This window comes from Rhea pennata, chromosome 3, assembly GCF_028389875.1.
Source record: "Rhea pennata isolate bPtePen1 chromosome 3, bPtePen1.pri, whole genome shotgun sequence".
Taxonomy (NCBI): Eukaryota; Metazoa; Chordata; class Aves; order Rheiformes; family Rheidae; genus Rhea; species Rhea pennata.
The window spans coordinates 101,941,203-102,063,098 of NC_084665.1; the positions used below are offsets into that span (position 1 = coordinate 101,941,203).

The 121,896-nt window shown below is 36.2% G+C and overlaps 1 protein-coding gene across 2 annotated transcripts; it reads right to left on the bottom strand.

The window, feature by feature from the left end:
- Positions 1–9,320: 9,320 nt before the first annotated feature.
- On the bottom strand, positions 9,321–121,174 carry PRIM2 (DNA primase subunit 2). 2 transcript variants are annotated; one of them, XM_062571096.1, is made up of 13 exons: positions 121,018–121,174; positions 120,128–120,231; positions 119,736–119,815; positions 114,602–114,722; positions 98,034–98,129; positions 97,026–97,163; positions 59,872–59,939; positions 51,045–51,117; positions 49,820–50,005; positions 28,458–28,584; positions 26,760–26,842; positions 14,526–14,594; positions 9,321–9,845 (listed from the first exon to the last, which is right to left on the bottom strand). In XM_062571096.1, exons 1-13 carry the CDS (start codon positions 121,172–121,174, stop codon positions 9,618–9,620), a joined length of 1,530 nt encoding a protein of 509 aa, XP_062427080.1. In that variant the 3' UTR covers positions 9,321–9,617. The 2 variants fall into 2 exon arrangements, with proteins under 2 accessions (XP_062427080.1, XP_062427081.1); XM_062571097.1 differs by lacking the exons at positions 97,026–97,163; positions 98,034–98,129.
- Positions 121,175–121,896: the final 722 nt, after the last annotated feature.

The following is a 121,896-nucleotide window of genomic DNA, read 5'->3' on the forward strand; positions in this document are numbered from 1 at the left end:
ATTAGGAACTGACACCTGAGAGCTAACGTGCTTGAAATGACAAATTAGAAATGTCATCTCTCCATGTGCATTAGCCCAATGTCACTCAAAGCCAATGTATTTTTCCTCATATCAAATTAGAAGTGCCAGCTACTGTCGATTTTGAGCCGAGCAAAGCACAGCCGAAAGCTCTGCAAGGAGAACCCTGACACTAAAGCATTTATTACAGAGCAACCCAGAGACCATTTGCATGTGTGATTAATGCTGTACACACAAGCAGGGCTGCTGCATGTCAAAAACTCACATGACAGAAGCGCGTCCTTAGAAAACAAAATATAAAGGCTAATGCAAATGTCTTTTATAAGCTCACAAAAAGTTAGAAAACCTAAATCAAGAAGAGAAGGCTTAGAGAATAATAAAACAAACCTTCTCCGTAAGGTCCCTGCAAGTGGCCAGGAAGGGTTTTTCTAGTCTGAGCAGAGCGAAACTGCAAAGGGACGTCTTGTCAGACACCAAAGCACTCTTTCCACGTAAGTGCTTACGATACAGAAGGGCAGTACTCCACTCAGCATGTCTGCAAATAACGCCTGGAAAAAAAAAATTCCTCACCTCCTTCTACCTTTTGCTCCATCAACAACCAGCCTGTTCTGCTGGCTGAGCCTTCTTCTCAGTTAACCATCTTAAATTCCTTTCTCCGGACGGGCGTCACTGAATTTTATATTCTCAGTTGCCAAAATTTTCAGAGAGCCTCATACAGCAGTGACTTCTGAATTGCTGTCACTTGTAGGTTTCCGCACTCAACATCACGTATGACTGGATCAGCAACAGAGACGACAGTTATTCTCCTCCAGTCTTTGCTTGTTAGTTGAAATTGAGTCTATGAAACAACACTGTGCTTGACAGAGTGGAGCTGTTGGGTTTCTTTTTATTTACATGCATTAGTGAGACTTTCAAATTAATGTTCTTAAAGTTATCTGCAGCTAGAAAGGTACACACAGTCTGCAATACAGCCTGTATATCTGCCGAAGATTCGGAAATGTCCAACTGGTTTCAAGGAAGAACTAAGCTCCTGTGCCTTTGCTTCTTTGGCTATCAACACCATTTCATACCAGTAATGCAAAATAAAGAGCCAGAAAGCAAGTGCTTCCGCATTGACAAAGATCCTGAAACGTTTGTGAAGAGCAGCAGAACTCAGACTGCAAGAAAGGCACAGAGTTCAGTTCAGGGTTATTTAGCAGTTGATTTGATTTCCTATGTTTTCCTGCTTTGTATGCATTGATTTCAAATCCCTCCTCGATACCCATTTCTGCCACAACAGCTACGGTAAATTGCCAGCTCATACTAGATAGGCAAGTGGCCAGATGAAACTATGGATATAATTAACATGTCTATTTTATATGTCCACTCCAAATCTTCGATTTATACAACACCACATCTGTGCAGAATCACAGAATCATAGAATCAGCAAGGTTGGAAGAGACCTCTGGAGATCATCTAGTCCAACCTCCCTGCTCAGCAGGGTCACCTATGGCATGTTAGACAGGGTCACATCCAGGTGGGCCTTGAATATCTCCAGAGAAGGAGACTCCACAACCTCTCTGGGCAACCTGTGCCAGTGCTCTGTCACTCATCTTCCAGCCACAGTCCTTTTTGTTTTTCCTCTTCTGCTCCTATTTGTTATATTCGCTCATCCTTGCATCTCGAATTGTAAGCATTTGAGGTCAGAAATTCTGCCTGACTGTATTCCTGTGCAATAAGACCTTGTCACAATAGCTCCTCCAGAAATTAGTATACATAATATTACTACATCCTTCCAACAATTTCCTTATCATTTCCAAGTACATTTTTTCCTTAAATTTGTTTTAAGCAGAGGAAGGGAAGCTGTTGTCTGATTTGCATTCAAACATGAATAAGACGCCAATGCTCAGCCTCTGAAATGATCGCTTCATGCTACTTCGCTTATAGATAGAGGTGGGAGGGTAATTTTTTTAAGCTAAACAATCAGACTTGATGCCACAGTTCTGTGGGTCTACAGAAATTATAATCTGTTTTGGAAAAATTCTGGAGATACCTGTCTAATCCTGCTACAAACGAAGTCCTTAAGAAGTTAGTCACAAAGATTCCTGGGGTTTTTAGGATTTTGATGGTTCTCTGTGTTGTGTGTGGGTGACATTCAATGGATCTCTTGACTTACTACTTCTCAACCAGTTCATCCACAGAGAAAATTAATACAGTTACGCATTTACCCCTCCCTTCTCTGTTCCAAAGCCATCCTGTTACTCCAAAGACCAGCCAGGACTCCTCTCAGTGCTAACAACTCTGTATCCTAAGCAACAGCAAGAACGGCTACCAAACACAGGCCACCAATTCCCTTCTTCACCCCTAGGAAGTTAGGATTTTGCCAGGTAACTTTCAAGTGACCCACAGTGACTAAGTCGAAAGTACACATTTATTAGACTTCAGTCTTCCACCTGGCAGAACAGACAGAAGCAAAGTAACCCATGGCTGAAATGATTTTTCCTCCACAGGGCACAATTCTGCCATAAAGCTAATTCTGGCTGTAATTCTGCTCAGTGAAGCACTACAAATTATACACACGCGAGCACAGAGCCATTTCTAGAGAGCAGATTCAGGTTAAGTATCATTCAAGTATTTGCATGCAAGACTGCCACCACAGCGAACCATGAAGACATTAACACTATGATACATTGAAAAGATGCACTGAATGCATTTATTTATTTCCAGCATAAAGAGCCAACTTTTCATTCCCCAAACAACCATTCACTGACAGCTGAAAATTTAAACTACAGATTTTAGGCTCTTCAAAAGTACCTCAGAATAGCATGTGGTGGTAATGTTTGTTTTTAACTAAAATATTTAGACATTTGGAATTGAAAGGAACGCCAACAGCCTCTAACTTCCTAGTAGAGAGAGGAAACAGGATACCACTAGTATATTTATAACACTTAATAGGTCACACAAATAAAAATATAATTCAATCACAATCAACTGGATCACAATTATGGCCTTTGCAGCTATCCGTTGAGCATCCAACAGGATATAAGATCTGAATTTTCTAAACATTGGTCAAGGTAAACTGCACAGTCTACCGGCTTGACAGACCTCAAATTCATAGTACTGAATTGAAGGGGGTGAGGGAAGGGAAATCAAGAACACACTTTAATTTACTACTGAGAAGCACAGCTTCTTAGAAGATACCACGGACACCAACTGCAATATAAATCTTGCTCAATAAAGTAGAAAGTCTACTTATTTCTTTATAATGTCAGTTTAACAATGTTTGTTAAAATAAAACTGGTCTTTACTAAAACTTTAAATATACTCATTTAGACATTTCTTCCAGGTTAATGGACTGCATCAAGACTTAGTAATTTAATATTCTCTACAGTTTTGGTCATTAAGAAGGTAACAACCAAACAGCTAACACTGTGCAGGAGGGGTTCTTTCATGTTATTGATCTTGCAGGCTATACAAACACCCTCCAGGTAATTTTTATTATAGCAAGTGCTTCTTGGATCCATTACGAGTAAGGAAGAATAGTGTCTCTGACAGGTTTAGGTCTACTAATATAAGGGAAAAAAAGTGACTTCCTGGGAACAAACTTCATTACAGGCAATTAGCTCAAACTGACTTTAAGAAACTGTCATTAAGTAATACAGCATTGATCCAAACAGGCCTTAAATACGATTTAAAGCTTTTTATTTTAATTTTTAGCATTACCTAGAAATATTGGATCATTACAGCTGAAGAGTGGAAGTAAAATTTCTGAAGCAGCACTAAAACACAGCAAGGATGGAAGAAAAGTATTTCTGGAGTTTGATACCTGTTAAAGGGTAAGATCAACCACTAGCCTTTTGAAGAACAGGATTTGAACGGAGAGTTTTGGCTGGTGGGTTTGCTGCAGAGACTGTAGCAGAATTCCTTGAGAAATGGATTTAGCACATTTCAAATTCTGTGTAAAAGACAACATAATAAACACTGAACAGAGCTTGCAAAGAAGCAAATTGTATGGCAAGAACACTGCTTGCAACAATATCACAGATCTGTTATCACTACAGTTACTATTTTTCAGTCCTGAAGACCATTTATCTTAATGATTTTAACAGAACTAATTACAGCTGGTAAATCATTTGGTTTACAGAGATGTGATTTTTCTCCTCCCAGATCTCTGTTTAATCCCCCTAAGTTAGTATTGGAGGGGGGAAAGGCTTTAAAATAGTTTTCAGCAATCTGCAAGAGATGCATACCTCTTGTCTCCTTAATAGTCTAACTTGAAATGTGCTATGAGCCTAAGAAGGACTCTCCCGCCCTGTGATAAAGAAACAAGAGTCAATATCCCATCAAATCTGCTCAATAGTCATATTGGACATGCTAACCAGATGGACGTTTCATATTAGATCTGGCTTTCAGTTTGGAAGAAATCAGGTAGGCTGAATATTCTAATCAATCGATATTTCTGATAAGGGTAGCAAGGTTGGTTTCTTTTCTCCCCAGAAGTGAAGTTCCAATTACACGTGCTCTAAAACAATTTGGAGATCAAAAGAAACACTTTGCATCTAGAATCGATCCAAGTATATTGTCACAAGGCCTTTGGCTCCAGTGGAAGAACTTCTATTGAAAGTTAGTCAACCACATTTAGAAGAAAGTTTACTTAAATCTTTTATTGATATGAATCAACCATATTATTTTGGGAGAATTTTAGAAAGGTAGCAAGAACACTTAACTTCATATGCCCTAAAAACAATCTTGGAGGTCGTTCTGAATTTTTATTGTGCAAGGATTTCTTTCTAACTGGTGCTTGAAAGGAAAGTTGAATTAAATTGCATTCTTTACCCCAAGCTCACAAACTCCTATAAATTCAAGGTCTAGGGCCTAAAATATCTCACAAGATCAGTTTAAGCCAAAATATGGATGTAATAAATAGAAGAAAGTCCATAAAAATCAGTGATTTGTTTAATTTAAACACATTTTTCACTGCATAAGATGTTTGAAATGTTTACATTAAAAAAGTTATAATTGCTTTTAAAATAGTGCTAAAAAGGTGAGGAATTTTTTAAAGGATCATTTCTCAGCATACTGAGTTGAAATAGGCAGGAAGTGGAGTACTGCAATCCTATTTCATAGATGCTTAAGCTTATTAAATTACAGTATTTGCATTAACAAGATATTTAGCTACTATTACACATCCTCCAACTAATAAAATCTGAAATATATATATATATATATAAAATATGTTGATTCATATTTGTACTTTTCATTTGTCATATGCTATCATAGCGAGGAAGTTCTGAGAAGAAAGGATTATAGGTGAATATTCAAACACAGATGAGAAGTTCCCTGAACTGTTAAAACTATTTCATTAAAAATAGATCCTGAAAAGTGAATTTTTTCAGTCACTATTGAAAATGAGTAAAATGAGTCCCAATGTGCATTTCCATTACACTACGGCTAACACTCAAGGAAATGTCCCTGTTGGGCGACTGAGCCTCACTGCCTACTTGAAACACACAGAAGACTTAGCACTGCCACAGCTTGTCTAATGGAGGTGTATCCTGAGAAAGTATACGAGAAACACAAAGTGCGACTACACGCCTGTTAATGGCATGCTGTTCAGAAAAGCTGAAATAAGCTGGTATCAAAAGAATTGTAATGCTTATAAGAAAATGTTTTGATAAATAAAGTGTAGTAAATTTTCTTTTCATCACACAATCCAGTTGAAGTCACTGAAATGAAACCAACTGGCCTTTAAGAAAGAGATAAAAAGCTTTGGAGGAACTCTCAAGTGACACCTTCCGTCACCACATAAGGACAGGACCCTATAACCCCCTAAGTAATAAAGTCTATCCTCACCTAAGGATACATCTGAGGAATAAAGTGCATCATCTTGTTTAAATGAAAGTGTTCAATAACTGGGATGAGATTTCAGGATGACTATTTTTGAAAAATGCTTTGGGTAGCTCTGCCATCAGTGTTTGTATTTTCTAAGTTCTCCAGTCTTGCTTCACTGCTACCATAAATGCTATTTTTTAAGCACTAAGGATGCTCTGGTTACTCAAAAATTCAAATGGATGACCTCTAAAACCCTGAGGAAATGACAAAGCTGCAGCAACAATTGCAACAATTTGCCTGTGCTTAATATACATAACAAATATTCTTGACTGGCCTACATGCCTAAGTAGAAATGTAAGTGTGAGGTTTTGTTAAGAGGATAAAAATTTCCTGAGAACTAACCCTGGCTCTGGAACCCTTTTCCTGTATTTCGCACAATATCAAAGTTGTCAAAGTCTTTAAAATAGTAAAATCTACAGCATTTAAAACTTCTGTAAACCTTTCTAATAGTAGAAACTGCTCACAAACCACGTGGGTATAATGGCACCACAGAGGAAGCCTCTGTATCATATCTTAGCCTCTAACCATATTCCTGCTAGAACTCTAGAATACGAATAATTCTTCAGTGTCTGTCTGCTCAAAAGGAAGATTCTGATTCTGTCTTTTTACACACTATCAAATATAAAATATTCTGCTTTCAATGCAAAAATTTAATAGTCAAAATAATGGTTGAAATAAGAAAATATATCACCATCTATTGTATTCAAATAGCAACAAGAGCATTAATTTTAATCCTTTGCTAGTCACTTGTAACTCTGTGCACTAACCTGTATGTTTTTCTACTATGCATTTTATTATTGTCCATCTGACAGGTAATAAAAGGGAACAAAGTATAGTTCAAAGCAATTTGTAATACCATTAATCAGTAGAGGAAAACTCACAAAAACGATCTAAACCACTGAAGGAGAAAGATACAGGTTTTGTTAAATACTGTTATGTTTGTTACATTTAACGTTTTTCATTCAACAGAAAGATTTGATACTCCTTCCTGAAATACAGTAGAGCTAGCTCTGTTTTTAAATTCTATGCTTGACTTCCTAAAAATAATTTTATTCTGCTAATGTAACAATCCAACATAGCATAGGTGAACAAGCCAATTGTTCCTAACATAAAGATTTCAAAGCCCAGCAATGAAGTGCTAATAATTTTATTCATGCAGAAGCTGACAAAGTCTGCATTAGTAGAATTATGGCATAACAGAAATGTTTCTACTTCATCATAAATTACAACTTGTGGATCTTGGCTGGGAAACACAGCACTTGGATTCAGTGCCCCAACCGATTCATTCTTCCCTCTGCTATTCTAGTTAGGAACATAAACCTCACTGCAGGTCTGAAAGCGTTAAGACTTTTACAAAAAAGATACGTGGTGATGACACTCAGGCACCTCCAATTTAGGTATTCAGCAACTCAAAATTAGATAGCTACCACTTGCAAAAACACTTTGAAACTCTAAAGTCAAGTTCCTTAAGCATTTAATACAAACAGCGGAGCCAAACGCATTCACAGAATCATCCTTGGACACCACACAAAAGAGGCCTGGCCAAGAGATCAACCAGCAGGAGAAACCCAGCGCAGAGGCATTGGTAACTCCTGGCTTCGTGAATCTGAAACAACTACTCTTCAAGATCCGGAGTGAAAAACACTTTTTTTTTTTTCCAGGTTTGATTTCTATAATTCCTTTCAGTATATGAAAGGAAACAAGTTTTTCCATACTTTACACAAATCAGTCACTAAATAAATTAAGGAATGATTCAAGGAACAAACAAGGAACAGTGAATTCCAGCAGATGCTCTTTTAACAACAAAAGCATGTTTTGTCTTCATACCCTGGTGTTGCACTGAGCCCTGCACAAGCTATGTGCACTTAGAGAAACACAATTTAGATGAGAACTCAAGGATTTATTGTTAATCTGAAATCTTAACAGTAATTAAATAGTTATTAGTCCAGTCACAATGACATTAAAAGTCTAAAGCTTTCAATTACTATAGAGAAAATATGATGCCTAAAACAATGCAGCTAGCAAATGTTACATACTCAAGCACTTTCCTGTATCAACCCATTTCTCTAGTGTTATTCTCACTGATCCCTGGAGTCCCACAGTCACAGCATCCTCTTCCCTGGTTGCAGCAAATTATCAAGAGCCCTCAGTTCTTCATCAGGAAGACGAGGATGCTTGTGGTTGGGTTGTTTCTTCCCATCTCCAGTGTCCACTTGGGCCAAGTTTATAGTTTCCCTAAAATGCTCTACACACTGTTCTTTCTTCATTGGTTTGGCAATTCAACATTACACCTAAATATCTAAAGCTCACAGCTCTTTAGGCTCTGTTTCTTTAAGGATCAGTTCTTGGCCACTGGTGATTTGTTTATATCCTGGGGCCTCTGGTATCATCCCAAGACTGCACTCCTCCACAATCTTTTTTTAATCTAAGGTCATAGATTAATTTATTCTATGCAGAATATCTACTTATTACTATCCATTAGCTACAGAAGTATGTATAAATTATTATAAGTGTTATCTAAATTGTTGTAAAATGTTACACCATATAATTATACAATGCTAAGCTAAAAACAAATTAGGTAATAGTTACCTATCATCTGACATTTGCTGTTACAGCTTAAAGGCTAAAACAAAGCTCCAGGTAGGCAAGAGAAATCTAGACAAAGCAAGCCAAATAAATCTTAGTACTGAGGCCTTGCAGAGTTAATACCAAGCCTGCAGGCTTGTACTAGCAATGCCAATATCGTATTTATTTGTTTAAAGGGCTATACTGGTAGCTAGGTCATTCTCCAGCAAAGGTGAAGCATTGACTTGCAACTCCTTCAACTTTAGACAAAGTAAAACTCCAGTCCTGCAAATTCCTGGGACAGAACTCCACCAGTGCAAAACAAAATATTAGCTTCACTTAAAACTTCCACCTGACCCACAGTGGCAGCTACTACATTTAATGCTATTTGTGTGTCAGGTGACCTCAGCTTTTGAGCAATGGATGAAATTTAAGCGACTAAAACTTTGTTCAGGCTGCTGTGTAGCTTAGCAGCATACAAGAAGGCTCCAGCAATGCACAGACATTGAGGAAACTTTAAAATTGAAAGGGAATATTCCCTAGTGAATTTTTAGCTCCTACAAGATTAGTGAATTGGAGGGAGTGTCAACCTTTTGGATTACTTTCTTCATTCTACTTATGCACTGTTTAAGATACTAAAACAGTCTCCAAAAACCTAATGTCAAAGCGCCTAAATTATGAAGCTGATATTTCTAAGCTCCCCACATAACACACAGAGAGAAACAGGCTCCACCAGAAGGTAATTTTGATCACATAATAAGAACTCCTACCTAATGATCAGAATTACCAAATACAGCTAAAAAGAAAATGCTACAAGCTTTCATTTTGCATTTTATTTATTAAGAATCAGATAAAAGTGACCATAAAATAGGAAAAAGAAATTAAACACTTTGAACACCATCCAGAAAACAAACTAGACCAAAAATACCTGATATTTAGGAAGTAATTTTAATTCTTTTCCTTCAACATGCTCTATATAACAGTAATCTAAAGCAGCAAAAGTACTGGATGCAATTACAACTTCAGTATCTTTCTTCATTTTCATCAGCCTATTCAAAGCACTGAACGCTTCTGTCTTCTAGGTATACAAGTGCATATTCCTTATTATAAGGAAGAATTTGGCTAGAGAAGGGAAAGAATAAGAAAAAAATCTGCAAAGCTGCTTAATCTTCAGCGAAGTATGCCTCCAGTTCCTCCAGTTCTGCATCAGCTGTTGTATTTGAAGAACTGTGAGCAGAATTTGAATTCATGCTTTCCTGGCCACTGCTTTTTTGTTGAGAGTTTCCCAAATGATTTGGCTCTTTCTTCAGTTCTCTACCACCGCTTAATAACTTTTGACTCTCTGCAAAATACTGATTCGGATGATTCAAAGAAAACCCAATGTCATCAATCTGCACATAAAATGAAAAGAAACATTATTTTATCTCAAAAACTCATTTTTATCATTCAGTAATAAATTTAATTAGTGATTTAGTAAGCACAGAAGTTTAAAGAAAAGCACCGGTTTGTCAATACTAGTAGCCTGAAAATATTACTACAGATTTATTTTTATCATAAAATTTCTTTGTTCATATTAGGAACAAAACTACTGCTTTAGCACAAAAACATTATTTTACACTGTTTATTGAAGTTAAAAAAACAGAACATATTAAACAATATAGGTAAAATAGCAGCCCTTTACAAATTCAGGGCAACTACACCTTAAAGCAGCATTTGCCTACCAAAGAGAAAGACTGCAACAAAGTCTAGACAGCAAACAGTAGTAGAGACTATATTTTTTTTGTGCAGAAAGCTCTGCACAATATAAACCTAGATGCTAAATATAAATACAATGCTGTGAATGGAAAACTTCACATCTTTTCCTAATGCTCCCCAAAAGCCTCAAATGCAATAAATATTTACAAGGCAGCAAGCTCTAACAAAAGCCCAACAGATCAAGCTAATCTCTGCTTCATCACCACAAAGATCACCATCCACAGGATGCACAATCAACACCAAAGAATATTCAGGCTTCCCTCCCCCCCCAGTGGAGAAGAATACCAAAAGCTAGTATAATGTGCACGTGTTTACTGCTCCTTTCTACTGAGCAGGCACATTCTTTCAGCCCCACAGCTATTCAGCAATTGAAAATTCAATTAATGCTTACCAAATATATCAAATCAACAAAGCTTTCAGTTTTAAGAATGAGCTGTTCTAACATATTCACCATGATCTCAGTTACAACCTTTGCATCTCTTTTCAGAAGCTCAGAAGTGTGAATAGCTTTATATAAAAAGGGCTTCCCATTTCATTCAGGCTACCTACACTTGATACCTGCCCACCAGTCTCTGTGAACACCATACAAATTTTGAGAATCACATTGCTTTTATACAACACCAGAAAAATCCCCAAACCTGGGAGGCAAAAAACCAAGGACGACTAGGAGCCATATACTGGCAATTTTCTGCTCTAGTATTTTCCCGTTTTCCTGGAAGGGTGGGGCTGATTCAAGCACAATAAATGACTGTGCATACACACAAAACATCACCTGAGGACATATACCACATCTGATGTAACATGCCAAAAAACACTATCTTAAATTTCAGGCATTTTTGAATATCATGAAGCAGAGTCAATGTGCTTTCTAAATGGAATCCTCATTAAATGCATAAACATAGTATATCTTAGTCTATCAAAACCATGGCTCTGTGTGTATGTGTGTGCATGTGTGTATACATATATATAGTCAGAATAAATACATGTCAGAATTTAATTCAATAAAAATATTAATAATTGTAAGAAGTGACCTTCACTGAATAAAATCTTAAAAACGAGCGGCAGGCCTAGCACACTAATTTGGGATGCTCCCCCCCCCCCAAAAAAAAGACACAAACAAGCAAGCAAGCAAAGAAAAAAAGAAAAACTAAATCTACCACTGAATTTCATTTCAGTCTTATCTGGATGAGTTCCATCCAGATAGCTTTCATTCATGCTCTAATTTCCATTGCATGTGAACTAAATTACTTCTTTCCACCAAAAAAGGTTTAAAAATAAGCAGTACAGTGAAAAGCTAGCTTTCTTAGAAGAAACTTTTAATTAGCTCTATTTTTTTTATCCTTAAAAAAAAATCTGTTTTCTTCAGACCAATTTAGGATTCATTTTGTAAGTCTTATAAATTTACCCTAAAACTTCTCCCTCCCCAACAAACCAGAACAAGCTGCAGAAGCTGCTCATGGCATAAATGGAGCCTACAGCAGTGTTTCCTGAGATGACTGAAGGTACTTGGCTGAAAGCTACCCACAGATTCTTAGCTAAAAGTGTAATATGATTCTATATACCACTTCCCCTTTTCAAATTTGAACGTCACTAAAAACTTTGCTGCATGAAGTTTGGACAGTGCTGTTTTAAGAGAATTCTGCACATTCATCCTACCATCTTTTTTGAGAGTCAAGTTTTGTTCATTTGTGACATTGTGATGCATCAGTAATTCCAGTTCTGCATGATTTTGAAGAAAGTTCAGTGAATATTTCTCCAAACAGAAAGAATCTGCTCTGGCTATAACAAGGCAAACAAGTTTGACCACAAAAAAAATGGAGGTAGAGCATATACAAATTTCCTTGCTTTTTTAGTTAGACTGCTCATGTTACTTTAAAATCATTTTACAATGCTGTATAAGTAACATAGATTAAAGTAAACCTATTTTAAAAGCTTCTTCATTAATTCCGGTGTAAGCATCTAAAAATTAGACTACCAGAAACAGAGAGGCTAGATTAAGTTTTATCAATTCACACTTGTAAATCCATCTGGATTCCACCACGTCCAAAGAAAAATGCATTTTCTTGCATTCAGAACGCAATCAGAAATTTAAGCTTATAACATTTATTGATCCAAACAGAACAGCCTGACACTTCAGACAGAACCACCTTTTCCATCTAATAAATGATACTATTGCAAGACTTTTCTTGGATTCAACACATTTTGCACATATTGACCTTCACATACACTCTAGTTTTATATTTCTGTCATATCAAATATTGTTTCAAAAAAAGTTGAAGCAATTACTTTGCAGCTATAGTATCTTTGGGTTTTAACCAAGAACTTTCCAAATGACAGCTGGTAATGGTACAGCTGATAGTACAGAAAAACCATGTAGCACAATTACACTGCTACAGTAAATAGTATGTGTTAGCTACATCTAACTGGTGAGCAAGGGATCGCTGTCATCACCTCCTGCGTACGCTCCCCCAACTGGAAGAGGTTCTAAGAATACAACCACTATCCTCTTTTAAATAAAATGAAGACTAGAATAAACAGCTCAGAAATAACTATTTGAAGGTAGATGAGGTTGATTTTGTCTATATCAGCTCATATTCCTGTTTGATCTATATTTCAGGAAGGATCAAGTGTTCTGCCTCTAGCAGGGTTGAAGTCATTGTACTGCTTTCTGTTGAACAAGCTTCAGTAAAATAAGCAGACTTCAGTAAGATTACTTAAGACTGTAGAAAAAAGTAATAAACAGAAGAAAAAAAATCAAAGCACTATTGTCTCAAGCCATTCAAGCCACCTTAAAAAGTAAACAATAGGAGGGGACAACCCTGAACATACTGTATTTCTCCAGGGAAGGTCAGATTTACTGTATGGACAATGCTCCCAATCCTCCATTTGTAACCCTCTTCATGTCAGACTGTCTTCACAAAAGTATTTAGAAAACAGTAAGTTATCCCAAGTGTACAAAACATACTTTTTTAGAAATGAAAAAGCACCCAGTTTGACATAATTTTTACTACCTGGAGTTTTGTCACCGGAGGTGAAACTGAAGACATGTCTTTGAGACAACAGTACTTTTAGAAAGCTCTTCATCTAGAGATGGGTGTGTTTCTTCTTCCAAAAAAATCATGGTTCTTATTAAGGAATGCCTGCTACTAAAAGGAATTGTGCTTGTGGCTTGGAAAGATGACTATAAAATAAATATCCTCACACCCTAGACACATAAATTTACATCTAATTTATGCAGAATATTTCATAATTGTTGAAAGTTATAGTGTCCATGAAAATGGACACAATCATAATGCTTCGTTTTGCCTTTCGAATATTTTGGTGACCTTCTTCAGGATGGAGGTCTTGTGCGATGAGTTTCATTTCTGAATGAGATGAATAAAATCAGAACAGGAATAGGACAAATAAATCAAATTCTTGTCTCTGGGTAACAGCTTCATCAGCTGCAACGCAGACAGATGATTTTATTTGTGCAAGTAGCACAAACAACAACATTCTTCTGGAATTTTCCATAAAACAGAAACAGTTTTCTTAAAATGCAATAGACCTTTAGGTGCTGATTTATTTTTTGGTTAGTGTTGACCTTGAGCTCCACAATCATCCTGGGAAAGTATTATTTCTACTGACTTAGCCTTACATAGGACATATATTACCTGTATTTCAAATTATATGTGATTTTTTTTCTTTCAATCAAGAAATCATGTAAGAGACTACAGCAGTCCATCTCCATCTTTCCATTTTGTGGAGGATCTTAATTAAATATTTTATGGAAGGCTGCACTTGTTAAGCAAATGAGGAAGCTCTGAGAAGGTTTATCTTGAATTAAAAACTAATCACATATAATCAAATTTTAAAAATATCATGCAAAAGTTAACAATGCCAACTCTATAAGGCCTGGAAGATTAGAGTTTGGGCTGTATTAATTAGATACATTCAGCTTACTTTGTTTAAAGTACATTTCCAAAAACATACTTGTATTACGAATTAAAAAATGCAATTTGTTTAAAAAGCAGGATATTGAAAACTTAAACGCTTGAAATAGACAAAATTTAACTGCATTGACGCTTTCAGGAAGCAAGCGTAACCTTTTATATATTGTAACATACAGGATAGTAATACATGATATACAAACTTATAGGCCATTATAAAAATATTTGAAATATATTCGAAATCACTGAAGTGAAAACGAACAGGACAGACAGCTAATAATGGATATTAAAACTGCAAAGAGTCTCTGCCTTCCATTCACGGTTTCCAAGGCTTTCCTAAAGACAAAGACACTGACTATAGTTCAACAAAAATTAGTAGATACTTACATCGTGTGTCAACTCAAAGTACTTCTGACAGGCCAGCTGGTAATGCATGCCCTTCACTAATTCCAGGATCTATACAAAGGGGGAAAAATGTAAAGGATTCAGAAGCAGCATACGCTTACAGCCACAGAATTCTAAATCTTCCTGATATTTTACAGTTTACTGTGACAAGGTATTTCACAAGAGAGAAACATGCGTATAATACTGCAGAGAAATTCATGATGCATGAAATTTTTGACATTTGTGCATCCTACTAACAACTGACAACATTTAGAGGTACTATAGTTCTTTAAATATATCTTGTCTCCATTAAAAACATGAAAAAAACAGGAAGATACGCCTGCTCCTTAACCTGTAATTTCACTACTCTTAACTTCAAAAATAAGTTGAATATATATTTTGATAATATAATTCTGACAGTTATTGTCAAACTATCATATTGCAACATCTCTTCCATAATTGCAGATATAAACCTAGTAATTCAAGTGGCTGAAGCATGGAGCAATCAAGTGCACTATTCATATTTTTATTTTATCTACATTACCAGTTCATATAGATGCAAAATAAATACTACTGCACTCCCATCAAGAAAATTTAATGCAGACCCTTTAGACAAGTATCTGTAGGAGGGGAATGCTTTTACTTTCAATCAGACTTGTACTTTATGAAATGAAGTTATTTCTAGTCAAGCTCAGCAGAATATTTGAGTGAATAGCCTGTTTTGAACACCTATTAGGAAAATCACACCATGTTTTGTAAATACAATTTGCTTCCCAATTCTACTTCATGTAATCTCTTCTGTGCTGCATAAAATCCCATTCTTATCAGTAGAACGCAATGCCAGTTGAAATTTTTGAAGTTTCATTGCCTCCTCCCTCCTTTTATATAATCAAAATGTATATTCTCTGCTTATCAAAAGGAGAAAATTGCTGGAATTAAAAGATAACTTCAATGGAGAGAAAAATAATTTTCAAGAAATGTTAATTTCGAGCACCTTTCCCAAGGCTGACCTCTGTGTCAAACATAGCAATACACTCCAGCTTAAATTCCTGCTGTCCTCATTACTGGATGTCACCTTGTATTTATTGACAGATGTACAAATAAACTGCATTTGCTGAATGGATAAAACACCACCACACTGCCAAAAAAAGTACTTAACTGCATTGTTTCTCTGTTATAGCCCAACTGATTAAATTTCTACACGTCCTGCCACTTCCTGTTAAATCCTCTGTAAAATATCAAGATGAAGGCCAGCTAGGCAATAATGTCTACGATCTAGCATTATAAAAAAACATATTTTTAAATCTCCCTCCCTTGGGAAGTGACTTAAATTAGTGTCACATTAAGGAATCAAGGAGTGAAGAAAACTCCTGTGTTCTAGAACTTCTATTACATCTATCTAGAACATCCATTACATTTCACCTTAAATTTTCCTGTTTTCCCTTACAGTAAAATTTAAATGCTATGCAAAAGAGCAATGTTTAGCTCAATGCTAACCAAACTGTATGTTTGTATGTACTTTCAAAAAAAACAAAACAAAAAACCTAGCATCACAAGTTTACTCTTATAAGTATCTAAACGGAAAAATTAAAATTTCAGATTGTTGCAACCAATTTTCACTGTATCAAAAAGCCATGATGTCCAAATATATTTTTCATACTTTTTAGAATAACAGTCAAAAAAACTATGTCTCAGTTAGCTGAAAGAAACATTTGCAGGATGAAGAGGGGAAAAGACAAAAACTGATCAAAGCTAGTTCTGATTTACTAGCTCACAATGATTCACAGGATTTCAGATAAAACTATTGCTGTCTCTTCTTCCAGTTCAGGGGGGAAATGTAAACTTCAAGTGACAGATTTCCAAAAAAGCACCACTGACACAGCATGTGATCACAGAATAAAGGGGCACTTATAAACTCTGGTTTTGTAAGAGCAATTATTCAGGATAAACTATTCTGAAACTATGCCCATTTAAGCCTTTATCCATCCTTACATTAATCTTGACCCATCTTTAGGTAAATCTTGATCCATCTTTAAGGTGGAGAAGAGGGTTTCATTGAATTGATACTGCTGACACATACAAAAGCTAGAATGACCATATCAAAGTTTGCCTTGAGGAACTTCAAAATAATTTTCACATTTGTTCTTTAAGAACCTACAGTGCCTCAGCCTTTATTGGCCAGCTACACTGCAGTTTCACCAAAGAACTATCATCTCACTCTATCAAAGACTCCTTTTTGGACCTCTGAGACTGGTGTTATGTTGCCACACCAATTTTTCAGCTGTACCACTAATGAAAACATCAGTCTTGGAGGATAATAACGTGAGAGAGAAACTCTACCAGCATTCTCCAGTGTGTCTGTTCTTCAAAGTGTTTTTTTCCTCAACATTGATAGGGTGCTCCATCCAGCATTCAGGCCGGAACAGACCAGAAGCCAGTTCTGGCTGGTTGGCCAATTTCAATCAAATTTAACTGACAGGTAGAGGCCAAAAAGTTATAGTCTTCCTACATATTCATCAAGAGTTCTGGATAAATAAAAAAGACAACAAACATTTGTGACTCTTGCAGGGGAAAGCAGTTAGAGTGCATTTCCTCTCCAGTCTAACGGGCAGCAGAAACACCATCCATCAGTAAGCACAACTGTAAGCATGCTTATAGTTGTTTTCTGCTAGTGTTATCCAGAAACAGACTTCCACTCAAACTATCTTAAGTCATAGCAGCAGTTTCCTCTACATATATTCAGACATTTGCACTAAATTGCTTTATTCTGCAAGTAACATTAGATACTTGAGGACTAATCTGCTTCTGAGAGATGTTCTTTTCGTTAATTCTTATGTGTTTTTTCTTTTGCTGCCATCTGCAACTTGTTTTTCCGATTTTGCTTTACTGACTACTAATAAGGTTAAGACGGTGCACAGCAGCTGTGCACAGCCACCTGCTTCCTAGATCTTCAGCTTATGTTAACCACAACGTTGCATAGCTGGATAGTTTGGGCTCTGTAATTACCTACTGTTACTTTCACTTATTCAAGGTTAGTTTGTTTTATTGAAAATTTTTGGATTACTTTCTATTTTTAAAAACAGTCTTTCTACTATAGTTTAAGTTAATTGTGATTTTAACCTTCATTTTATTTCAAAGGTCACTGAAGATATGATTGAGGTGCAACTGCTGGAACATATCTGAACACATTCTTGAGGTTTTGGGGGATTGTTTTCTCTCTCAGTTTCAGGTCAGTTTATACCTCAGCATAACTTCTCCCAAAAGTTCCACAATGCCCTTCACTTTCTTAGAATGGTAAGGTTGGAAGGGACCTCTGGAGGTCATCTAGTCCAACCCTCAGCATAGCCCATATGGGGACTGAACCCACGACCTTGGCATTAGCAGCACCATGCTCTAACCAACTGAGCTAAACTCCTGGATAACGAGGCATATGTCCTTCTTGCTGCTTTTAGATATTTCATTTATATTTTAAGCTGACCACTACAAATTTTAGGTTTCTTTCTATACAATATATACATGCATAGTGCCGTTTTGTCAGATTTCATTCCATCTTCCCTCAAACTCACTTGTAGTCTAGAGACTCAAGTGTTAGAGCTTTGCCAAAGCTCCTGCTCCTTTCACACTCTTCCACTCTTTTCATTTCAAGAGTATTTGAACTCAACTTTGCACATGATAATATTAGGTCATTGTAATAGACACTGTGATTTGCATCACAACAGCAGTGAAAAGCTCTGTCCAGCAACAACGCCTGATTGTACTCAGGTCAACTTTATAAAGGTAAAAATAAGAAGTACTCAACATCCCTGGATGAAATGTTATTACTGTCTCTTAAAATATCCATACTTATTTTTCACTCAATGTGTAGGCTCTCTAGGCTTAAGTCCCTCTTTTCAATACATCAGTAAGGAACTCACTAAAAACCTAACAAAAGAAATTAGTGAATGTTTGAATAAAAAGAACATGTCTGTTTGTGACTAAATTTGCTAAAGTAAATCTGGGCAACCTTATTATATGAAGACACACATGTTAATCTGAACACCATTAATCATTTTAAAAGTAAACAGGTCTAACACTAGTCAGTTTTGGTTGCTTGGTAGGAGATGCTTTGGGGGGAGTCAGAGGGTGGGATTTATTTGTTTTGGTTCTTTTCTTTTTAAATTTTATACACTCCACTGCTTAAAGCCAGTGGTGTGAACATCATGTGCATTAACTCCGGCTGCAGCAGATTTTTCCTTTTCAGATTTCATGTACTCTTAAAAGTACTAAAAATGTTCATTTTATGATTAAGAAAGTTGCATCTATTTTTCAGTGACATTTTCATTTAACTGAGTAATCTTGAATGAGTTTACAGCTACTTATTTTAAAAGACACATGATAGATTCTTACACAAGAGAGAGAAACACATATTCCTGTTCTGTAAGGAAATGCTGAGGCAAAGCCTGAACTCTTATCAGGGATGCAAGCAAACATCTGAAAAACTATGTCACAAAATAAAACTGAAGTCTTTCTTTCATTTACATTCTAAATTTACAGCATAACTGTTTTAAGAACAATGAAAGGAGACATTCATATGTTCTATCTTTTCTTTTCCCTATTTTCTTATCCTGAATTGTGTATATCCTTGTGACTTTTCCTGTATGTGCTTTTTCCCCCTCCTTTCCCTTCTAAATATAAATTTCATAAGCAGTTTAATCCACCATAAATTGATGCTACTGAAATAAAGACCCTTACTTGCCTTCCCCTTAATTCTGGCCTCACATTCCTGCCATCTCTGCCGTAATGACATGACAAAAATGAATCTTTTTCCTCCTCACCCTTCCCCAGGTTGGGATCCTACACTTGGATCAGCTTTTTCATCCATTTTATCATATAGCCGTGGGGCCAGCAGCAGGAAAGGAATGAAAACTCAATAGCAGTGACGAATAGAGGGTGCGAATTCCTTCCAGAGCACCAGCATCCAGTTGCACTGATTAACTGCTCATGGAAAGACCCTAAATTGGACACATTGAAACTAATACAATTCATCTCTTAACAAGAGAAAAAAACATACATTTTTACTCACCTTTTCATATTATCTTATTCTAAAAGGCATATTACCGAATAATAAACAACAGCACTCAACTTTATGGTGGTTCAAATACTAAATCCAAACTTTTAAGTTATTTTCCAGTTCAATCTTTAATAATTTCCAATTTAATGTCTACTTAATGTATTTTCAACTGTTCTATATATTATAAAATCCATGTGCATATTCTAAAAGGTCTGTGTTTTCTTACAGACTTTTTTTTTCATCAAACATATTAGCTATGCTTTTCAGTGTTTCTGCATACCTGCATTCTAAAGGCTTCTTTTTCAAGTTATTAATTTGTTTCACTGACACAAGCCAGTTCACCAGTCTGGAAGTTCAACAGTTAGATTTTTTTTTTTCTTACCATCGTGCTTAAATCAGATTTTTGAACAGTCTACTCTTATTAAATCACAAACAGCCTTCTTATCCTTACAATCTCATTTGACAATAGCCCAAAATACCTTCACATCTCTAATCTATTTGTTTCAGCTTTTAAGCAATAAATTGAAGACTGGGAAAGTACTCCAAAATACTATCACTCAAAATTTTCAAATAATTAATCTTAACCCATTTCATGTTAATGGCTACTTTACAGTATTCTACCCATTGATGGTGTCCAGTAATACTAACACCACAGCACCAGTAAAAACACATTAGAAAGGTCACAAGTTTGACCAAAATCTGTGTTTGACCACATTATATCAAACAGTAGCCAGAATATGCAGTGGTTTTAATAAGAGAAAGGAAGGCTTAGTATTGACCAGTAAAATTCACAATTATCTGCTTAGCTTGTAAGCAAAAGTAGTCCTAGTGAAATCAATAAGCATGGTCATGTTTGAAAAATAAACCAAATAGATAACACTTAAACAATGCACACATTTTAGCTGAAAAAATCATAAGTGAAGTATAGTGTCAAAATATAGGGTCTATACAATAAATCCGACAAGGTGTAATTTCAGATAAAAAAAGGAAAAAAATTCCTAAAACACAAATATAGTTCTCAAAAAAAAGAGACAAGACTGAATGGTGTCTTTATCAATAAATATTTCCTACCTACGAAAAAAGCTTGGCAGTTTTTAGCGTTCATATTTAGACAAACCTGCACCAGAGTGTAATGGAGACTATTTTTTTTCTAAAATGTTTCCTTGAAATAATGTTACTTTTAAACTTCTACACCACACACCTTGAAAGATTCAATCATTTTAAAGCATTTACAAATTTCAACACAGTACAGACAATAAGTGCCTGAAAGATTTTGGACAGTGAGCAAAGATTTTTAAGCTACGACTTGAAAACATTCAAAAGATTTACAATTTCTAGATTAAAGGTTTAACACCTTAAAAATTTCTTAGTATAATGTGTAATGATACTCCATTTTAGGATTTGAGTTTTAGGTCACGATTTATTTACTATGGAATTGATTTACCGGGGTATGAATCCATCCACAAAAGCTCAAATTAACTGTATTCTAAGCATCTTAAAAATGCAAATCTTTGGAAAAGAGTTAAATTGCTAAATATGCAGTCCCACAGGATTAATTTTTTTATTATTTATTTTAGCCACAAGTAAAGGAAGATAACATTTAAAATTGGAATAGCTAAAAGAAATTTTAAGGAACTTCAATGCATCAGATTTCATATGATAATAAAATGGTATCAGATGAAGTTTGCCTCAATCAAAAAATATCAATAACAGTTAATTAATAAAATATCACTTATTAATTTAAATGGTACCATCAAAGCTTACAAAAGCACTACCACGAAGTTACTTGAGATCAGGGCAAAATTCTCCAGGGGCAAGGGAAAATATTTCTAGAGCAATAATACAAAAGTAGGCTGTCAGAGGATATTTTTGTCAGTGGGTGGTTTTTTGGTTACTTTCGAGCTTTAGGTTTTGACACAGAACATGTTAAAAACCTGCATCCTAGACCTCAAGTTACATGCAGCATACTGTTTCCTGATATTAAGATATCTTTTAAGTAACTCAAACAGGGTTGAGATATAGACAGCACACTTGACCATAACTTAGAACAAGAAGGTCTCAGCATAGTGACAGATTCTTAGGATTCCACAGTAAAAACACCTGGCACCAAAACTGCCTTGGATTTTTTGTGCCAGCAGAATCATTCTTGTTGAAGAGAAGCATCAAGAGGAAAACCACAGAACAACTTCCCCAGTCAGAGAATCCAACAGCAGTCCCACAATCTGTCCATCACAGGAAGAGAAATACTGGCACTTCTTGTTAAATTCTGGAATGAATAGTTCAATTTTGGGTGTCCCATTCATGGGAGATGACTTCTAAGATACAATACCACACTGCTTGTGTTCCATCAAATACGTAAGTCTACATACTCACACATGGGGACAACAAGCAGCTAATATGTATGTGGTTTCATACTCATTGCATTGGTTTCACAGATCTTTTATTTATTTGTTGATACAAAACATGATAGTGGTATTATATCTGCTGTAAACAAGCTGAAGGGATAAACCGATCTGGGAATGAAAGGTTGAGTGCATTTCCTGTCAATATGACTTCCAGAATGCTGTAATTTGCACTCAGCAGGTAACTGTAAGTCTTGAGCTTCCAAGTCCTTGAAGCAAGCTCCTTAGCTGCTGAGAGAGACACGCATCACTACTAACCTGGAAAGTACAAGAGTAATAATCACATGGTCTGACACTTGTCACAACTGCAGGGAGTCTCGCAGCTCCCTCAGTATCACCATCAAGGAGAATTAAGCTGGGAAACAGTTGGGTAAATAAACAGCTTGAGTTGCTTTGGCTCAGACTTCATCCAGGGGCTTGCCTGGATGTCATATGAGAGAATAACCCCTGATGCCTAAGCATGATGAGCCAAACTGATGCAAACAGTTGGACATGCACTGAATTGTCTTAAGTTCTACCAAGACACTGCCACTCCCTGTAGAAGGTAAACTGACAGGAGCACCCAAGTCAGGGCCAGAAAGAACTCCTCTGTCTTTATTCATATCCAGTTGTCCAGAATGGTTGAGAAAAGTCTATGGATGCACAAAAAATATTCCTGTCAAGATGTAAACGTTCACCTTTGTATGCACCCTTAAATTTAGGTGTGATGAATCCCATTCCAACAGCCACTTCCAGAAAGTCAGAAACAACATCTCAATGCATCTAGAACAGATTCATTTTGCAAATCATTTTCGACCATTTTCTCACCTGGAGAAAATATTCTCTATATTTGTGATAAGTTACCCAAAACCGCAAATAGGTTCCAATATAGTTAGAAGTCACACCTGGACAATACAGAAATTAGAGTCCATACACCCAAGATGCTATTTAAGCAGGATTAAGTTTGGTATATTCCATTTCTTTGGTTGTCTTTTGATGTGGTTCTCCTTTGGTGACATTTCTTAATAGATACTCATAGACTAAAAAAAACTGCAGAAGACAGACTTATCTAGTTCTTCTCAATGACAAGATCCAAGTCCAGGGAACAGAAAGCAATACAGGAGAGAGGAGTCTGGAAATAGTATGTCATCTCTTCTGCACAGGGTAACAAGCTGATAGACCATATTACCACTTGTGATAATCTGATTAAATTCTTTCCACACACACAAAACACACACACAGGCTCTGGTGGAGAATAATTACTTCCACAGAGATCTGATGAGCTGTTGCTATCCACTTTTAAAATTGTAGAAAAGTTACTTATTAATAATTAAACCTACAAAACTCTAAGTATAAAAAGAAGGAACTTTTCAGATTGAATATATGAACTTTAGGTATGCATTTGGGGAAAAGAAAGTGAGAAAATCCTAAAACTCGAATTGCTTAGCCATGTGAGGAAAATTAGGAACAGCTGAACTTTGAAAATAGAGGCTATAGATACAATCCTCACATTACCTACTTCAGCCAAGCTATGAGGAATTGGGTCCAATGAGCTACTTTCTCATTGATATGCTGATGTGCTCTCAAGCAAATCTGTCAACACCTCGTATTGATCTGGGTGAAAAAAAAAAGGTCTGTCAGGGGATGATCTCACTCTCAAAAACATTCTGGATTGGATCTCCCATTTAGGGCTGAGATAGGCAATTTATTCAAGTTGTCTGCTAAATAACTGGAGAACCCTAATAATGAATTGTTGATGGGTAAGTCCTACACTCCAACACCAAAAGAACAGTATCTTTGTCTGAAAGACCAATCATTTCCTAAGAGAAAAACAGGAATCATGCACCCTCCCCCACCCACCCACTTGTGGTAGGCAAAAATAGTTTAAAATGTGAATGCTGTCAAGCAGCAGATAATGTTGGGTATGTGCTTGGGGGGGTTGAATGTCCACAACTGAACTTCTGAACTCTAAAGCACAAGCCTGCTACTTGCTAGCTGCAGCCAGTATGGGTTAGTTTCAAATGCTGATAACATTTGGACGAGAAGAGACATATCATGACTTCCAATTAATAAAGGAACAATAGACAGAACCATCAATTTGGAAGCTGATCACATGTTGTGCTTCTGCAGATAAGACTGTGGAAGGGATACAAGGAAGCTTGGAGGCCCCAAAAGAAAGCAGTGAAAGAAAAATTCAGGAAGTGGGAGAAGATCCTGGAAATCAGAAAGACTGCGATGAACACTGGGGGATGCCCAGGGACTGTGGCCAGCAACACTTGAGACTGGTAACTGCGAGCAGCTGCACAGCTTTCTACATAACCTTCTCAGACCAGCAGCGATCTTCCTACAGGGAAATGAAGTAGAGATCTGAGTGAATCTATTACTGCAGGCACAGCAAGTTAGTGTGCAAGATAGTCAAGTACGGTGATTGTTCTAATCTTACAGATTCTTAAATAAATCCCAGTATCTAGATCCACCAGAGGCTGTCATTTACTCAGTCTCCCCTGTGACACCATCACACATACACTTGTTGATAATTCAGCTACTTTGTATGCTGCCTTCCATTAACTGGATGTGAGGCTTTCACAAGTTCCAGACAGCTCAGAGTTCTGAAAAACTGATGTGAAATCCCTGCCTCTCTGGAGTCTGCCATCCTGTGCACATGGCTGCTCAAGTGCCCCTACAGGCCAGGACAATGCACTTACAGCTACCATAAACCAGGCAGAGGGAACTAAAAAAGCATTTCAGTGCATACGTTGATCCGGTTTTGACGATACAGAAGGAATTTTTTCACTGTGACAACTTGCTTGCCCAGAGCGTATAGAGCAAAACAGTGCACAAAATGAAGTCACATTTAAAGACAGTAGAAGAATTTTAGAACAAAACAAGAAACAAGTTTTAAAGGCATGAGTCCCAAGAGAGATGTACATTTATTATTATAAATAGCTGAAAAGTCAAGCTCTGATTCATTCATTAAAGATAGGAATCTCTTTCAAGTGCTAAGGAAGCTCTCCTTGATCTGGAGTTAACAGAAGTTTCAACAGATTCAAGAGATATGGTCTGAGCAAATGTCAACCTTGAGGACATGCTGGAAAAGTATATCAGAGCTTTTCCAGCTATAAGCTGGAAAAATATATCAGAGACATTGAAAGATCTAGTCTCCCACAGACCTCCCCCAAAACAAAAACAGAACTCCACCAGAAGGCCAGCAACTATCACCAGCATCTAAGACTCTAATAAGCCACTGTCTGAACCGAAGGATTCTGAACTGTTATTGGTCATACATGGCAATGTATACGTGGCAAACAAGTAAATGTAGCAATGATGAGTGTTGACCACAAGATCTGAATGAGATCTTGGAAACGTATGTGAAGCAGCCTGTCTCCTACTCCTGACCATCTGGAAGACTGTCAGCTACAGCTAGCCCTTCACTATTACTTCTGCTGTAAAAGATCAGTTTCTGCAATTCTGCAAAATTATTTCACTTTTATACTAGGACTGGGCACTGTGAAGCCCTCTACCTCCAATCTGCATACACACAAAAACCCCAAAATATAACATTAAGCAAGCTAAGAAACCATACTAAATACAAAGACACTGCTCCCTGGGGCAAATGCACTGAAGAAAACATCAGCTGAACCCTACCTGCACAGAGCAACGAAGCTGTCAGTTAACCCTCACTGATCTTTCCAAAAATTAGCAAGATAAAAAACTCAGAGCAGCATCAATTTTTGGTACTTAAAAAAAAGGAAAAAATCCAAAGGCAAGCATCTTCAGTAACTCCAGATATCTGAGAGAGTTAACTGCTTATTTATGTAGTCCAGGAAAAAGAAAACAACAACAAATCATTTATAGGAAAAAAATCATAGGAACTTCTAAAATTTGCAAAGAATGACCAAGTGACCAATAAAAAATTCAAAATGACTGTCTCTTAATATGTATCTTAATTATTCCTTTCAATGAGTTTAATTAAAGTGGAACCTTCACATTCTTTTCTATCCAGTTCAACAGCCTGTTGATGCCTGACTGGCAACAGTGATATTCTCCATGAAAAAAAGCAGAAAAGTTTTCCTATAGAATTAAAATATGTCCCAGGCAGTTAATATAGTTGGTAATTTTTTGCTGAACTGTCTCAAGTTGAGTTCTAACCAATGAAGATGCCTTTTCATATCCTTATCCTCTTGCTAGAGCAATTAACAGTAGTGACTGTCCTTCAGCATACATGTCAAAATGTTTTGACTTCTGCATTGTCCTTGCTATAAGATAGGTTTTCAATTTTATGTTACCTTTTAAAAAGCTGTTGAAATCTCTAAAGTTAAACTATGTTAGCTTCATGTCCTTTTACTGTTTATGGGAAGTTAGCACAAACGGTAATTATTATTATTATTATTATTATTATTTTTAAGAACTTTATTACAGAAAACAATGGCTGATGAGTACTGTTGACATAGCAGTGCCTTCCAGAATTCTGTACAAATTAAGAAAAATAAACTCTACAAAATACTGCCATATTCAATTAAACTTTATTATAACAGTGCAGTAAAATGAAGCAAAACTAAATCCTGTATGGTATACACCATAGTAATAAACCAACTCATAATATTAAACAATAAACCTGATGACAAGCATCAACATGCACACGGGAGGACTACAGGAAGAAAGCCATGATTCTGGTTTAAACCTTTTATAAGAAGAGATATTTCACATACACACTGACAAATTGCATATAGCATTCCTATACAAATATAAAGTAAAAGTGAAAAGCAGTGCCTCATTAAAGAAAGCTCCAGATAAAATATACCTTACCTGAGCTATTCCATTTGGAGGGACCTTGTACGACTGCAGCTTCTGCTTCAGTAGCTCAGGATCACTGTGGCGGAATGGGCAACCTGACAGCAAAAAACAAACAAGCTCATGAACGAGGCTATTTGCCCAGGAGTTAGCACAGAAATGCATTCAGAAGACCAATTAAGCTGTTCCTAATTGTCTAACAGCTTATTAATAAAAAGTTAATTGCTCATGTGTACAAAAGGTTTTTTTTTTTTAATTGTTACTCCACTGTGCAGTTATGAGTGCATAACAGGCTCAAGTGTTACATAAAACATCCCAACATAAATCGGCCACAATTCTCATTCACTGACTAGGAAAGTATTTTAGTCAGTTCTTTACTAACAGCTATAGTACTGGTACCTTTAATAGCTATGACATATTAAGCTACACTTTAACATCAGAACACATAACAGCCAGGGAAAACGAACTAACAAGAGCCAACTAGTCATTAAAGCATAGTCCTTTGTAAACTATTACTTTAAAAAGTCCTACTGCCTGAAACAATTTTTTTTGGTCTCAGAAGAAGCAGCTCAACAAAGGTAGTGCTAGATGATAACTCTATTAACTCATTAAATAATGGTAACTCAGCATAGGTTTTCCACATTTTGTTACACAGAAGGAGATTTTAAATTGCCCTAACAGACTTTGGAGTATCAGTTCCACCATTTTTTAAAGCATCTAAACATAGACTGTGACAGAACATATATTAAGTCAAAAGGTATCAAATGCTATCTAAAAGAACAGTGCAAGACCAGTGTAACCATGAAATTCAGTGTTTAATTTAAGAGGCTACAGAAGTAATAACTTGACAGAGTTCACACCCAAAAACCCTTCACAGAATTTCTGGATGGAGCATCATATATTTATGGAAAACATGAGCTTGCTGTGAAGTGAAAATTTCAGAATTAAACATCAAATATAACTTCAGTTTAAATACAGACAGAAGTTTTAAAAAACTAATTTTTAAAATGATTTCAGTAGAAAAGATAAAGTTCAAATATTATGTATGTTACATAGCCATGATTATGACCACTGCTTTGTAAAGGGATCAGCAAAAAGCTTTCATCATTACACCTTTCACAGCAAAACAAGTTGCTTAAGTTTTCTTCTTAAGAATGACGGAAAGGCATGGGAAATTTAGTCCACATTAAGTTTCCCTTCACAGTAACTGAGTTGTCTCAGGCATGTGTACAGAAGTCATGATTTTCGAACAGGTAACTTCAGTGCTGACAGACTTGAAAAGTTTGACTCTAAGAGTCAATGCTACATGATTTATAAGTTTGCAAAGCCAAAATGTTATTCTACAATCCGAAACTAAGAATCTAAAAGAGTACCCCATGATTTAACCTTCTGAATGCAAAAGGATTAATACTAATAGAATAAATTTGCCTGGTTGAAAATGAAGTTTAAAAAGAATACAACTTTCTAATGTCTGACACACAAAGTGGGAATAAGGGTAGGGAAGAAAAAAAAAGAGTTTCAGCATAAAACTGAATTTCTCTTGCCTCGTATTATTCAGCAAATAAAACCAAAGACAAGAAAAATAGAGTACAGCGGTGATTACTCTCATCCTTCAACTAACTACCACTGGAAAAATGGCAGTTTACTTGGTTCTCTTCTCTAGCCCAGTAGCAGGTCCCACTCTTTTTCAAGCTTCTTGTTTTAGGAACTTACCATGATAATCTCCTTGACTTGGCGGATTGGACATGATAATCTTCATGCAGCTGTATGGGGTATAATCAGTTCTCTTTCCTTCTTTCCCATAGTTGTGACGGATGCTGTAAGCATATCCTTTGTCAAACTTAAAAAAAGCAAAAGAATATCTTCTTACATGCTTTGCCACTGTTTCTATCTGCTCTGTAAACAGACTACTGGGTAATGAAAATAAATCTTCCAAACTCATTAAAATAGAATGAAGTGAAAATCAAGTTGCTTGGTGTTAGCATTAACTTTCGTATTACATGGACTTGCACATTCCCATTTTACAGACATCAGAAAAGGTGCAACTAAATTAAGATCTAAAATCTTTTAAACTGATGCAGTAATCGCTCTAAATATAATATGTCAAAATTCTGAACCACAAGATGCAGTAAATGTATAGGACAGAATCAATTTAAAATCTTTTATTCACACATTTACAGTATTAGTCCATGATAATATTCTGGAAAATGCACATATATTTCTATGTGCATCTCATACACTGTAACATAAGAGCATATAGGCAGTGAGTACTATAGTTCAAAAGATGTTGCAATACTGAAAACTTGCTGTTGATATTTACATATGTACACATACACATAGATATATATACACATGCCAATGCATATGTAGTACGGCTGCATGTAAAACAACTGGGAGCTAAAAAAATGATATATTTGCTCTTAAAAATACTTAGAAATTAAGCATGAAAGTAATACTAAAAGAAAGTTTAGGTTTTTATATAAAAAAGATCTGAAAAAAAAGAGAACACCAAATACCAAGACACAAATATTTTAATTTCCAATCTTTGAGTGAATCTGTTAAGATAAAGACAAAGCTTGTGATGATCTAGCCACCTATTCTTCTCCCCAACAACCTTGGAACCTTTCCCCCTTCTGTGCAAAAGATGGATGAATGTGTATTTCATTTGCTTAACAAAAGATATTTGAGTAAACAGTAAAAATTAAACAGGTTTCGTACAGGAAAAGCAAATTTTGAATGCTTCAGGATGTACTGCTTAGTTTGCCAGAAAATTAACATCCCTCTCAACAGTTCTGTACACTGAAATCTTGAGCCATACTTTTCACATCACTTGCCTTAATACATATAGAAATTACTTTTACAACCTAACTCATTATTTTATATTGAGAAGCAGCTCTTGCAGTAAGCAGAAACTAGCTATATAACAACATACGTAATAACAACATGGCCTGAAGACAGGTTGGATATTTTCTCATTGGTTTCTTTTAATCCTGCCTGGATCTTTTGAGGCCATTTCCTATCTGTTTTATTTCATCTGTATGTTTTTGGGGTAAGACAGAGATTATTTCCTTATTATGAGTAGGACAGTATTCTTAAAAACTAAAATTTATAGAAATACCAATAGCTAAGGCATGTGAACCTAAAATTCTAAGATATCAGAAGACTGTGTCATTTACATACTCAAATAATAATGCTCTCATGAAATGCTTTGAAAAAAATAACAATTTTATAAATCTCAGCTTTAACTTTTACCAACACAATTGTATCAGTAATCACTTTTTTTTTTTTAATGGGAACTATAGACCTAAGAAGGAACAGTAAAATAAATAGGGCAGAGGCTTTTTTTTGTTTTTTAAAGTGCAGTTCTTCTGAAATTAATACTTAATGGTAAAGGATGTGCTGAAGCCACTACAACCTGATTAAAATAAATATTGTTTCAAAATTCATTTTGAATTTTCAGAAAATGTGTACAATCTATTTTTGTGTCTATTAGGTAGTTGTCTAATGCAAACACCAATATAGTACTTCCTAACCTACATTTACTACATTATACTTCTTGGAATTAACCGTAAATATTTTAGTGTTCCTTAACAGTCTCTTTCAAAATCCATATTCCAAATTATAGAGCATTCACAAGCAAACTGTTGGTTTCTTTGAAGGGAAAGAAACTAGTTTGAAATGTGTAGTTAGCAAAATTACTTTTCATCTGCAAAAGGAGATGATTCATAATGACAAATACTTGTTCACTCTATGCTTGCTTATACAACTGTATGTTATAACCACCAGCTACTTCTCAACAACTTTTTGCAGTGACAGATATCATAAAAACAGAACACAACTATGTGGTACATATTTGCACACTCCAAGTGACATACTTTCCTCAGAGATCCTTAGTCCTCATGATGCAGTGTTTCTTACCATTGATCAACATAACCACTTTTTAGCAGTGCCAATACCCAGACTGTTCACTACTCAGTGGGAAGAAACCAAAGATACATGAATTGTGGCATTTCATTTCAGAAAATGCATTCCAAGGAATAACCTATGTACATTGGGGGATGAACTCAATGACCAGATTGTTTTTTTCCTAATCGTATTACTGTAGCATATGTGTATAATCGAGAGAGAGAAAACTCCCCCTCTGGAGCAATCCCTTTTGCCAATGAAAGCATCAAGGTAGAACTAGTCATGTTTGCAGTTCACAGAAATGAGAAAGAAAAGGTCGGGGAACTGCTGCTTCCAACTTATTTTACTTCCCCAAATTGATATAGTGGGCTTCTTACAGGTTCTTTGAATAAAGTAAAACAAGCTATGTACAGAACAATTTGTTTTTAGTGTTAACTAAAGTTAATTATACCAGCTTAATGTCCTACCTTAAGCTTTTACAGCTTGCTCAAGAAATCTATTTTCATTGCATTACTGTTTCTTACAGTTAAAATGTTTTTCCCCAATGTCTGAACAATTATTTCAACCTGTCTTCAAAATTCATAAAACTATTTAATTTCTATGGATCCTTTTATGTGCAACAGCTGATTGTGGCCTTTGAATTAAATAAGCAATCCAAAAATCCCATCAATCCAAAGACTTTTTCGTAAGATTTGTGCAACGTGTTGAATTCAGAGAATCGTGGAATTAGGCCCTCCCCAAACTTCACTTTCTGACAACTTAGCTAGGTTATCAATTACGATATTCAGTTTGTGTACTAGGACAGAAAATAATTTGCTGACAAAGTCTTCCAGGCACTGCAAGCTCAGCTGAACACTTCCACAAAACTTTCACGTTTCAGTTTAACTTCTATGTGTTCATGCAAATTTTTATCCATCTATTCCTTACATTACTGGGAGATTTAGGTTTAACAACTATGCAAAATGGCTGTAGCAATTTTGTCTAGCTTCTTGGCTAACCACCAGATTAGCTCCAACTCTGCAAAATTCAAAAATAAAGTTATTCAACATCTTTTTTAGAACAGTCATCAGGCAATTTCTTGTCTAAGATTGTATGAACGTGTATGGATAACAACTTAAAACACAAATTTATTGCACAGACTTGTGCAGCTTCCAAAATAACTGATTCACTTTTTTATCCATTTCATAAGCAGTCACTCAAATCACTACTGTTGACACAGCTTAGCTAGCATACCTTTGTGCAAAAACTTTTTTTTTCCAAACTCACTTCTTTAAAAATAACCTCAGCTTACAGTTATCTTTTCTTAAGCACAGTTGTCATTTAGGGGCATAAATAAATTTCTCCCTCTGCCAATTACAAACAGGTTTCCATTTATGTTAAATTCTTAACCTGAAATACAATTTTTATGTTTAAGGCAAAGATCAGAGACGCAGCTAAAAGTGAGCCAAAAAATTCTAATATGTTTTGTGGGAGTCATTACAGAATGATTCAGAACAAGTACAGATAACCTCCTCTTCCTCTCCCACTTCAAGTTTTCCCAGTCTGATGAGCCAAGGATTGCTTTGCCCTGGAGGTAGCTTCATCTACCACAAAGAAATCAGAAAAGTTCTGATGAATCAACTTCTTCACACACCATCCAAATAAATGTAAACTACATGGATGCTTTCTGGGCTACTCCAGACCATTCGTACAAAAATATAATAATGTAGACTTATTTACAGTAACCTAAACTTCTATTAATACAATTTAGCTAAACATGTAATTCATGTACACTATTTCTCCACACAATTACATGGACCAAAGCATTGAACTAGAAAAGAATTTATTAAGGAAATATAAAAGAAAAAATCTTCATAGTATCTGTAGCAGGGAGACTTCTGCCTTAAGACACTGCATCAAATTATCAGCAAAACACATCTTAAAAACATCTCATATAACACCACAATTTTTTTAGGCCTACATTTAGTCACCCACGAAACATTTCACTAGATGCTTTAGGATGACTATTTTTTCCAGTGTCTAAATTGTCAGTAGTTCTTTCTTTTACTGATGTTGCACATTGAATCTGAATTTTCTCAACATAATGTAGAGTGTGCGTTTCAAAATGCATTGTCAAAGAGGAGACATTTCAATTAAGACTGCAAAAAACGTATGAGCTGCTTTTAAACAAACTGAATCCTCTCAACGTCACCAAGAAACTGATGTAGGGAAGGCAGCTGTTTTGTACAGTGTCAGAAAAACAGAGTTTACATGGGCATAACATGTGAAAGTTGTAAAGGTAAATACTACTTTCAAACTACTTTAAATGGCCATTATGAGTATATAATATTGTGACTTCTCTTATGAAAGAGCATTTAAAATGAAGAAAAAACATTGCCTAATCTTTTATCTGACTTATTTCTACTTCTGATAAACTGAAATGTCTTTGCAATGCAATTACAGAATTATACAGCAGTCTTTGTTTAAAGATTATTTCTACAGATTATGAAGCAATTCCCTTAGTATAATGTCCATTCTCTTTAGCATATCATCTATGTATAGCATTTTTCCCAATGACAAGATAGCCATACCTAAAAGAAATGAATCATTTCTATATTACACTGCATCAGTCTCCTCGTTCCTTATGGAATTACAGTGCCTACACCATTTCACATAGTTTTCCACTTACTATACCAGTTATTTTCCCTAATATCATTAATATTTTGATTTTCTAAAAATTAAAAAGATGAAAACATTATATATCTGTCAATATCACTGTTGGATATTCCCCCAAATAATTATTTTTCCAATACATTTGCTGAAACTACTGAAAAAGCAATATTTTCCCCCAGTTTTAACAAAAAAATAAGTTTGTAGGTGACAATTTCACCTATATTAGAAGTCCACTAAAAATTTATAGACAACTTTATTCAAAATATGGAAAGTTTCATGCTGTAGATTCTTTGTCAATTCAAGCAAAACAAATGCATATAGAAATAATCACACTCTTGAGTTATCATCAAAAGTTATATGAAAATGAGAAGTTACAGTAAGAAAATAAGTATTTTAGATGACAATTAACACTGCACAGGTGATAAAAAAATTTCAAGTATAGGAAAACATTCAACCTTATTTTAAACAGGAATTAAACAGCTGTATTAACATGGCAATATTTGACCACTCTGTAACACTTTACTTAAGAAAGGCATAGTATCTAAAAATAGATGGGTACTTTCCTTCAAATAACACTCAATAAATACTTTATTACTAGGACAATTTGTTTTCAATAAATTACTGTAGGTCATTCTCCAGGCTTTTAAGGAACTCTTAAGAAAATTCTCTATAATCTTAGAGAAGCATCTTTAATATTTTACCAAATACTTACTCCATAACATTGTTGTTTAGCAAACTTTAAAATGAAGATGAAATAATAATCCAATAATCAAATTTCTCATGCAACATCTGTATCTCTCCCTCAGACAAAAAGTCAATACAACACTGTATGTTTGCACCTATACATTTCTAACCAGGTTTTCACGTGGTTATTAACTCAGCATCTGATAACAATGTCCCAAGACACTCCTAGAGCTGCAAACATTTCAGTCCACAGATCAGCTAATTCCAAGATTAGTCTGAAATTTTGTTCCTTTCAAAATAGGGAAGAACTAAAATGGTGATATTAGCTGGGAAGGTGGTTATTATTTTCCTGTAGTGCCTACATCTGCTAGGGTTTGTCCAAATTATACATTCGCTAGATAGCTATCAAATTACCACAGTACAGAACACAAAGACAGATCTTTCCTTCCTAGATACTGCAAGGGGCTGCAGGAAGATGACTGTGCGCTGGCCCAAGGCTAAGCTACCTGAAAGGACAGGAGAAACTACCAGATGGGGCATGAGAAAATTGCAGGACCTAACAAAACACTGCAAGAAGCTAACAAACCTCACAGCACTGAGAGGGATGGTTGGATTTCACCAACCAAAAGATTGTTTAAGGGGCAGTTATCTGAGAAATGGCCTCACTGGTAATTGAAAGGGAGTAATGGGGACCTGGGAGAAAAGAGAATCTCACAGGGCCAACAGTATCTACATAATCATATCAGAAATATCAGATTTTGGTACAGATTTTGCAAAACTGGGACTAAAACAACTAGACACCGGTTGGTTGTTCGAGAAGGGATGAAACTGGTAAAAGGCGGAGCAGCTAGGAGGAAGAAAGGGAAAAAAGGAAATAAAAGGTTGTAAATCAGCGCTCTTCAGGGCTCCATGTCAATCAGCCCTTGACTGATCAGCAGTTTGTAGCCAGACAGTAAAATCATTGTTCCCACTGTACTCACATCTGACTTGCTTCTGTGGTCAAGAGGGTCCTCATATGTTCTCCCTACCAAGGTGAGGGAACCTTGGGATCTTTCTTCCTAACACCACTGAGTGAACACCTAGAGGGTAGCACCTAACAGAGCTCTTCCCTAACATACTACCTGTCCCTTAGAGATCTGCAATCATTAAGTATCAAAGAAATCCATTTGGAGCTGTTGTTGGGGTGCTACTGCCAGAAATTACTGTTTTTATGTTAAATCTTCTAAACAAAAATAAGTCAAAGATCTAAAACAATGAATTCCATACAATTAGGAAGAAAGACATGCTTCCAGTGCTCCATGATTTACAAACACACCATACCATTTATGGATTTTTCAACTGATGTTCTTTCAGTCAGTGTTTTTTGCATTTCAATATTCAGAGAAGTTAGCTGATATAACTCAGAAGTGTGTGTTTCAGTAGAAATTGTAAATTAACTACAATATTAATTTTATCAAAAGCAGAAGCTAGAAAATAATTGTCCCCAAAACAGTTAATGGCAGAGGAGAACACAGGAAGCACTATCACTGAAAAAGTTTTAATAGATTGCAAATTAGACAGAAATTTGGCATGTAATACAGTCAAAAAGGACTAAGAAAGTTAAACAGAAGCAGAAGAGCAACTGACTGTTGCATCTGTAAGAACGGAATTCAGCTCCAGACATCTAAATCTAGACATTGCCCATTATTGTCAGTGGAGGTCAATGCAACCAGTGGAGCCTGGGGAGCAATTCAATTTACCCTGAAGTAGGCACCAAGTAGCTCATTAAACAAATCATTCTCTAGACACTATTGACTGTATTGACTATTGACTATATCTGTATTGATTATAATGGGAGCTTAGGATCCTAGTGTAAAGAATACGTATACCAAACAGAAAAGAAATTCAGTAAGCCTCAAACTGACTCATTTGCAAAAAGATTAAATTTAGAAGTATTGTAGCAAACGAAAGGTCTGGCCACTATTTCAAACCTGCATAGAGCTCTGCCTTCACCTCCTTCGTAAGCTTCAGACTGCTTTTCCACCTTCCCCAAAGCTCTAAACTTTTTCTACCTACTTACTAGAATTTCATTAAGACAAGTCACAGAAAACCAGCAAAAAAAAAAACCATTTGTGAACTCTCAAGAGCCTTCTAGCTCCTTGTCAAAGGAATGTAATCACACCTCACTACATGGTAGTATCATTATATTTTGGGGGTATTAAATTTGGGAGAAGTCATACTATGTGTATATCACTAGCATATAAAGCATTAGGAGAAGATGGATGAGAACTGCCCATGGATCCCTGCAAAATCTTAAGAACTAAATTTCTACTGTTTATCCCAGTTGCTGTCCTAGCCTCTAAACAATGGGCTATTATATGATATTCTATAGTTCTATTTCAAGCACTGTAATAAACGTCTCACATTAATAGAACATGAACCACATGAGGCTGCTAAACTAACATAATACCTAAATCAGTACTGCTAAAAAACCCTAAAGATACAGTGCACAAAATTCATAGCTCTGATAGGGCAAGACATAGTAAATTGTGTTATAATGTAAGAGCAGGGATGTTAAGACCAGGGAAGTGCTAAGGAAAAGATTATTTATCCATAACTGCCATTCTTATGTCCTATGCATCTATATATCCCCTACAACTTGATGCTGGGACATTTTTCCTTCACAGTACCCAACGAGATGTAAGCTTTCACCATTCTCTGTACAGACAAAGCCCGTAAATCTTGCTTCCCTCCATCAGAGTTCTTCAGGATCTTTTTTACAGCTAAGAGGAAACCAAGATGACTGTGAAACAAAAATTTGGGGATAAAAAAGAAAACAATTTTTCATACAAGTGTCATTAGGAAATCACGCTGTCACTTTGTGAAGAATCAGAAACACGCCCAGGTAAGATACTTCTTTTGAGCAGATTATGAGACAAGCCAGTAATAAAGACTTGCATTAGGACATGTGGTTTAAACTGCACTCTCACAGAAGGATATACTCTTACTAGCTTGTAAAAATCCCTCAAAGCAGTGGATGAGAAGACAAAGGCATTTGGCAGACGAGATGAGTCTGCAGCAGGCCAAAACGGCAGCCAAATAAACTTCAGAACAGCTTTAGCAGCCACAACTCTCAGCACCAGGTGATACACCCAAAGTTTGGAATGTTTTCTGCTACATGGAAAACAGTCCATCAAGGATCCTCAACAGAAAACTTCAATCATTTACCTCAACAGGCTTGCCTGATAAGCTCCTTCCTTCTAATATCACTTATTTCCTCATAAAGAAGAAGAAAAAGAACATTCTAGTAAGAAAAGCAGTCATAATGCAGGCTGAAACAGGCTGTAATGACTCTGGTGACCTGAACTCTAGAATAGCAGAAGGAAACCTAACAAAACATCTAGGAAAAAAACTCTCTTGGCCACTTCAGCAAATCAAAATTAGTTAGGCCTGCCTCACTTTGAACACAGCTCTTGGCAGCACAGAAACTGAACAACAAGCAGCCACAGTACCAGAAACGTGTCAAAAAAAAAAAAAAAAAACGCCCACGCATGTGGGCACTAACGTGTTCCCAATTTCAAAGATCTCTGCAAGGTTATTGGAATGAATCCAAGACATCTGAGTCATTATCTAATATCATTTTTCTGCTTGGCACATCTGCGAGAGTTCATTGCAACAGTTCACTGCAAGTGCTTTGCAACAGGTGAAATTCACCATTTATGCAGTATTTCCAAACGCCAATTCCACTCCCAACCCAGTGGAAGCCATCATATGCTCACTAAATAGTTCATATTTCACATCTGGGTGAATACCTGGCATTCACCAAGCATGCAACTTTCAAGGCAGAGACCGGAAGGTTTTGCACACATTTGGAACCATCTAAAGCTCAGAAACTTTGTTCCTTCATAAACTACATACCTTGCATGGGGAGCTCATTTGAGTTAGCACCTCAGCCTAACAGTTATTAGATATTGAATTATTTCATTAATTTACTGCATTCCTTTGCAAGCATTATTGTGGTGTAGCTATGATAGAAAATAGTACTTTATACACTGGAGAATAACAGCCCATAGGCTGATTAGAAAGTTATCTGAAGCCAAATTTAGCATTAAGTGACTAAAAGACAAGCAAGAAGCAAGTTTATTATAAAAAAAAGTCATCATCTTTGATTATGAAATCAAGTGGTAAATCAGTGTTATGATCAAGCGGTATCAGTTCACCAGCAAAGAAATTCTCATTCATTAGAAATCTGTAACTAACCCGGTCAACTCTAATATCAGATACAGTAAACTCCAAAAGATTCAATTTTTAACTCTGTGATATCAGATACAGTAAGCCCAAAAGTTTCAATCATCAAATTTGCAGAAATGACAGCAAAACTTCAAGTGCCTTCTGCTGTAGAAAATCCTTTCATCAAACAATCCAAGATATGAAGTTATGAAAACACAATACTTGGCAGTTACTGAGTTATGGTTAAACTCCTTGGACAAGGTCATAATGACAGAACAAAAGTAAAAGATGTTTACTCACATAATACCCCAAGACACAGCAAGTCCTCAGTATGTGCAGAGAATAAAAATAAATAAATTTTATCCAGAAAATTAAAATATCTGGGAAAAAAGTACATGATAATTCTTAAAATAAAACTATAAGTCGGCTGACTGATAAATGCTTCCCTGTGTCTGTTCTCGAAACATGTAGACATTTTTCTGATGTAGTCATAAAATGAAGAAAGCAAGGCATTAAAACAAAAAATGTATATGGCAATTTGATATTTATTGCTAGCCCTTTTGAACATAGAGTAAACTAGGTATAGGAGCCCTCCAAACAGCAAAGTTTGGTTCAAGAATGATGGCATCAATGAACAACAGGACAGAAAGCAGCATAAAACTCTTGACTATATCGTAAAAGATTTTTTTTGTTAGCAGTACAAGACAAATTCGATATGCCCTTCTCTGAAGATCCTGGAGCTATTCAGGGAAACGAGACTTATATATCCCTTGTATAAGATGAGAATGGGCTGGTCAATGACATTTGCATCTGTCATACAAATACTCATGCAGTAAGCTGGACCTCTCATTCTCTCAGGAAAAATGGTATTCATTTGTAGCAGTGAGAGATGGTTACTGTCTTTCTCAGCACAGGTAAATTCATTAATTCTGGCTCTGAACACCTGTAGAGGTGGATGAAAGAAAAGGAAACTCCATATTTACTACAATATGAGTGCAATTGCTTGTAACAGACTTTGCGTTAAGCTAGAGACCCGGGCCTCGGGATTTGTCAGGCATGACCTGGACTTGGTCTGGCCTGTCTGGAATTATCTTATTTAGTTGCAACACTAATTACCTAACAACTAGGCAACTATTATCTACTATGTTTTAGCTTAGCTTTGCACAGGTGTAGGCTGTAAAAGGACTACTGCCCTTAGTGCTGTAACTAGTAGATAGTAGATATCGACCAGTAGATAACTGGAGTAGATAGTAAGTATTTACTCTATGTTGAATGAACATAGAGCACATAGAGAACATAGATGTATGATGCTAGAATAAAAATGCAGTATGAAGGTATGAATGCAGCAGAGGCCTTGAAAATAGAAATACAGGATGATATAGGAGGCCTCAGGCTATAAACAACTCACTAGTTATCAATTACTGGTCATCAGGAGTACAACCCTGGAAATAGAGTAAAGATTGTTTTAAGGATAAAAAGAAATAAAAAATATGCAACTTCCTTTAAATTCACTACAGCAAACATGAATGCGTTGTAGAATTGCAGACCAACAGGTAAAGAGCAAGGTGCAGAGCCTGTTAGCAAACATATAAAAATAACCCAAAAAAGATCCTAGATAAAGGTGGTACAGGTTGCTACATCTTCATCTTACTAATTATAGCCTGTGTTCACTTATGTCTCTGATTTGCTTTTTTATTTCTTGTTCATTGGATTCTTAAGTCATAAGACTCTTAAGATAGCCACCAAAGGAAACTGAAGTGCTGAAAACCACCAATATCAGCCCTTGCTGTCATAATAAGCATGACTGCTTACACATAAGGCCATTTTATTATATTATATCTAATACAGACAGTGTATTACAATCAAGAAATAACAATTGAACTCTACAGACCTCAAGTACGACAAACATCTTTCTCCATTCAATAACAGAAGAAAAGATTGTTCTAAAACACAAGACTAGCTAATCCATCACTTACTAAAAGATGACTCAATTGCCCAGAAAATGCAAACAGAAAAATAAAGAAGCTCAATTGCCAGGCTGCTCTGAACTGTTTCAGGAGAAATGAACACTATTTTTGCTGTTGCAACTTCATAGGTGTAAAAACAGAAAAAACACAATTTCAGGGAAATAACTCTGGTAACAAAATGCAAAAAAGACTGAGCACAACTACTTTAATTAATCTAAAAAAAAGTTTTTCTTTTCAAATAAAATTATTTCCTCAGAGCTTCAGTTATTATTTCAGTTCTCACGTACACAATCCCAACACCTTTAAGAAGGTGTAGCACAATGTCAGTAATATCCCACTCCTGGAAGGAGGAGGAAAAAGTAAGTTTGAAATTTCAGTAACCTAACTTGCTTTGTAAGTCATCCAAGGTGATTTTCTGACATCTATAGAAGGTAAAATCCTGAAGGGAAGGAGTAAGATGTTCAAATAATCTGACTTGCCTCTGGACATTTGTGTTATCTATGTACTCTAAGTTTTATACAGGACAAGCAGAACAACTGTCAGTCCCTTCTGTTCCTTTAGGAGGAAACCATATTGTAGAGTTCTTTTTCATGGCATAAAGACCACTAACTTCTGCTCCCCCGTGTACAGCAGGGGAAAAGAATGTGTTTGAGGAAAAGATTTTGCTGTTCTTTCTGTATAAGTGGACTTAAGAAACACAGGGAAAAGTTCAGAACATACCATATAATGCATTGAATTCAGTTTCACAGCTAAATAACATTGTAAGTTTCTATAGAAAAATCAGTACGCAACTTTTCAAAGAAATTGCAACTTCTCTAGTGTTAAAATACTTAAAATATATCACAGTAATTTAGCTTTCCCAGATCAATATATTAAATTTCTGAAACATAAATTATGCATAGCATGAATAAGTTAAGAGCTATCTTGTCTCTATTCATGAGATTCAATATATCAAGACATGCAGCAGAATGTTCAATCAATTCTGAAAGCAAAAATACTTTATTTACTCCGCAGCCTATTTGGTATATCAGCAGATTGCACATTTGATACAATACGCTGCTTTTCTAGATGACTGAATATGAAACATAGCCACAATTTGCTGGCTGAATATAGGCATATGGAATATGATAGTCATGTGATGTTAAACAATTAACTAGACTTTTCAAAAAAAAAGAAGACAAAGTACACAAGATTTTAGGGTTTTTTGAACTCAGTTTATATGATTACAGCAAATCTGAACATTTAATAAAATAATTCTGAAAGCACATTTCACTACGTTTATTTTAGTATTCTTTAAAAGAATTCTATCAAGATTAGTAAATCTTGAGCTGTCAAATTTTCCAAAGCCAGTATTTTTCTATTCAGAAAGGGTAGGAGCACAAACTGAAAGACCATCTATGTCTTTCAGTTCATTCTTCAAGGCAATCAAGATATATGGATTTATGGAACTGTAGCTTGAAAACAGTTAATCTTTGCCTTAGAACTTGGAGTTAGTATTCAAAGAGCTTGAATATACTGCTGGGGGGAGAAAGTAAAGAGAGTATTTTTCTGCAAATGACTATAATGACAGAGCTGTATTGTTAGGAAGGTATTCAAGAGAGCAGTCTGAAGACTGTAGTCAGTGATACTCACCTGCTTCACAATCACTGAATTCAGAAATTGGATACCCTCACAGACAAGCTTTTCCATTACTTTTCTTAAAATGTCACTGACTTAATAGCTTGCCGCTACTGTGACGGCTAATAAAACAAATCTCTTACAAGCACAGTCTTTCTACAGTGATAATAGAGTGGTTGAGAAGTGGTTCAAGAGTACAAAAAAGGAATCTTAGAAAACTAAAGGTGTGGTTTTAACAGACATTTTTATACACACAGTTTAAAAATTTTTTTTAAAAATGAGTATATATGGAATGAACTGTGGGAAAACTGTGCTTTTGCTGGAAATAAAACATGTTGTAAGAGACTAAATTCTGATCTACATTAGTTTTAGCACTGAGAATATTTATTGCTTTCATTCTTGCCGCTGCACAAATCTTACCACTAAACACAAATCTTGCTGCCTAAGATACAACAACTACAAAAACAAATCTCCTTAACTTTTTATGGTAGCCAGTACAGTTAAAAACCCTCAAGTTGCACTAAAACTATAATTAATGACCTGGGATAGAGAAGATTATGGGACCTAGACCACTTCTCTGCCCCTAAGAAATGCCATAGGCTGAAAAAGTCTCCGGTTTTCATTTATAATGCAAGTCGAATGATGAAAACTAAATATAAAAAGTACAAACATTTTTAACAAGTTAAAAAAAATGGAAAATTAAAGTACTTTAAGGTGAATAACCATAGAAAATGTTTTGATAGCTTTGGCCTGACCAGAAGTAAGGGAACTTCAGCTTTAAAATAACAAAATTGAGAAGTCTTGTAGCAACTGAACAAGGAATGCATTTAGAATGAAAGAGTACACCTTCCTATCACAGAGCTTATTTCTGTGATTCCCAAGATTTGTGTACCCAACACAGTAACCTCCAACTATGTAAGAGTCTAAAAGTTTTATGCTTTCCTGGTATATTATTTTCAGTGATGGTATTGATTAACAGCCATGAAACAAAAATACACATTAACATATATATATATATCTTGGGTATTTTATTCTAGCTCCATTTCATTTAAGAAATTCTGCCATTTATTCTTCTTAATAAATTCATCATTATGCTCAGTTATGTAGAAATTACCTTTTTTAAATATAAAGATTATTTAAAACAGTTTCTATCACAAAAAATACCATCTTATGAAAAAAATATTTTTAAGTATAAAATGACAAATAATCAAACAGATTCTTGTCTATATTCAGTAAGTTAATATAACCTTAGGGTGTACCAGTATGCTGATTACTAATTTACACTCGAAGAAGAAAGTTTCAGAGGAAAATGCATGAAGACATGATTGAGTTTAGTATGCATCTACATTAGCTACAGAGCATAATTAAAGCTACATCACTCTTAAGTCTACATAATTATGTCCTAAAGACTCACTCTCTCTAGTATCCTTAACTTTAACAAAAAAAAACAGCAATGGACTCAAGTTTGCAGGGTCAGTCAACATTACTTTAGTGTAAATATATTCTTACAAGCAAAAAGGTTCCAAACCAAAAATGCAAGGTTTCTGCTTGGTTTTATTCCCTTCAGAGTTCACAGCTCTAAATATGTAACAGGCAGAACAAAATTCTAACACACAGGAATAAAATCTGCAACTTCCAGTGTTACTGTATTCCTCTCCTGTCCCACCTCAAGAAGCGGTAGAGGGAACTGATACAACATTTGCCATCAGAAAGAGATGAATGTGGCTAATCTTGGAAATATCATTAATTCTATTAACAGCTACTAAAAGGATTTATTTACATACATGGTAGTTGGAAGAAACAGTGAAAGTGATCACTTTCAACGGGCTTTACTGAAATAAGCTGTAAGAGATTGCTATCATGTACCACAGAGAAGCTATATGGGCACAAACCTCTACCTTGCATTCAATTCTAACTTTTCATCATCTTCTCTATCAACTGCAGTGAAGACGTGCTTCACTTAGTTGCCTAATTTGGGGGGGGGGGGAAGAGATGGAAAGGACCAACAGCAAGACAACCACAGAACACACATCTATATTTGTGCTCTAATAAAAAGACCTGAGCAGCAATACCTACAAACTTGCATGTGCTTTCATGAGTATTTTGACCAATGTAAATTATTACCGCTAAAACCCTTTGCAGCAAAGTCAGGATTTTCATTTGTCGGGAAACTAGAAACAGTATCAACTGTTCTGCAACATTTGTATTATTAATCATAGGTTCTTTAAGAATGCAGTAACCTCCATAAACACATCACGGCATGCCGTTTCAACAAAGGCAATTCTATGCCACTTGCTACATGCAAGTCCTACCAAAAAAAAAAAAAAATCTGATGCATAAAACTTCAAATTATTTTGATTTGATCTCCTAATGCTTAATTAAATAGAGGAAAACAGGTATCCCTAGCTCTACCTAGCTGAGGCTAGTATTGTGGAGCCTTTCCAGAATGATGTCTGCAACACCAAACAAGTAACACTGACAAGCAACAACTAATTCCTTTCTGCTACAAGCCAGAGCTACATGTTTACAACCACTGCTGATATCCTCAGCAGCACTTGATACAATCAGTATTTTGCTCGTACTACTTAGCGTACAATGAAAGAAGCCCTGTATGCACGCTTGCTCAGTCATTTTCTAGAATCCACCACAGGCCTCTTCCTACTGTTTTGGTCAATAGGTACAGAAAACAAACAGAAGAAACCAAACCACATGAACTAATATGCCACAGATTTGCAAATGGTGCTCACTGAAGTGTTTGACAAGGCTGAAGCACTCCACAAGAGAATGGAGCAGAAGCCTGGAATGCAGAAACAAACTCTTATGGGACAAGAAAGTCTCATCTATACAATACAGCTTCAAATCAAAGTGAGATTATGACATCAAGAATCTACAAGCTTAAATAGATTTAACATACATTCCTCATGATATGCTTATTGCCAAAAATAACCAAATCTTAATAGTAATTCAAACTTACTTCCATCCAGATAAAGGAGGACATTATGATTCCTTAGACAAGACTCCACGGCCAGGTCACAGAGGTCTGCAAAAAATTCCTCATTTTCAGGCTAAGAGTTGTGTTCTAATTGGTCGTATGGAATTAAAAACCATAGCTGTGCACAGTACACATTCTCAAGATTTTCATTTACTTGAGTTAAACTCCTCACTGTTTCTTATTATCAAGCTATCAGAACCAAAAGAAAAGACAAAAAAATGATCTTCCAGTGACAGTCAACAAAAAAAGCTGTATTAACTTAGCTGGATTCAGATGCAAAAGCTGCAATCTATGCATTTATGGTTTCAAGTCACACTTTCAATTCTCATACCTAGTTAAAATGCCTAGCCAAATTTTGACTAAATTCACTCATCACACCTCCTCTGTTTATTATATTACAAAACAAACCTAGGAGTTTATCCTTTTCAGCTCTCTGAAATCAAACCAATTAATCTCTGCAACCCTATCTCTCCATACTAGTATCACACCTTCAGTGATAATAGTATCCCATTTGACAAATGCATCTGTCAATCTCCAGGCTTAAGTTTATATGCAGAAAAAAACACTAGGTAACTTGCATGAACAGAACAGATCATTTGATTCACCACCTTCAAGCTGATTGCTAGAAAACAATATGACTACAAATTTCGGATTATGGACATGTTTTAGCTTGGTGTTCAGCATATCACTGCTACACATTGTTCAGCCCATATCAACATGCACCATAGTCTACTCGTAATTTTGCAAGAATATTCTGATTTCATAAACCTAGGTGTTCAGAAGAATGTCACAGAAGGCTACACTTAAAAGGAAGGGAGAGGGGAAACAGAAGCATAAAAGAACGCAGGAACAGTCTACATCTGAAAGCCCTTTTCTTTAATCTTTGGAATTGAAATTCAAAAATTCATTTGTACTTCAAGCCTACACATTTAAGATATTCAGACCACTTGTCTTAAAACCTCTAACTATTGTTACTGGACGGGGTGGGGGAGGGCCGTCCTTTAACTTTGCATTTAGAGAAGGCTAATGCAAACTCAGTATTAAGCTTGGAAATCAAAATAAAGGCAATATTTACATGAAAATGCATTTTCATGTTTCTTCTGACAAATTATCTTTAGTCTGTTATTAAAGTAACTTCAAAAGCCCACTTTCATTGTAGAATACAGAATAGTATACAAAGAAAGTGCATTTGGAAGCACTGGAAGCATGTGGAAACATATCAGAAGTATTTTGACTTTTCTTATGCTCAGACATATTAGGTAAGTGCAGCCATTGAACACAATAAATGTTATGACTAGTATGTCATTTTTGCCAAACAAAATAAAAATGATTCACCCAAAACTCTAAAATTCACATGCTCTCTCTCACTATGAGTATGAAATAATAATTTCCAAATAATATTATTTTTGCAAATAATGAGAGAATAATACAGATAAATGCTTCTACTGAAGCTAATTTTTGCAATCATTGGTGGAAGGGAAAAGAAATTCTATTTTACTTTATGATGAGTTTAAACTAACAACATAATTTAATCAAAAACTTGACTAACTAGTCCCCCAACAACCTATGAAAGCAAGGACAACTTGCTCAACTAATATCAATACTTTGTTACCATGAAGTACTGTTCCAGTTTCAACAGATTTCATGGAGACAACATTTTACAGGTAACATATGCAGCATTTTTATTACGTTTTTCAAGCACTAAGTGAGAGCAAACATTTTCCTAAAGTCTTTTATATATCTCAGGAAAATTCAAGCTTAGTCATCTGTTTGAATTACAGTACTAATGTAAACTAAAAAGATGAGATTTTAATCTACATGGAGGATTTTCAATTATATTTATATCTTTTAGATGCCAAATATGTGACTTGTAGTTCAACACATCATTCTAGGTTTTGGCAGATTTGTGAAGTTTAAATAATTCAAGGACAAAAGCAGCAAATGATACCCTATTAGAGAATTATAATTTGATATGATGAAATAAAGAATCCTTTCTGATATATGAATCAAAACATGTTCCCAAAGTAGTGGGCACGGTTACTCAAAATAAAAGGGTTAAGTTAAAAATGGAAAAAAAAAAATCTCAAACAAATGAGGAAATAAAATACCAAAACGAAACGTACTCAACTGATTGATAAGGAAAATATTCCTGAGGATTCAAGGTGGTGGTGGTTGTTTTAAGAACATCACCTCATTCTGTTCATTATAAATCACACTCGGGAGAGGCATGCATGCTTAAAAATACTATTAAGCAGATTATCTAGTATCTATTTTGATTTTCATTTAAAAATATTATTTGCTTTTCTATTATAGTTGTACAGAACTATAACCTGTTTACAAAACATCACAGCATAAGCACTTCTTATCTACGTCCACGTACTATATTGGTTTATTCCTTATGCTCTTGTCTCCCTCTAGTGGCTGGCCCGGAAAAAAAAAAAAAAAAAAAAAAAAATCAATTTTACTTGTATGCAGGGGCAGATAGAATCACAGCAAAGTTCAGGTGGGAAGGGATCTCAAGAGGTCATCCAATCTAACCTCCTGCTCAAAGCATAGCCAGTCAAGGGATCAGACCATCTTACTCAGCTTTCTTCCGGCTGGGTCTTGAAAGCCTTCAAGGATAAAGATTACACTTCTCTGGGCAACCTCCTCCACTGCTGTCCTGTCCTCAGGGTAAAGTTTTCTTACTATGTCCAGAACTTCTCTTGCTTTAATTTATGCCTACCGTCTCTTGTCCTCCTGTCATGCACTGCTGTAAGGACCCTGCTCTGCCTTCTTAATAACCTCCCTTAGCAACCTCCCTAGATGCACTGGAGGGCTGCTGTTAGCAAAGCCGCCCCTTCCCCAGGCTGCACAAGCCCAGCTCCCTTAGCCTCTCCTCGCGGGGCAAGTGCTCCAGAACCCTGACCATCTTAGTAGTTCTCTGTTGAACTTGCCCCAGCTTATTAGTATCCTGTATTTGGGATGGGGGGGAACCCTCAAAACTGGATGCGGCATTCCAGATGTGGTCTGACCAGCACCGAGTAACTGGAAGTAATCCCTTCCCTCCATCAACTGGCCACGTTCCTGTTAATACGGGCAGGGTGCTGTTGGCTTCTCTGCCAGTTCACGCTCAGCAGCTTGGCCCTGCTAAGATCCCCAGCGCTACTGCCCACGCGGTCAGGCCCCAGGCTGTGCTGTTGCAAGGGGCTCTTCCTCTTCATGGGTAGGACTCGGTGTTTGTCCTTGTTGAATTTCAGAGTTCTGTCAACCCATTCCCTGAGCCTGTCCTGGTCTCCTTGAAACAGCAGTTTATTTCCAGATCATATTGATTTTACTATACCTAAAGTAATTAAAGGATTCTACACTTTCTTTTTAAACTGCTCCAAATCACAAACTAAATTTACACATGTTCTGTAAAGTTAATACAGCCATGCAATTATAGCATACAAAATGATCCAAAATAAATATGAATAGAGTTACTCAAATTACAGCTGTGAGAACATTCTCCTACATAGTTTCACCAAATCATACCTTAAAATTACACTGAGGTTACAAAGCATAAACATTCATAAGTAACACATTTACCACCACTTGACAGTTGATCCTATCATCTGAACAACCACCATTTACTACTTAGGCATTCTTAGTCTAGCAATTTGCAGAGTAATTTTAATTAGGGTGCTTCAAATAAAAACATATATTACTTTGCACTCTGCATGCCTGTTGTGAGCACACACTACACGATCACTTAATCTACGCAGATCTCTACCAGTTTCAGTGCATTCTTTGTGAGCCATACTTATAATGGAAAATATAGCTCCACACTTTATTTACAATACATTTGCAAGCATCTCTCTGAAGGCAAAATTGCTTCTTGAAAACTTTTCTACAGTGTTTTCATCATGAATTCATAGGGTATGCCTGTATCAGTGATTTAGAGCACCGGAAGTATTCCTTTTGGTGTACATTTTCCTTGTGTTTATGCTTAGTCTTGTGGTATGCACTCCAGCATACCACTAGTGCTGGAGTTTGAGATTGAAGCGCTGGAGTTTGAGATTGAAGTTGTGTGTCAAGAAGTTTTAGGATTGACAACTGATACAAATGTTACTGCCACTAAGACAGAATATGAATCTTGAAATTGTAACCATTCATAGCAAAACAAATCCTTCCTCTTTGCTTGTTGTCAGTATCGACCTAATACAGGTCAGTTAACTTAAGTCTTTACCAAGTATCATGCACATATCTTCACAGTTAGAAGGAATATGAAAATTACGTAGAAATAGTGACCTCTATGTGAAAAATGCCATAGCTACAATCCTTTGCTTCATTCACAAAATGCTTTCTAAATTTCACAGCTAATCAGGACAAGGTCATACAAGTTCATCAACTATAAAACTGTAATTTATTTCTAGAGACCTGTCTATGCCTATGCAGTACATGAAACAGTGATGCTGCAGGAAAAAAATATTCTTAAACCTGTAACTCAAAATAGGATCCAAGACATGTGCATGAACTGATCCATTTGCATACACCTAGGTCCTTGTATCAAGGCACAAGCAGAGTTGGGCCTATTCACAATCTTTTTAAACAGAAATAATACATACATACATGTATATATATACACACACATATATATACACTTACATTTTATTAGTTTCTGATAGCTTGTTTTTGCTTTTTTAATATCCTTTAAATATAGGAAATTGCAACTGAAACAAACTACATTTTCCTGAATGCAGCTAGAAATTAACTAGTATTCAACTGCAAAATTACAGTTACTAACCTTTCTTCAAGTCCTTTCTTGAAGCCTTTGTAAAAGATTGCTTTTTTTTTTTTTTAGTTCTCATCTCTAGAAAGCCCCTGGTTTTATGACTTGAGTTCCCATACTTCAGGAGAATGACAAACAAAATGAATAAAATCATAACCAAAAGGAGGGAAAAAGATATTAGTGTGCTTTTTGCATAATTATCTATTTTAACAAGCACTATTCATACACATACCACAAAGTACACATTACACATGTCCTCATGCTCATATATTTAGATAACATTCGTTTCTTGAATTACCTTGTCTGCATCCACTTTTCCTCTAATAAATTCTTTCTTCCAAAATTCCAGTGCCTGTTCCAGAGTTAAACCTATGCCTTTTAAGAACAGCCCATATTGCATACGGCCTCCGTGACGGAGATGATGGTTCTCACGCAGGGCTTTGTGCAACTGGCGCATGCAAAGAGGAAATGATTTCACGGAAAGCTGTCAAGAGGAAAATGTATGTTTAAGACATACTGTCCATTTTGCTTGTAGAATACATGCTTATTCTGTTTACTACTTAGCTTCATCTGAAAATGCCAATGGCTGAACAGAAATAAATGCATGTGCAAAGATCCTTTGGACTGAAGATAAGTGTGTCCTTAAGCCATCAAATCCAATAACCATCCAATAGTATTGTGAGAGAGTAACACAGATGATAATACCATAATCTCCTCAGCTACAAAGTAACGAAGTTTTAACTGCTCTCAGGAAAGATATCCATAGTTCAATTACAGTGCTGTTCCTTTTGTATTTTAGCTTCTGGAACAGCAAAATAGATTTGATGGGGTGTTTAACATATCTGAAGAACTACAAGCAGGAGTAAAGTCCACTGCAATTGATTTGCAGAATTTCTCCATGAAGAGTATTGTTATTCGTAATGCAAGATCTCAGAGAAAGCATCCATCATTCAAATTTACTTGTATCTGGGTTTTATTTTTGACAGGTAAGTTTAGCAATAGAATTCACCTTCAAAGGGACACTGCCATAAGTTAAGACACTAACAAAACACACCATTTCTAAATTTTAGATAACACAAAATCTGTTTTTAATTGTCTCTGCATAATGGATGTGGTTTTAAAATTTTATTTCCCTGCTCAAAAAAAGCCCTTCTATAATTGAAAAGTCCAGAAAACATCCTAAAGATAAATATTGCAAAGCAATAACTAAACACCATAGTTGCAAAATGATTAAATAAAAAAATGTTAAAATCTTTGTTTATAATTACATTAGGTATTCGTGAAAACACACAAAATTTAGCAGCAAATTAAGCAATTCATTATAGCTCCATTCTAAACCTGATTAGATTCATTTTGCTAATTTTGTTCATTTTAATCTTTATCACAATTTCATCCAAGCAGCTCTTAACAGTCACAAAACTAATACTGAATCTTTTTTTTTTTAAAAAAAAAAGCTTTATCCTGTCTATGTACTGAAATGTACACAAACGTATACAATACAGTGCAATAAACAGAGGACTTACAGCATCAATCTGTTCTAGAGAAATTTTCCCAGTGTTTTTTTGTACACTGTAATCTGGACCAACGTAAGAATGGCTGAAAAACAAAGCAAACAGTATAACATCATTTAAATACACCACTTCATTCAAGAAAATTTGCAACAGTTTAAAAATGTAAGAAGATTTTAAGGGCTACACATATTTTACATGTTGGTAAAAATAAGAAAATGGTATTTGACAGGTATGTAAGTAATTTGGATTTATAAAACCAACATTAATGACAACACAATAATGGATCCCTTCCTTCCTTTACTCAAAGAGGGGTAAGGAGTCATTCTGAATTAGGATCACAGAATCGCATGAACAGTTGGGGTCAGAAGATACCTCTGCTGATCATCTAGTCCAAAGCCCCCCTGCTCAAAGCTGGCTCACCTGCACCAGATTGCTCAGGACCTCATCCAGTCAGGTTTTTAATACCTCCAAGCATGGACACTTCACAACTGCTCCTGGCAACATGCTCCAGTGTTCAACCACCCTCACAGTAGTTTTCTTCTTATGGTTAGACACTGGACACACTCCAGGCCCAGGTGGGCCTCCAGGCACTCCAGATTAGGCCTCACTCAGCGCTGAGTTGAGGGCAAGGAGCACCTCCTACAACCTGCTGGCAACACTCTGCCTAAGGCTGCCCCAGAGGCTCTTGGCCTTCCTTGCCTTGCCAGAGCATATTGCTAGCTCACGGACAGCCTGGTCTCTGCCCAAGACCCCCACACTCTTCTCCACAAAGCTGATCTCCAGCAGGTCTGCCCCCAACCAGTCCTGGTGCACAGAATTAGTCCCATCCCCAGGGGCAGGACTTGGCATTTCCCTTTGCTGAACTTCAGTAGGTTCCTCTCTGCCCATTCCTCCAGCTTCTCAACATCCCTATGAAAAACACAGCACAACCACCTAGCATAGCAACCACTCCCCACAGTCCAGGAGGGCTGCAAACTCTGCCTCATTGTCCACATCATTAATGAAGACCTTGAACAGGACTGGTCCCAGTACCAAACCCTGGGCTACTCCACTACTGAACAGCCTCTCCGAGGACTGCCTGCCACTTGTCACAAGCCTTTCAGTCAGACAGTTCATCCAGTTTTCAATCCACATCATTGACCACTACTCTAGCCCAAACCTCCTGATAAAAGTTGTTTAGTAAACATAAAACAGGACGTGGCACATGCTGTTTGAGCTAAGTTCAGGTAACCCTACAATAAAGGGGAGGCAGTCATGCATTGTTACTCACGCCACTTCAAACTAGATACAACCATCTAGTACTCAATTTTCACTTTCAGGCATACAGACTTCGTGAGCTAAGGATCTGCAGGTCAGCATTGTTCAAGAGGCAAATGTTCAAATCACAACATAAGAAAATTCAAGAGTTAACAGTGTAACAGGCAGTAAAGCAACCAAAGACTTTGGATACAGCACATTGGTCTAAAAATCAGTTTTACCCAAACCTGGCAGCTTCACTAGGTTAAGAAAAAAGTTTCTCTGAGGTAGCAGAATTTTGCAAGAAACTTGAAGATTACTTCTTAAATCCTCTGAAAGCATATGATGACTCCAGGAAAAAAAAACAGCTTTAGCTTAAATATGATGCAATGATAGCAATGATACCAGTTGCTATTGCTTATTTTGTCATATTTCAGTTCTGTACCATGAAAACCATATAGTTTAAGAGTTGATCTTACCACAGAGCAAATCATTTGTTTTATTATAAATGCATTCACTGATTCATTAGTCTTATTTCTAGCACACACTGGAATATTAGACAAACTTACTGTAGTTAGATTTTTTTTTTTTCATTTCATGAAGGATAAATAAAAGTATTTGAGTTGAACATTACTACTGATTCTAATAAATTAGTATCCAAATTTCCTAGTAGAAATGAATCAGCACCACTTTAGTCACACTACAAACAAAATGTAACATCACAGTCCCAAAGATATTACAATCTAAACATAAAAGAATAGAAAACAGCTGTTGCTTAAGTCTTGACCATTCAAGTCAGTTATTGAATCCCAAGATGAGTGCTGGTAACTTCTTAAACTACTGTAGTAAGATCATTTGCTTTGTGCCCTTTGCTATTTGTTGAAATCATACTAGTGCTGAAAAAAATGGACGAAGCTAAAGCAAACGGCTTCTTCTTAGCATCTGTAGAAATGATTGGTCAGGGAAAGAGAGAACACTGAGGGGACCCAAAAATTTTCCCATACAATAGGAGAACAAAACAAAACTTCAGACATTGCTTCTAAAAAGAGGGCATGCTCTCTGAATCCTGCTTATAGGCCTAGACAGTAGGGTAAAAACCCTACTGCAAGGACAGAAAACTAAATGCCAAGGGAAAATAGGAGGAAGAAGTGATACTTTTCAGATTCTGAACAGCTCCAATGCTCTGATCATAAGCAAATCAAAGAGTTTCTCATGCACGTTTCCTTACTTTTACATTAAAAAGTAGCATACTACCTTCGCAAAGTGAAAATTGCTTGTTACCTGCCACTTTTCACCAAGGCACTGAAGTCCACAAACTGCTTTCAAAGGCAGCACTCTGAAAGAGTGTGCTCTATCCATCCAGCATACGTGGTAAATATTGGAGCCAGGCATAAAGAGGCCAGGACTGCTCAGGTGGCCTTTGCTAGCTGGCTCCTTTTCCAAGGAGTACAACAGAACAGAGCTTTTGGATTTGCAGTGTTATGTGCCAGGTCTTTTGATTTTCTACAGTACAGATTCTCCACATCCCTTGATTCATCAAAACAGTTTGCTTTCACCACAGATTTTCAGTAGGAATAAAGAGAAAAATAAGGGCAATCTTGAGAACCTTTTAAAATATAGTATCCTTTATTCTGTGAGTAAATTTCTTCCCTTTTCATGTCATTAAATATTACCAAATAGCCTGCTACTGTTTGTTTGAAAATGCTTTAGTACAACATAGCTTAACCAAGCTTGTGACCATCCTCTCTTTTCTTCACCCCCTCCTTCTTGGCATCCAGTATTTAGCTCTTATTTTTGACTCATCCCTTTCTTTAATTTCACAGGCTCCCATGGTTAGTTTCTGATCAAGGTTCTTACTCACCCAGGGACATCCATAATTCTTTCCAATTTCTTTTGGGGATTCCCTGGAGAGCAAGCACCAAATAACATCTTCACTTTTCACCTAAAATAGTTTTATGTTCCTCTCCTATACAAATTCTTGTGTCTCAATTCAGCCTGACTCAATTTCTCAAATATCTGTCTAAAATCCAAAGTCTTAGTTATCAAAATTTTCTAACTTTATCTTGTAACTGAAGAAGAATATCAAGTTCAAAATGTCTATTTTTAAAATATTATTTTTACAATTCTTCAGTAAAGATCATAGCACTGTTTTACCACCAGAGGTAAAGTTTTTACAATTAATCTATTTTCAGAGTTTCTTTCAAAAGTACATCAGGAAGTGTTGAATACAGGCACTCTTTTCCATGGAATAAGTGTATAAAATGCAGGCATTAAAAAAAAAAAAAAAAAAAAAAAAAAAAAAAAAACACCCTCTGGCAGAGGGGCAGAGGGGGAAGATCCCTAATTAGGAGCAAAGTATAACTTAAAAACAAAGGGGACAAAAAGTGGAAACAACCTGTAGCTTCTAGAGTGCAAAACTAATTCCATTAGTGTTAGGTTTTTTTGTTTTCAAGTTTATGTTCTTGTATAGGACACAGCTCTGAACATTTTAAATGTATTTCACAAGTGGAAGCAATTAGACATACATCTTGTAAGCATTTTTAGCTACCAAGAAGTACTACATTTTAAATTGACTTTGGGAGTTAGGTCATATTTAACAGACTATTAGAATAGTAGTGATGCTAATCTGGGCAAAAAAAAAAAATGCTAAGAGACATTTAAGCAAATAATGCAATATTAGTATCAAAAGAATCCAAAAAATACAAAGGAAGAAAATTTTGCAAACAATTTTTCGATTTTACAGTTTACAGAAAGTAGAATATATCTGTGTGATCTGAATTATTCTTTTAGTGTTTACCCTTAGAAACCAAAAAAATTAAAGTTAAAAAATGATGACTTGCAAAATGACTCATAGTTCAGGATTATATCCACATGCTTAAAACGGTAAGAGACACAAAGCCAAAACATCATAAAAATGACAAGATGGTCATGCTTTATAGCTATATAGTTAAACATGTATTTAAGATAAACAAACTGATAGAAAAAACCCACACAACTAATACTATCATTTTATGGCAAAATCTTCCTGAAATACTGAATTGCAGTTCCTACAGTACTGCATGCCACACTATCTGAACTCCCTATAAATGGAAAGAAAAAAAAAAAAAGAAAGATATGGACATTATAAAATTGTGAAACTACCAAATGCCAATTTTGTAGTGCTGAAGTCTGTGTAGTACCCAGAGCTCTTAAACAAGCACAGCTCGCAGAAGAGAGACCCAGTGAAGAGTCCTGACTACAGAAACTGCTTCTGAAGGTACCTGTAATGATCAAGGAAGCTGGAAACACTTGGACATTGGGAGACTAATACAAGGGAAGAAAGTATGAGATATATGCTTACTCTCAGCTTATATTTGATGATGTTCACAGCCAACAGAAGAAAGAATATTACAGTTAATGTATTTTAGTCTGACCAAGTAAGATTTTTCTAAGTGGTCTATACAAATGGTCATAAAAAGGTGTGCCTATAGCCATTTCAGAGCTGGATTATATACACCAAGATGTGTCCAAAATAGAAAAACAAGACAGAATTAAAGATAAACATGGACTATTTATCAAAAGTACTCCAGTTTCTGGAAGAAAATTTCTCCAGTGATTGCTCATAAATACATTCACATTGTTAGTATCATGAAGAAATCTCATTATATGCACAATTCCAATAATAGAATCTCAGTCTTTCAAATAAATGGCTATAATTCTGATGAATAGTGCATCATTCATGAATTTGTTTAGCATAGCATGATATCTACTAGAGTGAGAACTTTGCAGATGCTGAGAACAGAAAGTGACACTAGTGTATTAAGGTACACATCCTTTTTTACATACTTATGAACCCTAATGAGAATGCAGATGAACATGTCTGCATGGGTGCTGCGATATCTATTAAAAAAAAATCTGATCTTACAAAAGAGTTGTTTTCTTTATCACCTTTGTGAACTAACACTTGAAGACACACTTAATACAATAATACAAACATTGGCTGAAAAGGACACCAGAAAACAATTTAGTCCTGTTACAGAATCAGTAAGGTTGCAAGAGACCTCTGGAGATCATCTAGTCCAACCTCCCTGCTCAAGCAGGGTCACCTACAGTATGTTAGACAGGGTTGCATCCAGGCAGGCCTTGAAGATCTCCAGAGACGGAGACTCCACAACCTCTCTGGGCAACCTGTTCCCCCTCCTCCTCCACTAATCAGGTGTATTTCTAGATGAGTCCTAATATCTCCAAGAACAAAAGTTCTATGTTTCTGGGCAACCTGCTGCACTATCCTCCTAGCAGAGAAGTTTTTCCTGATCTCTGACCTGAACATCCTATTTCCTATATGGGACCACTATCACTTGTTATATCCTTTGGCACCATCAGGAAGTCCAATATTGTGTGATGCTTGCCTTTCAAATAGCTGTAGAAAACTTCCTCATGACCATCCTCTTCAACAGAACACACAAAGCTAACTCCCTCAACCTCTCCTCGTAATTCAGGTACTCAAAGTGCCTATCCCCAGTAGCCCCATGCTGATACTCTGCCATTCTCTCCACAATCCTCTTCAGTAATTCACTCTTTCACATTATCCATCATTAGGCTAAGTCCTCCATCCATCTGCAGACCCACATTTTTCCCAGAACCTCCTTACACAACTAGTCTACTTGCAGAATCCCTTCTTATCCTTAATGCCTCTTCCTAGTCTTAGCCCTATCTGCCCCCAGTATCCAAGAAATTCTTATAAACAATTCTTTTGCTGCCTGTCCTTGTTGCCATCTCTCATATGTGTTCCTTCTGAGTGCAAGTTGAACTAAGATGTAATTTCACATGCTGCATGTATTTAAAACACCAAGGCATAAGCAGGCATTCTAAAAGAGAAAATTAAGAGTAAAACACGCAAGAGGAAAAAAGGCTCAGTGCACAGGCAAAGTGCTATAGTACTTTGATATGATTACGTATGACAACATTTGTCAAACTTTGAAATAATTCCTGCTTGAGATTTTAAACAGAATGTCACGATACTGTAATTTCACCATAGAACCAGGAAAATATCTTTGAATATTGAAGCAAGAGTATGTGTCTCATGCATTTGGAAAAAGTTTCCATTTCTATAAAATTATATTAGAATATTAACACTATACAAATGCTTCCATACCTTCCTGGATGTGCTATAATTGTTTACTAACAATACAATTACAAATGTTTTAGCAATTGAAGTCTTGTAGCCTGTGAGCATGTGAAATCCCTAAGCACAATTTTACTTCAAACAAAATACATTTTAACTAAATATGTTCTTTATTTTTTCAGTTTAGTACAATTAGTATTAAAAATTACCATTGAATCAAAATAGGACAACGAGCATCCAAGTCACAGATAAGATAATTATTTAGCCTAGAATAGTCCAATTACAAAATACATGCTATGCCCATTTGAAAAAATAGGCCAGGATTAAAATATCTATGCGGACATAATCCTCGGCAAAAAGACCTTTTTTGAGGACTAGGTAATTTAAAAGTCACAGGCCAATACGAACAGCTGCCAATAAATGTGCAATGCATTAACAACCAATGTTCTGTAACCTTCAATTATATGCACTTTTCACACTTTTCTATCTAAGCTTTCACCTCCCCTGATACAGATCTGTTGACGTATGCCAAAAATAAAACATCACTGTAAGAAACATCACACAAAGAAGAGGCGGAAAGCCTAAAACCAATATCTCCCTTCTTTATAAGTAAGACGAAATAAAAACAAATCACAGATTCACAGAAATAACAGAAAAGATCTACTTGGTCATCTGTCTGTCCCTTGATATTTTGCAAGTTACAAGGTTTAACGTATTTTGCCCTTTTGCAGGTTCCTTTAAAACAGACAATGTGGAAGTGTTGACATAGTTTTTTCCATTGTTGACATAATGTACTGGAAATAGCCCCACCATTTTTGCAAAAACAAAATAAATGCAAATTACAAGCTGCTTAACATATAGATCCAATTTAATATCAGAATATGCAAAAAGGTTTTGCATAGATGTAGGATAAAGGATCTCTGTTAGTTTTAGTAGCTAGTGCTAAAAAAAAAGCTAGTTTTTTGCAAATCTTCCTTTCCCCATACAATAAAAAAGGGAAGACAAAAAAAAGACTGCTTCCTGTGATACTGCAGGCTGTTCTACTTACATAGGTGCGTAGCAGACATCAAAAGAAAATTCAAGTTTCTCAGTAATTACTCACAGAGAGCACGATTTATAAAAAGCTAACCTAATTGCTCTTTAACTTCAAATGGTGAAAGGCGTGCTACTGAAGAGCATTTTTGATGCCAATATGATGAATGGTAACAAAAACACAGAAGGTGATCTGCATTCAGAAGTATTCAGTAACAAGTTATGCAACAGTTATGCTTTAATGATTTTTCATTCACTGTTCTTAAAGTTCAACCATAAATAAAGAAACAGAAATGCACTAAAAGCTATTTTTCCTATTTTGATTTACACTAAAAGCAGTAAGACATGAAACTGCTCCTATGTATTAAAAAAATGCTGGTGAAGAGAGTATTTGTTTTTTGAAACAAAATAAAAACACTGTATTTGAGGTATGGTTGCATCATGCAGCAGAGCACCACAGGAGGCAAACATTTACTAGATCTTCATTCAAGTGCACTGTTGTCTGGACGGAGCTTCAATGCTTCCATTTCCAACTCATTCAATATCATTTCCATGATTTCAGAGCATGGTTGTACGTGTACTTTCCTTATTGACCTTCAATGTTAAAGTAAATTTCTACCCTATGAAATACTCAAAATTCAACTGGGTAAGTACCTGAGCAACCCAGTCTACCCAGACTTGCTCTGAGTCAGAGTTAGACATGGTCATCTCGAGAGGTTCCTTCCAAACTAAATTTTTCTGTGATTCTAAATTCGTTCTCTCGTTAGCTGCTTGGTTTTCTCTCTCCATACGACATTATTAAATAAACTCTCACAATCAATATAAAGCTGTATAAAACAGTCATCTGTATAAGAAAGAGATCAAATCTATATTTAACTTGAAAAATACTAGAGAAGAGTTTTCTTACTCTTCATCCCCAAACACATTCAAAGAAGCTAGAAATATACAGGATATTATACACTCTTAAGGGAAAGGTAGGCTTTTTCAACTGTGTTGTAGAGCACTCTGTTGGTTCATATTTTCAGATCTCTCCATAACCCCTTTAAAAAAGTAAAATGGACCCCATTCAGCAGGCTTCTTTTCCAGAAAGAGCATAGAGCACAGGAAATATGAAATAGGGAAGACACATATTGACTAGCGTAATTTGGAATTTGTTGAGTTTTGTTCATAAAGCAACTTATTAACTTAACTTTTAAAGTTTTCATAAAAGTTACAAACATTTTCTTGTTAGTTCTCAGAAGACGCAAAACCAGCTAATTAATTAAAAATTAAACCCAGCTAATTAACTATTTTTCATGTAATTTAAGTTAAAATTTCTGTTACACTGAAAGAATATTTTTCCACTTTTTTCAGTCAAAGCCAATCCCACAGATAAGTCATCTGAAAAAAAAATGTAGTTAAACATTCAATTGATAAAATTGTTTTATCTGTATGAAAAAACATATTTATGCTTTCTGTTTATGCTACCTGAGATGATTAAGCAAAGGTTGTAGTCTCTCATCAGACTGTATGGAAGGCAGTGATCGTGCTGTCAGCTAGAAGAAAAGAGAAATTAATAAAATATTATCTTCAAAAAATTAGCAGTATACTGTAGGAACGATGCAAGAAATCACTCAATGTTATTACTACTTTATGCAGCATTAAGACATTTTCTTCTATTAGAAATAAGTACAGTCTTTTAGAATCTGAAATTAACACAAACGTTTATAAATTAAAAAAGTTAACAACAAAAAGGTAGTTCTATTAAATTTAAAATATGTTATATGAATTAAACAGCAAGGCATCTTAGAAAGTTATTTACTTTTTTCAAAGCATACTTGAACTACATGTCATGTTCTACCTAGACGGCCTGCTAGTAATGGTATAATGCAAATATAGTCCATTAAGCTTTATAATATTTATATTTACATATGATAATTTTACATAATATTTGGCACTATATGACTTTTGATATTGACAAGACTCCCTGTACATTGCAAAATGCTACCTTTTTCTTGTAGCTGTTTCATATGACTATTTAAAATCTTACAGTTTTCTTTGAAAAAATTAATGTACTGTTCTATAAAACAAAGAGTACATGTCACACTACTGTGGAATACTAGGTAAATGGTTATAAGCAGATTTCACATAGAAGTATTTTTCATTTACTTTAGTTCTCTACACAGATACCTACCCATAAAAGTTAAAAGAATAACAGTTCTACTGTTACTACACGCATCTACCAAATATAAGAGATTTAATATCTCATGCATTTCATGATTCTATAGCTTACACAGTATGGCTCTATTTTGAAAGTTATGTCCACAAAAATGTTGTATTTTGTGCATTATATAAATCACTACCAAGTTCTTAAATACTGAACAGATAACTTAGAATACACACACAAGTAAAGATAAGCACTGAAGTAAGACTAAATAGCAGGCTTCAGCTTTTATTTACAACCTGCAAAAAATTATACACTAGAAAAACTGTACCCACTGTTTGGGTATAGGGCTTTTATTTGTAACTGTAAGAAATTCCATGCCAAACTCCACCATATAATCTACTGTACAGATGAAGCCTCAGCTTCATCTATACAAGGTACTGAACTGATAACAAGAATCATCTTATTAGAGAAAAAAACACACCATCTAATAGGTTAGGTATTTAAAAGACATCAAAACACTGTCAAGTAAAAAGCATAGCTCCAAGTCTGTAATCATGCTGAAGCAGTTAAATTTACAGGGAATATTAAACATCGTAAAGTTAAGATATTTCCAGTTCAGAGGCCTGGATGACATGAAGGCTGGACAGAGTAAGCCTCAAACAAAACCACGCAGACATCTTCAAGCAGATCTGAGATAATAAAAGCTGTGGTGTGTGAAGCAGCTTATTAAGCCAAACTAAGCAGCATGTTATCAGTATCACACAACATTTAAACTGGGCAAGGCAGGGAGAACAGGAGGAAGAAAAGTAATGAATAAACTGAAAGCTGAGACAATGCCTTAGGTTTTGTTTAAAAACAAGAACTACTACAATTTTGAGTCCAGCCTGATGCTAGCCACTAGATATTTCTGTTTCAATTCCAAATCCCATGAGCAAAAAAAAGGGGGGGGGGGGAGAGAAAATCAAACCAGAACCTTCAAACACTTGACATGAGCAGAATTTCCAAAAGAAGCAAGCTTTCTAAAATTTTGACAAACCTCAGTAATCTTTTCTGTGCAATCTTGTAAAAGCATAGGAGCAAGAAGATGAGTTTTTCTTTTCCTGAGTTCCAGGAAACAATCATGTTTCAAGTGTGCACTTTGCCACATGAAAATGTCATTCTGTTTGTTTGCTATGAGCCAGTAATGTAGCACTAAGATGCTAATGATCTGAGAATGTATGAAGGAGGCAATGACTGGGAAATCATATGAATATCAGAATAATTTAAGATTTGGCAGAATAATTTAAGATTTGGCAAGTGTATTTCAAATAAGGAAAGTTAGAGGATGAAAAGTCATTGGTGGGTGTTTAAGAATTGGTCTGTTCCCCTCCCTACAAAAATGAAACCAGTACACAAAAAAGCATATTACTGAAGATTTCCTATGGACCAAAAAAATGGGGAAAAAAAGATAGCTTGCCACTAAGCCTGATATTAAGCAGCAGCTCCACAAGATCTCAGGAAAGCAAAGACATTTTTACATACAGCAATTAAGAAAAAGATTATCATAGCTCAATTAACTTGTCTTGATTCTTTACGAGTGTGTGAATTTCTTGATTTTCAGGTTATGATGTAAGAGCTGTTTTTAATTCTAAGAGTCTTTCCAGGGGCAAAAAAAAAAAGATAATTTTTATTTTTACATAGAGTTTACTTTCTAGATAAGATGTCCTAATTAGCTGTATTATCCAAGGTTTTAATATGCCATCAGACCATGTGATTTTTTTTTAATATGTCAAGTTCTATTCAGCAAAAGTGTCATGCAAAGCATATGAAGTCGGCACAGAAAAAGGTTTTGACAAAGGTTACTTTTAGCTGAGGCAGGCTAGTGAGTTATTCTAGGCTCTTTCCACCATTAATCGGGGGGGGGGGGGGGAATAAAAACAAAAAACAAAAACACACACACACACTTTAGGAGGATGAACTAGAGAACCTAAAATATAAAGAAATATTCTTCATGGTAGTTTATCAACTGGTAAGTACTCCCAGAACAACTGGGAGTTCCTCAAGACACACTGTCCACATGCACATCCACAACCTGTGACTTCCCCTCACACAGTTACTAAAGCCCAAGGTTGTTTTTTGTTTTTTAAACCAGAAATACCTGGGCTGGTGTTCACACTATTTCTTTCATAATTTAATAAACATAAGCAGGCTTAGTGTGATTTTACCTCCTCAGCTCTTTTCAAACCCATGCACCCAAGATTACCTAAAGTAGCGTTCCTACTTAAAAAGGAAGGCGAATGTATTATGAACGTGCCCAGCACCAGTATCTCCCAAAGAACATCCAGTCCCTGAAAAGCTAACTTGCTTTTTTTTCCTCTCTCTTTTCCTCCTCCAAGAAATTTTTCACTCATACTGTAAGTAACTCCAAGCTTTCCAAAAGGTTTACTTGAGGGCGCTTGCAAACACTTTGAAAGTGAACAGAGGACTGCTTTACCACATGCTAAGCAGGTCTTGGAAGGACACAGCGCTGGTAAAGGTGAGCCTGCAATGCCCAGCAGACACACTAAAGCTCCTGGGAACACAGGCACTCCTTAGACGTGCTACCTAGATTATTCAGCCGTTATCCCCACAGGCAGTTCTAGCTCAGGCATCTTATCCTTACACGCTCCATGATTTAGTGTATTACAGTGTGAGTTAAAATTGGACATAGTTTGGGAATTTTACACAGCAGAAAAAACAAGATTTTCCTGAAAGGTTTTTCTATGTTTATTTTTGCTGTGATAAACTAACATATTTAACAAAGCGTAGAAGGAATTACTCTAACTCAAATGTAAAAATGAAAATAAGGTTGAAAGACTGATTGTTCAAGGAAAACATAAAAACTAAAAGGTTTAAAAAGCTCAAAAATAAGGAATAAAAAGCAAAAATACTTAAAATTTAAAAGTTAATTAACTCAACCACCCTACAAATTACAAAAAAAGATGCAAGCAAACTCCAAATCAAGATCTGTTAAGAATCCCAGGATGCAAAGAAATGTTTCGTGCACTAGCTATACTAAAGGATTAATAGACTGCTCTGTGAACTATTAGTAGGAAAAGAAAGATTAATTCCTTTCCAAGTAAACATTTTTCTCAATATTTTCACTATTTTACAGATATAAACTTTGTCCCAGTTTAACAATTTAACATTTCCAAAAATCATTTGATATCTTAAAAAAAAAAAAAAAAAAAAAAAAGCTACCTACAGCCTGAACCACAAGCAGAATCCTGTTGTGAGGAAGTTTTCATAAGGTTATTCTACTGCATTCATCATTACCACTTACATCCTCACATATTTTAATAAACACCAAAAATGATTATGTTAGGGACTTAATCTCTATAAATCCATGCTTATCTCTTACGAGATTAATAATGTAAAGCCACTTTATTACACAGTAATTTTTTATTTTATAATCGTGAATTTCAGGGCTAGCATTTTCCAAAAAGCTTTGGATTTCCTCTGAAAATGAGTTATAAGATTCGCCATTCCATTTCTTCATAAACTTAACTAGTTCTCCCTGATCTACCAACCACCCACATTTCTGGCCTTTTGTGTACAATGCTAATCTGGCTCAAAATTCAATTTAGATGTGAGCATCTCTGGATTGACAAAGTTAGTTATGTGCTATCTTCCTCAAACAGATAGATATTTAATGGGCTTCTTTGCAAGGAATAAAAAAGCAAGCAGTCACATACAATTTTTTTCCTGAGAAGAGTGTTTGTGTTTGATCATTTCATCAAGCCACTCAAACAAGCCACATCTATGCTCTATGTCAGTTGCCATGTGGTAGGTGGGAGATCCTGAGGGAGGAGAGGCACAAACATTCATTACACATATCTGCTTATTAAATACATAACTGTGTATCTTAAAGAGTTTTCTAGCAAAACCAAGATTTGGTGACAGTCAGTGATTATCACAACCGCTTATCTCCTTCTACCTTATTCAAAACATGAGCTAATAACTTTGCTTTGGCACAGATTAAGAAAAACTTTGACTAAGCAGGAATTTCATATTTTTACAAATTGAAATTTAGACTTAATGTAATTCATTAAGCTAGGACAGATTCACCAGTACAGCAAGAGAAGCAGAATTCTCAAAAGGGAAAATATAAGAACGCAGAAAAGTCCTCATTACTTCTACATTGACCAAAGAAATTTAAGCAAAGCTCATACATGCTAATTTTTTTAAGCTAAGTATGTATGTAAGAGTTGAATTCCATTAACTTGCAATTGTATCACATCGCAATCCCCTCTTTTTTTTTTCCAGTTTCACAACTTCAGCTTTATTGTATCAATAATACAGGCCTCAACACTGACTGTTTCCTCTTCCAACTTTAAGAGTCACAATTCTAATACCAGAGTAGTGTTCTTGGTGTCATGGAATCACTTTGCAGAGATGTTTACTTACAGTTTATAACTAGAAAAAAAAAAGACACTGAACGAAATCTTTAATGGTTCAGGCACATAGTGCATAAAAAATTTTTATAAACTAGTTCTCATATGCTTCAATGAAAATTTTTCCCACTTCCCCACTAAGTATATACCTAAATTCATTTCACATCAGTAAGATGCTCATGAAATTTTAACTTGTACACAGATTTCATAGTTTAAGTTAATTCACCTTTATCTTATGTGAAATCAAAAATGGCTGCTACTGGTCTGTATAAAATCTACTAACGCTGTTATTTCCCTTCTGCATTATAACAGCTCCTCTCACACAGGGCTGTAAACTTCACTATTAGCAGAGCCAAGTTTAAATAAAATGACAAAATCATATTCCAAAATTAGAGAAAACAAATAAAGAATACTACAGGTGTTTGACAAGAAGCTATGATATACAGGCTCAAGAAAATCACTATAAATGAAGACTTCTGAATCCCTTTTAAAAATAGAAGCTTAATCCCATCTAGACAGCAAAAAATGTGAAGTTCAGTCCTAACTCCTAACAATTCTCTAGTGATCTAGAGACCTGACCTGGAGAAGCTACTCCAAAATCAACAACTATAGTCACCACACTGATTTGAAATGGTACTAAAAAGCTGTATTATGTTTAGCTGTATTAAATTTAATACACTAGTCCAGAGCACATTTTAGATGCTATCCCAAAAGTGTTAAAATAAAATGCAGGAATACTTTATACATACAACATATACTATTATAGTAGCTATTTTTTCTTAAAATTGTGCATCTCCCCTCCCTATAATTTTCTTGTGCAGCTATTCTTACACTTCACTACTCCATTATTGGGCTTCAATTTTTATTTTGGAGAGAGCACATCCATGTTAATTCATTCTCTAGTTTATTCTTAATAGCTCTAATTAAACAAAGTAGTACCAAAAGAACATAACTAGTTTTTAAGTGCTGCTGGGGACAATATAGACAACATAATTATGTAGTTCATAATACTATCCACAAGTGTTTTATGCCATTAGTATAACCGTTTTTAAGTCTTGCTAAAAAAACGGTCAAAGGCTTAAGACTGGTTCTCCTCCCACAGGAAAACTAAAGTAGACTAGAAGTAGTTGACTATAAAGTAGTAACAAGATAGAACACTGCAAAACTCACAGATGAAAAAAAGTGGAAGAGTGACCAAAGGGCAAAAGAAATGACAAACAAATCTGCAGTTAAGACCAAACAAATTTTGTTGCAAGATTTAAGATTAGCAGGCTACAAACCTTGGGAGAGCATGAAAAAATGAAGAACAAGAGACTTGTTGCATAGTTCTAGTAGCATCCTAAGTTTCCAGGTTAAAGCAAATAAATTCAAAAGTGTTCATTTTCCATGACAAAACTTCCTAGGTCTATCATTATTAAAGAGCTGTCTCCTTGTGGCAAATGTGAATTTTCACCTGACTCTGTGAAATCTTCTAAATATCTAACTCTAGATTCACAGAATCATAGGTTGAGGTTGGAAGGAGATATCTCTACCTTTAGAGATAATCTAGTCCAACTCCCCCTTGCTCAAAGCAGGGTCACCTATAGTACACGGCCCAGCAGGTCTCCATGGAAGGAGACTCCACCTCTCTGGTCAACCTGTTCCAGTGCTCAGTCACCCTCACAGTACGGAAGATTTTCCTGTGTTTCAGTTTGTGCCCACTGCCTCACATCCTAGTGCTAGACACCACCGAGAAGAGTCTGGCCCCATCCTCTTGACACCCTTTCTTAAGGTATTTATAAACATTGATAAGATCCTCCCCCTCAGTCTTCTCTTCTCCAAGCTGAAGAGCTCCAGCTCTCTCAGCCTTTCCTCATATGAGAGATGCTCGAGTCTCTTCACCATTTTAGAAGCCCTTTGCTGGACCTGCTCCAGTCACTCCATGTCTCTTGTACCAGGCAGCCCAGCACTGGACACAGTACTCCAGATGTGGCCTCACCAGGGCTGAGTGGACAGGAAGGATCACCTCCCTTGACCTGCTAGCAACGTACCACCTAATACAGCCCAGGATATCATCAGTCTTGTTGGTTGCAAAGCAAAGCTGAGCACAGCTAAAACAGAATCTTAATCATCTTGTCCAAGCTCCCTGCACCTTCCAAATCCAAGCCTACCATCCAAGCTAATAAAAAAGGACCTCTGAGCAAGTTATTCCTCCATTTTCCCTTAACACTGAAATCTGCAATAAAAATATGACATTCTAGAAAAAATGCTAGATGAAAAGCAGTATCTATACCTGAAGTGTTTGAAATTCATACCTGTGTATAAACTACATATTCATTGCTAATTACACAGATGCCTCTCCTAAAAAAAAAAAAAAAAACCTTGTTGACCATATGAACCAAGCAATTTCCAGTATCAACATTTAGACTGAAAATAAACAAAGAAATTGATCAAACTCAATAGCCACAAACAGGACAACTTTCTGAAAACAACACACAATATTAATGCAAACTGCAAGTTTGATGCATCTAGTGCAAAAGTTAAGATTAAATTGGCAAAATAATCCTCCATTTCGTATCTTTAACTTCTATCTTAATCTTCACTGGGGATGACAGAAGTCGTACAATTCCTTCCTAAAAGCTTTTGAAGCTAAACTAGTGTTTACTTAATAGTTTCATTGTCTGATTACAAATGTTTGAATCTTTGTAGCAGCAGTATCAGCAAAAAATGCAAAGAAAAATCTCCATGACAAGTGTATTATGCACTGATTTCAAGAATCCAAGAACCAACATTCCCCACAGTCCATGCTGTAATTCTTCAATTAAATATAAGCAATGCAGTAGTGAGAAATAGCTGCAGTAAGTTTCGTTAACAGAAATTTTGATGCAGCATGAACAATTTAAGCTCATCTTAAATTTCAGTTAAACAAGCAGCAAGCAAATTTTAGAAATTAGTATTAGGAATATAGTTACCACAGGGTAAGCGAATTGAATCTTCAAAGTTTTTCTTACTACAATGGCTCTTAAATCTTCCTGTGATACATACTGGTGCACAGAAAGATGCAGGATTAGGTAGCTAATAGGCATGTTTTGTGAGGAAATTTCTATTTAAAAGCAGACAAACCACTGTTCTCCCACCAGTGAATATTTGTTCCTATGATTCAATGTCTTTAGTAGTATATGCAATCCCTTCCTGCATTTCTGATCTTCAGCACTACAGTAAAAAAAAGTAGATAGCTCAAACACAACCAAAACAAAACTGGACATAAGTTCAACTTTAGCTTTCCAAATAAAAGCTTTATATAATTCTTTATTGTTTTAATGTAAGTTAATTTTCTTAAAGAAAGAACATTGTCTGTGCATATCAGTGATTTGTTTGACATGTTCAGGGTGAACAAGATGCTAAAATGCTTGTTTAATAAACCTGTATGGATTTAAAAATTCTCAGGTCAGACTTAAAAGTAATTTAGTCTGATTTAATTTAGTAGTAAGATTAAATAGATAACCTATGTCAGCCTGTCCTAACTAAGGAATCAGCCATACAATGTGTTTCCCATTCTGTTTTCTAATATTCACTTCATAGAATATGACCATTTTGTTAAAATATGTCTTAATGTTGACCTCTGCTTTTTGTTGGATCATCTGAAACAAGTTTTCACTATTCACTGTTGCTCTGAAACATTTAACTGGATAATTTTCATATCTGCTCTGAAAAGGATGTGTTATATTACATTATGGTTCAGAAGAGCGTTAGTTTTTTTGCCAGAATGGCTACAATGGCCTCGTCTGTTGCCAAAAGGAAAACAAGCATGAAAATAAAGGTTGTTTGTTAGAACTGGTTTTGATTAGTATGAACTCCAGGATTCAGAGGAAATATAACTTTGGTAGTAAGTGTTTAACAGAGTGACTTTCAACTGAGGATGGAAATTGATGTTGGAGAAGACAAGAAAAAAAGATTTTAAACTGTGGGCTACTTCTAAACAGTTTGCAAAGCACAACGAAAAAAAAACTGTTATCTTGTAGGCTGAAATATACTGATGTTTACACCTCTATGGGATTCTCTGAGACTTATAAAACTTTTTTAAAAAAAAAGGGGGGGGAAAAAAGGTGAAAGCCTTGCTGCTAACAAACCTGCAACCATTCAACCATTGTTTGTGTAGGCAGTAATAAATATACCTTAGTTTATTGACCAGTGGTAACAAATGAACAGAAGATGAATATATGAACTGAATACAAAGTACATGCATGGCTTTATGGATATAGACTTCACAAGAGCCCTCCCAAGGTGATGTTTCTCTACATTATGCCACTATACTTCTGCAAGCTCACGTTATGATTACCTCGATTTTAAAGCTAGAAGCTGCTAATGCTACATCTTGCTTTAAATATTGATAAAACAGGGACTTTTTTATGCAATGATCAGTCAGAAAAAAAGATCTAGATTGGATTTGAGCTAAAGTAGGATCTCAATAGATGACTAGTTAAACAGAGTAAGGGAAAACCCCTTCACTTGTCACACACACATACAGATCCCTACAATTTTTCCTGAAATTTGTCAAAACTTGCTGTTAAGAGTTCTGATAACAGTGATTCATCTCCAAAGACTAACAAGCCTATTTTCAGGATTTTAAAATACATCTACGTAACAAAAAATTTGGACAAAAAAAACGTTAACTGCCCATTTAACTCTCAGCTTTCTACTGCACGAAGATAGAGTGCCGAGGTGCTGCTCACAGCATATTTGCCAATTCTGTAAGACATTGCTGAACAAGTCACAGCATAACTTTGATGTTATCCCTCCTTACAAACTGCAAGAACAAATTATGTCAAAAACATGAAGAAATCATTATGCTGTACATGTTCATCAGAAAACAGAAAATCATTCTTTTCACACCTTTCACTGTGGTCTCTTTGTTCCTGCTAAATGCATCACCGAGCTGAGTTCAGGCTTGCACACAAATATTAAATGTACTTGCAACAGCAACATGCAAAGTAACAATATGCAGTTAGAAGTCATCTTCTCTGAAATTAAAAAACAGATTTATGTTCTATCCTGGTAATTCAGTACTACTTACAAAAATTCAAGTGAAAATAAAATAAGAGAGACCATGTTTAGTACTATTTATTTAAAATTACTATGCACAACAAAGGGACAACACTTGGTCCAATCACCTCTTTAATATTAGACAAGCATTTTTCAAACAGTTGTCTTCAAATTAATGTGTAGGAAACATTACACATAGAATACAATACACACATGCAGTTACTCTTTCCATATTTAAAGTATTTAGGATCAAAATGAGACAGGTACATATCAAATATCATTACAGTAAATAACAGGCCTTTAAATCTCAGTTTTCCCTTATGTAGAGCCCAACTGCATGTTTGTTAATGTGCACCTTCAAGAAAAATCCACAGCATTTAACGGGACAGTCTATCATACCTTGACTTCTTGCTCCTAATACTAATCATTTGGATTGCACTGGGAAATAAAGATTTTATTTATCTTCCGATATGAAGATTTTATTGTGCCTTTTGTTCCTGAATACAGTCTAGTGGGGCAAGCATTAGTCACGAAAAGGCTTTACAATAAATTTTTTCTTGATTAGAAGCATCGCTAATGAACAGGAATTCACAAGCTTTATAACATCTTCAACATAACCCTAAGTTTTTTTTTTTTTTAATAGTTTTAAAGGATATGAACTCTCTGATACCACAGCCTGTTTTGGCATACTGTGTTTTAATGCAATAAGACAAAATACTCTTTAAATTAAAATAAAATTTATAAAAGTTTCAGACTATGGGGGGAAGTTTACATACTGTTTTCTTTTGCTTTTTTTTGGTTAAGACATTTTACAATGATTACTTTATATGGTGGTTTGTATACATTTCAAAATTTATACTATATAGCAGTCAAGCAGTAAGTAGCCATGAAATCTACGCTTTGTCAAAAAAAGTCATTTAAAGATAATTAAAAAGTCTGCAATGTCCAACTAATTTGCACAGTGCCTCATGCCAACAAAAACTGATTGATTCTGGAACATCAACTGTCTTGCTAATGCTGTAACAAAATGTCACAATGCAAATGCTATGCAGCTAGGGAACCTGAAATAAGAGAACAATATTTACATGCTAGTATACTGCTGTACCTAGACAATTGACATTTTAGCACTGATCAGTTTTCTTTTGAAAAAAGTTTGTTTTTAACCTTTTGCAACACATTACAAGTCTCAAGCACTATACAATATTAGTAAGTATTTTCACTAAGGTTTTTTTTAAGGTATTAAAAGTTATTTCAGCAGAAATTGCATGGAAATACACTTGATAAAAAAAAAAACAAAGCAAACAATTAATATATTTATTCTATGTGAAGTGTTAGCACACAATCCATACGAAAGGAGCTAGAATGTTTTTAATTAAAATGTTTTTGACATTCAAAAATGCTTTTTGCAATATACGAATTTAACACATAAAATTAAAAATACACTTTATAATCTCAACTTTTAATTTCCTTTTTGAATCTATATTGGGGGGATGGAGGTACAGTTACCATCTATGTAGCACTTAAGTGCTACATTTAATAAATTAAAATCATAGATACATACTTGGTCAGTTAATTCAAGCTGCCAAGGGATGAAATTTCCGAAACAGAAGAAAATCGATTAGTACTTAAGAATTTCATTGCTACCATGCCCTAGCTATTTACCTAATACTTTAAAAACTTTGAAGAAACTGAACTCTAAGCTCAGTTCAGCTTTTCTCAGATGCATTCAGAATAATAATTAATATTTTCCTGAGGCATTTGCTTCTAAAATTAATTGACTTTAAAGTTTTTAATTTTCATATTCACATTAACATATGAATAGCATTTGTGCTGAAGATTAATATTTCGTCTTTAAAGTGAAAATTTTCAATAATTAAACTATGTTTAAATTTATAAATGAACTGTTTTTCTGCAATTGTTATTACTTGTGGATATACTCATTTCACTTGCATGTTAGGGTAAAAGTATGTAAATTAACTCATCTCGTGTGGTTTTTTGCATTCTAATGGAAAGCTAGAGTTGACACCTACCAGGACTCTCATTAGATGTTTTCCCCCCCAAAACAGTTTATTAATTCCATCCTTCTTGCAATATTGTATAATGTCTTTCAGAGTTTAATTATACGTAGATTGAAGTAACCACTTAGAAAGCTACCTTGTCAGCAAAATCTAAATCTTCTGTTAAATACTACTGCTTTTCCACTGAAGGTTCTTCACTGAAGTTAACAGCCTCATCAAAATCTTTAACTATTTCACTACTGATTTGTCCTCTACCAATACTTTTCTCAACTTCAATGTTTTGTTTTGTTCTCACTCATCTTAGTATCTAGTTCCAGATATCTAGTATTTTTAAAACAATCAATAGAGTACTAAAACACTGGCCTTTACAAAACCAGAAAGTAGAATCATTTACTTTTTGTTTACTACAGATTGCTAAGACATGCAAATATTTCTTCATCTCTTCAATACTGCCTACTGTGTATGGGTTGCATGCCAATTTTGTTTCTTTTTTAGGGGTACCTTTTGAGAAGGTGCTTCCACTTTTTTCTGTCTTTCTCTCATTTTCACAGACTAAATACTGATTCTGGTTTTCCAGTAATCTGAAAAATGTTCTTCAATTCAAATATAAAAATTGTCATTTTTATTAACCTGCTCCAATGTAGCACCATTTAGGAGGAGGAGAAGATAGTTGGGAGCACTGAGAGGGCAGTGACTTCAAGACTTTAACTTTTTTTTTTTTTTTTTTTTAAATCACCCCACCTCCACTCTCATTCCCATCATTCATTAGAAGGAAATTACAGAGACCAGCATCCCTGCATAATTTATTAAGAGATACTAGCCAATTCCACAGAGAAAACAATTGCTAGAAAGCACAAAAGATTAATCATTGCACCCTTAAGCACCTTTCACGAAGTCACTCTCAGGAACCACGGCAGGTTTTCCATCAAAAACTTTTCACATAGCACAGCATAAATGCTCAACTGTACCAAAACTGCATTAAAAACAATGCTACAAACATGCTAGGAAAAAGGGGGAAAAAAAAAAAAAAAAACTCCAGTACTAGAGACTCTATGAAGTTAAAAAAAAGAAGAAATTGGAATTTATATGTCTATCTACCAGTCAGTTCAATTAAAATCTCATTTTCCTTAGCAATCATTACTACTACACAGCTTCATCTGTTGCTCTTCAAAGTAGAGCATCATACATATCTCAGTATCTTAAAAAAGGAGTTATGCAACTATCAATCTTGATAAGCCTTATTAACCAAGCAATATGCCATTCAGAAGGCACTGCAGGAAATAACTGGTCTGCCACTTTGACACTCTACAGCAGAACTACGATTTTTTTTAAAAAAAAAAAAAAAGGAGAGAGAGAGAGAAGATGTTTCATTTATCTGGGAGCCAAAGTTACTCAATCTCATAGAGTCTTACTACTGCACTCAGTTTTCCATAACTGTCAAAAATTTATTACATTGAGGATCCTGTACAAGAGCTGTCCTGAATTTCGCGGTAATTTAGCTTCCACTAGTATGAGAATTTATTACAGCTACAGTTTGTACATAAACAACCTGACTCACACATGACCACAACAGAATACTTTTGCTTGGTTACACATATTTTACAAGGGGTTTTTTTGGTTTTATCTTACTTCTTTTAAGAAGCAAAATCACTTATTTCAGAGCCCCTCTTGTTAGCCTGCAGGAGAGTTAAGCCCTAGCTTCCCAGAAGTTCAACCAGCAGTGATTATATTCTTATCTGTAGTGAATAACTGAACATGTGACAGGTCCTTACATTTCTTGCTTCTAAAAAATCAGCATTACTTTGAGTCTACTTATCAGCATTTTCAAATATTTTACTTAATCTCAACTCTCAGCAATAGCAATGACATTCCACAAACTATGATGAGTAAGAGCTAATATGTAAATATTTTCTTTTCCAAAGGACACTATTCCAAAAGAAAGAAAACGACACTCACATTAAGAAAATGCCACCAACATGCAATTTTTTAATTTGATTATTTGAGTTTGCCAATATATACATACACGAACACACACATGCCAGATCTGTTCTACCTGCTGACTGATCTCACAACAAGAGGGTCTCTGTGGTAGCTGGACAAGAGCTGTGTCCCCCAGAAGCCGACTCTGAACCCCAGCTCAAATGAGAGCCTGGCTTCAACGCCAGCCCACCAATAACCAACTCTTACCCTTATGAGTAGGGCTATCTCCAATACCCTGCCCCTAGACCTCTGGTTTCCAGTTCCCAGACCTCTTAACCTCCCCATCAGATACTCTGGTTTGAAGCTTGCTAGCATAGCAAAGAGGACTTTCAATCAGGAAAATAATTATTCCACAATAACTTCTACAAGCCCACAAAGCCCTTTTAAATATCCTGTAAATTTGCTCTTGCCCATGAGACCTATGATGATCTTTTTTCCCTAGCTTTGAGCTATTCCTTCAGTAGCCCATCAATCAATGAATGAAAACCAAAACTGTCAGACATCATCTTCATTATCTCCTGTTTTCTAGGGTTAGTGTGTTCAATTTATTACCTCTCCTGTCTTTTGTCCTAGCCTCTTATGCTGAATAGTTGTTAATCAGATGGGCTCACAATCCACAAATCCTTACACAAGCACATTTCCCATTGTGCTTTCCCATTGCAATTTAGATGCATTTTCCCCCTTGATGCTTACCAGTAACAATAGAAATAAAGAAGTCATATTATTTATGATGTGAGTATTAACAATGAACACATTATTAAGATAGAAGTTAAGAGTAAAATGAATGTTTATAGATGAGGTAAAGGAGAAAAAAAAAGAAAAAGAAAAAGAAAAAGAAAAAGAAAGAAAAAAGAAAAAAGGTCACAGGAAGAAACCCTTGAGCAAGCTGAGTCCAGACTGACACAAACCTCAGTTACAGCTCCTGGAGCGTGAGGGCACATTCATACTGTTTCACTACCCAGCTCAGCAAGGATCTATGGATCTTCAAATATAGATACAGTGAGAGTTAAACATTAGAAAAGCAGTTGTGGACAAAAACCTCTCCCTGATCCCCTTAAATAAAGTGCATTTCTCTTGAATTAAGGGCCTGACCTGTTTAAATTAGTCCTGAATGCAGCAGTATTGTAAAGCATGGAGCATACTAATGAATAAGTATTCATATCCCACTAAGAGGCAGTCTTTAAGATATCTGGCATAAGGAGATGGAATAAACTCTACAAACTGACAGTTCTCACTAGTTTTGAAAGTACTGAATATGTATATATAATTACAGAAATACATTTTTAGTATCTTTTCATCATTACTTTTTTCCTCCACTTCTTCCCATTCTCTCCTCCACCATTATTACTAAAGAAAATGTATGTCCACTTTCCATGTCATTGTAGTTTATACTGATAACACAAAAAGGGAGACAATCATATCTTCATAAGATGAAATAAGACTGCCTATTAATTTTGTAATAGGCCTGTAAATAATTAACAGATGTTTCAGTCTATCATGAACATCCATATTGCCAGATTTAAACCAGCAAAACCCTAAATAATGTTACAATTTAGCTGAGGAAATTAGTTTAAAAGTACAAATTTATAAAATCTAAGATACAATGATGAAGCAAATACAAGACTTATTCATTAATGAATTTCTTTTCTGTCACATTTCCTTATCTGTACATAAACCAGATTTGATTTTTGCAGAGCAAAGGAGAGAACCAGATTTCATGGTCTTTTATTTAAAAAAAAATTATGTCCTGTAACAACATTGAAATATTACTCATGTTTTACAGATATAATCTATTAGAAGCACATCTCTTCCTGTTACTTTTCTCTCTAATCCTCAATTTTGTCTAGATTGGGATTTAGTGAAGGACAAGGATGAACATCAACTATTTCAGGTGTCCAACAAAAAAAACCTCATCTATCACACACACAGAAAAACACCCTGAACCTGAAAGCTAAAGACTCTTCAGGAAAGAGGGACAACTGTACAGAGAGCTACCAAAAATGATCTCCCTTAAGGGAGAATCAAAATTTTATATACAAGCTGGCAATCCATTCCTTCTTGACTAAAGTAGGAAAGCAATTCAACCCTTTCCTAAGATGAGTACTATAAAAAGCAGATGACAAATTATATCATCACAACATTGGATTCCATGTTTCCATTCTCTTTCAGGACAACAACTAAAATAGCTTGCTTTTGACTAGACATCACCTTTCTTTTTAGAACAAGCATAAAAAAAACGGGTTTAGCATACTACTTCAACATCAGAACAGCTCTCAAGTGAACTTCACTAAATTGTAATTGGGTGTGTTGAGTGATTTCTTCCAAAGACCTGTCAAATACACACACACACACACATATATATATAATATATATATGTATATATTTATATAAACATTTATATAAACACACACATACATATGTATAGAAAATTTGGAATACGCTGATGACAAGCCCTAGGCACACCTTCGATAGTACTAACAATAATCAAAACTGCATTGTTCTTAAACTTTAAAGTTCACTTTTTATAATATTTTCTTCAATGGTTAAAAGTCATATGAAAAACTCCAATCAATTTTGCACTGAAAGCTAGCTCTTTCACACTAAACTGTGGCCTCACCAAGACTTAACCATATAAAATATTCAAGCAGGAGAAAAATTATCTGGGACACAGACAATAAGGTTACAGAGGTTGAGAAGATAAAACTGTTTTCAAGTATGTGCTGGAGGCAATTGAAAAGATTAGGAGAAAATGGAAAACAGGTCTGATAAAATGCCAAAGCAATCACAGTCACCCCACATGCCACATACAGCATTGTTTTAGGAAGCAAGGATTAATGGGAAATTATTTGTCTAAAAGATTATCTCTGCTCTTTAAGGTCAGCTCAATAAGTCAAAATGGAAAGGCACACATAACAAAACAATAACTTCTCAATTTTTTTTTATTTCAAACTTTATGCACCTAACACATTTTACCAGTCACAGGTGAAAACAGCTGTATATTATCAAGGGTTGAAGCCTGCCTAGAAGTATCACTCAGAGAATGAGACCTTGACTACATATGTCCAGCTCTAACTCATGAGATGATTCAAATATGCACTGAGAAAATGAGGAAAGCATAGAAAATTGTTAATGGAAAACTTGACCAAAAGCTCTGGACCACATTTGCGCTGCTCTAATGGCTTAGAGATATGCAGGAAAAAAAAGAAAAAGGAAGCATGGATGAACTCTTAACAGCTTTATATTCTTACAACACATTTGAACCAAAGCCAGAAGACGATAGCAACTCAGGTAATAACAGCAAGTAGGATTTAAATAAAAGTCAACGAGATTAGCATGACCAACCAGGCCAGCAGCAGTTTATACTAAGCTTTTACATTAGAAAAAAATAAATAGTGAAAAATAATAGCCTGGGGTGGAGGGAGAGGACATATCTACAACATCCAACACTGCAAAAAGCTGAGCTCAAAGGGGAACCACATTACACATGGAAACCAGGCCGCCAGCCAGGTCTTGGACCCCTCAGTCAGCTGGAGTGTCTTGTTCCCCAAGTGGTGTCAGTCACAGCTGGACCAGGAGGCAGATGTTTTGTTTGGTGCAAGTCTGTATTCCACACAGAACATGTGAGTGGGTCATAAACAGCAACCCTACAACAGCAATTGCTATTCACCTGTACTAGTGACAAGTTATACAAACTAATCACTCAAGTCTAAAGACAAAGAACAAAGTCTAGTTTAAGGTCTATGGTGGTGTCCCCCAGAGCTCAGGACTAGGGCCAGTCTTGTTCAACTTCTTCATCAATGACCTGGATAAAAGGACAGAGTGCTGCCTCAGCAGGTCTGCTGATGACACCAAACTGGGAGGAGAGGCTGATACACCTGAAGGCTGTGCTGCCATTCAGAGAGACCTGGACAGGCTGGAGAGCTGGGCAGAGAGGAACCTCATGAGGTTCAAAGTGCATGGTCCTGCACCTAGGGAGGAATAACCTCATGCACCAATACAAGTTGGGGGCTGACCTGCTGGAAAGCAGCTCTGCGGAGAAGGACCTGAGAATCCTGGTGGACAAGAAGTTAGCCATGAGCCAGTAATGTGCCCTTGTAGTCAAAGTGGCCAATGGCATCCTAGGTTGCGTTAGGAAGAGTTTTGCCAGCAGGTCAAGGGAGGAGATCCTGCGCCGCTACTCAGCCCTGCTGAGGCCTCATCTCGAGTCCTGTGTCCAATTCTGGGCTCCCCACTACAACAGAGACATGGAGCTACTGGAGAGAGTCCAGCGTAGGGCTACGAGAATAATTGGGGGGCTGGAACATCTGCCCTATGAGGAATGGCTGTGAGAGCTGGGCCTGTATAGCCTGGAGAAGATAAGACTGAGAAGGGATCTTATCAATATCTACAGATACCTTAAAGGAGGGTGTCAAGGGGATGGGGACAAACTCTTTTCAATTGTGCCTAGTGAAAAGATAAGAGGCAATGGGCACAAAATGAAACACAGGAAGTTCCATCTGAATATAAGGAAAAACGTCTTTACTGTGAGGATGGCAGTGCACTGGAATAGGTTGCCCAAAGGGGTTGTGGAGTTTCTGGGGACACTCCGAATCCCAGACCACTGGACATGATCCTGTCTAACATGCTCTAGAAAACCCTGCTTTAGCAGGGGGCTGGATTAGATGATCTCCTGAGGTCCCTTCCAACCTCAACCATTTTGCAATTCTGTGAACTAGAAGTTAAATTCCTTGTCAATGAAATACAGGTTCATTCAAATTTTGAGAGGTAATTTAGAAACTAGGATGTATACACAGCATACCACAATAGTACAAAGTAAAAAAAGGAAGACAACACGTGTATGTTACAGCTATCATTTCACCTACACACTGCAACTACTTCCAAGTTATCTGTCACTTCTTAAGGAAAAAGAAGAACAAAGAAAAGAGGAGCTCCTCTTTTTTCCCTCAGCAAATAAGAATGCTAGGTAAATACATCTTCAAATCCTCCTTTTAAATACCTCTATAGTTACAAAAACAACAACAGTTTCACCCATGCAGCAATAAAAAAAATAACCCATATATTGAGGAGATATTACAGAATTCTTCTATGTATAGTTTAAGAAATCCTTATTTCACATTCACGGTTGTATATTTGGGAACAATCATTAATAAGGAGCATCATGGATAAAGTGAGTAAGGCAGATTTGTTTACTTTATCTTCCAAGATACGAACTTAAGGGTGTGAAATGGTAATAAAAAATTGCTTATTCAAAATAAGGAAGAAGATAGTCTTCATACAACACAGTTAGGTAACTCAGATGATGTATCTCAAAAAACTAGCAAGTGATCAGGCAAAACAACTCCGAGTTATTTTTAATTAAAATAAAGTTGTTTAGAATAGCCTGTTTAATTTTCATATGTTAACAAATGCTCAGATATAAGAATCAAGGAAGTCTCATCTGCTTCCAATAAAAATTCTATTTTTTTTTTTTAACATATAGTCCTAACAGTCAATCAGAACACTTCATAAGTACACTTAAAAAAAAAAGGGGGGGGGGAGGGGGAATTTTAGTCTAAAATTAGTCTATTATGCTTAAAAGATTTAAATTTCTGTCAAAAAAAGATAGGAATTTAAAGTTTAGTTTGAGATAGTCTGTGCTCTGTCTTCTCTAGATTTTTCAAAGGTTTTTAAATAATCTATTCATGTCAAGAAGATTGAGTAAGCCTTTACCTTTGAGACAAGTACTCAAGACTGAAGGTAACTTAAAAATGCAGAGTAACTAGCAGAAGTTTAAACTGTCTCACCATTCACCTTCTTCTTTAGTGAGGTAAATCCTGTTTAGGAGTGACGTATACAGAACTTCACCATCCAAATACAAAATTAGTCTCTTCCACAATCACAGTTTGGCTACAACAGTGATACTTATCCTCAACATTATCTTAGTAGTCTATTCAATGATTACACTGGGAGGTCTGTATCTTTATCCTAAATTAACCTTTTCTCTCAATTCAGCTTTTAGAGAATAAAAGACAATGCTTCTATATACAAAATTAGAACACACTGATTTACAGTACTACTTTGCTTAGTGACTTCAAGCACTTAAGCTTACTGTAAGGTATTAAAAGAATTGCTGTTTTTTCGTAAGTAGAGGAAATACTTACAGGCTTGTAAAACTTAGAACATCTTTTCATTAATTTGCACGATGCAGTTCTGGGATTGGTTTAGATTAGCTTTGTAAACCAGAGACATTCCATTCTGTTTTGCAGCTAAAGAAAATTTAAGTTTTAACATAACACACAGTTAAGTAAGTATACCTGACACTGCCCTTCCGGATAAAGATCTTCAGTTTCAGGTCACCAGTGGGCATGAGAAATTAAATCCTTTCCAAATGCTCAAAGTATCTGCAGATATCATGTTATTTGAACCTATATAGGGCCTTCTAATCTAATGCTGCATAATTTCATAGTTGACTAAATTTTCAATTTAACGCAGTACGTATCAGTGTTGTTCTCCGATTCAAATTTCACAAGAATGGCTTATAAACAATAATGGCTACCACTAACCATAATATCTCACAATATTTTAATGATAGTAACGTCAGATTCTCTACTGCTGAAGAAGTAGTACTTCTCTTACTACATTTATTACTATAAGATCAATTCTCACAAACCTCAGGGTAAATCTTCATTACAGGAAGAAAACAACAAAACTGAACTATACAAGAAGTGCTGCTTACAGGCAGATTATGCAAAAAAAAAAAAAAAAAAAAAAAAAAAAAAAAAAAAAAAAAAAGCACCACATCTCTTTCGGGGCTGTTATTTTATCTTGTCAAAAGAGCAGATAACTGAAGCAGCAGTTGAGAAGCACATTCCAAAATGATGAGTTCTGTAGCCCAAGCCTCTACTACTTTAGAGGTTTAGCTAGTAACACAGTTTCAACCCACTCCTGATGGGCAAAACAGCCTAAATTTATATTGCTATTTAAATCAAGCGGATTCAAGCTGAATTAAAAGCAAATCTGAATTACATTTGCACTATATTCAAGTTCCCATGCAGTAAAGCCGTGATATCTATCTAGAACTGTTGTTTAAAATACAGTTGCCTCCTTGAGAGCTGAACAGGTTTAACTAGAGACGCTACTAGAAATCTTAAGGATAAAATCACCACATTAGCATGGAACTGCATCTGTTATGACCTTCTTCCACTTCTCAGAGTCATCAGGCGCAGCATGACGTAACACTGATGCGGTTGCATTATTTTATCTCCATATTAGTTAGTTCTGTTAACTCCACAGTAAGCTGCACAGTTATCACTTAAGCATACCTGCTTAAGGCTGTGGCTCCACAAAGAGTAAGAAACAAGGCTTCTTAAAAAAAAAGATGGAAATTAAAAATTCTTAAGCACAGATTTCTGTAACGCAGAGTTTTGGGCTTGTTTTGTTTTGGGTTTTTTTTGCTTGTTGTAGAATTAAATTTGTTGCCAAGAAAAGAACACAAAACACAGATCCTAAGAAAGGTCTGACAGTAAAAAGAATTTAAATAGAATCTTACTTCCTGGAGACTTGTCCTATTATTAACACTTTTTTGTAAGTTGCCTTAGTAAGGTGACTCCAAAACCTACTATTCCCTTCCCCTCACACTCTCAAATATCCTGGTTTCACTAGTGGGTCAAGAGAAGTTGATAAACTACATGGAACAACAGATGGCTTTATTTAAAGAAGCAGTATATCAAACATTGCGACTGCAGCAGCAATCTGCAAAACTCTCGTATGTGTGTCCAGGTGTCAGAACAATGAACGAGGAGTGTATCAGTATGCAATCATATTGAATACTGAACCATATGGTTGAACATCAACATGAACCCATATTAAAATAGAAATATATCAATAGACTGGCTTTAACAGTGAACTGTTTTTGAACAAAAGAAATTAAATATTAAGGATACCTTTTTCATTTCTACTAACTTCAAGTATCAACTGGAAAGTATACAAGTGACGACAAGTCTTAATGGAAGTCTGCAGCCATTGGCATGGCCAAATTCCAAATTTGAAATGACCCATAACTGTTGAGGTTCTTGACAGGTTTGCTCTGTTCTATATTAAACATAAGATTGTAAAATGTCTCCCTCCAGACTTCAGCCATGAAACACGTAGCTGATCAGCAGGAAAAGAATCATGGAAACTTCCCAGTCATTGGTTCTGAAGAAACACTCAGGGATTTGCACTAGACATTAATTCTAGTTTTCATATTTTGATGGAGCCGGTATCCTTAATGTAAGAAAATAAAGTATCTCTAGAGAGTATCTATCTAGTCTTGAGAGATACAGGTAAGAAACATTATCTGTCCATTCCAACGAGAATCTTGTCTATGAGAATACAGAAACTATCCTAAGCTCTAATAACCCTCCCAGTTCAATATAATATAGCTAAACTGCAGAGCTTTTGCAAATTATACTCTTAAGGCCCCTCCTCACTCCCCTCATTACAAGCCAAGATAGAGGACCATGGAGTTAATGTCAGCAGAAAAAAAGAAAAAAGGAACAGCTCATAACTGGAAGTACAAATGTTAAAAACTCTCCTTAAATTTTAGGCACAATCTTGTGATAACAGCTAAAGCCTGAAGCAGCCTTGTATCTCTATAACAAACCTGATCTGCAATTTCATAGCTGTGCTGACAGAGTAAAAACATGAGATCGGGAACAATAGTACTGTGACTCCAGAGCATCAGAAGTTTGAACTCTTCATACAACAACAAATGCAGTACATCTCTCAATATCTAACTGATTAAACAGTACCTGCAGAGAATCAATAAGCTATGTTTGTAGGAAGACAAAGTACATACACAAAGAAATCATCATCTGTTTGAAAAAAATTGGTTACAATCCTAACTGTTCCCAGGTTAGGTCTGAAGAATACAGTGTCAAGGCTAAGAAGAAAGCTGTAACACAGAATGACTATCATCCACTGATGATGACAAATAAGCAGTAATGATTTTGCATCACAGAATATCTCAGATTACAGAAGATTTATAAAAGGATGCTGAAAAGAATGATAAAAGAAAATGCCCAAGTAGCAATCTAAGAAATCCCAAAAACCAAGAAAAAGAGGCCAAAGTTTCCAAAATGGGAAATTATTATTAAATAGCTAGCTACTCGTCCATTTTATGCATAAAAAAGAATGCCATTTGGATAGAATAAGTATCATTTGAAAAAACTGATCTGAGAGAAAGGCTTGCTGATATTAAAGATAAGGGTTATAATGTATAAGATAAAAAAGGAACGAGAAATGCCCGTTTAGTAAAAAATAACGACACTATGAACAAAATTAACCAAGCCACTAAGGAGAACAAATGTATTGCTCATAAAAAACAATGCTAAGCAGCCTAAATGAAGAAAAAAAAGAAAAGAGAGAGAAAAACAGAATTGCTCATTTATGGTCATAAACTTGATTTAGTTTGATGCTAAACCTTACAGAAGGAGTCTCATGACTAGAACATTAATGTGATTAGTCATAACATTAATTGGACAACAACAGTGTTACTTGCATCTCAGACACCGAAAACTTCAAATGAACACAGCGATACTTGCTAGACAGGATTAAAAACAGAATGAGTTACACATCATCATCATAATAATAATAATGCACCCGGGGTGCATTAAGACGACTATTGCCAGCAGGTTAAGGGAGGAGATCCTGCCCTGCTACTCAGCCCTGCTGAGGCCTCGTCTCGAGTCCTGTGTCCAGTTCTGGGCTCCCCACTACAACAGAGACATGGAGCTACTGGAGAGGGTCCAGCGTAGGGCTACAAAGATGATCAGAGGGCTGGAGCACCTGCCCTATGAGGAACGGCTGCGAGAGCTGGGCCTCTTCAGCCTGGCGAAGAGAAGACTGAGGGGGGATCTTCTCAATGTGTACAAGTACCTGAAGGGAGGCTGTCCAGGGGACAGGGACAAACTCTTTTCAGTTGCCCCGTGTGACAGGACAAGAGGCAATGGGCAGAAATTGAAGCACAGGAAGTTCCTCCTGACCGTGAGGGGGAATTTCTTCCCTGTGAGAGTGATGCAGCACTGGCCCAGGCTGCCCAGAGAGGTTGTGGAGTCTCCTTCTCTGGAGATATTCAAGGCCTGCCTGGATGCAACCCTGCCTAACATGCTCTAGGTGATCCTGCTGAGCAGGGAGGCTGGACTAGATGATCTCCAGAGGTCCCTTCCAACCTTACTGATTCTATGATTCTATGATAAATAGGTAAAAGCCAGATAACAACTGTGAATGGCACAGGCAAGAAGATTCATGAGGCTGCCGCTAAAGCATCTTCAGAGTTTCTGAATGCTTAACATTTAACTTATACATATACTGGCAGATACAGAAAAAATAATCACAAAACTAAAAATCAGTGGCATTTGATTGAAATATTTATGTGCATTTGGTGTATACCAAAAGAATAAACTCCAAGTTATTTAAATTGACTCAAAATTGCCTCAGTTATTCTATACTGGACCAAAACACCACACATTCAGAATTAAGAATTCAATCTTATGTCTTCATCTCCCCCCCAAACAAATACCATTGCCATACAGAAAGGCTACGCTTCACTTCATGCAAAAATGTTCACGTTATCTCCTCACTCACTTCTGCAGTGCCCTCTGATGGCCAAGGCCAGAAGGTGCAGCAGCTATAACCTCTCAGCCCAATATTGTAACATGTATTTTGTACTTGTCATATGCTTCCTGCCTGGTACATGATACTTACAAGCCATGAGCAATTTGAGTGTAAGCAAGTCTAGATGCAGTAACAAGCCAGAACCTTCTCCTGCCTCTCACCCCATTAACTGTGCCAAGCACAGTCAACACTGCCAGCACAGTCTACAGCCGCAGCCAGCTTGGAAAACAGGAAACCAATGAAGTTGCTTCAAACTCCACACTTCTGAGGTAAAAAGCCTGATCAGACTGCTGGAGATAAGTTATGGAGCTACTTCAGGGACCTGTGCATAAAGTCGACACATGAGGTTCAGTTTTTAGTTTGTATATTTGCTCTTCAAGAAGTAAAAGGCTCCTTGAATTCAAACGCACCTCAGAAAGTTAAGCTTTCACAGAACTCACTTTACAACTGAGAGGCGCCATTTAGAAAAAAATCATTTTAAAGTTAACTTAAAAACTGACAGATTTTAAGATGTTTTACAATTTCCACATTTTCCATTGTTTTTACAATTTCCATGTTTTAAATTTTCTATTTTGAATCCTGACAAACAGAAAACTTTTGATAATGAGTCCAATCATGCAGGCAGTGAAAAAAAATAATATAATTGCTACCCTATTTCCAAGAAATCCTAAAACTGCATAATTTGTTTCCCAATTTACAGGACACAGTAAACAAAAAGGAATATTATATCTTTCCTTTTCAAATTTCTAAAGTTATATAGAGATAAATTAGGTCTCAAGCATTTCAAATTCAAAGACCATTACAAAAATTAGAGACAATTATTTAATATAAATACAAGATTCAAAGTAATTCTACCCTTCATATTTTCTGCCTCACTCTTTACTGACAAGGTTTTCTAGGCTTTTGTGTCTGCAGAGATTATGCAAAGAGGAGAGAAATCAGGAATCTCTCAAGAAATCTCCTCCCATGCAAGTCCATACAACTTGATGGGATGTTCCTGAGGACAGAGATAGTTGACTAACGTCAGCTATAGTAACATTAGCTGTCAGTAATGAGGCTGCTCTCCATCACTATTAAAAGATTATGGAGACTGCAAGAGGCCCTTGATGACTAGAGGAAGGTAAATGTTGCACCCATCTACTGAAAGAGCAACACAGATGGTTAAGGAATAGGCTGGTCAACCTTACGTCAGTCTCTAGGAAAATCAGAGCAATTCCTCTTGGAACACACTTCTGGGCAAACAAAGGAGAAGGCAATCAGGAATAGCCAGCATGGATTTATTAACAACAAGTCATTTTTCACTAACCAGATTGCCTTCTGTGAGAAAATGAGAAGACCTGAGCATGAGTGGAAAGCAGTGGATGTTATCTACCTTAATTTTAGCAAGGTTTTTTAGCAAGATCCCACAGCATCCTCATATCTAATTGCAATTTAGTAGTCTATTAGATGAGTGAAAAGCTGCTTAGATTAGCAGTCTCAAATGGTAGTTAGTGGTTAATGCTTTGCATTCTACGTGGAGTCCAGTTAGAAGTGGGCTTAGATCCCCAAGGGTCTATCTATCCTAAGATTTGTTCTGTTCAATATCTTTACCAATAACCTAGAGGAGATAAAAATGTACCTTTGAGTTTGCAAACAACATCAGGTTGAGGATACACTCAGGAGCAGGGATCTCAAATGCATTAGAGGAGTAGACCTAAATGCACTAGAGGAGTAGGCTGACAAGAATTTATGAAATTTAAAGATAAATGCAAAGTCCTGCATCTGTGACATAATAAATTCCCACACTGGTACAGACTGACTAGGAAACAGGTCTGCTGAAAAGGACCTGGAGATCCTAGTGGACAGTATGCTCAACAGAAGCACAGTCAGTACATCAAGGGAAGGGCCCTTTATTTGGGGCACTCAGACCATATCTAGAATGCTGTATCCAGTTTTGGTGCCTCCAGTACAAGAAAGATGTTGATTAAGTGGAGCAAGCCTAGTGAGAGGTCAGCAGGTTGATCATACTATCACAGGCAAGTCTTTGGGATTTGAATTATGCCTACATAGTTTCCCAAATGACTTCCTTTGTACGTAGACAGCATCATGATGACAAAAAGCACTACATTCTGAAACTTTTCTGTTCATATTTAGACGTATTTATAGATACATACATATGTATATACACACACACACATCACACACTACCAAATGAGCATAACCCATAAGGAGTCTTAAAAAACACTCCCCTCTTCCACTCTCATATAATTAAGGCCTCCATCCTCAGTGGAACTGTCAGAAATTAAAAGAAAAATTCAACAACTGGAAAGTCACAGCAACAAGAGATCCGAGGAATAATGACCGTTGCCCAGGTAAGGCAATACAGACAAGCCTACTAGTGTGGTGATTACTGCTACTAGCCCATTTCCTCCCTTATATTTCACAAGAGGAAAGTAAGCCATCCCAGACAAAGCAGTTCCAGTTCATGGCATCAAAGCGCTCTACATGAAGTTACAGTCACCTGTTCAGAGCTGCAGTGGTTGCAAGCACAGCCAGGCTTGAAACACAGAGTAGGACAGGCCTAAAAAAGTGCAATATGGAACCCTATTTTGAGTAAAGCCAACTCAGTAATGTTTACACACCAAACTTTTGACTCATCCCTTTCTTCAGGCTGAAGTGAATAGATGAGATGATTGGATATGTAGATATAATATACTACATTTCTCATGAAAATGCAATGCTGGACTGTGCAATAAGGAATGGAAAAGCAACTAGAAAATATGTTCCCCAGATAGAGAAGACTCACAACAGTGGATCTGTATTTCCCTGTAGGTCCTTAACTTGGGAAGTTAGCAAAAAAGATTAGAGGTGACATCTTGGCATTGTTCTACAATGAGCTGTAAAATAACCTGAGATAATCCATCAGGAAGTCTAACAAAATATTGTCAAAATCAAGTTTGTCAAGCACCCAAGAGAAACTTAACAAGGTAACAGCTAAAAATCAGCCAAGTGGAAAACATTGACTACCAACTTTAAAACATATCTCTGCACTCCTGATATTCAGGAATAAAGCTGCACTTTCCTCAGGCAGATACGTTGCTGGCCACTAGTAGGGAAGTAAGTGATGACAAACTAGGAGCCTGGCAGTAGAACATAGGCAATGCAGAGACAAGTAGTCATTCGAATAAGGATCTGCTTCTTCATAAGCCAGAACTGCGAAGGGATTAGAACAGTGTGCCCTGAAGGTAGTGTAACAGGTTAGGTTTCCTAATGCCTGGTACACTAGGGAGACAGCTTTTTATCTCGTTAACTCTTTAGTAAATAGGGAGGTTTCCCTAAAGCACTAGAACCAACTGGCAAAGACTTGTCAGCTGCTGTCTACTACACAGGACAGATTACCATAAAAAAAAAATTAGTTACTGCCAGATACTTTCTGATCATATTACTATTGCAGTCAGACTGCAGTCTGGTTTACCTCACTCTTTCCTTCCTTGCACCCCAATGGGCAAGGCAGATCCTGGAGAAAGCTGCAAGAGAAAGCATTCAATTACATCTGCAAAGCTATTCTCAATTTGCAAAACTGGAAAGACTACAGGCCAGACAATAGCCCAACAGGCCCAATACTACTACAGCCAAGTTTCACCATCCTAACTCCACATTTGCAGTCCACTTAAATCATGTTTCTAATACTTCAGGCAGACAGCATTCCAGTGATTTCGGTGACAGTAAGAGAGAAGTAGGAGCTTCTATATAGCTCTCTAAAACTGTTCTTAGAAACAAATATTCTTAGGGCAGAGATTTGGTTTAATTTTGTAAGCTATTTTTGTAAGCTTTACGCATATTTTAAAAGAAAGCAGCAAGCTTTGCTTCTTTATTGTGGAATTCTGCTCAAGTATACTGCCTCTATGAAATGCACCCTACTTCTCTATTACCAGCACAAATTATTTTGGCAAATAATCTCTCTTCATTTACAAGAGCTACAAAGATGTACACTTCTTCTCTAGCATAAATATGCAGATTAGCAATTATTTGCAGAAAATAATATATTAACAGATGAACTTCCCCATGGGAAATGTCAGTAAAGTGGAAAGCATATTGTGAGACAGGCCAGAGTCAGTTAGAGCAACATTGACAGCAATAAGCATTTCTAAAAATATTCACTTCATCTATATTTAAAACAGTTTCAACACAAAAATTTTGTTAGAAAAGCATATTGTTACAGTTTTAAGAGTTTAAAATACTTGAATTGTGGAATCAGTACAATTAGTGTTTCTTTTCAGACTATATTTATAGCAGAATTTCCTTTAAACATGTCTTAGCATAGGCATTGCTAAAATAAGAGTGTGCATACTACAGTTCTTAAACTTGCTGCTTAAAGATGGGCTACAAACTTTGGAAAGCTTCTATAATTAACCAAATGTCATCTGATACAACAATCAGTTCTTCAGCTTATTTTGTTTGACCGACTGACAGTCTTTTCTCATTCTTCTTTCAAATGGAGAAGAATTTAGTATTTAGTCTTTTTTTCCAAGTGTGAGATGATCTCTATTATTAGTAGGATTGACAAAAACATGCTAACATCATGTAAGCAACTTACATTCATTGGCCTAGAAATTTCATGAAGTTTACTCTGGAAAATTTCTCCATATTTCAAGGAGAAATGTACACAAAAGATTCACCTAATTGGTCAATACAATTTTTAGAGATTCAATCTATTTCTTTTTGCCTGCACCACAAACTAAAAATCAAGCATTTTAAAACATGTTCTCTTCTTATCTTTCTGCATTCCACATTTGTTGTGTGTTGCCTTTTAACTCAAACTGCCCAGCGTATTTTAGTTCACGTAAATAAAATTAAACTGCAACCAAAACCCAAAACTTAAAATACTACTGCTAATTTAGATCTCAAAATCATTTGCAAAGTAACTTCAGTAGCTTATATGACTCTAGTTCTTTCTTGTAATATAAAAACCATCATGTTGTTAGCACAACACTCACTGCTGTATATATTGCTTTCAACTGTGGAGAGAAAAAAAAAAGATTTACTCATTTCATCGTGACTGCTCACAACAGCAAGCCCTACATACTCAAGCATCTGTATTTGGTATGCTATTAAATACTTGTTCTATACAAAGAATGTGCAACATTCTAGATCTTTGAAGAGTAAATTTATAAAAATGTGTGCAAAAAGCCACCTAGAATTTAATATCTACCAAAGGATCCAAAAAACAACAGTTACAAACAATGGAGATAATGAAAAATCACTATGATAAAGTGCAGAGCAGGAGCAGGTGAAGGAGCTCTGAGGAATACAGTGCACAGCTTCCAAAAAACACTCCTACTCTCCTCCCCCTACTTCTGAAACAGTTTTCAGCATGGAGGGGAAAAAAAAGTCACCTTAAAAAGCAAATTCATGGTAGGTACTCTAAAGCAGAATGAAGAAATACAGAAAGAACATTTCCATCAATAGAGAATAAAACTAGTACTGAGATTAGTTAACCAGAGAAGGTTATGAGCTGGAGCAGAGAAAAACTCCAATTTTAAGAATTGGGCAAGGGTAAATACTCCACGGAGCCTTCAAATAAAAGAAATTTGAGTTTGTCTCATTTTGTAAAATGAACAAGTACACAAAAAAGCAAGTAAGAGTATTACCTATGTCCTACAGGAGTGGCAAAACTAGCATAAGCTTTTACTTTCCAAGTATTTAAGTCAAACTGCTTGAAAGTTAAGACAAAAACACTGCACATGTTTCAAGACTATTACAAGAAATTAAAAGTCAGGACTTGACTGTTTACTCAAATGTTGTTTTAGTCAGGCAACAATGTTGCTTTTCCATAACCCCATTTATTAATCCTAGTGAATAACTGTTCTGCACGAAAAGCAGCTTATCAATTACATCAGCCAGAAGTACTGCCTTAGATGAAGCATGCCTAGGATTTATTAGCCAGAATTATCTGCAAAAATTAATTCTGCAAAGTTGTAGGTAAAGATTCAATATACTTGTTTCCAGGGAAGTTTATGATTCACTGTAAATCACAGTGGTAGCTAAACTGTGGCTCTCGGAGGGGGGAGGGCAGAGGAGGGAAAAAAACAACCTCCAGACAAAACTAGAAACCATTTGAAATTCAGATCTCAGCAGTGAGCCCATAATAGAGACTGGTGGAAATTCAATCCCCATTGCTGTAGAAGAGATTCAGCTAGCATTACATTACAGATGAATTATGTTTCCCCAGGAAACAAATGCACTCCCAGCTCGGTCTCATTCCTCAGTGAGCCACTGGCGGGTGGAGGAAGGTACTAGGTACGTCCTCACAGACAGTATACCTGACTCCTTGTGCCACTCCTTGTGCACAGACAGTAGTTTTCACTTAGCAGCTGTCTGCGGGGCACAGAAGGCCATAAAAAGCACAATCAGAAGAAAACCAAAATCCCTAACAGTTATCCTGAAGCACACTTCTGTTTTCTTATTAGCCTCTATTAATGCCATACATTCTTTCCTACCAACTACAGTACCTCATTCTCAGGATTACTATCACCAGTGCACTAATAAATTGCTATCATGTGACATTAAACAGGTACTGAGGCACTTCCAGGTGATATATCCCAGCAGGAAAGTATAAATAAATCATATTTCCTGCTAATATACTAGTATATTTCGATATACTTTTTCTGAAATATTAGCAACATCTCAAAAGCTAAGCAAGCCTACACATTTTAACTCCTGTATATCTTCCTTTGATAGTTTTAACATCATGAAACACTCAAGTTAATCTGAGGAGAGCAGTATTTCCATATGAATCAAATTAGGACCATGCAAAGAGTAAAGCAATGGTTTAGACTGCAAAGGCACATTAAGTACTTACCAAAATGGAAAGAAAAATACTGTGTTAAGTCTAATTTCATCTAGCCTCCCAGTATTATTCAAAATTATTTTACGCTAACAATCTAGGCAGTTGCTAAAAAACACACATGTACTTCAATTAGTAGATACTGTATAAGATGCCATATGATGGATTTCAGGAAATAATCTATAATGGGACAACTACAAGCCACTACAAAAAGTTATTCCACAAAGAATAAATCCAATGAGACTCAAGTTTTCTGACACACACACAAAAATCTATTCCCTTAATTTTGTTTCTCCCACTCAAAATAATACTATTTTCTTTGTTAGAACTGTACCTTAGACAACACCCTTACAGCAAGATAATACTTAACAACTTAGCAACAGAAACCAGCTGCTGCTCTGCAAAACTCACAGCAAACTTCCATGTGAGAGATTTAGAGGACAAAGTCACTGTAATGTTTTACACTGCAGTGCCAAAGTTATTACCTTACTAACCTTGTATATGCATATTATAAAAATCATCCATTTATGTTGCAGTGCATTAGCTTAAGTTAACACTGGGAACACCATACCTGAAATGAATTTCAGGTGACATGACCTTCATTAATCATACTTTCTCACGATTAATGCCACTACATAAAGCTTTCGACTTCACTGATTGAAAATGTAGGTGTTTAGGAAGAAAATGTTTTACAGATGGTGCTACATACACTGACACCCTTCTGAAATTAATGAGCTCTTGGAACATATGGCATAAAAACCAACCAAAACAGCATATTTCCCTAAGATTTAATTTTAATAGACAAGTCTTCGGAAACATTTGTAAAACTAAAATAAGGTTTACTTGATGAACATTTCTAAAATTCTTGAAGATTACATACCAAAGAGGCATTAGTAAGAAAAACCAAGATGTGAAAATTAGAAAAGATAAGTAAAATCTTCCTTTTGTGCTAAGCCCTCAAAATCCAATAATATGATTTGTGTTTATTTTATCATATTATCAAGGTTACACTGCAAGAAGAACAAACAAGGGGCATCAAGATTATACAAACTAAAATTAGAATTTTGATTTCTTGCAGTACCAGACACTGCTGCTGTTATTTTCAGCTATTTTTAACTAGTTTCATTTGCAGAAGGTACGATATCATATGATGTTAAGTTCTGACAAGAAAATTTCACAAAACAAGATTTTACAGTGAACTTACAATACAAAAACCAGCTAAGTTACTACTTCAGTAGCTTCAAGATTTGGGGCAGGGATTTAAAAACAAGTACTGGAAAACTACTAGACTATGAATTCAAAGTTAGGTTATACTACCAAAGACAACTAAGTCTTTGAAAAGCAAACTCTTTAATCACACAATAAAAGTGCCAACACTACACAGGAATATATACATTCTCAAGCATTTGCTCATAGCCTAAAAATATACTGTTTAATGAGCACTACAATTTTAAGACCAAACTTCTCTAAACTGTAATGTTCATTAGAATAACAATGATCCAATTTGGTGTATACAAACACTTGACATGAATGAGGGCATCGTAATCAAGTTTTACATATCAGGCCCATATCTGGAATTTATCAAAAATTTGTCTCAAAGGAGAAGACTATAATACAAGGAAGCTATTATCACTATATTTTCTGGAAACAATTGTGCTCAATTCCCTTTCCTCTAGCACTCAATCCTAGCATATCTAAAACCGCATATCTAAGATTGAAAACAGAATTAACGAGTTTAGTAAAGACTACTATGTTATTATTTTAATAATGAGAAAAAAGTATTTTTACTTGATCAATCTAAAACCTTAATCTCCATATGAAGAATTCTGTTAAATAACACAGAAAAAATATCTATACCAGATACTAAATACTAAATGATACTGCAAGAAAAGTAGTTCAAAAAACCTCCATGCATCTTCAGAGGCTATGCTAATTCTGGGAATGACACATTGACACATGGAAGCTCAAATTTGAAAACCAAAACACTTCCAGCAGGTGGGAGACACTGTCCGTCTCTACATCCATTTCAATTAATCACATCAGGTGATGATTTGGGAGGCAAGCTGTTGTTCAATACAAATGTTGGTCCATACAAGTTAGAACTGCTAAATATTAAGTCAATTTCTCAATTATTTTAGCACACAGCTGATAAAGGTGAGTCACAACCAATGATTCTACAGCCTCTTCTGCCCCCTACCCTTTTTTCCTGCTTTAGATTTTTTTGAGGCAATCCTTCTTAGTGCAATATGCAGTTTAACATAGCTCTGATATTGATCTGCAATACTAATCCAAATGTTTAGTGGAAAAATCTTCTGACTTCAAGAAACAAAAATTAAAGCAACTATGCTCAGGAAGAAGAGATCCAGTACTGGTAATAATATTTGCAACCTAAGCTCTCAGTGTTACTATTACTGAAATAACCCAACTACTATATAGCATTACTTCAGAGATGTTTGCATATTACTGTAAACTCAGAAAAACCCCAGGCGTAAAATATAATGCAATTTGAATGAGTAAGTTTGCTCTGTTATAAAACAATTCTAAAGCTAATATTACAACTTACATGTACTGCAGAAAATGCTCATTTTCTACAGTTTAGTCACCATTAATGGCACAAAGAAAATTTATCAGTCAGAATGTGGAAATGGTCCTTTCAGTATTGATTCTGCACAAAAAATTAATTTCAGTTGCATTTGCAATTGTCAAGAAGGCTTGATAGTATTACCTTCCCCAATTATTGACCCTCAAGGAATAGACTCATACTAGAGATGTCAAACTTGTTTTATTTTTAAAGGGTGAAACAAAACAAACAACTGTTTCATTTAGTGACAGGTAAGCTATCTGACTGATGAAAATGAGTTTCTGCCAATGTCAATACAAAACATTTTAAAAAGTTAGTACTATGAACCGTTTAGTATTCTCTCAAACTATCATAGCAACACAAATTCAATTTAAAAAAAAATCAGCCAGAATCATTCTATGATGCATATAGTTTAGCAGTGGTATGAGCCTGGGCCAATGCCAATACCTAATCGACTCGGCACTTTGGAGCCCTTCAAAGAGTAGCATCAGCACAAACCTGTCTCATAAAGCTGAACAGCTTCAGGGCTCCTTGCAGAAGCCAGGGCAGGCCCTTATCATCAAATGAGTTTTGTGTAGGGACAACTCCTTCCAAAAGGCGTGTGTACGAGACTGCTTAGAGTAGCAGCACAGAACTTCGGAGATGCAAAATGTGCATCACAGTACAAATACTCAGTAACATCATTCACAGACAACCAACTCAGAGCTTTCTGCTTCTTTGACATCTGAATACCGAACCACTGATGCAAACAGTGGTCTGCACAGTAAGCATAGAAAGATTCCTCAAAACTTTGTGTCTGAAGGAAAGACCGAGAGTCTTTTCACTAACTGTATTCAGGACATTTTCTCCTTTAAAAGCATGTAACAGACCATCAAAGCCAAAACTGATGATCAGAGTGAAACTACCACATGGAAGATACAACCCCCTTCTTTCATACAGCATTAAAGCCTAATTTGGATTATCGCAACATTAAGACCTGCAACTTGAATGCTTGAATGCTAACACAATGAGAATTAATTGCCTATTAGAAAATAGAACAGAAAGCATAAAACGGCCAGATGCTGCAAAAATAGCAAAATACGCTCCCCAAAGCGTATCTAACTTTACTGCCAGTTTACTAGATTCATTAGAAGACAAATTAAATGGCAAATCAGTGATATTGTTTAAGTTCTACTACTTTTTGGCCAAGTTAGCCATCACACAATCTGTGCATTGTCATGAAGACCTCTGTACTACCATAGTGTCTGAAACTCAGCACCATGTTTTCCTTGACTGATTTCTTTTTTTGCAGGAGACAAACATCCACGTATCACAAAAAGCTCTACCAAGCAGTACCTAACCAGCTGTACCTGCAGAACTTAAGCCTAGAACAAATAATGTTTTGAGAATCACCTTTCATGAACAATACTGAAATGAGCCACTGTCTCATAGCTACCGTTCAAATGTGATTTCATTGCAGATAAGGCTGAGTAAAAAGGAGTTCTAGTAAAGGTTATCCTCTTAATTTTTATGTTATTTTTTTTAATTCTATATGCACAATCTTTTCTTGAAAAACATTCTTGTATTTTCAATTAAATTTCTTCATACTATAGCTTTGCACAAGTATACAAAATTGCTGGAAAATAACTTCCAATAATATATGTGAAATAAATACATGTTTACATCAAAATAACACAGTCAAAAAAATTCAGCTACCAAATACCACACTCCAGTTATACCTCTGTTTGGTATACCAGAGTATTATTAGATTGACTTCTGGAAAATATGTTGAATTTTTGGTCTTCATTTCTCCAAGACACAGCTTAATATGCTAGCATCTCTTCAGCAGTGCACTATGCAGGTCAATTAGCTGGAACAGTTTATTTTAATACGGTTTCACAAACAAAATCAGTAACAGAAAGCCCAAAAGTTCAATCCAGAGCTTTGCAACAGGATAGGAATCACTAATAACTTCTCATCTCCTACACTGAAATTCTGAGGAATGTTTTAAGTCTTATATCACTAAGTTACATTGATATCAGAGTTGAAAATAACTGTTTAGTAAATAAACAGCTATAAAGTTTTAAAAAAGTATTCCTTTAACAAATTAGAAGGTTAGCATACCAGTAGCTTATTAATTTCAAATATAGCTTGAGTCTGCAGAATTGCTTGATGTTCAGTGAAAACAGCACTATTATGTGAACCCTTCCAGAGAAAAATCTATAGTAAAACTGAAACAGAAACATCATTCTTTCAGTCAACGTATAATGTTCTTAAAAGCTTAAAGTAACTTGCTGCAAGCTTAATGTTCAATTGGTAATACTTACGTGTGCATATTTATGTTTTATTTAGAAACAAATGTATTCTATAGAAATATGCAAATACAAAGATTTTATATATAATGCACAAAATGCATGTACACACATACACTATATACGAATGATCAGGGCCTTGTAAAATTTAAGAATTGTTCCTTTTCAATTTTAGAATCTTCCTAAGTCACTGTGACTTACTAACAGAAGAACACTCGCATGCAGTATTTACCATAGGTACCCTAGCTAGATTTGGTACCTCAAATATTCGTACAATGAAGACTCATTTTTGCTTGACATACTGTGACTAAGTATCACACTTCCTCACCTCAGGTCTCACTTTAAAAAAAGACAATCACACTATTTTAAATCCTGTCAACCAACAATTGCTGCAGATTGGAAAAAGGAGAAACAAACCAATATGAAAGGTATTCTGTGTATTAGGTTAGTATCTTCTGTAACAAGTTACTCTTTTCATAGAAAATAATTTTAAATGGAATTTATCATTCAATACGTAATTTTAAAAAGGATTTTAAAATTCTCTAGCGCAAAATTAAGTGACTCTGCTTATTTTCATACTGCATATTTTTTCCTGATAGTTTCTTGTATGCAGCTGCCAGAGCCCATAGATTTACATCTCCAAAAAGCTACTCACATTGCACAGTTTAATGACAACAGAAGTTGTAAAAATCAGACTTTATCAGACTTACCGCCAATGCTTTAGACAACTTGGTTCTGTAGTTATTCAAAACAATTGCATCAATGTCCTTAAGTGGCACATATGCAAAGCCATCCTTGATATACACTCTTCTAGCTCTAAATAACTCAACAGCATCTGAAAGTCCAACCTGAAAAAGTGTGGGGGAGGGGTAAAAACAACAACAAAAAAAGCACCAGTATGGTTTAGCAAAAAAGGGCAATAACAATGCTTATGATCCTAAAATTCAAGTCAACACCTTTAGGGTCATTTTGTATCTTTTAACAAAGCTCTAGGCAAAAAAAAAAAAAAAAAAACTTTTGAAAGCAAACGATGACTTTGAAAGAGTTCATCATTATTCTGATGGGAAAAAACATTGCTTACAGAAAGCAACACAAATTGGCAAAATAAGGAACTTCACAATTTGCATCTATAACTATTAGCTTGATTATGTAACCTTGCATCAATAATTTGATATTTGAAAATGGACTTCTGCTGGCCTTCTGTTTCAGGTATCTGGAAATACTTGATTAATTAATGTAAAATAGACAGGACAGTCTTTAGAAATGGATCTAGAACCCAGCTACCTGCACTCAGAAAAAGAATGGATGGAGTAAGGTAGATGTTTGTTCCTTCTCAACTTGCTTTCTTGCAGAAAGAACTGAAGGGTAGTTCAGCCAGACCAAACTTAGTTTCAGCAGCTGATGTTGGACTCCATCCTAAACAGCCTGTCAGCCAGGTGATACATCTGGGAAGTGTTAACAATTAGGACCTTTTTTTGTGGCAAGCGATGGAGTGGCAGAAGAAGGCAGAAAACATTAATGATAGTTTAAAGCCCCCTTCATCCTTATTAGCCTCTCCTTTCACTCTCATATTGCTATGAAAAACAGGAATTTTCAATAGTATCAGTTAATTCAGATATTTTAATCATCTGATAGTAACATACCTAAATAAGTTAAAATTAGTACTCTCAGTTTTAAGGTAAGATAATAAGCACAAATCCATGAAATTTTCTGCTCACCTTATAGAACATCTGTTCTTTTACTTTACTCATACTGAAGCCAGGGGTTGATGCACACAAATCATTTGCCCATTCATTTTTCAGATCTTCGCTGATCTGTAATTAAGAAACTCATAATTTAAAACTGCCAGAATACTTAATTCTTAAGGAGCAGGGGCAGTTCATGAGAGAAACAAATACTTGATTTTTATCATCATTTTAGCTGACAAGATGAATAAAATGACTACATATTCAGCAAGTGATCATGAAAAGTTAAGCATAATTAAAAATATCATCAAAACATTAGTGGGCACTAATGTAAAATAATATTTCTTCTAAAGCAGTAGTGTAGATATAAAAACATAATACTTTAAGAGACTAACAGAAAAACTATGAAACTTTTTTTAAAAAAGATTTATAACAATCCCTGCTCCTATCTAGACTTACTTCATTTATTAAATCATAGTGGCAATTAACTGAATGGCAATTAAACAAGTAGGGAATTAAAAACACCAGATTATTAAAAAAATGGTAAGCTTCAGGTAATTTTTAAAGTCAAACTTTAAAAGATGATGCATGTCACGGAAGTTGGGGGGGGGGAACAGTGGGATATTTACTGTTCTCCTAATGTTAGTGCTTTCACACTTTCAGGAAACAGTTTAGTAATGCTCTGATTTAACTTTTTAAAATTTCAAGTATTTAAAGTATTTTAGCCAAAATTTCTTGCTTAAAAAAGTCAGGAACAATGTTACATTTCCCAATTCCTAAAAGCAAGTATGTGTGCACATGCACATACACACGTGTGTGTCTATGTATAAATGTATATAAATGCTTTTCAACTGCTAATAATGTGGATTTTGGTTAGTACCAAATATAACAGAAAAGTTGTATTTAAAATAAGCATATTCTAGCAATTTTTTTTTAAACAACCAATGAATCATTTTGTGGTTTTGTTAAAGGCAGAATGAAGATCAAAATTTGATACTAAAGTGTTCTGCTCTAGCTCCTGATTAAGCTCAGGTTTTTATATCCTGAAAAAAAGTCATAAATGAAAAATAAGAATAAAATCACTGATGAAATCATAAATAAATCATCCACGCTGAAAAATAAAACATACATGCTGGTAATCTAGTGGTTAGACCTAATAATTTAGCTATAAGCAACAGTCCTAAATATTCCCACAATAAGTTCTTGATAATGCATTACAGAAAAGTTCCTTGATTGAAAGGAATTAAACACTAAGGAGCACAGAATATCTTCCTGAACACTTGAGCATTGTCACCAAAATATAACAAATTGAGTGACATAGCTGTACATAAACTGGACATGCCCTCCAAAATCAACACCTCCAGAATACCTTTGTGGAAACAATACAAGAAAATGCTAGCTATGAAATAATTTGATTAACATCTTTTTGTTAGCCTCTACAAGCAAAGGTTCCCACTTTTCTAAAGATACATCCTAGAAATTCACACAATGTCACAAATGCTAACAAAACCACTCTACTACTTCTGGATGATACATTTCCTCGTATAAATAAGCATGAATCTTAACTACCACCAACTTTAAGCTTTCTCTTCATCTACCATACACCAAGATTTTAATTTCAGAATAGTGGCATCTATTTTTCCCCCAAATTTAGCAAATTTTTCTAAACATATGGTAGACCTGGGATGTAGACTGCTCAAGAGGGCCCAGCCTACCAGGTCTTTGTAGTCACTCGGTGAAAATGACTTTGAATTGCAACAGCACAATGCATTGTACAGACATCATGGTTAAAATTGTATGATTTCTTTTATGGTATCCCAAAAGAAGAAAAGGAAAATGTCAAAAATGAGCCAACACTATTTCTACAAAAGCTATTAAAACACAGTCCAGTGACTGATTCGGAGTTAGGTCTGCAGGTTGTGGGAGAATGAAGAGGGGAAAGGCAAGGGTTGCTTGCTTACTTGTTTTCTGAAAGTGAGTTAGCTAATTTTAATCAACAAAACCACCCTAATCAGTATTACAGTTATTTTTAAAAGTCTTATCCTTTAAAACTTCAACATAAATAATCAAAATCTGATTCCAAACTTTACAAGCTGTCCAGATCCTTCTTTATTAGTAATTTGACCATTTCATAATTTTTGCAGCTGTAAAGTCACAGTGACTTTATAGATTTTCTTGCAGCTTACTAGCAAGAAGTTTTTAAGAATTGGGTAAAAGCTATCCTGGTGAGCCCTCCATAAAAAGAGGCTAATGGGCAATGACTAAAAACATGGATAACTTTGTGAACACCACTGAAAATACAGTAAGGTCAAATAAGTAATAAAGTAGTTAAATAATTTATTTCCTACAGCCTCAGGTACCTTACAGGTTGGGCAAACCACCTCAGTATGCCCCAATACCCTTCAACAATGCTCCAGAAAGTTTGCTTACTGCTTTTTCACTGAATCTCCACTGTCTGCATATTTTCAGCTAATGGAGATAGAAGTAAAGGAAACAAGGATATCCTTAGTTTCTATTAAAGCTGGCAGAAGATTCTAGAATATACTAGTGGTTTAAAAATAAAACTTGCTTTCCTAAAGATTGGAAGACTAAAAGAAAATTGCAGAGGTAATAAGGATTTCTCCTTTTTTTTTTTTTTTTTTTAACATAAAAAGATGTAAAAGGTAAATCTGACTGAAGGAACAACAAAAACACTCTCTCTCAAAAATTTGAATAGTAGCAAAATTAATATGGTATTTTATGTGAAAAACAGGACTTACACTTAGAATCAAGTTTTCAGGTGCAGAATGTTATATACCTCTGCAAACATGCACCCCATTTTTTTCTTGGCTCATCCAACCAGAAAAACCTTAATTTTTACAAACACTACAATTTGTACATTTAGGAATTTCATATCTGAAGTGGCACCCACACAAATACATTCCTGTAATCATTAATTAGACAGAATTAAGTACAGTTTTGAAATCTTGATTAGAATCCTGAAAGATAAACAGGCTGCTTAATTTTTGACAGAATGTGAAAGTGTTCATCAGATAAAATACTCTCATGCTCAAAAAATAAAGATGATCAGCAGAATCCCGCAAGGGTATCATGAAAGGGAGATGTTAGCAAGCACTTAGGGAGCACTTCTGAATTCTCAGTTGCCCAAAGTGACCCAACAGCAAGATATGTGGTGCCCCTTCCCTGCTCCTGCCTTCTTGTAGCTGCACAGTCCTGACCCTCTTTGCTTCAGCCTTGGTGCTCAGCTTGGGTGCTGACTTACACCCAAACTGATGTAAATCATTTGCCCCAGGAAAACAATTCATTCATTTTGCTTGGTTTATTTGCTGCCAGATTAATAAACTCAGTCTGCTTATCACCACCAAAGGAGCCCACAACAAAAGATAGGGCCATAAAAGCTAGAAAAAGAATCCTCCCCTTTCAGTGACAGTGGGCCACATGGTATGGCTTGAAACAATTTAACACTACACCCTAAGCCTTTGTGAAACATAGGAAAAACAGGAAGGGAGGAAGGACAGAAGGACAGGTTAAGAATGTTTTATTTGGGACAAGTTGCATAATGTCAGTTTCTCCATTTTCTCCTTCCTTATGCCCCAAAAGAATGACTGAACTATCTATAGAAAAAAAGAGAGGCCACTCAATTCTTCATTCTTAGAGTCTAAACCATGTTTTCTGCAAAATCCAAAACTGACTGACCTGTTAGGATTGAGGATCTACAAGAATCAAGTTAGGATATGCTATTCCTTCATTATCTCCAAGCCATGAGATAAGTGGTAGTCAAACATCACCTGGAAAACCAGAGTGCTACAGCACATTAGAACACAACTAGTGTGGACACCCTTCCCACCTCTTCCGTTATAAGCTGAAGAAAATACGATGTAGGAGATACATATTCTCCATTGGGTCACTACATTTCTGGTAGAGTTACGATTTCAGATTTTAAATCCATGCACCAGAACATTTGCCGCAAGATTCAAAACTAATCTGTTGTCTTACGTGTTTTCAGCTAAGTTGGGCAGAAGAATGTTTCTATTTTCACCTCATTTTTATTGCATCCTTTTTTCAAGTTTTACTTCAAAGCATGTAACTTATTCAAACAGGAAGTGTGTAGCTCAAAGCAGAAAGTGTGTACAGTACCACAGCACAGAAGAATAAGACTTTTAGAATCTGCTATAGCTCAAATGAGAAATCTCACAAAGCCATTTAATAAAAATCACACTACTCTACTGCACTAGAAGGGATACAAGTCGCTTACTGTACAGTTTGTGTTTTAGTTCTTCTTTAATTAGTTGCACAAGTTGATTTTAAGCAGTAAAAGCTATCTTAGAAGGGTCCATTTAGATTTCTGCAGATAATCAGCATCTGTTTCTAATCAAACCGAGATGATTACCAAATTAAAACTTTTAATTAGCATTTTGCATAATTTACAAACTGTTGTTCATTATGTTTATGAAGGTGAAAAGGGACAGCCCCAGTAGCTACATATTTTCAATCACATTTATTACTTATTTAACTCCACTTCTATAAAATGTCACCACCACCGTATGTGCAAATAAATATATGCAACTAGAACTACTGCAGCAAAGTGCTGGTTTTCTCCATGACTGATAACAAAATTGTGCTTATATTTCAAGGATCCGTTAGAGAAGGGAAATAACAACTCCTCCCCACCATCCTGTCGGTGTGCAAAAGCAGGGCAAATACATGTTCTCCCCTCCTCCCTTCCAATACTTCGCCCTGATGGATTGGAGGTGTGTTTATATTCTCCAGTAAATCGAGCTTGTATTTAGAAAGCCTATAACAGAATACTACAATTAGTTTTAAGTTTAGATGTTTTATTCCAACCTCACCCCACGTCTCCATCCATTAACATGTTAACTCAAAAAAAAAGGGGGGGGGGGAAGAAGGGGGGAAGGAATTCCTTTGTAATCAACCCTCTCCCCTCCACCTTTTTTCCTTTCTCTCTATTTAAGATCATCTCAGAATAAGGCATATAGCCAGCTGGTAAGACTGCTTTACAAGAGATTGCTTCACTACTACTTTGCAAAAAAGCTATCCATCTTCCTTGTTTTGCTGTAGAGTAAGCAGGCACTGTAAGTTTTATCCTACTCCTGTGTGGAGTAAACAGACCTGCCAGCTGGCCTACCAAATTCTAGTATTGCAGTACAGCAACCTAGAGAGTATCACCTACCAGCTTAATGGGATTCTCACACTGCTAATGGCTATGATGAAAGAGGCCACCTTTGAATCTTTGTTTTCCTAATACATCTAGAGTCATCTACAAGAGGTAGCTATAAACCTAGAAATCCATGCATTTTTTCCCCTTACCTGGGACAAGAACCAAATAAAAAACAAACAGCGAATTTTGTCTTGACAGATAAGTTACCTGCTTTCACTTAAATCTATCTTCTGAAACTTGAATGATTAAACTGAAGAATTTACTTCCTTTGAAATGAGGTATTTCAGAATGACAGCAACCTGTTAGGCTTTTTAAAGTGCCAATAGTACGCATGTGTTTCATTGCCATATTTAAACTCCAGCATTTAAAATAACTACCTTGCTCTCAAGTCTTTTCACATAGTTTTGTTTGTATTATGACTAAGTATAGAGCTAAGTGGCAGAATATGTATTTTTAGCTTATATTGTCAATAAGGCACTATTTGCCACATAGACATGGATCAATTCTGACCTTTGCCGTCACCTGTAAGACAAGTATGGGTGATTTTCAAGCAAACAGCCAAATAATTATTTAAAGTAGCAGCAAACTAAGGTAAAAATTCAGAATCATTTTCTTGACAAACACAAACTACAGCCTACTCTGCCCTAGTAACAGTTTTAGCTTGACATAATTTTAAGATAAATGCTTAAAATCAGAAAGTGTCAGGAGCTTACATTCTCACCCATTCTGTTTGGGAATGGAAGAAAACTTACTTGATGCCTCTAAAGTGCTATCAGAGAAACATTTTGATTCATACCCCTGCCACCAAAATGGGTAATTGTAGTCATGACCTTTTAGTAGACAGAAATGATACTGAGTTTTTTTTCCCCACATGTATCTGTACTTATTAAGGACATAAACCAGTGACATTCTCATTAATCCAAATTTAGTTTTAGGATCTTCTGTACCTTCTAAAAAGGCAGTCATAAAACATTAAAGTTTTCAGGAAGCTAAACTACAAATATTTATACAACTGTCCCACTGAGATAAATGCTTCTGAAGAAAGCACAATAGTAGTATCAGAAAGTCTCTCATAGGATTGCTCTGATCATAAAAATGGAAATTAAAGAAGTCTAATTTCTACTGCTTAAAGCTCAAAAAAGTACTTTAACTGCAACATCAAAGAAAAGCTACTGAGGGAAAAAAAGAAAGAAAGAAAAAGAAAGAAAGAACTCCACTAATGCATTTTGCGCTTTCCTCCTACTTTGCAGTTCTTATTCTTTCTTCCCTGGTAGATGCACTATGGAGCATTAGCTCCACCAACTGACTATTCTGACCTGCTATTTTTTCCCCATTACTATGATATACTAAAAAATTAGAACAGTTAATTCTGCAACAACTGTCTGCTACTCAAAAATAAGACATCTAATCTATAAGTTACAAAAGAAGCCATATTTTTTTTTTAATTTCAAGATGCCTTTCAGAGGTCAACATCTAAGGTAATTTAAACAGAATCTTTTGTACTCTGGTGAGATGTAACACCAAAACAGGAAAAAATTCAGGGAGAAATATACTACACCTTCAAATTTATTTCTTTTGGCTACTGTATAAAGTTAATGCAGTACTTGCACCCATACTTGTCTTACAGATGACGGCAAAGGTCAGAACTGATCCATGTCTATGTGGCAAATAGTGCCTTATTGCCAATATAAGCTAAAAATACATATTCTGCCACTTAGCTCTATACTTAGTCATAATACAAACAAAACTATGTGAAAAGACTTGAGAGCAAGGTAGTTATTTTCTAATTTAGTTAGAAATCTAAATTCCATTATACATCATCCTTATACCACAGACAAAGATGCAACTATTACTCTTCTTTTCTTGTGGAAACAACTCCAAAGAGGAATTATGTCTATTTGAAGGAACTAACAGTCAGAAAACAAGATGAAAGAAGGGTCACAGGAGAGCAGAACAGTCAAGGTGATGACCAGTGTCACTGAAATAAATTTAGGATAAAGTTTTGCATTCTATGCCACATACTAGGGGACCAAGTTTAACTCTTGGAAAGACAGGAACAAATGCAAGTATTTAATAGCACTCAGAAGAAAAGAGACAAATAACAGCCCACATGGATCTGTCAAGAACAAATTGTGTTAGGCCAATTTCATTGCCCTTGGCATAGTGTAACAGGCCTCAGGGATAGGAAAGAGAAGCAGAAGTTATGAGAATGACTTTAAGGAATTTTGACATAATACAAGCAAGTAACAAAACAGCCCAAGTGAACCATGTGCAAAGCCAGTTGGAAGAGTCGTGCATGAAAGAAGTTAACTAAAAAATAGAAGGATCTATGAAATCAAGATCTGCAAACCTCCATCCTGCTAATGGCACTATTTAATATTTTCATTGAACAACATGAACATTAAGATAAGAGTTAGATTACATGTTTAGATACCATGAGGCTAGGAGGACTGCAAGGGCTCTGAAGAACAGAATCAGACAACAGAGTCTGGTCTAGAAATAAGGGCTGTATTTTAATACAGAAGTTGCAAGGTTCCACATATAAGCCAGTTCTGTATAAACAGAGTAGTAGTTAATTAACTAGTAGTTCTGTGAAAAGGATTTAAATGAGTTTTTTGATCCATCTCCAGCTTGAAACTCACTACATCATGCTGCTGAGGAAAAATAACAACAAAAAAGCAAAGACTGCATCAAGAATATATTAATATAGTCCTCATGTCATCTTAGAACTGGCAAGAGTTTAGTTGGAATACTGTAACCAAGTGACACTGTACTTTAAGATGTTAACCTGTTAGAAAATACCAAAGAGAACCATAAAATGATGAACCATCACATGCAAGGAAAGACTAAAAGAGACAAGAAGGTGGTGTAATTAGAGGCTTCTTGTACATAAGAGGTAGCCAGAGAGGAAGAAATAAGCTAGTCTTAGTGGATAGAACAAGTAGAAATTGATTTAAATTGCTGCAAGACAGATTTAGGTTAGGCATTAGAGGGAGGAATAAAAAAAGAAAAAAGGAAAACAAAGCAGTGGAATGATTAAGAAGGATGCAAAATCTCCCATTGGGGAAAAAATAGATCATAAAGAATAGCCAGCAGAGATACAGCTTGTCTTTTGACAAAAGATGAAGCCTCTGAGGTCTGTTCAAGATCTGTATTGTTATAATCGATTCTAATTACATGTCAAATAAATCAGCCAGGTATTATAAGAAATGGCTACCACTGATAAAGACATGAATGTACAGATAGTGGGGATAATGCAAGCAAACTCTGGAAAGGGTTTTCATGCACACAGCAAATAAAATGTGATCTCTAAGAACACATAGCAGCTCTTGGATCCAGATTAAATTATGCAGGGTAAAACAGAGGAGTCAAACTCTCAGTTTGAGGGCTTCAAATGAGATATTACTGACAGTGCCAAAAAAAGATAAAAGTCAGAGTAAATGGTACTTAAAAGAAAAAGTCCAGTTTTGCTACACTAAACATAAGCTAGGAAAATACTGAAGAGAGGAAGTGGGATGACAGAAAAGTGAAACTAGTGGAGAACAAGAAGCTAGTAGTGAAAAGCCGTTTTTAATTACCAGGTAAGAGTTTACGCTGTAGTAACAGTGATACCACACATCCATTAAATAAAGTACAAAAACTGGTAAAGAATTGAATCCTACTGCCCTCACTGCTGAAATAGAAGAACATCTTTAACAGAAAGGAAAAGTTAAGAGTATAATCAGAAGTTCCACAGCCACAGTAAGTGAGAGGAGAGCATGACTGAGTAGACCAGAAAATGTCAGTAGAGAAATCTGAATTTGAAATTGGGGAGGGGGGAGGGGGGGAAAACACACAAACACACACTCCATAATTGGTACATGCAGTTAATTCAGTGATGAAGTGAAGTAAGATATTGGCAGGAGAGTTCATTACTTGAATGAATTGTTAAATTGTCTTTGAATTTTACATCCTGCAAAGAGAATAGCTATCATGAACAGCCTCAGTGCATTACCAGCTGCAGAGAAGCACATTACAGTGTCGAAGAAGTCTCCCATAGTTTAAGAGCAGGCTTAGGGATTACTTCTGCAGCTATTCATACACAGCAAGTAAGAACATAAGAAATAATGTCAAGTTGGATAAGTTAGAGGATTGCTTTATGATAGGCGTGAATAACAAAGAAAAATGAATACGAGGTGAGAAACAGGAGATAAAAGGCAAAATGAGTATGGCAGAGGAATTCTGAAAATTACCAGTTTAAAGACCCTAGAGTATGTGTGGCAGTTGTCACTTAATTATCCAATTCATTGGTATGAATGTGAAGAGTTCTGCTGAAGTTCTGTGAAAAGAATCAAGGGGAAGCTTCCATTCACTGCCATTACAGTGAACAAAAGTATTGAGCAACAGCTCGGGGAAAGTCAAATTCATGGAAAAAAGGAATTGCTAATGAGTATAGTAATTAACATGTAATTTACATGAGAGAAAAATAATGTAGACTTCTGCCAGTGTACTTCCCTTAAAAAGAAATATTACTTTGAATACTAATTTACAATAACTGGCATGTGTTAGTTGCCAGTCCAGAGAATTCTACTTCTAACCATTGGGCAAAGGTAAAATATCAATGTGACTAGATAATTTTTGACACAACTTCTCCAGTAATGGTATAGAGTATAAAGGTTAAAAAAAGAAGAAACTGAAATTCTAAAAATACTCATTGTTTTGTTGAAATATCTTAAAACAACTCCAAAAAGAACATATTAAAGATATCTATTTGTATTTCAGAAGCATGCAAAACTCAGCCTAAAATGTAGGAGCTATCATGCTATGTGACATACATAGACATAGCCTTGAAGAACAAAGATAAGATAAGCAGCGTACAAACTGAATGAAGGAATAAGATTTCTGTTTTTGTGTCTTCAGGTTACTATTATCATGATTAATTACTGTCCCAGTGTTGGGTCCCATAAGAGTAAATGGCTGTATTATGAGGAGTTTAACACTTCAATTCAGGCATTTCTAGAACATCAATGGTCCAGATATTTTGTGTTTTTCCTTAAATTCAGATACATTGAAAGTTTTCCAATAACTGTCTTTGTTGCAATAATAATTCCCATTATGTCAAAAAAGCATTCATAACTTCAAATCAATACACTATGGAGTTAGCTCACGCTATGAGGGTCCAAAAGTACTATTACAACAAATATATACAGCCAACTTCCTCAAAGGCTTCTAATATGGGCAGGCATAACCAGTCATGTGGAAAAAAAAAAAGGAAAAAAATAGAAAGGTTGAAGGTAGAAGCAGGGGGAAGAACAAGAGGTGCATATCCAGCAGGGCATGTGACAAGTGACACAGCCAATCTCACTGATCAAGCTACATTACAGAAAGTGGCCTTGGCATACAAATATCAACTGATTCCAAATAGGCTACACAGCACAATCGAGGGGAGAGAATCTATCGTTCCTATATTAAGCAGAGAAGAACAGATGCCCAGCTCTCAGCAAGAAAGAGAATTTCCTAGTTAAAACCCAAGTGACACTTACATTATATAGCTCTTTCATATGCTATTTTTGAGATTAAATATTACAGTCATTGACTGAAATATTTTAAAGTGAATATTCACTTTAAGTATCTTTAAAACCCCGTATTAATAGCTTCTACTGCCAGAAATTGTCAGGCATCATAACTTAATTACTCATTTCTAGTAAGATTTTAATGCTTTAATCTCCTAAATTAATGTAAATCTCAACTGCACACCTGTGTTTGCATGTTCTCTTTGATGGGCCCTGTCACCTTAAATGTCAGCATTTACTTCTCTTGAATGCTGTTTAAGGACTTCCTGTGCTCCCTATGTGATTGACTTGGCACATGGATTTTTTTTTTTTTAATGGGCCTTTAAAGTATAGAAGTCCTAAGTACAATGCTTCAGTATTTTTCAGATAACAGCACTATCGCTTTAAAGAAAGAAAGAAAGAACAACTGTTTTGTACAGTAAATATATAATAGACTAAAAACACACTGAAATACCCACTTCCATGATTCTTCTATTATTGTGATAGATAAATCATCCAACGTAACAGTGAAAAAATACACTTAAAACTAAGCAAGCTCTGGAAAGAGCAAACAGATCAGTAAGTATTTATTATTCTCTGAAGGGGGATGGGGCAATTACACTGCAAAATTCTCTTCCTAGAAATTGAATGTTCCATATTATAGCACCAAGAAAGGCAATGTAGTGCTCTTTTCCTTGCAAGAAAAGAACACATTGGAAGTAGGGAATTCTCATATCTGAATATATCATATGCAAAATATCCAAAGGCTGTCTAACCATATAACATTAAAACAACAAGTACACATGACCAGGCCAAAAAGGAAGCAGTCATGCACCAAACCTGTCTTTTTTTTTTTTTTTTTTTTTAAATAAATTTAATTTTGAAGCAAAGTTTTGCTTGTCAAATAACTATGCATTACCTAGCCTCTCCTCCATTAAGCAGTTTCCCAAAATTTAGTAGTAAATTTCAAATTTAGATTTACATTTCATTTAACAAGAAGCTAGCTATGAAATATTTCCTAAAAAGATGAGACAGACAAGATTACAGACTGAGGCCTAGAAATTAGGAAGTGCCAAATAAGGATAAAAATAAGTGTTATTGTGCACAAGATCTGCAGTTATCAAACAGAAAGTTCAATCAATGTTCCAGTAAGTCCAGTACTCTAAGCTTAACAGCTAGATCCTTTCTGCAAGATAGCAGAATTTTAACTAACAAAAGCACTATTCAAGCTGCTATTTTCTCAGGAACAGAGAATATCTCATCAGACATATCCCATAATTGGTCATCAATTGGATGACATTGCTTTAAGTAAATCACATTTTAAACCAGGTAATAGATATCCATAATAATACTTTATCAAAGCGTTATTATTTCCTAGAAGTTGTTAGTGTTACATCTATCATGTAACAAATGCTGCTCCCCAGCCAATTTGCAAGGAAAGTCAAACTGAGGTTTAACAGTGTCCCGCTTGCATCTTTATATGATAGCACCAACGGGTATTCAATAACCAAACTACATAAAGGTCCCTGTTGCTCCAATTGTAGGATCAGTTCTCTGTGTTCTTTGCTAAATAGCTAACCGATTTGGAGTATTTGCTGCAAGTAGCAGCAAATACTATTCTGCAAGAAATACATAACTGAACAAGCCATTTTTTCAAATCACACACACATAGAGGGGAAATAAACAGAATTAAAAGACAACTAGTTCTCACAACAGTAAAGAACAAAGATAGCAAGGCCTGTCATGCACCACTGAAATCATAAGTGTTAACTGTGACACTTAGTTAACACTCCCTCAGTTACTATGGTTAGTTTGGTATTCTTCAGACATTCAGGAGCAGCCGATAACATGATTTCCTATCAGTAAAACATGTCATCTATGTTCCTGAGTATGTTTGCTGATACCCACTGGACTTTATTCTTCATAGAATACCGTATTGTTACCAAAACCACTCAGCTGTGCAGAAAACTGTACAAACAAAATCTAAATAAAGTGTGGCACAAAAAGCAATAGAGGAGGGCAACAAGTTGTCTTCTGTGACAACTTGCAGTCTCTGATGTTCTGTAAAAATGACTCGTACTCTTTCCTAAACAAAAATAATTCACAAAAACTGATTTCTCAAACACCAAACCTATGTGAAACCACTGCCAAAATTTCAACAGGCTGCCAAAGGGAAAAGTTATTTTCAGTATTGCTAAAGACTGAATTACTAGGAATCCAGGTCCAGTCAACTTGTTCGCCATGTTGTTCTTGCTTTTTCTACTGCCCAGTTGCAGTATTTTGAAAAATTCTGTACAAATGGATTCCTTTCACCCGCAGCGTCTCCTTTCTAGCTATAGCAAGGGATTACATTGAGAAGCAGGATTAACATGCAGAAGTCACTTGATGCTCTCATTCAAACCAGAATAAGTTTTCCTTTCTACAATAAAATGAAATATTTTGATTCATGATAAAACACCGATCTTTGCTTTCAGTTGAAAAAATGAAAATCAGTAGGCATATATAATTTTATCTGAATATAAAAGGAAAATAAAAAACACATGTAAAGCAAAGACTCTGAGAATATATATTTCAAGAGACAAACACAAAACTAAGGCCTAGTGACACAGAAGGTAATATTACAATCTGAACTGTAGTTCTCAGCAATGCTAAGAAAGGTTAGATTTCAGAAAATCCTCGCAGAAATACTAACAATAAACTGACTAACTCAATCCAGTAATAGTTTTGTAAAAATAATTTACACAAGAATTTACCTTAGATACATTACATTGTAGAGTTTATTCTTTAAGCATGTTGTAAGAATTTTGAAAAAAACAGCGTTATGCATGTTTAAGCACAAATTAAGGTCTCTGCATTTAAAATAGTATATAGTCTCCCATTTACAAGCTATCTTTATATATGGTAAAACTCTCCAGAGCAAGTATCTACATATTGCAATAAATCCTTTCCCATGTATTTGCTCCACCAGCAATATAAATGTCAATCACAGTAAACAAAAACCCTATTATAAAACTGAAAATATTATAATTAAATTTCCTGTCCATTTTGTTTTCAGAAAGTTCTTGCATTTTGATTAAAATTCTCTTTAATCATGAGATCAGAACTACCATCATTCCAAACTTTTTGTAATTGACTGTCATATAAGAAATTCAAAGTTAGATATTTTTTCTTCCAGTTATTAATATCTCTGTTCTTTCCAATGAGTTACCAAAGGAGATCTTTGGCAATAATACCTTCTAAGTAGATCTTAACAATTGTTTAAATAGTATCTCCAATTAGTATTAAAGATTTCTTGATTCTATAAAGAAATAGCTTTTAATCTATAATGCACAAATCTACAAAGTCACTGTAAAAAAAAAAATCTAAGCATACAGATACTGCTTTCTCATACATATAAGCAAACATGGAAAAAGAGGAGTGGTAGCTATTGAATTCAAAGTGTTTAGCTTCACTTTTGTTGGTGTTGCAAGTGAAAAGTGATGCTGAAGTCAAACCGAAATCTCACTTTGCTCCCCTCCCAAGTAGTTTAGTGGTTATTGTATTAACTACTGACGGAACCACTGTCACGAAGGGAGAAAATATTAGAACTAAGATCAAACTTCACCCAACAGCCAAGTACTTTTGGCTACAAACATCTGAATGCTTTTAGCTACAAGCATTTGAATAAAAGGTCTCACAGCTTTTAATTAGACATAGGTAAATCAGACTAAACCAAGGTCTAAACTTCAGTTCTGCATTTTAGAATTATAATCTGAGACAGACCAGAGCCATGGTTAACTAGAAAATGCAAGGTGCTTTTCTTTTTATAAAGCTTAACTAGTTTTCCTATAATACTGCAGGCAATTGAAATCCAACAGGATAATTTCCAATAGGAAATTCTCCAATTTGCCAATTCTCTATTTGCCAATATGGGAACCCAACTTGCAGTATCAGAATTGTTTTCTTTTTTCTTGGAGACCATTCCCTTTTGTAAAAGATTAAATACTTATCTTCTCTTTTTTTCTGCACAATAAGCATGAAAGTGTTCTAATTTCTGACAAAAATATGATTTGTGCTCATTTCTCTTTCAAAGTATTTTACAAACACAACACTGAAAAAGTATACTGCTCTTACAGTGGTCTTTCTCCCCTACACACACAATGGCTCCTTATGTAACATCATAGGGATTAAAAAAAATTGGATTTCCTATTAAATGTTCCATATATGAATGGAGGGTGAATAATTCAGCTTAAACTATCACTAGTATTATGAGGAAAAAGAAAACAAAAACAGAAATATATACAATAAAAGGTGGGTAAATTGGACTCTCAAAGGAAAGCTGCTTTGTCATCTCAAGAGGCGTAAGAAAGTAATACTTTAAGTCTTTTCTACATATCGAAGGCATATTCAGTAACACGATACCAAGTTATACTCCTAGTTACTTCCAGTAATCTGTAAACATTTATTCACACCATGCTAAGAACTGAAGCTTCAACAAGAGAATGCAAGACCGGGAAATAAGCAACAGCAATGTCTACACACACTTGCATGCAACTTGCACCAAAAAAAGATGGTGTTCCTAATAGTCTCTCAAAGACAAAAAAAGCCCAAGAGCTACTGCTCATCTAGCCAAATTCATTCTCAGTACTACACAAGTCATCTTTTATCATCAACAGGCACTGTTGCCAGATCTTTCAAGTCAGCAACATATAGTGCAGCAGTCTGCCAAATACTTTAATTAAAGTCTAAATAAGTAGAATTTTAAAATACATTTTTTTTAGTATAAAGATGATCATACATTAATTTTTTGTTAATTAAAACATGAAGATGTCTTCTTAAAGTGAATGTAAATAGGCTTGCCTAAGCATTGGAATTGCAGGAGGATTACAGACAAAGCTGGAGCTTTCTAACAAAATAGTTAAAAAAAAAAAAAAAAAAATCTCAAAAGCAGCAGTTATTTGTCTACAGAGGCTTGGTACTTTCAGGGTTTTTCATAAGTTTGTAAAGGACTAGAATGAGTTTAAGTCCAAAGGAAAAAAAGCTCTTTAAATTCAGTTCCAATGAGAATTCCAGAATTAGGGAATAAGAGTATTAACAGAATTTTAGATGTATTCCCCATAGTTTATATTTTATGGGCCAAAAACAAATGGTTTAATAAGCTAGACACTCTGCAAGAGATTTGCTTGTGTTTGTGCATGTATTTGTATATGTATCTATGCATGTATTGTACAACATTTCCAGATCAAACAGCATTGTTTGCTTTGCATACTACAAAAAGAAGCCAACATTTTAAAAAGAATTAGTAGATTGCAAAGGTTCTAGAGCCAAGTTTATGAATAGAACATATGTTCACAAAGATAATTTTCAAATTAAATGAGTAAATTATTGAGAACAGACTCACAATACAATAAGTTAAAATCAAACACAAACATCACTTTCTTATCACTAATACCTTTCGTTAAGTGGGATCTTCATATTTTACATGATTCATCACATATGCAAAAGGAAGCAAGGCAAATCTGACCTGGGTGTTATTTACACTGGTAAACAAACAACATACAAATGTTCTATCTGAAGGACACAGTAATCCACCTAAAGTCTTGATTTTATGATACCTCCTGCAAGTTTTTGTAAATACTGTTAGCTTTTTAAAAAGAATTATACATTTTTAGTTAAAAGTGTTAGCTGACTCCAACTGAGCTTCTCTTGCTGCAGCACAAAATCACTTCACTTAGTTCTCATTTCTGTGGTATAACCAGTCTCCAAGTTCAGCAGCTTTGATTTTTTTTTGAAAAGCCGTAAGTGTGCTTTTAAATAGGAGTATTAAAACTGACTTAAAATTGACTTAATGAGAATTCTAGCAAACATCAGACACGCACCACATAACACAAAATAAGATTTAATATACTTACAGCTTCAAATGATAAGTTAACATGTTCCAGGAATTTCTGCCTTAAACTGTCACTCAGTTCATGGAACCGATATCGAAAGAGGTCCATTTCTTGTTGAAGAAACCAGCGCCTGAGATCCTCACTACAAAGAAATAATTTTTATATATATATATATATATATACACACATATATATATATAGGTTATGCAGTCTCCCTTCCATCATAAACTAGATGTCAAACCTAGTGAGCACAGCATTAAATATATTTGACCTTGGCACGGGACTGAGGACTGTGAAAGAGAAGGCAGAAAGCTCTCAGGGGGGAATGGAGGAAAATAAAAAAAACACTGAATCAGAAGAGATTTTTGAGAGGTAGTACAGAAAGAAGCATGACCTATGGATGTTTTGGAAGAACTCAGTCTCAATACTGGAAATGCACTGCAGGTATTAAGAACTGTTATTCTCTCTCAAATGTTTTTCACCATTTATTACTTGTTTTAGTTAAGAATAACCAACTGCAGATATTCTCCATCAGTGTTTAGAGGACAACTTTTCCTCTTCAGTGTGCTGCAGTACCTCACACTTTTGGGGGAGCGTCAATAGGTATGAAAGAACATGCACACACTCTGAGATACTATGGACAAAAGTTCTCTAAGCTAGGCAAGAATTAACCTGGAAAGAGGCTAGGAGAAAATGTATGGGGATGAATACAGCTGAGTAATATAAACCAAACATGTAACACTTGACAAGACAGCAGACTGAGTTTAGCAGCTGCAGATAAGTGAGTGGAAGGATAAACATAGGGGGCAGAAAAGGAGTCAGTAGGTAGTGTAAAATGAAAACAGTGAAGTCAGTCCCAAGTATTCACTGCATTACTCTTTGTATACCAGACTGCTAGATTCATAGAATCATAGAATCAGTAAGGTTGGAAGGGACCTCTGGAGATCATCTAGTCCAACCTCCCCACTCACCAGGGTCACCTAGAGCATATTAGACAGGGTTGCATCCAGGCAGGCCTTGAATATCTCCAGAGAAGGAGACGCCACAACCTCTCTGGGCAACCTGGGCCAGTGCTCCGTCACTCTCACAGGGAAGAAATTCCCCCTCACGGTCAGGCAGAACTTCCTGTGCCTCAGTTTCTGCCCATTGCCTCTTATCTTGTCACATGGGACAACTGAAAAGAGTTTGTCCCCGTCCCCTTGACACCCTCCCTTCAGGTACTTGTACACATTGATAAGATCCCCCCTCAGTCTTCTCTTCCCCAGGCTGAAGAGGCCCAGTTCTCGCAGCCCTTCATCATAAGGCAGGTGCTCCAGCCCTCTGGTCATCTTTGTAGCCCTACACTGGACTCTCTCCAGTAACTCCATGTTTCTCTTGCAGTGGGGAGCCCAGAACTGCACACGGGACTCGAGATGAGGCCTCCCCAGGGCTGAGTAGAAGGGCAGGATCACCTCCCTCGACCTGCTGGCAACACTCTTCCTAATGCACCCCAGGAGACCATTGGCCTTCTTGGCCACAAGGGCACATTGCTGGCTTAAGGTCAACTTGTCATCCAGCAGCACTCCCAGGTCCTTCTCTACAGAGCTGCTCTCCAGAAGGTCAGCCCCCAGCTTGTACTGGTGCCTAGGGTTATTCCTCCCTAGGTGCAGGACTCTGCACTTGCCCTTGTTGAACCTCAGGAGGTTCCTCTCTGCCTAACTCGCCAGCATGTCTAGCTCTCTCTGAATGGCAGCACAGCCCTCAGGTGTGTCAGCCACTCCTCCCAGCTTGGTATCATCAGCAGACTTGCTGAGGAGGCACTCTGTGCCTTCATCCAGGGCACTGATGAAAAAGTTGAACAGGATGGGACCCAGGACTGAGCCCTGGGGGACGCCACTAGCCACAGGCCTCCAACTGGACTCCATGCCACTGATGACAATGCTCTGAGCTCTGCCTTTCAGCCAGTTCTCAATCCACCTCACTGTCCACTCGTCTAACCCACACTTCCTGAGCTTCTCTAGGAGGATGTTATGGGGGACAGTGTCAAAAGCCTTGCTGAAGTCAAGGTACACAACGCTGACTGCTCTCCCCTCATCTACCCAGCCAGTCACTCCATCAGAGAAGGCTATCAGGTTGGTTAAGCAGAATTTCCCCTTGGTGAATCCATGTTGGCTACTCCTGATCACCTTCTCCTCCGTATGTCTGAAGATGACATCCAGAATGAGCTGTTCCATCACCTTTCCAGGGATGGAGGTGAGGCTGACTGGCCTGTAGTTGCCTGGGTCTTCCTTCTTGCCCTTCTTGAAGACTGGAGTGACACTGGCTTTCTTCCAGTCCTCAGGCACCTCTCCAGTTCTCCAGGACCTTTCAAAGATGGAGAGCAGCCTGCAACAACATCCGCCAGCTCCCTCAGTACCCGAGGGTGCATCCCATCTGGGCCCCTGGATTTGTGGATGTCTAGCCTGCCCAGAAGGTCTCTAATCCTTTCCTCCTCAACCAAAGGAAAGGCTTCCCTTCTCTGGACTTCCTCTCTCACATCCAGGTTGCAGGATTCCTGGGGGCTGCCCTTAGCAGTGAAGACTGAAGCAAAGAAGGCATTCAGTAATTCTGCCTTCTCTGTATCCCTTGTCACCAGGGCCCCTGCTCCATTCAGTAGTGGGCCCACATTTTCCGCAGTCCTCCTCTTGCTGCTGATGTATTTGAAGAAGCCCTTCCTGTTGTCCTTGACATCCCTTGCCAGACTCAATTCCAACCAGGCCTTAGCCTTCCTCGCAGCATCTCTACATACTCTGGCTGCATTCCTGTAATTCTCCCAAGTAGCCTGTCCCCTCTTCCACATTCTGTGTACTTTCTTTTTCTGTCTGGATTTGGCCAGGAGCTCCTTGCTCACCCATGCAGGTCTCCTGCCCCTTTTGCTGCATTTCTTACTCACAGGGATGAACCACTCTTGAGCTTGGAGGAAGTGATGTTTGAATATTAGCCAGCTCTCCTGGACCCCTCCCTTCCTTCTAGGGCCTTAACTCATGAGATTCCTCCAAGTAGGTCTCTGAAGAGCCCAAAGTCTGCTCTCCTGAAGTCCAGGGTTGCAATCCTGCTTGTTGCCTTACTTCTTTCCTGCTGCATCCTGAACTCCACCATCTTGTGGTCGCTGCAGCCAAGGCTGCCCCCAACCTTCACATCTCTAACCAGTCCCTCTCTGTCAGTAAGGACAAGGTCCAGCAGGACACTCTTCCTTGTTGGCTCCTCCTGTAGATTCCTAAGCATCAGGACATTACTCAAAGCTACCATGAGCAGGTATCAAAATGCTAATCACATATAAAAGCATAGACTGTGGAAGATATAACCTGTTATAATGGAGCATTCTTTTAAACAGCCCTTTGAAAGTTATGCTGACGGTTACTGCTAAGAAAATTCACAGAATAATTCTGAAGTCTTATACTATTTTCTTTATAGTATTTGAGCTCTCTTCCCTAGAGGATAATAATGAATTGCAAAAGACCTTTAAGCGTTGTCATTACACAACTAACCAAGCTGCTGCTGAAAACAGGACAGTTGCAGGTAGCTGACACAGAAGTTCGGAAGGGCAACAGAACAAATAGATGAGAAATGCTTCCTAGCTTCCCCCTCCTCCAACTTAAAATTTTGTGTGCAGAACCCTCAAGAGTTTAACTTGGATCAGTAGCTTCACAATCATAAAATTAATGTAAATCGACTTTCAAATTATGCAATGGCACTCAAAAAAAAAAGAAAAAAAAAGCCACCATACCCACACCCCTATCCATCCCCCAGGAAGTGCTAAGAAAATCAGAAGTATTTGTTGTTGAGCACCAGTATAGAAGTACTTTGGAAAAACATGAAAGTGTCCCTACATCTAGGGTCTCAGACAAGTAGCTCACATTCCAAAGCAAAATGACAATTCAGATACCAACATCGTAATGTTAAAATAGCTTGTAGAAGCCTGGACATGGGTCAGAATTCTATTTTACCAGGTAACCAACACCAGATTTCTTAAGAGTTTAGAATTCAAAATACAAAAAGTAGACAGCAAGGGAAACAGGGAAAAATGAGTTTTTTTTTTTTTTTTTAAGTCATTTCTAAATCCATGCAAGAGGAAGCAGTTGCAGCACAGGAGTCTAATTTCTTGTCTAGAAAAACAGCAAGAAGAGAAAAGGGTTCATAAAGAACTTCTAGGTTATATGACACAGGCAAGAAAAAGCAAGCACAGAAGTGTGTGTTTCAAAGTTCATTAAATAGAAGAGCTAGTATTCCTATCAGAGCAGAGGCAAGATTTAATTCTTCTACATTAAGTAATATGTGGGTTATGCTGTTGTGACTTAAGTTCCTTAATCGCTAACTTGATAAAATGAAGAGAGAAACAATACAGAAGTAGAAATGCACAGTCACGGCCAGCTAGCTAATAAAATTCTCAGTAGAGCCGTGTTTGCCAAAGTGAATGAAACAAAATTATTCCATTTCCTGGTCTTGACAGATATAAATGACATTAGCAGAGGCGTGAAATAAGTGTATGGCTGAGGCTGCTCATCCTCAAGACGGTACATACTGTATCTTAGTAACATTATATGGGAACAAACTTTAATATCTTGGATTTCAGAAAGCAGAAGAAAAGCCAAAAATTATACCAAATTTACAAGTTTAAGGGACAAGAACAGTGGAGCTCTTCAGCTAATGCTATTCAGCTACATACAAGTGCAAAACAACAATCCAAACTATAAATGAGGATTGATGCATAGAGCTGATGCAAACTTGTACCCCTGGATGGCACTGCTGGACCACACTAGAAATTTAAATAAGAGGTATAAACAGTCTGAACATAACCTTCTGGTAGGCCACAAGGAACTGAATTCAAGCTAGTCTGCAGTTAAGTCTATTTAAATATATTTTTCAAAGACTCCTATCTCCTTATCCTTTCATCAGTTAAGTTAATGATTTATGACTAGTTTATTTTTCTGGCCTAATATGCTAAAAATTTAATTTTTTCCCTGACTATGCCTTTTCATCACAGATTAATCTAAGTTTCAAGAATAAAAATGCCTCTACTTGAACCTGCCCCTCTATTTAGTAGCCACATGGCTCTGACACTTGTAATGTCTACAACAATGTCTAAAAATGCTTAAAATTACCAACAAAAGTATAGCGTAATTCAGAAAGTACTTACGACTGGCAGTAGGCAAGGCGTAGTATGAAATGAGAAATATGGTCTTTTCTTCTTGCGTCATAATCATCCTCAGCCAAAGCCTACAGAAGATATTACTGGTTTCAGTGAAAGAAGAGGTAAACTCTCCCAGATTAAAAACACACAATTCATTTATCAGTGCTGGTTAACAAAATATTAATACTTACATCTAAGATTATAAGTACAAGATTATTAAAAAAGGGGAGTGGGCTTAAAAAAAAGTAATTTGCACACTCAAAGGCAAATCAAATCTCTGATTAAAAGTCCAAAATTAAGTTCTCATTGGATTTCATTACCCATACTCTTATTTACAATCTTTGAACACCATATAGGAAAAAGAGTGCAAAAGAGTTCCTCTTTTATTTTTTACTTACTTTGTAGGGAAACTTAAGTTTTCGAAGCTCCTGCTCCAGCTTGGTTTTGTATGTATCACCACTTCTTACATAGCTCACACCAAGGTTTTCAACTACCTTAAGCACTAAGGGGTGGGGGGTGGGGGGAGGGAAGAAATACACATAAGAAATAAGATATTGAAAAGTAATTTAACTATGACTTGGGAAATGGACAAAATTGCCTAAGGCCAAGGAAAATGCTTTTAGTGGGAAAGGAAGAAAAGATTAAGAAACACAGATGAGGCACAGCCCGTAGCAACACAGCTCTCCAAGACCAAATTCGGAGACCCATACAAGCAGCAGAGAAAGGGGGCACCTGATCTTGATGGATCGCCTCCAGAATACCTGCTTTCATTGTAACGAAAGGAAGCGCAGGTTCAGCGGTTTCCAAGAGCTCTACAGATCACTTGCTCCCAGCTACAACCAGCTGAATCATGTACTGAGACATCCATATCCACCCCCAAAGCAGATCATGCACTTAGAAGCTGACACTGTAAACTGAAACGATCAGATCCTGACTACTGCACGATGCACTGGGCATTCGTTGCAAGATCAGTCATAACTCTTTGAAATACCAAGAGCCACATGCTCCCTTTAAGAAAACTTCACGTTAGCACAAGGGGCAGCGAGTTTATATTAGTAACAGGCAGGAGGGGCCCCCAAGGTTGCCAAAAAAAAAAAAAAAAAAAAAAAAAAAAAAAAACATGAGGGAGAAAACTGACAACTTGACCAGATGTTTATAGGCAGGTAATAGAAAGCGATGCAGACTTAGGCCATGCAGCTTGCCAGGGCAGCACGGCTCCGCTCCGCGCCGGCGGCGGGCTGTGCCGGGAGCCCCGCCCGGGCCCCCGCGGCCGCAGGCCGCTACTCACGCTTCAGCCGGTCGACGGCAAAGCTTTCAAACTCGACGAGGGAAATGTTCTCCGTGGGGGGGTCCTGGTAGAACTGCAGGCTGTGCGGATACAGCTCCCGCCGGTCCCCCGCCAGCCGCGCGTGCCTCAGCCTCGCCCGGCTGCTGCTGAACTCCATCGCCTCAGCGGCAGCGGCGGCAGCTGCCCCCTCCCTCACCCACCCAGCAACGGCCGCGCGCGCACGCGCGCCAGACACCCCCCAACCGCCGCCGCTCCCGGCAACTGCCCCAACTTCCCGCGCACGGCCAACCCCGCCCCGCTTCCGCCCCGAGCCCCGCCCCCACAACGCTGAGCCCCGCCCCCACAACGCTGAGCCCCGCCCCGATAAACCCCACCCCGGGAGTCCCCGCCTTCACCCTACCGGCGGCCGCTACGCTAATCCCCGGGCCACGCCCCCTTGAGCTCCAATCCACGCGGTGATTGGTTGGAGTGGGCGAAGCGGATAAAGTCCAAACAAACGGCAAGCATTTTGCCCACAGCTAACATGGCGGCTTCCGCTGCGTGCGGCAGGGTGTGGGCGGCCTCTCTAGCTCCGGAGGGAGCTCTATGGTGGCGGCGCGGGCGCCTGTGGCGGGAAGGCGGGGCGGGGTTACAGCCACCACCGGAGCCAGGCTCTGGGTAGGGACGGAGGGTTTCCGTAACACTAGTGTTGACAGGGGATTTAACTGGTGTAAACTACCTTATCTTCACAAAACAAGCAGCAGTTCAAGCTGAAGAAGCAGGGGAGCAGGAGGTGCTGGTTTGCCACCAACTTGTAGCTTCAGGACTGAAGATCTTAAAATATTTACCAGCAAAAGCAGTAAATATCCTCCTGTTTTTTTTCTTCAGCCTCAGAAGAGA

Bases quoted from the DNA above. Each gene is read 5' to 3' on its own strand.
- PRIM2 (XM_062571096.1), bottom strand. From the start codon at position 121,174: ATGGAGTTCAGCAGCAGCCGGGCGAGGCTGAGGCACGCGCGGCTGGCG. The intron at 119,816-120,127 runs GTAAGTAAAAAA...TATCTTCTGTAG, and splicing joins AACTTAAGTTTCCCTACAAA to GCTTTGGCTGAGGATGATTA. The intron at 28,585-49,819 runs GTAATTCAAGAA...GCTTTTTTTAAG, and splicing joins GAAAAGTGGATGCAGACAAG to TTTGACAAAGGATATGCTTA.